At 43.5% G+C, this 144179-nt stretch overlaps 1 protein-coding gene across 4 annotated transcripts; it reads left to right on the top strand.

Annotated features, from left to right (window-relative positions):
• Nucleotides 1–32045: 32045 nt before the first annotated feature.
• KCTD1 (potassium channel tetramerization domain containing 1) lies at nt 32046–137406 on the top strand. Of its 4 annotated transcripts, none has more exons than XM_075084899.1 (5): nt 32046–32214; nt 99713–99891; nt 127691–127835; nt 130163–130468; nt 134194–137406. In XM_075084899.1, the coding sequence occupies exons 1-5, from the start codon at nt 32206–32208 to the stop codon at nt 134350–134352; spliced, it is 798 nt and encodes a 265-aa protein (XP_074941000.1). In that variant the 5' UTR covers nt 32046–32205; the 3' UTR covers nt 134353–137406. The 4 variants fall into 4 exon arrangements, with proteins under 4 accessions (XP_074941000.1, XP_074941001.1, XP_074940998.1 ...); XM_075084900.1 differs by lacking the exon at nt 32046–32214 and adding an exon at nt 64826–64964; XM_075084897.1 differs by lacking the exon at nt 32046–32214 and adding an exon at nt 65548–67521.
• The last annotated feature ends 6773 nt before the right edge of the window (nt 137407–144179 follow it).

Raw genomic sequence — 144179 nt, 5'->3', positions numbered from 1 at the left:
CTTCATGAATCAATGCTGCAGTTATAATAGGTCTAGAAATCTACTCAAAACAAATGTCTGACGATTATATTGCAATTAAAATTGCCATTTTTATGTACAGAATTCTGCCTTTTTTTATCCAAAACCAAATGTTTCTATTTAAACTGAAAAATTATGAAGATAGGAAACTGCAGTTGAGGGATGAGGGGGCTGTGGAGAGTCCTTCCACAAAATATATGCTATTTTCTGACTACTGCTTTTCTCTTATTTCTAAAATTTCCATCACCGCAGTAACTGAGCAGCCTGAAGTCCAAATCATTTAGTTTCATTTCGGAAGTGCTAAAGAGATTAAACAGCTTGCAGATTGGATGATATTGCATGATATGCCCTATACATAATCATGCAGAAACTGGAGTTCAGCTTCCCATTAATTGTGCATTGATTCACTTTAAACAAGCTCTGGATACAGGCTGAGATGTATTAATAATATTTTATTGTATTTTAACTCACTTCTGCTCTTATTAACTTGTTAATTTGTTTTAATGAATTATTTAGTTTTTCTCATAAGATTTATTACTGTGTCAGACCATACTTTCACCTGTAGTTTTATATTATATCTACAGCTGAGAGGAAATACCAATGAACAAAAAGAAGAAAGAATTTTTGTAGAGTATCTTTGTTCCAGTTGTACTATGTTTTGTAATTTATTATTACTGTTTTGTTGCCTTACTCTGCACAAGTAAATTAACCAATGAGTGCCTAAGGACATGTAGCACATGTTCAGGGTTTGTGGCATAGGAGTGGATAGACAAAGATGTTAATATCGGCTAATAGAACATCACATCCCACAAGGGGTTTTCATTTCTTTTCTTCTCCAGTTCCAGTAAGCAATGCTAACCCTTTAAATGAAGAAAGGCATTTGTCCCCATGAGGTTTAGGCTAGCAGTCCCCAGGCTGTCCACTTGCAACTATTTTCTTCCCAATCAGCTTGCAGTTAGGTGCAAAGTCATGCTGTTTTGGAGTTGTCCTACCTTCATCTGACCTTCAAGATCATCTGCAGTGTTATCTCTTCAGCAGCAAAAATCACAACAGACTTGGGCAGAATTGGTGCAAGAAACCTGTGCTAGAAACCACAGCAGCTCAAAAGAGGGTAAGGAAAGTGGTGAAGCAGTGACTATTTCCCTGCAGTTGAAATAGATCCTTTCCTCAAACAGAAAGCTTTCAGTGCCCCACATTTGGCAGAACCGAAGAGAAATCAGCAAACATGAAAAGTTTCAGCAGCAGTACCTTTATTATGAAGAATCTGCTGTTGCCATTACACCCAGACCAGAATATTTTAATCAGTGCTATTCTATGGCACTTCGGTTATGATAATCTTATATCCTATATCCTTTAACTGCCTTTTTCCTGATACAAAATCGAAATGTCTCTGTGTGTCTACCTGGAGCAACACAGAGCCCGAATCCTAGATACGCTGTCTTTCCAAGTAAGCACAAACCAGCACATTCCCTTTTGCTCACAAGTAGTGATGACTCATCAAATTTTAAACAAGAAAAGATATATTTGTTCAAATAATTATTCCACAATTTATCTTGATTTAAAGATACTAAGAAATAAAAACTCCACCAATTCCTTGCCTACCTTACTTCACATTTAATCACCCTCTGTACTGAGAATCTGCACTTAACTTCCTGTGTGAATTTGTGTGGTTTCAGCTTCCAGACACCAGTACTAACTCAGGAGCCCTTTAGTAGCCAGTATTTTTAAATTCTCAGGGTCCTCATACTTGTATATCACAGCCCAACTATTTCTGTGACTTTCTTCACGGCTGGTTTCCCTTGTTTCCACCTCCCCTCTACCGTCTGAACACCAGGACTGTGGGCAGCACACCACTATTGGTCTCGTCAAGGCTTTCACAAAGAGACTTCCTTCCCTGTTCCTACCTGTGTAGACTTACACAGACCCTCTGGGAGTTTCTTTTCAGCTCCTTTTCTGAGCAGTCTCTGCCTCCCTTGTCTTACCCTATGGACCACCTCCCATGCCCCTCAGGTACAGCTTGTATTCTTAGCAAAGAAATGCTTTTTGCTTAAATTGGCCTGTCCTTCCAAGGAATTTCAGTCACTGTGTAATTGTTCCCACTGCTGTTTATCACTTAGAGTTGTCTGCAAATTTTGCTGGCAGTGATGTTGCAATTCCAGACCACTGAAGAAAATGTTAAAGAACACCATCTTTAATGTCTCCTAGTTTTCTTTCCCCTGTTGTTCACAAACCACTGATTTGCTGTGTCTATACCCTCCTCTTCCATAATGCCTGCAGCACAGCTTTTTCAGGGTGATGTGACATGCAATTTGTATTTCTCGCCATGCACCTTCTCCATGAGCCTTCAGGCTGTGATCCAGGAACATTTTCTGTCCTTTGGCAAAAATAACACATCTACAGCAGGTCCAGAAGTTGTTCCTTCTGCTATGCACCAATTCCTTCCACCTAGTTGGAAAGAATCAGCCCTAAAATCTCCCTCAAAACTTCTGTTCACTCTCTCAGCGTGTAAGTGATGAGGTTTCCTTACACAACTGTAACACTGAGAGAGGACTGATCTGTTGGAGGTATCAAATCTTGGGTTTGATCAAGCCTTCACGCCCTGGGTTCTTCACAGGAAGCTGCATAGTTGGAGGCAGCCAAGACATGCAGCAGGATAACACTTGTGTGTGGCTTTTGGTTGATCTCAGAGAACGGGCAAAGCAAGCCCACATCTGCCTGCTGGAGGCCGTGTAGACATACCTCTGGGGCACAAACAGCAGAGCTGTTTCATGTGGCCTCCCCATCCCCTCAAGCACTCACTGAGACAGTCAAGTAGAAATCCAGAATTTATGCACTTAAGCAGATGGAAAAAAAGCAGAGAGATGTGCCTGGCAGCTCTTTAGCTGTAGCAGAGGTCTATATGGAAGCGATTTTCTGTAGGGAGTGAAGAGAGCAGGGACAGTGAGGAGCAATGTCCTGACTCCAGCTCCAGCGTGGGAGCTGCAGAACTGCAGGCAGCGCAGGCAATTCAAGAGGTGGGTCAGAGACAGTGCTGCAGCCGGGGAATTCTACCATGGTTTCGCCTACTGCGCCTGCACCTCCCAGCCCTGGGCACTGGCCAGCTGCTTGGCTGAGGTAGCTGGAAGGCTGCTTCCTCCTTCCTCTACCCCTTTCCCTCTACCCTTATTAAAGCCAATGAGGAATTCTTCTTGCTGTTTTTTAAGCAGACTGAAAGAAAAAACATAGCTGGATGACATCTGCCTACCCTCAGCCAAATTTCAGTCAGAAGTTTATGCATTCAGAGAAATACAGATAGCAATCTTGAGTTTTTTGTTTGTTGTTTGGATTGCAAAAGTATCAGGAAGCAAAGGTGCCCTGGAACTAATTTCTATTGTATTCTCCAGACAGCTTGCTCAGTAGCATAAATCCTATTAATAGATGACCTCAGATGTTGCCTTTTGAGCGGTGGTGAGTTTCTGGAGAGCATGAGCAATGTTTTTCTGTGGCTCTATAATTTCTCTACTGAATAAACAGTCCTCTTTCCTCCCCTTCCCCCAAGTGTGACTGCTTCATCAGCACTTCCCTGGCTGAGCGTGAAACATGGGCACGTTAAACAATAAGCCCTCTGTTTTCCACAGCTGTACTTATGCCAGTAAAACTCTTTGTACCACTTGTAGATTAAAAGCTCCCACCCATCTCCCCATTCTCCTCGTGTGCATGCCACAGATCCTCAGAGGAAAACTTGGCTTGTTCAGCTACGGTGAGGCTTACTTCAATAGCCCTTTAAGCGATGAGAAGAAAGTCTCTGGAACATGTGCAATAGCTGCCATCCTGAAGTGTGCTGCCGAGCCCAGCTTCTGAAAGGGAGGCAGGTACCTGAGGCTGGAAATAGTACATGATGCTACTAACGTCATCTGCTGAGCACTCAAAAGTAGGCTTGTCACTTGCTGAGGAAAAGTCCCTTGCAACCTCATTAACTGTGGCCAATGCAGTGGAAACTCCTGTGTATACCTCTTGGAAAGACTCTGATTAAGAGATTAAAAATTACCTCTGAGTTTATTTTCTCTCCCTGTCCCTCTCTCACTCCCTCTTGCTATCCTTTTCAGGCTCATGGATCTCAGACTTGCTGATGGTGAGGGATTTGCTCAGAATGAAGATCTATAAAGAAAGAAAGCTGAAAGATAGCTCTTCAACTCTTACAAGGGATTTTAACAAAATGATGTACAAAATTCAGTGCTAAAGCCATCTTTCATTTTGTTTTGTTTACCTACCTGAAGAGGGCTCTTACCAAAATCCCTTTTGCACAATATGCCCGAAGTATGAGAACCAGGACTCACCTTTGGGAAGAAGGGCCACAAAGGAAGGGAAAAATTACTGCTGAACTTCCCCAAGCAAACCTCCACTCAGACAAAAGGTGCTGTGACTTCAGGTTTTAAGACCAAACGTGAAAGACCCACACACTCTGTCAGCTTCCAGCTCTTCAGCCCATTCACCTGGAAAAGCCATGGGGCTAAGCCAGCCCTGTTGGGCTGTGAGCTGCACGTGGGTTTGACACCTACGTTACTGCTTTGCGTCTGTCACTATGTGTAATTGTACTTCCCTACTGCTGTTTGCACAGTGTGGTACCACCATGCAGAGCTATAGCTCTCTCCTTATTAAAGTACTTGGATTTAATCAAGGTTACAGTAGCTTGGGGATGACACAGGCTGCCCACAGAACAGACAGCATCCCAAACTAGATTAACTAACCAAACAAATAGATGAAGAGGAGAGAAAGGAAGCAGTGCTTTTGTTCCTTTCACTTTGCACTTCTGCATTCCAGCTGCCAGGGCTGAGGGCCAGCATTTGCTTTTGCAGGCAGCCAGAACTGCAGGCTCTGTGTGTGCCTTCTTTCATATCGGAGCTGCTGAGCTCTGCTGCTGGACAGACCACGCTGGATGCCAGCATGGGGAAGGACATCCCTTGGGTCAGCCCTCCAGCTGACGCTGCCTCTGGGGGAGGCTGGTAGGCAGAAGTGGGGAGAGGCTGGAGGAAGGAGGTGTGAGCCAGGAGTCCTGCAACCCTGTGGCTGCCACAGCGCCATGTGCCATAGCCCTCTAATGCCTAAAAGCCTGGCTAGATTTTCCCATTTGTAAATATTATGTTTGCCACTGTCTAGCTAATTTTCCAGCGACACTTGAAGTTTTCATACTAGGTCATGGATTCTGCAAACAGCTGTGCCTGTCAAAGACTATCATTCCTAACTGGGGGTTACCATGCCCCTACCAGAAAGCATTGTCACCTCTGTTCTGCCAAGAAAAGGGCACACAAGCCCTTCCTCATCTGCTTCAAGCCAGACAGTTAGCAAAACTGCCTTCCTCAGCTGTGTAACCTCACCCAGCTGCCTTGCCCAGGGGCTCTCACTGGATCATGTCTTCTGGCAGGAGCAGTAACTTCCAGTAACTACAACAGGAACATCTTCAACCTGTGCAGTTCATGGCAGAAAGAACATGCACCAGCATGCAGGTACAAGACCATCCTTGCACCTGCATTCTGTTTCCTGATCACATCTACCACCTGTGCTTTTGACACATACCTCTGTCCCTGCCTCCTGTGGACACCTCAGAAGCTCTGTAGCTACAAGAATGGAGATGTCTATATTTGGCATCCACTTCTGCAGTTTCTACTTTTATGGCAGTGGAAAAGGGATGCCAAGCACTCAAAGTGGACTGCCATAGAAGCCATGCAATCATTTTCCTCATAGTCATAATGTTTTTAATTTGGATTTTGCTATTTTTCCCAGCTAGGCAAAATCAAGCCTGATCACCTGGGATAGAATCACCCACTGAAGTGACAAAAAGCCATTGGCGGGCACAGGCATGGTTCTCTCCTGCAAGTCAGCTTGCCTGAAAGCTGTGTTTGCGTTACTGCAGCATCATACCCAGCTTTTTAGCTTTGCAATACCAGCATATCAGGTACCACACTTCTCTGTCAGTGCTGAACCAATTTCTTAACACACTTTTATGGGCTGCTTCAAGCTTGACATCTAGACACACAAAAGATGTCTTGAGTTTCTTCTGGCAGCCTGATGCTATTTTGCTAGTGGCTAATTTTTTATTGTCCAATCACTGGCAAAAGTTTATGTCAAAACACGCTACACTGCTTGACAAAAGCTAGGCACCTCATAACAGAAGCCAAACCAGTCAATACACTTTGCAAAGTAAATGCAGCCTCCTCAGGCTTACCACAACGTGGCAGGAAGCTCTGGGCAAGCGGGTGTACCTTTAACTTTACCTCTTCAGGGGCTGAGGTATTTAATATTTTGTAAGATACAGTTAAAATCTGTTTAGGATTCACTGCCTAGAACCCTGTCCCAAGTGGATTGTGGCATTTCTTTTGTTTTTTAACAGCTGGCCACAAAAGGAGCAGGTCATTTCCCCAGCTGGGGCTGCCCTTGGGTGGAGGACTCAGCAAGAGGGAGAGACGATTCAATGACCCTCATCCTTCAACGCTCCCTTCTACTAGCAGAGACGAGGTTGAATCCCTTTGGAAAGAGAAGGGCAAAGAACTGGAGGCTTCACAGCACATATCCCATGGCATAGCCACTTGGTCTCCTCTGTCCTGGACAGGGCAGGGTTTAGGTTTGTATGCCAGCTTCAGCAAAAGCCAGGCCTTGCTTTAGGGGTGGCTGTGTGTAATCACGTAGCGCTGAAGCAGTCACTGCAGACAACACTTATAAGTAAGGCTCCCTGAATGATCCCTGCATAATTGTAAGCTATATAAACACTTTTTAATTTTCTTTTTTTAATGTGAAGGTTCAAGGTATTTTTGCCTATCATCACTTACCCAGAGCTTACTGGGACACAAAGCTTGAGGAATTTTAAGCACTACTGCAAAGTCCTGTTCCTCATTAAATTCTGTCCTTCCACACCCATGTCACCTCACCTCACAGTATTAGGTGCCGCTGCTACCTTGCAGCACAAAGCCATCAGCCCCGAGAAGTGATGATAGCCTATTTCAGGACTGCAGCTCTGCTGTGAACAAGGTGCTCAAGTATGATACATTATCCCTCCAAGGCTGAAAATATCACCTCTGCAATGCTCCTAAACTCTGAGCTAGGTGAGGTTAACACCACAGTCCCAGTTTCTTATGTGATAGAACATTACGCTTCTAACCAAAAAATCAAGGCTGTTTATACATACAGGACACTGGAGCTTATTACCCTTTGTACCGCTCTGTCTGTGATTTATGTGATATACTGTGTGGGCAGAACAGTTTGGAGTTCAGAATACCCTTCCAATAAGCTTTTACACATATGACAGAATTCAGTTAATCAGCGCTAGCTAGTGGAAGCCTCACTATGAATTGCTGAATTTTGCAAATTAACAACTACAAGACTAAAGACTATCAAATAAGCCAGCAAAGGATCCTTCATCAGACATTATATTTATTTCCTTGACAGGTATAGTATAGTTTTAATGTATTTACTGCAGTGATTCTCAGTGTAAACTTATACTTAAAATAGTTTTTTATATTTATAAGGACAAAGCAAATTTTGTGATAAAAACCCCAATTTGTCCACTGACACAGAACTCCACTACTGCAGTCTCCTGTACAGCTAAATTACAAAATAAAGGGATGCCTGCCACTGGCTGGGCAATAAAGGACTATATAAAGGATTATATTTAAAATAATATTTTAAACCAGGTTTTTCTGCCAAGTCACATTAATGGCCTGTACCATAGCTCATGCCATTCAAATGTTTAAATAAAGGGGTAAGAAGGTACTTCCACAATGGCAACCACTTCTCTCTGACTCTGTGTTTATAAAACTGTAGGCACCTGAAATATGATTCTTCTAAGGCTTCATTTGAACTCAAAATTCACACACACACACAACCAAAATGAATCTTCCTCCAAGCAGAATGCACTTGCTAGTCCTATCATAGAGCAACACTGCACAAAACTGCTGAGAACAAACTGAAGAGTGCTTTATCCAATTGCAAGTGCCTGGGGTCAATGAAGGAGATATTAGTTTTATTTTTAGCTTGCTTTTATAGCCTGATTGCGTTTTCCATAAGATAATCCAGGAGAGGTTCTCCTCCCTGTTGCTTTAGGTTTCTTTTTAATCATCAGGTTGGCCTCATTATTAATTAACAAGTTCTTAATAAATCATTGACTGATTAATGTGAATCAGAAGAAGCAAACACTGGCATTCCTTGACTAACTTTTTTTATAGTTTGTTAATAGAAACTCTAGGATGTTCATCACTGAAGTATCCCAGCACCTATCAAACAATTAAGAATTTGGTCTCCTGATGAAGATGAGAAGTGGAAGAATGATGTGAAAGAAGCTAACAAATAGTGAACAGAGCAAAGACCAATTAAATAACTTGCTTGCAGTCTTAAAAGAAACTAGTAGCATCCATGTCAAGGCACAGTAGGCTGTTTATCAGTTGGTCTTACCTGATGACCATTTCACAGTCCCTCAGCAGCCCTGGGTTTAGTTTTTAGTTTAGATTGGAAGGCTATAGAAAGAAGAACAAGTTGCAGATGAAAAGAAGCAGCCCAACTTGCTTGAAGTTTGGCTTTTGATATCAGATACTGAACATGTATTTACTTTTGTATGAAGCTGGAATCTCTGCCTGGAAAAATCTATGCCATGATATTTTTAGTAATACTAGCAGTTAAGGGTTCAGAAATCATTAACCAGATTTTAAGCAGTCATGAGGTTAGTGTAAAAATTATAGGAATGTTTTTAAATAAATGCGCTTTTTTATTATTTTTTCCTTTATTCACACTTGCTCTAAAAAGTCTTGAAATTTGTATGCAATAATGCCTTCAGGAACTGTGTTTTTAAAACAAATGCACAATGTTGTAAACTCATGGAAAAAAATTGCTAAGGCTGGTACTGTATTTATTCAATAGCATTGACTATGGAGGGGGATTAATTCTAGCAACTTAAAGGGCTATGCCTTATAGAGCCTGGTGGCAGGCAAACATGAAGATTTTAGACAGAATATCAATAACATTGAGTTGGTGGCTTTTGAGCCAAGATAGAGGATTGGATTCCAAACCCACATTACTGGCCGTGCCAGGTCTTCTATAACTATGAACCCAATGCCCAGAATAAGAGAAGAAGATCAGGATTTACTGATGCGGTGGGCAAGCACCCAGTGCTAACTTCCCTGTGTTTTGCTCACCGTAGCTGGCACCGAAGTCGGCTGAGAATATGGAGTTGCTGGGGCAGTGGCATGACTATATTGCCTGCAGCGAATGGGCTGATGACCCCAAAATGCCAGTGGGTTCAATGAGGCTGGGGCAACCAGTGGGTAAGGCCAGCAGGATCCTGGAGCGGCAGCTGGGGGCCCATGTGATGCCCTCCACACCTCCCGTGGCACAACCCGCAACCAGACAAATGTGTTAAGCCCAGCATTATCTGCCTCTGCCATGACACACAGCCCTTCTTTGGTCCGACATACTTGGGAGACCTGAATGAGTACAGAACAGGACAATATCTAACCAAGCAGAATAATGTTCAGGGATTTTTTTTCCTAACAAAAATGTTTAAAATCCTTTGTTACAACAGATGATCTTTCCACCTTTCTCTACCAACACACACCTGCCACTGCCTGTGTCTCTGCTGAGACTCATTTGGAAAGTCACTCACCTAACGTGTATTTCGTTTCCCTGATATTAACAGCATTGAATTATTGGCTTTGCGTGACTGACGGTCAAAGCCTGTGCAAATAATAAGGAAGGAGAAAACTCCCACTGGGAAGTTCTGTATTTTTTTGTAAAAATATTTCATCCGTGCACTTACCTGCCTTTCCAGCATGTAAAACACACTTAAAATGGCAGTTTTGTTTCTGTTAGTTTCTTATATAGTCCTCTTATATAGGACTTTGTAGTTGGGAACCTTTAATTCCTGTTTTCAGACAATTTTTAATGCTTAAAACAAGTGTTTTGATCAGAAGCTAGAACACTGGAGCCGGCTAAGATTGTATGCAAATTCAGCCAAAACCTTTTGCCCAGTCGACTCAATCTTCTTGTTAATCCTCTCAATGATCCGCACTAATGGATAAAAGTTCTGAATAGGAGAAAGAAGGGGGAAAAAAACCCTCAGGAAGCAATTTCAATTGCTGTGAGGAAGGACTGGAGGCTCTTGGCCCTGGGGAACTCTCCCCAGTTCATTGGAGGCTTTCAGATACCATGGTGATGGGGGACTTTTTATTCATAACTAGGTAGATAAATGGTAAGTGCTTTTGATCTCTGCTAGCCTGTATTTCATTTTGTCAGCTGGGGAAGAGGTTATTCAAATCTGCCGGCTGTAGGAGGTCAGCCAGGAGAGAGAAAATGTCTTCATTACAGCCTTCTGTTCAGCCAGGCCTCCCAGCTGACCTTGGTGCCCAGGCTTGTCTGTCAGACAAGGCAAATTTTCCGACTGAGGGAAGACATCACTGCGCCAGATTTATCCCTGTTGTAAGAGCTCGGAGGCAGCAGCATGAGGCCAAGGAAGACTTCACTTGCATTGGGACATCTCCCCCAAAACAGCCATGGGATTCTCAGACACCTTTTCACAGAGCACATTTTCTCAGTGCTGTTTTCAGTGCCAGTGGGGTGGGAGACTCCAAAGGCAGGCTCAAGCTGAGCGACTGCAGAAGACAGCCTAAATATTAATTACATTTTCTGCACTGAGTTTTTTCAATCAGCTAGTCCCCTCTCACAGTTCTGATACATATTTCAGGTGATAGAGCTGGAGTTCACTTTAGTTTACATTTCAGGCTGAAAGTGAATTTCTTGTGTTTAAAGATCATGCTCTGGCTCTGCAGGGACAGCCCTGCTGAGGTTTGTGGCAATCCTCAGGAAGAAAACCAGGCTATCTCAAGGCAGAGCCCCATCTAATGGAAAAGGAAGATCTCAGCTATTCAGGAGGGAGAAGGAGGGCACATTTGCTACAAGAGGATGCATAAAAATTGAAATAGGAATTCCAATCCCATTATTTGGTAATGGGATTTGTAAACCTCATGGTCACAGGCTGAGATAAACAATATATGCTTCCCGAATTCCTCTTGGAAGAAGAGTTCCTTGCAGCATTGCTAAATTACACAGTAAGTTATCATTTACAAAGAACGAAAATAGGAAAAGGAGTTCGCGAAATTAATTTATGTCTAAAGGATTTCTCAGTTTTTGGATTGAAGGGCGGGGAAGCAGAGTCTCCTCCAAAACCACACTCTTAATGGAGATGGTTTTACTGTGTTAGATCATTTCCAGAAAGCATTATAAAAATGTTCCCTTTACTCAAGCCAGCCAGGTTTTAATAGTATCAAAGCAAAATATAGTCTGCTATTAGCATGAAATAACATTAGCATAAATGGAAAAGAGTAAGGACGCTTGGAAAAAAAGCCACATAAGTGGTCTGCTCATTTCACTAGACATCATTGTAGCTGAGAAACTGTGAAATTTCCATAATAATCGAGTGCAGAGAAAAACAAACAATTTTATTGATAGGGAAATTACATCCTGTTGCTGAATATAAAACTACAGCTCTGTTCAATGGCCCTTTAACAGCATTGAAAGTATATATTAATTTATAAGTGTAAATGAAATGTAAATAAAATATTCCGTTCATTCTGGCCACAGAAACCTCCTGATAGTATTTCAGTGCAAGAACTCAGAAGACATGTATTTGGATTCCATATCCTAGACCCTGATCTAACGGCATCTGATACTGTTGTGGGAAATACTTACTCAGCTGCTATGTGGTGATACACTTGTGACAAAAAGCATAGTACCAACCTGCCTATGAGATGGTACTGGCTTTGGGGGAGAAGGGCTCCTTGGGGTTTTTTGCTTGCTTTCTTTTGAAAAGAGGATCCTCCAATACTTCGTAGCAATAATCCCAGATATTGCAGTTTGAAGTTATACTGCTGCAGCGCTTCAGAGTGTTACAGCGGTGCTTTTCTTTGCAGTAGGATTGTATTTCCAAGGGGAACCAAGCTGCTTTCTTTACCAACTGGGGAGCAGTAAGAAAAGCAGCCATGGAAAATGAGTCCAGTTGGGAGGGACCATACCAGTCGTTACTACACTGACCCAGAGCTGGCAGCCAGGGGATGGGGCTCTGGCCACAGTGCTGTTGGCTGCCCTGTGGGCTGCCCCACCAGCCCCTGGCTCTTTCAGGGCTGGGATGTGTGTGGTGACAACAACAAAGCTGCTTGGATTTCTTAATGAGCGTCTTCCCACATGAAATTCAGCAGCAGTCACCATGAAGCTCGGAAAACCTACGGGGAATCTGGTGCTCATGCACACATAATCTTGCTAGACCCCCTAAGTTTCTGTGGTCCCAGCATGCCAAGTCCTAGCAGAGGGGATGCTTCCACCCATCACAACAGTCCTGGTAGCAGCAGGTTTCTTCCTCCTGCCTGTAAATGTGCCTAGGCACTGAAGGCCGTTCTCCCCATCACCTCCTGCAGCCATAAACACTCCTGCAAAGTAGGTCTGAAGCGCTACCCAGTCAGCACAGCGGTGCTTCACATCCCCTGTGTGCTCTGTGTGGCAGTAAATGATTTCCCTCGGGGCAGCACAATGGAGAAAAAGGCCCTGAAACTGTGCCTTTAGGTGTGCTCCTGCTGGGCAGCCCCCACAGAACCCTCCCTGGATGGCTTGTCCTCAAAATGGTGTTTGGGGGAGAAAGGTTTGGGGGGGGTGGGAGCAATTGTGTGGCTGCACAAAGCCGGTTGAACAGTTAATGCTTTAACCTTGCGTATAATTTATACAATAAACAAAGTCACATGTTTCTCTAATAATTTAGATGTAAGCAAATGTTGATTTATTCAGGAAGGCTACTGCCAGCAGCAAAGCCTGCAGCACTGAAATTTGAATTAAACTAGGACAGAAGCAGGCTAGTCTATAATAACATTTGTATAATTTTATTTTTGCCCTTGGCTCAGTTCATTTCCTTCTACAGTAGATGCATGAAATTGGTTCTTCAGCCACCTTTAGCTGATGTTCATTGATATCGGGGGTAGGCAGAGAAGCAAGAGAATGTAACCTTTTTAGACTTCGTGTTTGCAATCGTAAGGCCATGAATTCTTAGGTCATTTATGACAATAATTTTATTCTCTGCCTTTCCTTCCTGCAGTACTCTCTGAACAGTTCCATTTAACCTGGAGTGATGGGGCTTTTCCCCCCCATTTTTTTTCCTGCATGGAGACTTCTAGAACAGAGCCTGTTAAACAGATGCAAATGTTGTGTTGTTTTTATTCTTTTATTCAGGCCTGAGGGCATGAAATTGGAGTTCTCTTACTCTGCTTTCAACATGAAGGAAGGGGACTGTATGATACTTTAAAAATGATGGTGAAAAAAAATATGCACTATTACAGATATCTGGAATGGATCCTTTGGCTTCCTTTCCAAGTTTGCCTTCAAGGAGCAGAAAATATGCTGGATAACAGGGAAGCTGCAGAGCGGCGCAGGGCAGCGATTTGATCAGGGGTTTCTGGTACCAGTGAAAGCCCTACTCCCAAGCCTCAGAGGATTCACAGTGCCAGAACACAAACTGTTTCACCTTTGTCCAGGAAACCCACAAGAGGATTCCAAGTGAAGTCAGAGGATCCCACTCTGTGAGTGAGATCTGTTCCCAGGCTGGCAGGCACTGGGTGCAGAGGGGAGACATGGTGTTATTTGTCTGTGACCCCATGGGCCTTCTCCAGCTCTGGGGTGATATGCCCTGGAAAGCCTGCCTGAAATGTTCCCACAGGCATGGTGCTTGCTTTTGCTGAGCCAAGAGGGACACTCTTAGGCTGAGAGGGCTTTATGGGCAAAGAAGCAAAAGCAAAGCAGAGACTGGAGAGCAGGGGAGGTCAGGGGACCTATGAGCAGCACTGGCAGAAGAGGGATAATGTCTCTGTCTGGCAATGTGACAAGGATCATCTTTTAACTGCAGCCAGGGCGAGCAAGATTGTTGCATGGGAATGACTCAAGATGGTTTTTTCCAGACATAAACCTAGCCAGGTGCGAAAACATGAATGCCTATCACAAACTAAGGTAGGAGTTGTCTTACACATAACACCCATGTATGCAGTGATTTCATGGCTGTGGTATTTGCTAAGGAGTGACTTCATTTTTGCAGTCCTCTAGCTTGCAGAGAAAAAGCTTTTTAACATGAGTCAAAATTAAACCAAGTCCTGTGGGTCCAGGGCAGTTTCTGGGACTCAGGAGCTGTCCCTAGCCATGAACATGTGCCTGTCCTCAGCATGCACAGACCCTGAAACCACAGTGACACTTCCAAAGTCCAGGACGATAAAAGTTTGAGCAGAAACAGCCACCTGATGTATTTCAGTGGAAGGCCATGGCTGAATGCCAGGATGGGAAACACCAGCCTCAATCTTCCTGGAAAAAGTAATATACTCCCTCTCCTCACCACACAGTGACCACAAAAATAGTACCAGCCCATGCCCCCTCAAAGGCCGTCCTGCCTCAGGAGTGTGAAAACTGAAACAGGACAGTTTTCTAGTCCTAAATCCTAACAGTATGTAACCTATGGATGCCTTGAATCTTACGGTCCCACTTGACCTGCCTTGCACTGTCTCACCTGGAAGCTAAGGGCCATGACATATTCCCCTTCAAACAGCTTTCCCTGATCGCAGACCATGGTGGAGGGAGGAGAGCCACCTCTGCAGGACTGCTGTGTCCATTTACCTCTGCCCATGAAAATACTTGCAGACCTTTGTTCCAGCTCCTGCTCTTCCTCCTCTCCCCATGTGCTGGTTACTGCAAGCAAGGGGAGGGCAAGTTGGGGGTATCTCCTTTGCCAAAGCATGTGGGAAGCAGGAGCAGACTGCAACACCAGCAGCCACAGCCTCCCAGGCTGCTCCTTGGATAGCGCAGCCATGTGCTGCCCCTGACCTGGGGCAAAGTCATGGCTAAGGCCTTATTTCCCTTATTATTAATTAAAAAGTTGGAGGAGATCCTCAGCTGGAGTAAATATTCATTGCTCCTGGCCCTCGCCCACTGGTTTCCGAAAGCACACAGAAGTAGCCACATTTATGCTGTTAACACTGAACTTGGATCACACTTCTGAGGTCAAATAAATAAATGTCACTGCATCCCATTTAGCTCTGTTAATGCCACATTAAGAATGGCATGTGTTTTGACATAACCACCCTTTCCCCTTTTTTTTTAAACACCATAAATGAAGCATTAAAAGTCCCAATCCATCACAGTGACATCAGATCGCTGGACTGTGACTTTTATGACATCAGAGCAATTGATTATATGACTCTTTTATGTGTAGCTTGCTATGCAGTGATTGCTCTTCTCTCCATATATTACATCCTAACATCCTGGAATAATCTCAAGAGATAAAAAGGAATCACTGTGAAGCAGTGAAGTACAGTAGTTACAGAATTGCCATAAAACTGTCATAAAATTGTAGAAACAAAAATGCCTTTATAGGTGGCAATGTTCCGTTATGGGTCCCTAGCTAATGGTCTGTAGTTGCCCTATGCATACCTTACTATATTTACTGCTTCTGGATATTTCTGTACCTTTCTCCCAGAAGCTTATATGGTTACCAAGCCATGCAGGGCTGTTACCCTGCATACTGTAAGTCCCTTTATCCCGTTATATCACCTCTAACAAGTCAAGTGCTGTTTGTACAAGGCTAAATTCAAGCCTTCTTTTCAAATAGCCCAGGAAAAAAAAAAAAAAAAGAAAAGAAAAGCTGACAAAGAAAGTTATAAGCTGTTTTTTGCCATAAAATTGCTGAAAGAAAACAGATTCTCTGTAGTGCTTATAAAGAAAGGTGCTGTTAAAATTAGATTCAAGGCACAAAATAAGTAGCTCTCTCCTGCTGAGAAGTGACATGGAAAGCTCTGCCCAGAAGACAGAGCTGCAACTGGATTTTTTACTATAAAACCACATGTGCCTGAGCCCAGTTATCATGCGAGGTGCTGTGCCACGTAGCTGTGTGTTTTCTTGTGCTCTCCAGGTTATCCATACAAGGCTACTACTGCGAGCAATGAGCAAGTCAGTGTTTCTCTTTCTTAGATACAAATGTGGCCTTTGTTACTCTGCGGGAGGATAAGCCCCAACAGGCGGTGTTAAATGCTCTTTTTTTTTTCCCCCTTTTTTTAATCTCAAGGCAATTTAATGTAAGCAAAAAGGTGCTACAGTCATAAGGAAGGTGTAAGTCATCTGAGAAGTTTATGCCTTGGGGTCCTGAAAGATGAGCTCTGAAAAATCTCACCCCTGCTGCTGTGGATGTCCGTGCCCCCAGCTCTCCACCCATGCTCCCAGTCCCTGCCTCCAAGCAGGAGCACAGAAAGCATCGTATGCCAGCACCCTCCCTGCTCCATCTTCCTGTGCTTCCCTGGGGGACAACGATGGTTGTGCACCATTGCACTAGCCCCCGCAGGAGCCACAGAGGCATGGACAAGCATCTGCCCCACTGCCTCTGCTCCTGCATGTGATAACCTCTGGCAAAGGAGAGAGGCTGGTGACCAGAGCAAGGGCTGTTCTCCCTCAAGCAACTGCAGCTGTTGTTGTTATATATGTGAGTGGGCAACTATAGTTCCTTCCCCAGGTTGTCTGCTCCACTAGAGCAGTACAGCAGCAGCTTCGTGAAATACCTTAACATCTTTAAGATACTTTGGGATCCTTACACAGAAGGCACTAGAGAAAAGATATATTTGTAATAAAAATTCCAGGGGTAGCCGGGTGTGCCAAAATTCTCTAGTCACCCTCAGAATTGATGCAGTGGAAGAAAAGCAGCACCTCTCTGGTCAGCTTTCTCCAGCCCCTCTAGCATGCGCAAGCATGCAGATACCTATGCCTGGGAGCTCCAAACCACAGCTCGATAGGCCATTTGCTGGGAGGAGAAGACACAGTCTGATGGCCCTTCAGCCAAAATTGCCAAGCAGGGGAAGCTGCAGTGAGTGCAGCAGCCTAAAAACCAACCTCTATGCGTGGTGTCACCTCTGACAAAACCCTGGTGCTGGGAAGGGAGGTGAGATTCTCCAGATGCTTCCTGCCTGGCTTGATACTCCCATGGAGTGGGGATCTGGAGGTGAAATACTCCTTGCCCTCTTTCTTCTTCCTCTCTCCCTCCCAAACAGGTGTATTTGGCAGGCTGAAAGACAATCTAAGCTATCTAAGATAATGAATGATTAGTCCCTCTTTCAAGGACCTGTGCTCTGTTTTATTGGGGTGAGGGGGGAAGAGAAGTGTGGCTGGGACATTTACAAGTGCCCTTTGCCGACTCCAGGGCGCTTTCAAGGGCAGCTTATGGCATAGGATATTGACAACAACAGAGCCCAGCTTGAACACCCACCCCTAACTCACTCTAATTTATATGCAGACCAAGCAGCAACGTTATTGTTCAGCTGGGGGCATATTTAATTGCTGAATGTTCTGCAGATGTCTTGCAGGCTGTATAGATAAAGGCATTTAAGTTGCTGACTTATAACAGCACATCTTTCTTCTTTTAACATAAAAATTCCCACCTTCTTTGATGGATGCGGAATTTTTAGGACTGAAATCCTGTGCTAGTCCTTCAGAATATTTTAGTGAATGTTGAACTCACTGGCACTGCAAGGGAGCAGCTAAACACTGACGCCTTTTCATCTGGAAAAAAATGAGCTTCATTACTGTAAAAGCAGTGCTTTCCCACGGTATGAAATCAAGGAAGGTCCATTATTGTTTCCTTAAACCTAGCAGTATGGCATGACAGGCTCTAGCCAGACACCAAAGCGATTGCGGTTTATTTAAGTGCAAGCAGTCTGCTCGGTGCTGAATAAGATGTACAAGGAGTCAGGAGCCTTGCCCCAAGGAGACTACAACCTGAGGGCAGTCGTGCAAAGCATTGCTGGTGCCAAGGGTCCAGCACAGCTCCCCTTTACAGTAACACTGGGAGGCCGCAAGCAGTACCAGATCAGGCCCATGAACTTAAAGCTTTCTGGGGAGAGGAGAACTGCCTTGTCCCTCTCTAGTTCATATCTTATACTTAACAATTAAATACTGCATATTGTCTCTTTTTTTTCATTTTTTTAAAATCCTTCCCAACTTTCAAGAATAATCAGATTTAAAAATAGATGTCCCATCTATTTTTTTAACGACACCTACAATGTCCTTTCTGGCTTGTGCCATACCAGGACACCTCCATCCTAGTGACATAGGTGTCTGACAATTTGTCAGGGAGATAGCCATAAGTTAGGCAGAAAACCGGACTCCATTAAAAAAACATAAAAGCTGGGAGGAGGCAACTTGATGTGGCATGGCTCCTGGCAATGAGGAAGCATGAGTGCATACTGAAGCTTAGAAATAGAAAGTGATGTCCTCATAAAAATATGGCTTTAGGCTGGTGTGCCACTAGAAATTCTTCTGTCAGTTTAGAATATTTAGCTCTAAGGGATCTCTACTTTCAAATGGATCTTTTGATGCAAAATAGGCTGCACAGACGGAGATAGTGTTGAAGAAGGGAGAGTCGCATTCCCTCCCAGTTATGCTTGGTAAACTGAAGATTTTTAGATAGGCTTTTTGATCCCAAAGTACTGAGTGGGCAGGTGGGTTACCTCACCAGTGCGTTAGCTCTCCGGGCCCTTCTAACTGAAAACCGTTACTGATGCCTGGGCAGCTAAATAATACTGAAAGCTTCAACACTGCTGGTTATCAGGGGAACCTCTTTAGCCTAATTTGAAAGCTCAAAGCTCCAGGCAACTGAATTTTTTTGGTTACAGGCTCTTTTGTGTGATGTTCCAATGCAGTATATCCAATCAATGATGCGATATCACGCACGGTACCATCATGTGGATGTTTATTCCCCCTGTGTTTTGTATTTGACTTGTTAAACTGCAAGAAGAGTTCAGGGAACAGACGGGGGGAAAAAAATAAAAAGAAAACTCCTCAGGTCCCCTGCTGCAGAAATTTAAAACTAGCGAACACACAAGCCCCAGTGCTCCAACAGAAATGAAAAAGAGCGGAAAGTGAAAATATATACATATGTATACACATGAACAAAACATGAGCCACAGTCATGGCAATCTGGGCTCCAATGTGCCAAACAAAAGGGGTTATTCCTCCGAGCAATCTTTGTGCCGTAAAATTTAGGACACAACAAGGCCGATTTGTGATCACACTGTAGATTCCACTATGAAACTAAACAGTACAGTAAATTCCACTGGATGATTAGGGCAGGCTGGTTTGGGGGATTTTTAATATTGCATCTGTTAAAAGAAGTAATGCTAAGGATAGTCTGGATGGGGTTGGGGGGACAAGACAATTATCAAGATACTCATTCTTCCTTTCTTCTGTGATTCCTCTCATACACACCCTTCATAATTTAAGTTCATTTGGGGGAAATTTCAAGAACCGTGAGGATTCTTTCCACATTGATTTTTTGTAACACAAATGATAATGGGCCAGATCTTCAGATGAAATAAATCAGCCCAGACCATTTCATTTACAGTGTGCCTGTGTAAAGAATGTTAAATTGATTTTATTTATTAGGATGCCAAAAATAAAAGTAAGAGAAAGCTCCATGATGAATGATTAATTTACAGAGGGTGCCTGATGTCTCCTGAGGTTTTAGCCCAGAAGAGCATGAGCAGCTTATGGAAACTCCATCGTTTTTCACTTTAAATTTAATTTAATTTGTTGTAAGCTACTTCATCTGGTCCAGAGCTACAAACATAAAAGACAGTTCAGGACCAAGAATTCAGGCAGGACTAGATTATAAGATTATAAACCTTTGGAACAGAGATTTCAGCTCAACTCAAAGCAATGCTTACATTAATTGCATTTTTCTATGTTTACAAGATTTTCCTTTTAGTCTGTTTTCTCTTTCCGCTCTGCTCTGACATAAGCCATAAACCTGCATTTCTGATGCTGTACTCCCTGGTCACTGAGACTCTGAGAGTTTCTCCTTGTCATTTCACACTGTCAGTCTCAAACAAGAACTCATATTTGAACCTTAATATCTGCAATGATGAGGCAAACGGGCAATAAAAAGTGGCAGACATCTGATAGGGCAAGCTTCCACTATGCACACTGTTTTCTTACACCAGGAGAAGAATCCCTTCCTTGTTGGCGTGATTGTGCCGGTGCTGAGTGACAGCTGATGGTGCTGATAACCTTGTGCTGTCATTGACATGAGCCAGCCGTGAGGCTACTCCATCCTGCAGGAGTGCATCCTCTGCTCGCCATTACCCTGGAGCATTTACCAGGTAGCTAGATCTTACTTTTATTTTTGGCATCCTGAAAAATAAAGTCATCTTGCTGTTATTTACATATTTCCATGGAAGCAAAGTGTCTGTGGACATACACTGGCTTTGAGTTCAACTAATGCTGCTGTCCCTTTCACCGCATTAGCCCTCTGCCATGTGAATCTTCACAGTGAGTTCACAATGATTTTGCTGATTCCTGGACGATGTCCTCAGTGCAGCTGTAACAGCGAGGGAGAGAGGAATGAAACAACACTTACTCACTCAGACTGGGTGTATTAATATCATTTACAGGAGAAACATTATCCAAAATTAAAGGTATTGTTGCCTTAGTAAACAAAACACTACTGAAGTCAGCTGGACGAAATCAGATGAGACCTCTTGTCTCTCTTAAAAGCTTTGGTGTCAGAGTAACAAATCAAAAGGCACACCAGGAGGTATTGATCAAACTCATCCAAGACAAGGAAAATTTTCCTTCTTACTCTAACAGACAAAAGTCTCACTCTCTGTATCCACATGGTTCAGATCTGTTTGTCCACCTTTTAGTTGGTTTCAGCTCATGTCATCTGTAAGCAGGGGGAAAGGTAAACATAAGGAAGCAACGACTTGCCACTCAGGATACTCAGTTAAATAATGAAAAAACAGCACTCTCCAGATAGGAAGCACAGCAGAATAGCAAAGAATTAGCATGACTGGGAAACAAAGTGAGCCAGCTAACATCTCATCCCAGGGAGGCAGAAAGGATCAAAAGGTCTACCCAGGACTGCAGGGGATCTGAGGGCCCAGGAGTCCTGGAAATTGTGCCAACACCTGCCAAAATGTGCCTGGGGTGGCAGAATGTTGCCTACCTTTTGGATTCCTCTCAAATCTGAAATGAAGCTCAGCAGAATCAAAACTAAATAAAACTGGAGGGTTTAGGCATTCGCCCTGTGAATGCACAGGGTCCAACCACTAAGGCACTAAGAAACTGGAAAAAAAAAAAAAGGGTAGGGGGTGTGTTTGTTTAAACACTATAGCTGAGAGATTTATGAATCTAGGTGTGTTACAAACCCCGTGCTCAAATGGTGCAGCAAACGACATTAGGAGGAGTGCTTTCCATATAGTTGAAGGCGATCTGGCACATAATTACTACAAATTTCAATATGGCAGGGACAGCAACTATTTTACCTACCCCGAGCTTATTTTGCCCGTTCATACATGACTAGTTGGGAGAGACATTTTTCCAAAACCTCATGATCCAGACATTCTGGAAACACCAGCATGCCCACAAGCAAGAATTTTCCCTTTACTGCTGTTTATTTTCACTTTGTGCTGGGGGAACGTAACGTGCATTTCTGTCAAGTCATATGGTAGCAAGTATGCTCAAATGAATGCCCATCCTAACAACAATGTCAGCAATAACTCATTTTTCCAAATGGCAAATTTTAATTGCTGGCTTAATCTACTGTAATAAAGATATGGAGGCTTTAGGCCTCAGTTCATCAATGCATTAGTGCTTAAGTATCATTGCACTTAATGAGACTTAAGTCTCTGCCTAAGTACTTAGCTAGTTCAGTGACTTGATACAGGAATTGAGGAGTAAACGTTCACTGATTAAGTCAGACCACTGATAGTATGATTTCAGAAAACGGTATCTGAAAATAAGCTTCTGAGTGTAAAATTTAAAAGTGCAAAGGAATTAGCAGGCTGAAGGGCAAAATAAAACTCTTGTGAATTAACTTGTTATTATGAGCAGCCTCTTAAAGGTGGAGCTGATTGGCATACTCCCATACAAAACAGCAATGGAAAAAAGTAATCAAATACCATCATAGAGCATAATCCAGCAAGTCAAATTAAGAAAACGCCCTTTGAGAAGATGAGATCGTCTCCAAAGGGTAGGAAGGAAACAGGTCACCTCCTGTCACTGGAGATCCCATTGCATACAAGGATGGCTGACATCTGCAGTCACCCAGAAACACCTGACAGCTGAGCAGGGAGACGGGCACCTGGACCTCGAGAGAGCCTGTGATCAAACCCAGGTATTCTGTGGTCCAACCCAGCCATTTCAGAGTACGGCATTTACATATCTTCCTGCAATTTGCTCCACAGTCTGCCCAGCCGTCTTTCCTATTTTCCTATTTTTCTCTAAAAAAGAAATTAATTTGGGAAACTCAGTGGGAGAAAGCCATTCTGAATAGAGCACTGATTGTATAGCTCATCATTTATAAATCAGGAGATACAGAAGTAAGGGGTTTGTGCATAGCTGTGACTCTGTTGCTCACAGATAGATAGAGATGTGTACGTGTATATGCACACATACAGATATATCCAGAAGAGAATTCAGTATTATTACTCCTGTAAAGGAGTTCCCATAAAACCAGGTAATGTTTAAAACCTGGAAAAAAAATGTTACAAAACATACTTGTTACCAGTACTAAAAGTAATACGAAATTGCAATATGTTTCCACAAGCTTACACTTTGGATCTGTGATATGATCTCCACTGTAAAATAAATTTAGAGATCGAAATAGAAAAGAGAAGTACAAACCTGAGACATTTAAATCTATAGGAACTTTACTAATGACTTCATCTTGACAAGGAGTACAGTTGGCAGGAAAATGATTTTTTCTTGGGACATACAAATCACTGAAGTGCACCAAGTAATTCTGAAAAATCCAGAGGGGTGGTGTGTGGTATGAATCTATTTGCCAGTTCTTCATTCCCTGAAGTGCTATGATTAAAAAAGCCAAGCATACATTACAAGGAAGTTTGCAAGTTAAACCTTCCAGTTAGTAAAGTTTTGCAACTAAATTAGTTAAGAATAGAAGATTTAAAACACATATGTTAAAAAAACCCCATCCTACAGCTGTATAGCTAAGGCCATAAAGGGAAGTGGTTGTATTAACTTTACTTCAGGAAGATATTGTGCCTTTGTGATCCTACATCGTTTCTCACTGAAAGCTGGCAAGCATGCAAGTTCCTTTCACAAACGTAAGTCGTCTGCACCAATATAGGATAGTTAAGATGATTTATTTGGATTTCCTTCAAGCTTTTGACAAGATCCATTACTAAAAAAATCCTGTAAAAGCTGTACAGTAGAAAAGTAGTGCTGTTCTCTGTTGTAAAAAGCAGACTGGTAGACAGGAACTCCTGAGTTCTCTTTGTACTTCCTTTGATCTCTATGCCCTGTTCACAATAAGCCTGACACTTATTCCTTCTGTGGCTTTGGGCAAGTCATATAATCACTCTGCCTCATTTTCTTATCTTGGGGGGTATTGCATGGATTAGTTAGTCAATGTTTGTAAAGCAGCTGAAAGAGTATTGACCCGATTCTCCCAGGGAAGCAGGGACACTCGGCTTCTTGGGAAGTCATGACCAATAAATTCTAAGGTGTGCTACGGAAAATAAATACCAGAAGAAAAATGAACCCTGCCTTGACACAGACTACACCAAGTTTAGTTCAGCTTGTTCCTGAAAAAGGCTGCACACACCAACTCCCCTGCCAAGGAGCCCAGGACTTCCTGAGGGGTGTTTGGCATCCTTCAGATTTTGGGCTGTAGCTGCTGGTGAGAAAGGAAGGAGAACAGAGCGTTCCCAACGGGGACACTGAAACCACTCTCAACAAAGGTTTACACTAGTGACCTGGCAGGGGAAAATAAACAGTGAGTGAGTGAGTGACACTTGCTGATGGTACACATTGTCCATCAGTTGAAGAGGATTTTGAGAAGTGTGAGATGAATTAAAAAATATTGGTGTATCCTGAATTTGGGGATGACTGATGATCAAATGAAATTTATCTTGGGTGAGCATAAGGTAATAAACATTGGCAAGGTTCTCTCTGTGAGCTCACTGATTTTACTTGAAGTTTGGCTTGAATTCATTGTGGAGTCACAACCTGTATGTTTCCACATCTATCTGCATGTGGGCACAGGGAAATAACTATGAGAGGATCACTCCTGTCCCAGGTATTGGAGTGGGTGGTTTAGCTGGCCATTGAGTTAAAAAGGCAAATTGAGAACATCATTCTTTAAAACTAAGAAAGAAATAAAGATAGACAGTATGATGGCCAAGCCATTAATAAATGGCAGCAAAACTCCAGGCAAAGGGGAAGGAATATTTTCTCAGTATTGGTAACCTTTTGCAGTATTTTGGATACTGCTTTTCTCTGACGGCTGATGTCAGGAGAGCAAAGGTGGCTGCTGCTCCGTTAGCAAAACTCTGCATTTTCTGTTAGGGAACAGAAGCACAAGACACAGAGGGACAAGCCAGTTTTGCCAGTGTGAGTACATCCCCAGTAGTCATTTTTCACTTTGGAGTAGCTATTTGGGTACACAGGTAGTGTAGTTGCAGAGAGGAGAAAGCAGTCAGTTGCCTTGACACAGAGCCCTATTCCTTTTATTGCACCAGCAACTATGCCAGCTACATGAAGCCACTGACTCTTTGCCAGCACCATTTGCTATTATATCTGTCAGGGGAGTGTTCCTAGTATAGACATGGCCTTGGCAGCGACGCTTGCTTGCCGATGTTTACTTGTGAGATGCCTCTTTAATGCCACCTTCCTTGAACTGTCTTTGGATTTACATTTGGTGGTCATCATGTCCTTTCTTTTCTAGGGGCTCCCCTTTAGCATATACGCTCCCTGGTTCAGCTGCTTACAAAACACAAAGCAGGCTAGCAGGAGGTTGGCTGACAAGGTAGGACTTCTCTCAACATCTGTCTTATGCTGGTCGGGATGGAGAAAGGTGGCCTGGAGGTATATATGGGAGTATTGCCTTTGCATGAACTAGCACAGCAATTTTCAGTGACTGTGGCATGAGAGGGAGAGCTTTGCCAGATGGGCGTTTTTCCCTGGCAGACATTTTCAGCCTCTGCCTTAGGAGATGACTGTGTCTATTTTCACAGGCAGTCAACTAAAATCCTCTTTAAACTTGTAGGTCTCTTCATGTCCCCCTAGCAGCTGTGACAGGACCAGCAGGGCATGGATTAAAATATCGATAAGCTTCTGGCAAGCCACTACTTTTGACCAGGAAATGAACAAATAAGGACTGTGATGAGGCCGCAAGGTTCGTATCACTGCTATCACTACCCAAAAACCTACTGTTGTCTATCACTCCTCAGTGTCTACAAGTTTCTTGTATGAAACAAGGCACTGGGACATTACTAAAACATGAAAATTACCCTTATATCGGCAGCTGTGATATATATGCTACATACGGAACCAAGAATGAAGCACATAGTAGCTTAACATTTATGCACCTTTCCTCCTTTGCATAAACTCATCCATCAAGTATGGCCAGAGCAGCCCAGCTTCTATAATTCCTTGCAAACCTGGGAGATGACAGTGATGTAAAATAGGTATTAAGTGAAAAACTGCTGCTTTTCAGGAAGTGGCTAGAAGAAAAACATCATTGATTCAAAAGTGGATTTCTCCAAATGATTCCAAATATAAAAGTACAGCTGCTTTCTGCATATTCCTGTTTCTATAAAAAGAGAGCAGAGGTGCTAGCAACATCAGTTTTTCAAAGCTCATGCATAGCATCAAAAGCATAGGGTAATTTCTGCCACAAAGAAATATAACACAAACTGTAATACACTTCTCTTTTGGAAAGGGAATGCTCCAGACTGTTGCTGCTTCTTCAGCAGAAGGGTAGGGAGCATCTCTTTCAAATATCCTTTATAAAAGATACACTTGCTCTACAATGAGTCTAGAAAATTAGTCTGGTTCCAAAATCTGTGGATCACTCATTACAGTCAGTATTTGTAGATCCAAAACCTTGGAAAAGACTGTTTCTGAAAGGCCGATGTAGTAAAAACAGCCCTGTTCAAATTCTACGATCTGCCCCTTACTTTATCCAGGTCAGCTGCTCGACAATCCCAGACCAATATATGCTCTCCCAGGCCTTGGGCTATTCAAAACACAGGCAAAAATCCAGATTTCACAGCTTGAGTTTTTCTTGAAGCTGTATTTTGTATCCCTCTGAAATATTTCCTCAGTTGAATAGGACAGTTTATTGGGTAGAAATTCATACTTCGAGTAACTATCTCGATGTATTTCTATATTATGTTAATGTCTTACATTTTCTGGAAGAGTGTGTTTAGAAATAGAGCTATATTGAAAGAGAGTACTGTACTATCAATGTCAATTTGCTCTCTGAAAAATTTATCGTACAGTTGAGTAACACTTCTGAGAATGGTGGGTTTAATGTTAAAAATCTGGGAGGGAAGGTTGTTGGTGTGTTTTGTTATTTAAGAGCACCAAATACCTCTGCTTATTGTCTCTGTGCATATAGGTGTGCTCAGGGAATAATTTTCATAAGTAGGAAAGATGAGAGATTCTGATGCCCAAAGGATGCACAGAGAGATACACTAACATAAATTTCTGTGGTGCCCTGAAGGTACTTCCATTGTATTATAGGGCTTCTCGTGAGCAGTTTTGGCTCAGGCAATAGGACCGTGAAGAAAGCTGAGTGGTTCTGGACTAGACGAACTGAGAATGAGGCTTTATACTACCTCTAGAAACCATGTTTTTTGTTATAGGGTACTGGTATAAAATAGCAAAAACAAGTTAATCAAATGATTATTTTTTTTCTCCTTACCAATTGCCCCACCTGAACATACACACACACAACACGCACATCCACACTTTACCCTCTTTTCCCGAGTATAGTCTTTAATTAGAATGAGTTAAGCAGTTAAACTGGAACGATCTTAGAGCAATTTGTACAATCTCATGAGATACATTATCAGTTATGCCCTGAATGCTGCACGCTTTTATCTGAACGCTTGGACCAACTGAAGGTTCTTCCATGTTCAGCCCTGCTGGTATTTCACATGATCCAGCCCAGAAAAGCATACAGTGACCATAAGGGTGCATTAACCTTTCTGTAAGGCATACTGACTAATCCGAATAAAACATCTGGCTTGCAATGAGAGGAGAGGTTTCAAATACGCATAGGGGAAATCCAATCTAAGTAGGAGGTAGCAGGAGCAGAGGTGAACTCTGATTTGCTCTCTGCCCTCACAGGTTGTACAGAATTGGTCTTTTCCCACCTGTTTTGCAGCAGACAAGACAGACAGAATTTTCTGTGCAACAGATATCTGAAGACAGGGAAAAAAAGCCAGTGTGGTACTATCCCGGTGTACCCCTCAGAAAGCCTCTGCAATCATCAAGCAAGCAGAGAGGCTGCTTCTCAGGGGAAGGAATAACTGGGGAGGGAAGAGGGAAGCAGAGAACATCAAAGAAATGCAGAGAATTTCCCAAAGTTCATTATAAATGCATATACACATAGGAGGCAATGACACCAGGATTCACATTTTCAGTCCTGCATGCTCAAGGACAATCTTCTAAACCCTTCTTATTTTCACCTTTCTACAAGTGTCATGATTTGCTGGAGGCCTTAACATCTCTAGCTCCCATTGCTGGCAGGGGATTTAAGGGCACTGGAGGCTTCTGAAAGACACCCATGGAAAAGCCCCAAAAACCTGAAGAGAGACTTTCAATGAAACTGCCCTGTGGTCCCTCGACTGCCCATTCAGTCGTAGGCTTATCCATATCTTCACAAGGGACCCAGAAACTCCCAGAAGATTTTGGTACTGCAAAAGCTGATGTTTCTGGAGAATAACCTAGTTCAATCTGGGAGGTTTCATACCAATGATAAAATTACATAAATGACCTTCACCTCCCACTCCAGGGATGCTGCTTCTGCTTAAATCAGCCACCCACAGGCTCTAGTCTTATTCTCTGAAGCAGATAAATGTGCAAGCTTGGAGTTCAAGAGATTTTGGTGCTCTGATGCAGAGAGAGACATCACCTCGTCTTACAGTGACTGGCAGGCAGACCTGTCATATCTGGGCAGCTGAGGGCAGAGCTGAGAGATCTGGATGGAAATCCGTCACTACTTCTGTTTCTGTATGCATTTGCATTGCCTGACACAGAGCCAACCTCAAAACCAGGAACTGTGGTAGGATATGGAAATACTTTTATCCAGCTTCTGTTTTTCAACTAAGAGCAAAAGGGCATGAGCGGTGTAAACGCAAGTGGTACATAAGGGCTACGTAGAAACAGGGTAGAAGCACTTGTAGCTGAGTTAGTTCTGCCACCTTCCTATAGCAGACCGGTGGCTTGATTCCCTGTTATTCTCACAAATGCAGAAGGGATGAGATTGCTTAGGCCGCTTCACTGTTTGGTATGGTTTGCACCATTCAATCTATTTCACAGTTAAATAACAAAATCTATTTCTTCAAATACCGCATCAAAACATTACTGGTAATAAAGAAAAAGGCATTATTTTTAACACTTCTTGGGGAAAACAAATCTGGAGAAACTGTGTTCATAAGCCTCCCCCTTCAAATGCAATGTAAAATCTTTTCTATTTTTCTAAAAAAAAAAAAGCCACTGCCCACATATCTAATGCAGGCAACTGTTGCTAGCTTTTACTTCCACGCTTAGCTGCTCTTCTTAATATTTTTGAAACAAGATTGCAACACACCAAAGCCTATGGAACTGCAGGAGGGAACTTCCAAAAGAAAGTCAAGCTAACATGAGGGCCTTCGTGAAAAGAGCCTCTGTACTTGTTTCCAGACAGGATTACAGCTAAATCAGAAATAATGCCCTTTAGCAACGGACACATGTGATCCGCAGCCGTTGGAAAACCTGCCTCTTCAAAAGCTGCAATTTTCCAAACTGTTAACATTGACAATGATACAGCGAAACTACTATAGTTTTCCAGAGGCTAATTATGAACAGGTGATGATTTGAGGAAAAATTCAGAAATCAAATACAGAGCTCGGTCTGAGCTCATTAAGGTTGCTATTCAGCATCAGTAAAATATTCATAATGCACAAACACAATGCAGTTTTATGTAAACCTGTTTTAAAAAAGATAACTCCAAGTAAAACAGAACAGAATTTGGTTTAAGGTGTTCTCCTTTGTATGCAAATTGCCTCCAAGCAGTTAATAAAGGTAAACCTTGCTAACTTATTTATATATGTGGCGGCCCTTTGGGGTTATACTGATCTCTTGTGAACTCTCCCGATGACCAAAATTCATCCCTACGTTGGAGTACGGCCACACCAGTAGTAGATTCAGGCCTGAGTTAAGGTAATAAGGCTGCGGATACTGAAAGCTATGAGAAGGAAGAACAAGCAAAGCCAGGGTCTTTGCTCTCCTTTCCTGGGAAAGTACTATGGAAATGTTTAATTTGCATGTGAAAAAGAGATGCAGATAGTTCTTCAGTGTAGCCGTTAACATCGACTTCTTTGAGAATATCTCCATTTTATTCATGCGCCTTTATATTTTTAACCACCTTGTAGAGGGAAGGACCAGGCTGCGGTCCCATCATGATATGACAGTGGACAAATGGAGGCAGCAACATCTACCCAAACAGCTGTCCCAGTGGGCCTTTGCCCTATCCCACGGATGTGATGTGAGACTTCAGCCCACTATTATCTGACTCAGAGATGAAAGTTTTACCAAATGAGCCTTCTTGAGGCAATAAAAACATTTGCTTACTTCCTAAGGAAAGACACCTTTTCTCACCTAGTGCTGACATCGTTTGCTAAACTCTTCACTGCGAGTAAAATAACAGCACAAGGATAAATTTTCACATTTTCCAAGGATGATACATTGCTATTTTTCTTCACCTTTCTCCATAGTAGCCACTTGCAAGCTTAAAATTAAAATTTGTTCCTTTACTGATATTTTTTTTCTCTCTCCTTTATGCAGGTCGCTAATGAGTGCCAGGCTGCTGGCATTGCTTTATTTATTTATTTATTAGAAAGAGAAGAGCAGCGAAGCATTTAAAACAGTCACATACAGAGAGCCATAAAAATTTTTGCGGTGACACACTGTAAGACAGAAATAAAGTTAGGTCGAGACAGAGGTCCACTGAAATCTGTAACCTGTTCATTTCACCTGGATGGCAAACTTCAAAAATTTTCTTTGCTGTGTTTTAATTGACAAGCCATGGGAATCTTTAAGTTATTAAACCAGCTTGAAGTACTTAAAAATGACTCTGTTGCTAGAGCTGCATGACATTAGTAAGGGCTGTAATGACCCTGTTCCACACAAATCCACTTGGAGAAGGCATGAGTGGTTATGGGGAGGTTTTCCTCTCGTGCACTACTAGTTTTTGGAAGAATATTAAAAATAAAATTTGAAGATGAATCCGTGTTGAGGGTTTCTTGGGGCATGGAAGTGTGTGCTTAAAGTTTCTCCTTTTAATTTCTGCCAGCCATTCCTAGTTAATCAACCTGACTTATTTGTGCTCGTAGTATCGCAATAACAAAGCATTCGCAAATGGTGCGATTCCTAAGCGAGAAGTCCTACCACGTTATCATGCTTATCATTGAAAGAGAAGAGGAAGGACAAAAAGAAGGTATTGGGTTGGGTGTGTTTTTAAGCAAGAGAATTAGTCATTCCTTAGGCTGCAGCAACTGCCTTAGGAGAAAAAGGCGATTGTTGTATTTTGCACTACTTTCTTTAAAATACTAAAACCATATAACAAAAAGCAAATTGTAGGTATTCGCTGGACAGGTCTGCTTCTATTCAGGGGCTTTACTGGGCAGTTTTGGCCTCACAGCCTGGTCTTTTTCATACGAAATGTCAGCAAAGGCTCTGAATTAATGGACTGTGAAGAGCTTAGAAACATACCGTTTCACAAAAGTATACTGCGAGGATGTGACACTAATGGGAGGTGACCCGTGGGTTTGTGACAAAACAGCCCACTTTCACAACAACAACAACAAAAAATTAACACCGCTTCTGTATACGGCGGCTTTGAACAAAGCAATATGCAGTGGAGTGGGAGGTGAAGGACGGTGGAATAAGGGAAAGCTGATGAGGAATGAGATTTGTAAATTATTTGGTTACCCCCGGCTTTGTTTTCTTCAGGAGAAGGGAGCTGCAAACTCCCGGCTGAAGAGAAGGAAAAAGGCAAGGCTCCAGCGTAATTGGATAATTGGAGAAGGAAAGTTAGCGGCATCTGCGAGCGATGCCACATGAACCTAAGTAGTAAATTCCTGGATTTGCTTACACGGATTTGTTTTCTTTTAATTTTGCTGCTTAAAAAAAAAAATAATAAAAAAAAATGCAGTGCAACTCCTTCAATCTTTTTGCAATTCTGCATGGTTGAACATTTGAAATGAGTTTGTGTATCACCCCCAGGCATTGATTCAGACTTGATTGGGGCAAAGCAGACTCCATGTGCTTATTTTTATACACGTCATTTGGGAAGTTATATAGCCAAGGGAACAGAAAATGTGTTGCTCCGCTGCCAAATTATCACATATCCCTCGATCAAAACGGGAGGTGATCCTAATCAACAAGTTGTGCGACCTTAGTGCAATGGCAATGTCAGGTCAAGTCGGGAAAGTGAAGAGACAGATCTAAATACAAATAAAAAGAAAGAGAGAGACAGAAAGAAAGAAAGAAACAACCAACAATCCTTATAATTATCATCATCTGCTGCTTTTCCCTCTTCTGGCAAAGAAACACTCCATCCATTTGCAGAAATCGCCCGCGGAAACGTTACATCAAAACTAATCACAACGATTAAAATCAGCTTTTCTGTGCAAGAGGAGAGTAAAAAGCAAGTTGGAGGCTGGAATGAGACTGTTTTTTCCACCAAAAAAATCCGAAAAAAAAAAAATACACGCGATATATCTATCTATCTATATGCACGTTTCGAAGGAGATCAATTTTATGCCCGTGTGATCAGTTAATTTAATTTAACTTTTATTTCGGAGATTGATTCAGACTGGAGGTAGAGACATGAGCTAATTGTATCCTGATCCTTGCCTTGAGGGGTTTCAAAGCCCTGGAGCAACTATTCTCTGTATTTTGCTCTGTCTACCTTAGCCAAGCTATTGCATTTCTCTCTGGTGTAGCGAGGAGAGCAGACCGCTGCCGGGAGAGAGAAATATCGGAAGTGTGAGCTGGGGGGGGGGGAAAGGGGAGAAAGAGGGGAAAAAAATAAAAAGAAAAAAAAAAGGAGGGGAAAAAAAAAAAAAGGAGGGACACACTTTGGCGGCTCCGATGTTCCAGGTAAGGGCTGCTCGGGATTGTTGTTGTTTGCAGCGGAGGGTGCGGAGGGACTCGGGCGCCGCTCGCTTCCACGCATGTGCCGGGCGCTCGCACCCCGCGCGGGGACGCGGCGCGGCCGCCTCGCCCGCCGCGCTCCCCCGCGCAACCCGCGCCCCCGCGCAGCGCCGCGGGGAGGCGGCACGGAGGGAGGCAGGCAGGCAGGCAGGCAGGCAGGGAGGGGGAGAGGGCGGGGGGGGCTCCTCCTTTCCCCGCCGCCCCTCCGAGGGGGGACGTGGGGGGTGCTCCGTGTGTGCGCGCGGGGGGGGGGGATTTATTTAATGTCAATCTGTGTATTTTCGCGCGGGGGGTGCGCGGCTGGCATTGTTCTCCGCCGGGCTGCAGGAGCGGGGCCGCCATTGTGTGTGTGAGAAAGCGAGCGAGCGGGAGGCACCTTCTCCCCCCCGCGCACCCCTCCGGAGCCCCCCGCGGCGCCCTTTGTTGCCGGGGCGGCGAAGGGAAGGGCGGCCCGCCGGCCCTTCCCCCTCCCGCTCCGGGGCGGCGGGGCCGCGGCCGCCCTTCCTCCTCCGCCGGCCCCCCGCCACCGCCGCCGCCGCCGCCGCGGGGGCTGAGGCCGCTGAGGCGCCGCCGTTACCGCCAGCCGCGCGCGGCCGCGGGGGCTGAGGTGACTGAGGCGCCGCGACCGTTGGCGGCGGGACGGCGGTTGCTGCCTCTCGTCCCCCGGTGTCCGACGGCGTCCCGGAAGAGAGGGAGCCGCGGCCGCCGTCTCAAACACATATTAAAAAAAAAAAAAAGCCGTCCGCCGCCTGTTTCCAATCAGCGCGATACAAGTTTATTTGAGCGTTCCCCGCGGGCACCGAGCGCGGTCGGATTGTTGGGGCAAATTAAAAATGGGTGAAACGCTTCTTCCCCCCCGCCCCCCCTGCCCCGAGCGGCGGGGCTGCCGAGGGGCCGCCGGCTCTTCCCGGCGGTGGCGGTGGCGGTGGCGGGGGAGGGGGAGAACCTCCCGCCGCGCCTCACGCACGTCCCGGTGTGCGGGCGGGGGGACACACACGGGGGCACGCACGGCAGCGGGCGGGCGCTTTGGGGGGGGTGGTTTGGGTGATTATATTTGATCTCTGCCACAAGCGCGGGGGAAAAGGCTGAAACGCAACTTTCTATATGAATCTCTCGGCGGGGGCAGCCATAGCCGGGCGGTGCGGGGAAGCTGCGGGGCGACCCGGGGAAGTTGGTGCCTTTCGCACGCCGAGTCCGGGGTGGGGGGGAGAGGGGAGGGGGAAGGAAAAAAGTTTTTAAAAGAAAAAAAAAAAAGTAGCAGTTTACTTGGTGCCGGTTGGGTTCAGCAGCGCCCGTGCGGGGATGCTCGCCCCGCGGGTCGGAGGCGCCTGGCGGAACTTCCCCTCGCCCATTTGAAATGACTGCGGTGATTTTGCCGTATCAATTACGCCCGAAGCACAACACAAAATGTTCCAGCACACGCTAGAGGTCCCTCTCAGAGGTGTCTGACGTTAGGGTGTTTTCAGGTCGGGTTGTTCTTTATTTATTTATCCCCCCGCCCCCCCCTCCCCCCCCCCCCAAGTTTCACTGTTGGAACAACGTTGACTATTGCCGCAAATACCAGCGCAGCCTACGTTCATCAAATACGAGTGAAGTAGGATTTGCGGTGTTTCTGCTCGTGCCCTTGTTGTTTGGGCATCAGTGGGTCAGTTAATATGCGCATTCCTCTCTACTCTAAAAAGCCGAATCTGAACGGGATTAATTTCATGCTGTGATTTTTGATTTTTGTTTGAGATATCCTCGCAGTTTGTTGTTGGGGCCAAGTTCCAAATGCCGTACTCCCTTTTCTTGTGTGGATCCTGCCATGGAAGTAAAGGGTGTAAAACTTGAATAAGGATTCAAGGATATGCCTCATGGTTTTTAAAAGAGAAATAATGCGAGCAGGGAAAAAGCCGAGTATTAAGATTATAAAGAGTCAATAAAAGTGATGGAGGCAACTAGAAATTATTGATCCCCGACAATTTTCATACCCAGACCATGTTAGGGAACTAACTAGTCCCCCCAGTCTTCATGTATTATAACAAGCAGTATTATCACCATTTTACAGATGGAGAAACTGAGAAATAAAAAGAAGGTCACTGACTTGCCTAAAGCCATATAGAAAATAAAAGATAGATCTGGAATCAGCTAGGACAGATTTAGATCTCTTGCTGATTTGCACTGCTGTAACCACTGATTTCAGTGGAGCTCTTCTGGATTTAAGTCAGATTTGGACTTTAGGTGCTGCTCTGTCCCTTAGAAGCACTGCCTTCGTCTAAATTCTGTCGTGAACGTGGCTGAATTAGATGCAAGATTTTGGGATGAATATTTGATGTACATCTAATTTTTAAAAAACAAATTACTATGAAACTTTAGGACTATGTTGCCTCTTGATTCTTCTCCTTTTTTTCGTTTTTTCTCCTATAACAATTTCAATAGTTCCCTGGTTGGTTTTTGGTATTGTTTTCTTTAATGAACAATTTCCTAATGACTAGGGCAGCTTTTGTTACTGGTTTCCGAGAAGCGCTTCTTGCTAGATGCGTCTGAATGATGCCTTGAGTTTTAGGTCGGAACAACCTGAGAACAAACGATTTTGCATGAGGAAGACTTCCATTCATAGTGGATCTCATTCAGGCAGAAATGAAAAATTGTATGACTACTGTATACGAAAAAGCCAGCCTTTCTCCTGCGCAGAGGAAAGGCTGCGTGTAGAAGACTTGCGCACATGGGCTTTTTATTGGATTATGATAAGTTTGTGTATGGAGAAAATACGATGTGAGAGGAAATAGTCACTGATCATAACAAATGTGAGTACATTATTCAAAGTGGGGTCTCTCACAATTAACAAAATATCAAGTCTGCCAGTCACAGTCAGACAGCATTTCACATGAGCCCAGCTGGGAAGGAATGATAATTCCTGCTTTCTGTATTCCAACTACTTTAGAAACATTTTCAGGATACCATAAAACAGACACAGATGCACAGATTGTGATTATGGTGCTTTACTGTTCATTTATTAATGGGTGCTCGTATGTACAAACTGCTACCACTAAAGCATAATGTAAAGTTCTTGCTTTCGTGTAAGTAGTTATCAGCTGGGCTGAGTAAGGTGCCAATACCTTAGGGAGCTGATAGTCCCTCAGTGTTGCTAACAACCCTGCTGCGAGGGTCTGACCCCACGTCTTCTCATGTAAAGAAGCAGACATAGAACATGGGTGCAATTAAGAATATCCCCCCGCTACCCCAATTTGAGCTAATATGTCTCTGAAACAGAAAGCATTCCGGTGGGAATTAGCCCCGCAGAGTGCACGTGGTTTGTTTAAGACCATGTACTGACTCACTGGCTCAGCCAAGTTTTAAATACCAGATCTTTAGCCCCCTTTCTCATGTTCTGTGCAGTAAACTGCTGTGCCCCATGTGCAATATGTGTTGAACTCTTCTCCGGTACCAGAGGAAAGATAATGTCGATCAGAAGCAAATTTTAGCGGAGATGCCTGCTGTTACTTATTTTGGATCCTTTTACACTGCTGCAGCGGAGCCAAGTTGGATCTCCTTCCAGGAAACAAATTTAGTTAGTTGTTGTTTTTTTCTGACAGAAGCATAATTCTTACTTTAAATGGAATATCTTCTGTTGGTCTGCATTGCACTTATGTTTTCTTTTTACAGCCTGGGTAAAATTCATCTCTGGTATAGTGCCATTGACTTCTGTGTTGTTTCACAAAGAATTAATTTACCTTCTTGTGTTAAAATACAGATTTCTGTTCCCCTACTTTCCACAGAATACAATTTCTTTTTTTTTTTTTCAGTTTGAAGGAGAAAAGAGTAAAATGCACATCCTCATTTTTATTTTGTCCAACTTCCCTACTTGTGCAGGCAGAGGTACCTCTTCTTTCACTACTTCTCTGGTTAATGAAGTTGAATATGTACACACATTTAGAGAATGTCTATAGGTGGGAGGCAGGAGTAACTACTATCTTCCTAGCTGATAATTCCTTCCAAAAAAATGTTAATGTGTGTGAAAGCCATTAGCGCATTCCATACTGATGATGTATGTTGTAGCTTTAATAATCTTGGGTTCTCTAATGTGTGTTTTAATGATGCTTTAGATCCAGAAGTCAAATAAACAACATCCCATATCCAACTGAATCAAAGTTGATGCTGTTGCATGTTCAGTTGTTGTAAGCCCATGTTTATGAAATGAATGGCTCACCTGATAACCTTTTCCTGATAGCTCTTCATCTGGCTGGCTACCCCCACTGGCAATGGAAGTTACTGGTTTGATGTGGTTGGCAGGTTAGTGCAAATGCGGCTTTGCAGGTGGTTTGTATGTAGCCAAAGTCTTCGCGTGAGGGATACAAACCTTAGAAGTGCTTGTTGGGGCAAAGGACAACTCACCCCAACAAATTATTTCGTGGCTTTTACTCAAATGATTTTCCTTGCCCAACGCACTCATGAATAAGGAACAGCCTTTAAGAAAACAAAAAGTAACCCTGCACAGCAGGGTTGCCCCAAGAGGGTAGGGAAAGGAGTTCTCTTTTACCCAGGTTACCAGCTCTGTCTGCTTCTGATTCTCAGTGAGACCTTTGCAATTGCGGCCATTCCCCCTCAGCCAGAATCCAGTGTCTCAGTTCTGCCCCAAACCTCAGGTGCAGTATAGGCACCTGTGGGTTTTCCCTAATTTTCACTGGAAAAATAGCAGGAGAGCTAGCATGCAGGGCTGTAACTGGTGGTATGTTGGCTCAGGCGTGTGCATCCCACTCTTGACTCTCTGGGAATGCGATTGCCTCTATCAAACAGGCAGCTGGTGTGGGGACAAAACTGTCTTCTACCGTACCGCTGTAGCAGGTTTTGCCAGACTTCACCAGTCATAGTCTTTAGGCCTTACCCAAGAACGGTGGAGCCACGTTATTATTTGGTCAGGCAGAAATGGTGGGAAGTTCTCTCAGACGAGCTATTTTCAGCAGATGTGAGGAAACGTTAATAATTGCATGTAAGGCACAGGAGAAACTTATTCTAGAGCACAGTGTGCAGCACTGAGCATCCATCTTTGAGAAAGGTGAACTTAAGCTGGAACCGCAGCTAGAAGGATGATCAGCGAAATGGAGTATCTGTCTTGTGAAAGGAGATCCGAAGAGGCTTGAATGTCCATGTAAGCAAAGTGTAGTCTGGAAAGAGAGATGACTATTTTATATGAATACACACAGTGAGAAGAGAAGTAACCGTTCAAGCTAAAGGACAATAAACACTTATATAAACTGGCCCTGTTTAGGCAATAGCTTCCAAGAACGCTTTCTGATACAGTGTCTAGAAGATTCAGCATTGAAAGTGAGACCTTGAATTTGGTAATACTCTGCTTTGGGCACGTCTTTAAAATCTGGGCTACTTGGAGAATATTTACAAAAAAAGCACTGCTGACCATTTACCCCAGTGACCTTGCCTGCACAGTCCCAGTAGGCTATGGTTGACCGAGTTTTTTCGTGAACATTACTGTCAGTGGAGAAAAGGTTTGGTTTTTTTAAAGAGAAAATACAGTTTAATATATAATAAAAAATCTGCCAAAGAGCAATTTGAGATTCTTTTACAAAACTGAAGCCAGACCTTTCTCCTACCTGAAAACCACCATTTATTTGAGTTTTTATTAGATAGAAATTTGAAAAAGACCATCTGACAGAAAAAAAAAAGAAAAAAAAAACCCTGAATTTTTCCCAGAAAATCCTCAATGTCTGTTTTTATGATCAGAGAAAATTTTGCCTGTTTGTCAGTGGGAGGAATTTCTGATTTGCCCTTTAGATAGGATCCATCATTTCTTCTTGGTTCCAGCTGCAAAACTATTTGTCTTTCTAGAGTTCTTAATTTTTTCCAAGTTAGACATTTAATTCTTACCAGTTTCTTTTGATTTATTTAGTGGCATTCACTTTATTTTCATCATGTTCTGTAACAAGGAGAGGAGAGACTTAACAAAGATGAACGAAGAGCCCTTTTCTCCTCACCTTCTTACAACATTAACTTAAAAACATCCTCTTCATCATCTGATCACCTGGCAAACTTTCTGCGCACTAAGTTTACTTGTATACCCAGCTTATAAATCCTGGGAGGGAAGGACAGTCTCTCCTGCTGCAGCAGAGCACTGCACGTATACAACAAGTAATTAATAATAGCTCCTGCTATTAGTGTTGCCAGAGGAGCAGGGGGAAGAGGGGAGAGGAGTGGCAGACATTGAGAACATATAACTAACTGGTGGAAACCGAAGTATCCAGTGGCTGCTAAAGTAGCTGAAAGTTAAGGCAGAGTGCTCCTATGAAATAAAACCAGCTTTATTTCCCTATGTGAACTGAACTTGGCAGCTGCATTAGATGGAAGAGGTGCTGTGCATATCCTGTCTTACAGAAGGAGTGCAGGCCCATCAGCATGATCATACAGCCATCAAAGGAGGGAGGGAGGAGTGCTGTGGTTGCCCAGACCCAAAGGAAGGAATGAAGTGGGAGTCTCTGACTAAAATGCCAGTGTGGGTCTCCCCAAGGTGTACTGCTTTCTAAATAAGCCAAAACTCATCCTGAGGTTTAGTTAAGATATCCTAAGAGAGATTGATGGTCCATGCATTCACCACCGGGGACCAGTGCTGAATAATTCAGAGGATCATTATAATTTCTGTAGCCCATTATGTACCCATTATACCAAACACTCCTCTAAACACCCTGAAGAGAGATAATCCATGGACTAAGGACCGCTCACAGAAGGCAAACTGACTGTCCTAGCTTGCCAGTAACAGGCATATTTGATACCGTTTGTAGCAGCCTGTTTTGCTGTAAGTGGTACAGCAAAAGGGAAGGGGTTGGACAGGCTTACCATCTGTATAGGAGGGTGTCCTATGGGTGATGTCAAGGCAGCTGTACCAGCTGGTGACTGTAGGTGAAGGCATGAAGACCATTATAGGAGAAAAGAGCAGACTAGATCAAGAGAGGACAGTTAACGCCCTGATTATCAAGGGGAGCTCACAGATGCAAGGAAGTTAGGAAGAGCTTTGAAGACAGGTGAAAATCGGCAGATGCAGCACCAATGGAGGGATTCAGAGAGAGTCAAAAGGGAGAGCTGGACAGTTAGGGGCTCTGTTCTGTGTAGACAAACAAAATGCTGATGGATTTACCCTAGACATCCAAGAGGCGGTCATTGATGAGATCCAGGTGGATCTTACATGGATCTGCAGCTCTGGAGAAAGAGGGAAAGAAGCAGTGGACTTTGGAGGCCGCTGCAGATGTGAGCTGAGGGGAAAAGAGCGAGACAGTGCAAACTTCCTTACCCTCCAGCTTTTCCTTACAGTGGCCTTTGCGGTACAAAGACATCTTAGGATTTCTGGAGGCAAAATGAGGATGTGATTTTTGCTATTAGCAGAAAACTTAATTTCTAAGGCTCTTGATGCTGTTCTGAAGAAAAGGCTTCCTTAAAATGTGTAGCCAGGAGTGTTCAGGGTTTGGGGGCGTATGAGAAAGCAGCTGCAGCTTTTGCTGGGCTTTCTGCACTTGGACAGGTGAGACTCAGTCAGGAGTAAAAAGAGTTAGCTCTTTCTTAGGGAAAGAGGTGGTTCTTTTAGGGGAAAACTGTAGCTTTGAAGAAGTATTTTCTTTAGCTCAAAAATCTTGTGTGTTTATTCCTGGCTACATACACGCTTTCCTTTTTTCCCTAACCTCTTGAACAATTTATATTAATGTCCTGCAACTGAGAGTTCCACAGGTTGCTTAGGGATAAGCTGGAGAGTGATATCCCTTTATAAGCTAATGCCTTTTTAAATTCCATTAGGTGCCCTCTTGTTTTATGAAGGGCATCTGATTTCTTCTTCGCACCATTCATTATTTTATATACCTCAATTCTATCATCTTTTACTGTTTTCTTTTCTAAATGAAATAGTTCTGGTCTTAATCTTTTTGTTTAGAAATACCCCCACATGTCTCTAATCATTTTTGTTGCCTCCGGCTGTCTAGTGTAGCTATCTAGCACTCCCATCACTGCATCTCACTGGATCTTTTAAAGCTAGTTCCAAAGTCATCAGCGTGAAGGAGACTGAAGGATGGTCTTGTGGTTAAAGTACATCACTGCGTCCAAAGTTTTGCTTCCACGACTCCTGCCCTATGACCTTGGGCTAATCACTCGGCTGCGGAGATCCACAGTTCCCGTTTAGTCCCAGGAAATGGTATGGGGAGATTTCAAGCAAAATATGTTAAGTGTTTCTCCACGCCTGGATGGAAATTATTATAGAAGCACAGCCATATTAAATTTAGTAGTTTCGATTGTTTTTCCACAAGGCAGCTGCATTTGTGTTGAAATTTGTAACTTCTCCCTGTTTGACTCTATGGCGCTTGACTGTTTTCTATTTGTTACACTGCTCCGATATTGGGTTCCAAACAAATTCAATTAAGTCATTCCTCTTTGTTATTTTATGGTGAACTTCATATGGAAAGTATGAGTTACAAACTATTTGGGCCAAACAGACACAAGGCTTTCATGCGTCCTTGGGGACTTGGAAAGCCAGCGCCGTCCTGCTGAAAGTGAAAAACAGAATCAAATTCTGACCTTTTACATGCAGGACACGGCCCATTCCTGGGAGATGCTGGGTACCCCTTGCTCCCCACTCATACTTTGAACACGTGGGATCAAGGCTAAGGTTTGGCTGGCTTGCCTCCAGTCTAAATGAACTAATTATCCACAACCTGTTAAGACTCTCGCAAGGAGCGTAAGACTCGCCTGTCTGGTTCCCTCCTCCCATGTTTGCAGCTAGGCCTGGCTGTTACATATTTCTAGCACCTCTATCGCTCTCCAGGTCTGGGGCTCCTCACTGCCTTGGTGTGTCATTTGGTGCCTCATCATTTCTGGCACACAGGAGCCTGCAACACTGCAGCTGGGTGTGCACTGCTGTCACGGCCCGACGCTCCAAGGGATCTTACAGTGAATGTGTTCCCAGATGTCACTGCTTGCTGCAAAATGGTCACGTCTTAAGAACTGGGACAGGAGATCTTTGAGGTGTCTGAACTATAAAACCTACTTTTTAAAAAACCTCTTGTGCCACAAAAAGTGCTGAAAGAATACACTTTGACAGGCTGCTACTCCAGCAGAGTAGCAAAAGCAAGCTGCAGAGATATTTGTAGCATGAAACTAAGAATAAATAAATTCTGGTTTAAAGTGCATTTTTTTGTCTGCTTGTTATCCTCCTAGCCCTGTACCTCCTTTTTTTGCGTTGATGTCCCTCTTTGCTTTTGTAAGCAGCTAGTCAGCTACTGCTCCCGTCAATACCACAGATGGCACCGCCTGCTCCTTTTGCTGGCTGGCTCAAGCCCCTGCGCACATTCCCACCCAAGCCCTAGGAAGTTCACTGCTCTTCTAGTCTCTTTGAAAAGGGGCCAGTCCTGCAAGACTCTCCTGATAACCCCAATCATGTCAATAGGCCTGTTTGTGTGATTAAGGATAACACATAAGGATGCTCAGGGGTTTGGTGCATCAAGAATCTTTGCAGCTTTAAAAGAAGAAAAGGGTGGTTTGGCCTTTGGTGGGGCTTGGAGGGTTTTGTTTCCCTTATGCCTTATAGCTGGCATTTTGTCAGAGCCTTCTGCTCTCTAGCATTCCCATGACACATGAACATGCTTAAAGAAAAATTTCCTGTGAGAAATCAGCGGGCTTCATTAAATTCTCAAAGTTTAGAGCTGTGATTCTCTTTGCCCCTCTCCACGGGCAGCTGGCCCTGCCAGATTCTGATTGCTTGTGTGAACATTTGATAAATTTCACTGTGGACTACATTTGCTCTTTCACCCAAGCACTTACCACATGCATTTCCCTAACACTTTAAAATTATGCCTGCCAAACATTTTCTGATGTAAAGTTAAAAGTCATGTATTACTGAAGTGATTTTTCAGCCCTCGTGGGCATGTTTTTCTTTTTTTTTTTTCCTTCTGTAGTTCAGATAGTTTCAAGCTCTTTTAAACAGTCTGCCAAGGGTCAGTTTCAAAAAATATATATCTTTTTTAATTTTCCGTGCTCTAAAAATATGTTGGCGCTATTCTTCTTTTATACATCTCCTTTTAAAGTTGAAGTCAAGTGAACATAATGTTGCCTTACTGCCAAGGCCACAGAGAATTTAATATAAAACTGGAGGTTTCTTCTTCCTCTCCCATGCAGGTCTCAGTCCTGCACTTAGATCAGGGAGAATGCTTTTCCCATTGGCTTCAGCTAGTCACAGCCAAAGAGGCCCCATACCACTGTGCTGAAGTTGATGATGCTCTTTCTGAAGCGACCTCCGCTGTGTGCGGTGGCAGTCATGCCTGCTGTGCTCCCGACGTGTCCAAACCGGGAGCGTGGCGTGAAGGGTGCTCCAGCTCCTACCTGGCTGCCACGCCGGCTCACAGGGACGGGAAGCAGGTCCTTGCCCAGAGTAGAGCTGCGATGGGACTGGATCAGGCATCCAGATTTGAAACACTCCCAGGTCCCCCCGCTCTAATTTGGACCTCTGTGGGTTTGGCTGCAGCTTTGCAGTCCAGTGATTTGGTGTCGTTTATGGCCAGCCTCTATACGCAAACCATTTGTTCGTATTCACAGCCTTGCCTGACCCTTTCCACATTTTTCCGCCTTTTTGGTCTGTACAGATCACAATCCTGCTTTCAGTGTGTGATGTCACTTCTTTCCTCCCTGATCCTCTTGTTTTCCTCCTTCTCAGTGTTCCTGGCATTTTCCTTTAAATGCCTCTTTTCTTTCTCTAGGTTCCAGAGCTGTTCACGGTTTTTGAAACTGATTAAAGCAGCTTGTCCTACCATGGCAGGGAGATGCTAAAACAAAGCATGTGTGTCTCTTGGTTTTAAACCAGGATTTTTCTTACTCTTTTCCCAGTTTCTTGTTTGGCAAACATGGTTAAACAGGATCATGGTGTAAAAAAAAAAAAAAGCAAAGCAACTCCTCGCTTCCTGGAGAGTGCCAGCCTGATAGCACATCCAGCTTTTTTCCAAAACCCTGTTAGTGCCCTTGAACTTTCTGAAGCGTGCTCCAGCATCAAATGGTCTGACCAATCTAAATTTGTCATTTCCCTTCAAAGTGCCTTGGCAGGACCTTTATTTGAAATTGCGTTTCCTTTTTTGTTTGCTTGTTTGTGTCACAACTGCATTTCATGCAGTATCTGGAAGTGTAGAGGCTTGGGTCTGGGCCAGTCTTAAATAGAGAAGTTAATGCAAATACGTCTCACCCCAGTAAAACACAAGAAATGCAAAGCATCGTACAAAGACTTCTAGGGTGGAGATAGAAATCTAATAGCTAGCTAACACTTAAACTGCACTGCAATTAAAATATAATCCTTTACATTTCTTGGATTTGGAGGGAGGAGAGGGTTGGAAAGAGGTACAGAGAAGGAAATGAGTCAGAAGTGAAGACATTACAATCCTTAGCCTCAACATGGAACTACTTAAGCATACCATAATTGCATCACAGAAGGTATGCATACCCCGAAACCAAAAAGGAAGCAGGAAGGCAAGAAAAAACAAACAGTATGATGAACCAAACAGGTAACCTTCAGAAAAAGGAAATCTAGCCCTGACGAACCTGAAAGAAAGGAACGTAAACTGGCAAGGAAAAATGAAAGATGGGAAACAGGGGGACTGAGAGGAAATTTCAAGTGCAAACAGACAAATTTCTGCAAACAAATGAGAAATATAAATATCTGAAAGAGAATTAGTGGATTTGCTGGATCAAAGGGGCAGTTAAAAATGACAAGGGTATTGCAGAGACTACATTATATCCTCCCATCAGTCTTTACTGTTTGGAAATACATTCACTCTCTACGTATTTTATTTAATTACTGAAGTTGGGGGCCTGTCAAACATTGACGTATCAGAAGAGAAACTGCAGGATTGACATGCTAAAGTAACAAACCTCCCAGAGCAGATGGCATCAATCAAGGCTGATAGCTGTTAAAAAATCATGGAAGTTTCCCTTAAAAATAGACTATTCTTCCATACCAAATCAATGGAACATGGCATCTATTTTACTTTAAAATCAAGATCATCTCAGCCACATGAAAAAGAAAGGAAGGTTGAAATATAAGTTAGTGTGTTATAAAATCTGCGCACGAGCTTAATGCTAAGTGTGACGGATCCAGTAACAGAAAAGCACACCTTCTTTAACTTCCAAACAAAACCTTGAAGTATCTCAATGAAGCCATAGATTATGCAGAACAATTTAATATAAATTTTAGAGAAAATTTCAGAAGTCTTTTATAACTTTTCTCACAAGATACTGTTAAGAAAATCTAGCAGTCACGAGGTGAGATGCAAAACTCTGCCCTAATGTCTGTTTCACAAAAGAAAGCAAGTGTTGCAGGAACGAAGAGTGAAAGGTTAGCAAGGAAGGCAGTGGAATACCCACAGACAGATCCTAAGGGATGAACTTTGATGAATTATCAGAACAATAAGCTGGGACAGTTGGAGGTAACGTCATTGTCAAAATTGTCTGTCCCCTTGGTCACCCAGGGTGAGACAAGGCTCTGAAAAACTTGGGGACCCAAATAGAGTTATGTGAAGAGGAAGATGACATTCAATTTTTACTTTATTAACACAGACAGTGACAAATGTGAGAATAAATATTTTGAGTTCTCTGCATACACCATCAGGTTATGAAGAACCTCTGAAAGCCTTATTTTACGCGTCATGTGAGAGTAGAGCAGTGGTGGAAGGGGCAGCCTTTCGTGCCTTGTTGCTGAAGGCAGAGCTACAAAGACTCTGGGCAGCACCAGGACCCGGAGGGCGGTGAGTGGGGTCTCCCGTAACACAGCCAGACTCCCCACCCTGTGCTGGGGGGCTGCCCAGGACCGGTGGGGGTACAAAGCCTGGCCTGGAAGGAGAGAGCCTCTGACCTCAGTGAGCAGGTCTGGTTACCCTGCTGTACAAAAGCTAAACACAGAAGGGACCCAAAATGCACAAAAGCACAGAGGTGTGGAAAGTCACGTGGCTGCCTGTGAGCTGGTTTGTTTAGAGAGAAGACTGAGAATATGATAAAGGTAGATGATATAAAGAATACAGTCGAGAAAAGAAATTATGTTTCATTTTACTCTTTCATGATATTAGGAAAAGGTTTGTGTGGCATGTTAGTTTGTAACAAAGAAACTGGCGTTATTCCTGGAAGACTCAGCTTCTCTAAATTTCTGCCCAGAAGCGGTGGCAGCATCACTTCTGCCTATTTCCGTGTGTTTCCCTACCTTTGCAAACTGAAAGAGCCAGGTCAATGTTCTCACAAAGAACAGAAATACAATAATACATAAAGCCAGCAAGTGTAAAACTGGTAAGAGGAATTGACAGTTGGACTTGATGATCCTGGAGGTCTTTTCCAACCTTAATGATTCTATGATTTTATTCTGATACCAAATGGAAACTCCCTGATGCAGGACATAACTGACAGCAAACACCATTTTGCTCAGTGTGGGCTGGCACGGAGAGGTTCACCAGGGCTGGTCCTTGGGAGAAAAATAGGAGAGAAAGCTGTGCAAAGACTGGACTCAGTGCCCTACAACAAAGCTATGATCCATTGCTAAGGAGCACTGTACTAGTCACTTCACGTTTTTTGTCCATAAAAATTACTGAATTTTGTAAGTCAACGGTTTCTTTCACTGTTCTTGTGTATTTTCCTGCCCTTACTCCTGCAGTGGTCATGTTCTGCTGCAAAATTACTAGCAAAAAATGGCCAGTTTGGCATGGATTATTTTAAACTTTGTCCGTCCTGGGGTGGGCAAGAAAGAAATGGGGAGATACTTGAATGAGAAGAAATTCTAGTTTATGGAAATTAATAAGACATGATTAAAGCACAGAGTAAGCTCCTTTCATCTCACAGGATATGCAATATTTGTGGGATGTCAGGGTTAGGAGCTTCTTGTGAATGACTAGAGTTCAAAATACTCCTATTTGTAATTTTGTGGTTAGTGGCACTTCAGGGTCCAGGAGTCACCAGAGGAAATTACAGAGAGGGAAGTAATTTAGAGAAGAAACTAAAAGTTTATTATGACACAAATCACAGTGGAGAAACAGAAGATGAAATTTGTTTCCACGTACAGTACATGCCTTAGTCTGCAAGTTGAGAAATAGCAATACAAAACCTCTCTGCCTAACCTGATCTACATATAAAATCAATCTAATTCCTCCACGTTTCCTTGGCAGTAAAGAGTGACAGTATAGGTAAAATGTAGGTGACTTCAGAGTAATATTGACAACACTGAATATTTTTTTTTGTTATTTAGCTAAAAGAAAAGGTCCCATTTTGTCCTTTTGAGTCAGTGTCCCCAGTGAATGCTTCTGTTCTTATTCTTATTCTTACCGAGTATTTTATAAGAAACTTCATTTGAAAGCCCAGTATTTGACTTCTGGTTTTGTCTAACATGACTGACAATCTCAGGTGCAAAATCACTAACCTGTGAGAGTGTTGAGACGCCAGGCCTTACAGAGGCCACCAGAAATTAGGAGGCATTCAATATGTGATGAACTTCCCACAAACTCTTTTACAGCGACTCCTAGGGTTACACCTATTGCTGTGTGTATGTGCGAAGGGGGAGGGAGGAAAGATCACAGTTTTCTCTTCTGTTCTCAAGGGCAGATTGTGTAATCTCCATAGGTGGGTGCACACCTTTAAATATATTCTGAGTATTAATGAATTTGGCATTCATGTCTGCCAGCAACAAAACAGCAATCTGCAAGCTGCTCCAAGCATCCCTCACTGTGCCAGGGCTTCTGTGGAGGTGGTTGGAAACTCACAGAATCAGACACACTGGACAAAACCTTCTATATTTAGCTGTGCGTAGGGAGTTCCCCCATTTCCTTGGTTATCTATTACATTTGCAAATAAATGTTCTGGTGAAGATGTTAATAAGTGCTATCAATAACTTCTTCAAACCATAAACTTGTCACAGAGCAGGGTAAAACCGATCGCTAGGTAGAAAGTGCAACTATGTCCTGCTAGACTGGCAAACTGAGCAGCAGGAGTCACTGTCCCAAGGCGAGGAAATTAATACTGGATTCTGTCCAGAAGTTAAAACCAAGCAGGTGGAGCATTCCCTTGTCACACATGGAAGAGGAAAGGGTGGCTTAGTGCAGCCCATGCATTTATGAAAGGTTACAGGTAGGGAGTTAGAGAGAAGTGCTTTGTGCTCTGTTCTGAGAGAAATGAGAGAAACAAGTTCCCAAAAGACAGAGATTTACCTGAAGAAGCAGCCATGGAAATTGTGGACATGTTTCCACTGTGCTCAGGAGAACCTCTGTTTTGCTATGAGCAGATGACACCAAAGGTTAATTTAAAATTATGATTATTTGAATAACCACAAAGCAAGATAATGATAGTAATGACAATGGCCACCTCTTCTGTTGCATTTTTTATAAGCAGATTTCAAAGTTCATAACAAAAGAGGTGTTTAACTTTGGATGCATTTTACAGAGAGGGAGACTGCTGCACAGAAGATGGAGTGACCTATCCAAATTCAGCCAGGAGGCATTTGGCTGAGTCAGGAATAGAAACCAGAGTGCCAGCCCAATGGGGAAGGCTTCCTAAAACAATGTGGAACCAAGGAGAAATGGGAACAAAGTCTCCGCATTTCAGCAGCGAGAAGCACCAGCTGCCTTATTCACCATTTCTTTAGAATATTGGTACACACATTTTTTTAAAGATGAGAATTTAATTAATTACGGAGCTGGCTCTGCAGTTCCTCTACAGGATGAAAACAAACACTTAAACAAGCTTCTCCTGCCAACCCCACCCAACACCTACTCAGTTACAACAGATGGATGAGTGCCACAGACCAGATGTCAAAATGATACCAAATCTGACACTGCACAAGAAACTGTAACACGCTGCAGAAAAGAACCACTCCCACGGTAGCATTGCTTAAATGCCAGATTGCACTGATCCCTGTTAGAAGCACAGAACCCAGACAGCAAAGTCTGTGGTTGCTGCTACAACCTTCTGAAGTTGTTCAATCTCTTTTAATAGTCTTGCCTAAATTTTGTCATCTTCCAAGGGTAGGAAACTTTCCTGAAAAAGTATCTAGAAATACCTGGTTTGAGTCCAAGAGGGATGGAAGGACTGTCTCCCCTCCTTGGAACAGCTTTGATTACACCTGCTTTTGTAGTGCCTAGTAAATAAGACTATTCAAGGTACTCCTTGCCACCCTTGGGCACTGATCTTGAAGAACAGGTAATCTCTCTTCTGAAAGATTGTCTGTTCCTGAAAGATTAAGAGATTCAGATGTAGCATGGACAGGGACATATGTATGTGAAGAAGGTATAAACCTTTGACATTTACATAGATTGCAGCTTCATTCAAATAGTTTATATAATGTTGTACCGATTGACTACTTTAAATCTGAAGTAGGGTACCCTTCTGAGCACAGCTGAAAGCCTTGCAGGTTGGATAGATGGCCCAGGGTTACCGGGCTTTCCAAGGAGATTGGTCACCCTTGGTAATGTGGGACAATGGCCTGGGTCAGGTGAGCTCTCTTGGATCTCTGGAGCATCTGCAGTTGGTACCAAAAAGTTCAAATGAAAGAGGTGCCTTTGCAAGCCTAGTTTGCCTTCACCCAAAGCAGCAACTTTTGGAAAGAGAAACTTGTACAGTGGGACTGGTACGCTCTTCCCAGAGAGTCTCAGCAGTCCAGGCAGGAAATGTGTTCACAGCACTTGTCTGACAAGAAAAGTTCTGTCAAAACTGAAGCTTTTGGCTGGAATATGTCTGTTTTGAGGAAATCCTAACCAGGAAAGGTTTCTCAGTTAAACTGAGCGTACAAATGATCCAGAAATGCCAGAAGTCTGTCGATTCGAGCAACTACGTGGGACAATCTGAACACCTGGAAGCTGTACAAAAGGTCCCTTGCTCAGAAATGTGAGTGGTTTTCACAGAATCACAGAATCACAGAATGGCAGGGGTTGGAAGGGACCTCTGGAGACCATCTTGTCCAACCACGTGCTTGAGCAGGGACACCCAGAGCAGGGGGCACAGGAGACTCCACAACCTCCCTGGGCAGCCTGTTCCACTGCTCTGGCACCCTCACAGGAAAGAATTTTTTCCTCATATTGAGGTGGAACTTCCTGTGTTCCAACTTGTGCCCATTGCCCCTTGTCCTGTCATTGGGCACTATTGAAAAGAGTCTAGTCCCATCATCCTGACACCCACCCTTTAGATATTTACAGGTGTTTATGAGATCCCCCCCTCAGTCTTCTCTTCTCCAGGCTGAACAAACCCAAGTCTCTCAGCCTTTCCTCATAAGGGAGATGCTCCAGTCCCCTGATCATCTTTGTAGCTCTCTTCTGGACTTGCTCAAGCAGTTCCCTGTCCTTCTTAAACTGGGGGGCCCAGAACTGGAGACAGTACTCCAAATGTGGTCTCACTAGGGCAGAGAGAGGGAGAGGACAACCTCCCTTGACCTGCTGGCCACACTCCTTTTAATGCACCCCAGGATATTGTTGGCCTTCTTGGCCACAAGGGCACAGTGCTGGCTCAGGGTCACTTTGCTGTCCACCAGCACTCCAGGTCCTTCTCAACAGAGCCGCTTTCCAGTAGTTCAGCCCCCAGCCTGTACTGGTGCACGGGGTTGTTCCTCCCCAGGTGCAGGACCTTGCACTTGTTTTCTTTTTGTCCTAATTGGAATTGGAAACCTAAATGTCTTATGGCAAAGACAGTGTCTCCCAAAGACAGAATTGTAACTGTCACACTGTCCCCATGTGGCAAGAAGCATTTTGCATAAAGGGAAGGAAGTCCAGGGACATCATAACTAAAACTGTCTACTAATTTTAAGATTGAGCTGCTGAGTGTCTGTCTTTTTTCAGATTATTTAGCATTTTTGTAGTATTCTGCTCCAGTTGCAAGCAACAAGTGCTTAGCTCTTTCACAACTGAGATCTTGGGTGATTTGAGTCAGGCACCCACAGCATAAAAAAGAGGCTCTTGGTGCCCACTTTGGTTTGGGTTAAGTGACTAGTCCAGTACCTTAACATAGGAACTTTGCGGCAGAGCCAGGGATAGAATCAAAGGATGTGTCTTCAGCTGGAGGCAAATCTGCAGACACACTGTCAGACTACGGATGCCTGTTCAGTGAGTCCCATCCACCTTGGGCACTGAATGAGGTGAAGGACCTGTACAAAAAAAGAGGATGTGATTAGATCATAAAGTGCAAAAGAAAATGCAGCAGTAGGAGAAGCAGCATAGCCATGGTGGCTTTAATCTAACTGGCAGGTAAATGGTTTTATTTTAGATGTGGCTGTATGGAAGACTCCAGTGTTGGGTGACTTGCATTAATGTCACACCCTTAGTTTGCTGAGCAAGCTTACCATATCCCACAAACTCTCAGCAACATAACAGAGACAGGATCCATGCTCAGATCAAAGCTAAACCATGTTCCTGCTGCCTTATCTTTATTTGCAGCATGTACATGGATCACATATGGCAGGTATGACCTGAAATACCAAGGCATTATGTGTAAAATAATGTCTGGTCTTTGGCAGCAAAGTCAGGATTTGTACACATTTTTAATATTCTGTAAGATTTTTGCTTTTTACAGCTGTGCAGTCTTAAAGAATTTAATGTATTTCAAAATCATTATATAAAAATCTGTGTAGTCCTGAATTTTAGAGAAACCCTGATATTATGTCCATAAGGCACAGGAGTTAATCCATGTTAATCATTAACTGACGCCAGAACAATGGCATGTGAATACAAATTCTTTGAGGATATTGGACCTCATTACTGTGTTCCTGTCAGAGTGGTGACCTCACCATTTCAGCTTGTATAGTGTTAGTGCTAACATTGTAGAAATAGAGGTACCAGAGGTTTTTAAACATGGTTGTTGAATTCTGTGTGCTTTAGCAGAGGTTTTTTATGTCACACAATTTTATATGACAAAAGTTTGTAGCACATCACTCTAATTCCTAAGATGGAAGGAAGTCTCATGATATATCCAAGACCAAAGAAGTGATACCCATTTGTAGCTGCACAGCACTTGGGGGGTGGTATTCTCATCACAAAGGTGGCTTGTAGGCCACCTTCACAACAATGCAGCTGTAATAATGGCGATGAGACTCTATCAGTACAACTGTTGGTCAAAATAAAATGAAAACTCTTCCATTAATCAGTCACATTAATAAAACTGTCAAGGGTGGACAAGCCCTGCAATGGTAGAGGAGGTGTAGTAAGAGAGAATTGAAGGAACTTGGGAGGTCTTTTGGAGGTCTGTAGTTGGTCATTTTGCACTAGGTGATTAGCAGATTGCTGCAATTTCTTGTGGTAAGTATTTTCTTCATGACGATTATGTTTGATGAAGTGTTGGAGGGAACAAGGGAAAGTAAAGAAGTGCACCAGGCAATGCATATCAGTTCTCCAGGTTATGGTGATAAAAGTTGGAAGAGGGGGCAGAGAAGAAGGGATGGTCTGAAAATAAACAGGGGGAAGAAAAAACAGTGGAAGTGTGACACAGAAGAGAACAAATCAGGGAGTTACTTGACAGCTGAGGTAGGTGAGAAGTGCCAAATACGTGTCCCTAGACAGCCCTGAATTCCTGGTGGAGTCCCCAAGTAAGGGTGCAAATCAAAGTTTCAAATGTTTTCCATCAATGCACTTTCCATCCCAGCCTGTCCCCAGAGCCAGTTATCTGCCCCCAGCCACATAACAGCCCTTCAGGAGCCCTGGTAGGTGGCATGGGGAAGGAGCATCTGAGGCCACGGTTTCTGTGGCAGACAAGACTAATTTCCCTTCACTTAAGGATTTATCTTTTTCACAGTCCTAAGGATGACTGCTCAAATGTTCTTTGTGCTGTGCTTGCCTGATGGGAAACGTGCAAGAGCATTTGGGGAGTGTGGCTTTGGTACGTGGCAAATGCCAATTAACAGAACAAAATCTGCCTCTGGCAAATTAACCTTGCATAGAATTCTAGAGGTTTTTTTTCATTGGTTTTGTTTTGAAGTGACTTTATTTGCTGAAATGCAGGAAATTGAGGTTATAATTTCAAAACATTTGTGGGGATGGAGTCCGTCTTCCCTGCCATGTGCATTTATTTTTCAGTCCTTCTTTCCCACTTCTATTTGCTTAGGCATTGGCCTGCATCCTTTCGTGTGTATTGCCTCTGATGTCTGACTCATTATGGCAACAGAAGTGTTGATGCCAGGCCCAGAAGCAGTACTTAAAAACCTGCTATTCTCTCTCCTTCAAGCTCAAAGCTAACCCAGTTTGTGGCAAATGAAAGAAATGCAATCATTTGGCACCTTGTCCATGCATCAGTTTGGAAACATAGGACCTTTCTCCTCTGCTTTTCTGAGCCTTTTTCGATTTTATTAGGCTGTCATAAAGACCACTAACTCTAGGGTGTGGAGTTTAATGCTTTGGAAGGAAATGACTGGTTTATTGAGTTCTTTCTTGGGTTGCCAAGCCTATTCCCCACCTCACCTCCCAGTATATTTCCCAGTGCCTCATATTCAGGAATGAAGAGATTCTCAGATTTCAAAGGGAGAAACAATCATCCTTAGCCCTTATGTTTGGGACGGAGGGTGAATGGATAGGGAAGTGAGAGAAGAGGAAGGCAGAACAGGACTTTAAAACAAATGCAATCTGAAAACTCAAACCCAGAAGTTAAGTGAATACTCTCAAATGCACTGTTTAAAAAATAATCAAGGCTTCTTCTCTTTCTTCATGCTTTGTTTGAGAACATCTTGTGGTCATGAATACTTAATTGGCAAGGTTGGCAAGGGCTGGGCACTGTTGTACCCAAACACTTGCAAGGACACATGACTGAAAGCACGGAGATTCCCCTACACATGGTGAGGGAGACCAGTACTGGCAGACTGCTGCAGCGCTTGGTGCTGCCTTGAGTAGAGCATCCCAGTTGTCTTGTGCCATGTGCCAAGGTGAGGAGTTTGAACCTCTTGAGGGGGCCAGCAGGGCTGCACAAAAATGGAGGAACTTGGAGAAGGATGGGGAGGATCATCCCATCTTTCCCACAGATATTAGCGCTGTCTGTTCAGCTGTTTGTATGCCTCCATAGGAACAACGGAGCAGCCAGGGATTCTTCTGGAGAAGTGGGAAGTTGTCCACCCTGAAATACAAGCTGACCCGAGGCTCTAGCAGTACAGAAGCTGCTGGGGGCAGCAGATTACCTTGAGGAACAAATCAGCTCTAGCCCCAATTCTACCTCACCTGTTCCAGAGCCCTAGAAAATAAGACTGGCTCCTGCTGCTGCCTTCACCAAGGGAGAGTCACTGCTGGGAGAGAAAAGAGTCAGATCCCAGCTCTCATCAGCTGTGGGATGAAGGGAGCCTGGCTCTACAGCACCCTTCTTCTGACTCTGTCACATCTGTCCCTTCCCTTTTCTGTGTCAAATGTGCTCCGGCCCTGAACCCTGCCCACCACTGCACCTTCACAGGGACAGCAGAGTTCAAATTTAGTTGTGCTACTGACAAGTGTTCACCTGTTCTGGGTACAGAGCTCATGAATATGCCTGTATGTGCCAAAGGATCATAGATGGATCAGGGCTGTAGGAATGCTCCCACGGTGGCTCTTTCTGTTCACTGGGACTGCTGATGGGAAGAAGCTGCAGGCAGCCACACCACATCTTCTTCTATTAAATGTTCCTCTCAAAAAAGCATAGGATGAATTGCACAGAGTTTGACAACAGGATGGCTTTGGGGCTGTAAAGGTTCAGATAATTGCCAACAAACTTGGGGGGCACACAGGGATTGTTGGAGGAAAGCACAACCTGAGTGGGAGTAATTTCAGAACCATTTCATGTTCTTTTGTAGTCCAGCTCCAGGCCCCCACCTTTTCCTGTCGTTCACCGTTGTTCCAGCTTACTTTCCTTGGTTAACCCAGCCCAGCCCTGACATCCTGGTATCAGGTCTCTGATACACCTGTGGCAGTGGTTCAAAAGGAGAAAGACAGGATGGTAATGGAGAAAATAGCCATCTGTTTGGTCTTGATTTCTGGGTGTTTGGGGCTTTCTGGGGGGGAATGTCTTTATTCAAGAGATGGTGAAATTGTACTTCTGTTATGACTTTCCAAGACATCATAGGTTGACTGGTTGTCATGAGTCCAAGATAAGCTCCCCCTGATGTTGCTGGTTTTGCAAACATGCTGGGAGATTTTCTAGAGTTCCCGCTCTCTCCTAGAAAATCTCTATGACTCTGAGCCCTGTATTAACAGAAGAACATTAAGGTCTCACATGTATCATTAGGGCATAACAGCAGTCTTGGCATCCTTGCTGTTTACTGAAAATATCCTTCAAAAATATGATAGTAAGATGAATGATGGTTGACTACAGAGAGCAAGGGGACTACTTCCTATTTCTTCCACAGGGAAACTAAGCCAAATATATGATGCAGATTACTCTGCCAGAAAGTCTTTAGCTCTTGTGCCCAGATTACCGACATTTTCCACCAAGGTGTATACATTTTCCACTGAGGACAAACAGCATGGCATGGATCACCACAAGCTCTCAGATGACTGCATGAGCTGAGACTGAATTCTCCTTTCCCCAGTCTATTTGCTAAGGCATACTCTGTTGGCAGAGTCAACCTACACTGTGTCAGCCCAGAACACAAGTGTACTCTTCATGGTAGGATGCAAAAGAACAAGTGCAATATGTCATAGACTCAGGGCTTTCTCTTTTCTTGCTTTTGGGGTGCTTCTCGAAGTACTTTGCAGTATTATGTAATAGGTGCTTTGTAGCAATAGGTAATTTCCACATGACAAACGTGTCCTCTTCATTATCCAGCCAAGTGTCTTCAAACTGGTTATGCCAATACAAAACAATAAAATTACTGCCCATTTCTGTGTACTGTTCTGTTGACTCAGTGACATTTTAGGTACACTTGAGGGAAGAAAATCCTCTTTTAGCACTGTGTAAAACTCTTGTGTCATCCAAGCCAGAAGTTTTATTATTTTTGTTTGTTTCCTTATTTACATCAATCTATTTTTAGCTTAGGTGATTTTTTGTTTTGGTTTGGTTTTTTATTCCGGTTTAAAACATAACCAAAGTTTTAGAACATTCACAACACTTTTGGTTGTTTCATGCCCTTTCTGCAAAGCAGGAGAAATTGAGAAGAATGGTTCTTTATCTGAGGTTAAAATGAAGGGTAAACCTTTCATATAGGCAAGTGCTAGCTTGCCTACTGCCTATTAAAATAATTGTTTATGCATAGGACCTTGAGAAACTAGTCTAGGGCCAGTATTTACCACCTTTCATTAAAAAATGTACTATTACTGATGTGGAGGAGGCTTGCCTAATACAAATATCACAGTGCTTATGTTCAAATTATGATGAAAAATATTGTTTGACTTTTCTGAAGCTTTCAGAGGGTGAAAACTCTTCTTTCTTTTTTATTTCAAAATTCTGCTATTGACCAGCAGATAAAAACATAAAAATACTATAAGCTTGCAGGTATTACTCCACTAACCTGTCAAAAAATACAGAAGAAGTATTGGGTTTAGGTATGTTTGTTGTTTTAACAATGGTCACCCAGCTCTAGATAAAGCCTAAGAGATGGGACAGCCCTTCAGAGAGCGTGCACAAAACCAGAATGCAGCAGCCTGTCCCTCGAGCAGGTTTCTGAGTGGGACAGCGAAGGGGAGTAGCGGCATTTGTCCATGGCATTAGGGAAAACCTTCATGAAAGCTCAGAGCTTGTGGCCAGAAAGCGCAAAGAATGAAGCACTGACAAACTTCCGCAACATGGAGGTGGTTGTGTAGCTTCTGCATGTTACTGGCGCTACTGCTGAGAGCCAAAACCCTCAACATGACTTCCCAAAATAGTAGCGAGGTATCTCTGCAAGGGACAAACTTCTTGTTGAGCAGCCAAAAAGCCTCTGGGCTTGTACCCTCCATACAACAATATTTCAGCAACCCCAGTAGGTGAGAATGATTATAAAAATCCTAGGTGGACAGGTTAGCCCATGAGTGACCCACCATGTGCTTCTGCCATGATACAGTGTCAGAATCATTTTCCCATAAGATTTTGGATGTGGCCAAAACCAGGAAGCGCAGCAGGCAGACTCAAGCAGATTTCCTGTCTGTGGGTGTTAATTAGCGCTGCTGACCTCAGTGGGACATTAGGATTTTTCTAGTTTATTCAGCAGCTTGTGGGGTTCTCTCTACCTGGCCCTAACTAGCCCATGCACTAGTGGCCAAACTGGAATTCAGAAGACAAAATCCTGTCCCTCCCTGTTTGGGATCTGACAAGCTAATTTGAAGTGATGGGTTAACAAATTGAATCTAGAGCTTCCTTTCAAACACAGTGCCCATCCCAAAACATTACAAATTAATCCAGATACTTTGATCCCTTTAGCTTCACAGCAAAGCTCCTGTAATTCTGCCCCTCCACTTTATGTATGACTGAGATTCCTAAGTATTTAAACACCAGTACTTTCTGATGGAGTAAAACTAGCTCTTAGAGAATATTACCAAGCATTTTAGTGTAAGCAAAGCCCAATATATCTTGCTGAATAAAAGAAAAGCTTTAAAATTTGGGAACTCCAGTGAAAATAGAAGAACTAAGCTTATTAAATGCTGCATCTAGAGTTGGGTAGAACAATCCAACTGTAACTGCTGAAAATGCAGTGAAATAGCAGGAGCTTTTGGTAGAAGTATCCTGAAAGTCTAGATAGTTTTAGAGGAAAAAAATATACAGAATATGTAAAGCACAGAAAGGATGTATTTTCCTTCACTCTTCTGCTAGTGTGCCAGAAGGACCAAAGGTCAAGTTTTCAGAAGAACACTGTGCTCACTAACTCTAATTTAATTATCTACATAAGCAGCCATGTTTACAAATGGCTAAGCACGAAGCAGCTCCCATGGAAACCATATCAGGTGCAAGCCTGTTTAAAAGTACAGCTGGCTTAAATACCTATACAACAGGGTTTGAACGCAGAGACTTCTAATAATCAGAACAAAGTTGTTGGTTCTGAGAACTTGAAGAAAGCTGGATATGAATTTCTTGAAGTAGTTCCTTGTGATTCTTTGACTCTTCTGAACATACTGCCGAAAAGGTGGCAAAAATGGCTTGTGTAGGACTTGGATTGTGAGTTTTTGATAAAGAAATCTTGAGAGGAAAATAAGTCAGTGATTTAGAGATTTGTCCTGAAAACCAAGTCAAGTTACCAGCTCAGTTCTCATAGGCAAGTTTATTTGGGAAATCTCACGAGTGCCAACCACCAGTCTTCAGAATAAGAAGTGAACCTTAAAAATCACAGGGATTTCTTCTTCCTAAAATTACAGAACTGTGGTTCTCCACCCAACTTCCAAGTTTTTACAGAGCACTAATTCAAGGTTTCAAACTTGTCTTCCAAACGCTAATTTTCAACAGCTCCGTTCTGCCATATGGAGGAGGAAACTCCAAAACCACTAAGTGTCATAAGGCTGTGAGATTTGGCAACCCTGTTATCAAGATGTTACTGTCAAGGCCAAATCTGTAGGAACATCCTTGAAATAAAGGCCCTATTATCTCTCACCAGCTCTTCAAACTATCCATCCCCCAAGAAACTTCACAATTGGAATAGGATGCTGGGCTGTTTGGAAAGAGATTAAATTGTTCACAGCTGCCTGGGAATTAACAAACTTCCTTCTCTTTACAGTGGAATGCAGCATATTTCTGAGCCAGGTGGAGGATACCATGTGAGGTTCTTGTAGGACCTGGAGTTGGCACAAAGAACAACATTTTCAAGTCTGCACATATATCTGAGTTACCAGGGCTCAATAATAATTTTCTGGCAGATTAGCCCTGCCCTACAGCAGGTTTCTATGATCACTAAAGCCAGAATGAAAGCAATGGGTCTGGATTTCACACTTTATATCCTTCCACACTGAAGCTTTGATTTTAAAAACTGCTTTTTTTTTTTCCTTTGACACCAGTTGGCGAGAACAAATCTGACAATACACAGGTAAACAGCAGAGTAAACTACTGCAGGAACAGGTCTGTAACAGGCCGAGTGACACACTCATAACTTGGAGGAAATTATTCAGACTAACCTCATAAACCTTTGCCAAGGTTGCTAATGGAGAGATCGTGCGCTGCAAATTGCAAATGTGACCTTGTTTTGTCCAAGGCAAAAGAAGAGCTTACCATTTTATTTCTTGCTTATTTTGACGATGCTTATTGATCCTAAAAAGCAGGGTCTTTACTAGCAAATAACCACCTGCTTGTAATTAAATAATTCAGTCCATGAATGTGCAAAGTGCTGGCTCTAAGGGTTTTTAAAGTTATTTTTGTTTATTTGATGACACCTTTAGTTCTGTGAAAAGAAACTGAATTTCAGCCTTAATCTTCAAATAAGGGAACTTTGAATTGGGCACCGCTTAATCTTTCATGGATAGCAAAAGGCAAAGCTATTCAAAGCAAGGTACAACTCAGGGATGGAGAAAAAAGTTTTGAACTTAAGCATTCTCAACAGTTGCAGACGTAATTTTTTTACAATGCCAAACTTTAAGAAAATACTGATGCTTACCGGCTGTTAGAAGGTATTTTTCATCTGTTTTAATATTACCTGATACTGAAAAAACAAGAGAAGTACATCCAATGCATCCAGCCTTTCTCACTAAACTTTGTAAGCTTTCTTCATCTTATCTCTGAATCAATTCAGTTACTTTACTTTTCCAAGCTTTACCCTCTGTAACTTAAAATACAGCACTCTATTGCAGTCTGTACCTTCGGGTCTCTTTTACTTCATGGCCTCTGACTTTAAACCTCACATGAAAGTCCTGACAATATCCTGAAGATTTTCCCCCAGCTGTGAAAGTGCCTTTGCATAAAGGATCCATCAAATCAAACAAAGCATGCAAATTTTCTTCATCTATTAATATTCTGCCACATGTTCTACAACTTTTTTCTTGATGTGAATCAAATCATGGTCTGATAAGTGACGTGACGGGGGCTGGAGGTGAACATGCTCTACTTCTTTATCCCTGTATTCTTCTTCTATATGATCTATGAATTTGCTCCCTTCCACTCAAACACTGCTTTACCAGTTAGTGTAACCTGTGATGCAAACCATATTTAGGCAGTTCCTCTGTGTTTAGATCTCATAGGATAACTAGCGATACTTTAGCATCTCTCACACTGAGAAGAGAATGTGGCGTTCTATTGTTAGGGCCAGAAAACGTCGTGACCAGATCATGGTTTAAAAGAAAATAGATGCAAAATTTGCACAGGTCAGATTTGCCAACATCACATCAAAAAAAAAAAAAAAGGGGAAGAATGAAAGGGAGGTGCACAAAAATTAAAGTTGTGTTTAAATGTAAGTTACTGTTTCAGCAATGGAAAGGTGGGTCTGGGTGACAGGCTGAGTGGGGCTCTGACACTGTTTAACAGTATGGTTACACCCTCTGTGGGCTTCGTTTGAACTCACCCGGTTTTAAAGTTGCTTGAACTGGGTTTGTGTCGACCCAGCTGAGATAACTCAATTGAGAACAGAAAATCCAAGTAGACAGGCCATTGGTGCTAGGGTTTTTGCTACATAAATACCTGAAAAGGAATTTCCAAATTCACTGTGACACAGACATAATACTGGTGGAAAAGGGGAATAATCAGTTTATTTCAGTCACTAAGTCAAAACAAAAGTATATTGACAGTGAATTCATGGTGTAAAGAGGCGTTAAAGCCACTAGCCGAGGGTCAGAGGAAGATTCCCTTTTCCAGGCTGTGCTGAAGGCCAGCTGTTGCCCTGTCCCTCTAGCTCTGAGAAAAGCCTGGTGTGAATAAGTTTTGTGGGGTGTAAAGCCCTACCTCTGGCCCTGCGCGGGAATCAACGCTCAGCACGCCTCGGGGCAACACAGAAACTTTGGGTCATGCAATGGGAGTGGAAAAAGTAAACAATATAGAATCCATATGGTACAGAAACAAGGTGGCAAGTGCATTTCTTTAGAGTCTCATTACATTACATTTCTGTTTGTTCAATTCTAAGGACTTGGGTTTTTTCTTCTTTTTTTCTTAAAGGAATTGTTTAAGGAGCTTTCTCAGCCAGACCCTGTTGTCATATAAGCGGTCATCCCTCCCTGCATTTCTAGACTTCATCCAGCCCAGTGTGACTTCCAGCCTGAACTTTTAGTTCAAAATAAATTTTTATTGGAAGATTATGAATGGAAAATAGGACTTCAAGAACTCCATATTCAATACATCATTAATTTATGCTCTATTAACGTAGTACTGAAAATACTGTATAAAGTGAAAACTTGTACTTACACAGACCTACAACACCTATAAACGAGGCTTTGTGGTTTCTCAGGGATCTCTCTTTGGAGGTTCCTTTCTTCAGTTACTGGCTTGGTCCTTCTAAATTTCCCTCACCCCCAGGTGAGACTAAAACTGGACTTAAATTATCAGCCTGGATGGAAAGAGCTCCTTCTCTCCATGGAGGATAAACGCTATGCCACTACCATGCCGGGTTGCTCAGTGTCAGTAGTTCACAGAAACGACTGGGCAACTGCTAGAGCAACTATAACCACCTACTGCTGTGCCTCACAGCCCAGCCAATTTGTTTCAAGTGCCCTCATCACCACAGCAGCAAAGACAAACACAAACTGAAACACAGCTAAATAAAACATTAATATATCTCCTGGCAACTTACCTCCAGCGCATTTTAAAAGACCCTTAAAACCTTTATGCAGTGCAGTGCAATTTATTACCTGCCTCTCTCCAAGCTGTCTGACAGCATAGCTCTTCTATATTTTTGGAAGCAAAAATGTCACTGAAAATAACGATGATTCACAAAGTCTTGACTTTTAATTTGCCAAGCACTAAACGCATGCTTTCTTACAAAGATGATGAGTCAGATTTTCTCTGGTTTGTTTTGAAAGAGGAGCAATCGGGAAACAAATCGTGGCCTCAGCAACAAAAATACTGCTTTTGTAAAAGAAAAATAAAAAAGTAGCCAAGTGAATAACGGCAAATACCTGTGGGAAAAAAAAATATGAGCATACTTCGGAAATACGCTTTCGATTGTCACCATGGAGCTTCATGAGGGGGCTGGTTTGATGCTGCCTTCACGTTTCACAACGTGTCGGTAGTAGCTAGTGCTTTGATATGCACAACTACCACTAACATTTCATAATATGACAATCTAAGAGGTGAAATAGCTTTTGTATTTTAAAATTCATTAAGAACAGCTGCAACTTAGTGCTGATGGATACATCATTACTTTCCTAACTCAATGTCTCCTTTGTTGAGTTATATAAAGCCGTTTCATTGCCACGCAGACAGGAGACACTAATCTAAAAAAGAAAAATTTAAAATAAAAGAGATTTAAAATCTATTACAGCACATTATATGTCAGCATCAGCTGTCCATAGTATCAAGAATCTAATGAAACAACTAGAAATATCATATACACAAGTAAAAGAGTAACATAAAAATGGAATTAGCATTTTGAAGTGACATTTCTGAAATGCTGAAAAAGCTTATCTCAAAACTGCATGTTTCTGGGTGGGAGAAAGATTTCTAGGACATACTTTTTCCCTAAGTGAATTTTCCAAGAGTCCCAAGTGTTATTTGCCTTCTAGTTCTGTAGTGTCAATATGGATTTCTCATACCAATTTCCACACAGCCTTCCTCTACAGCGAATATATCTTGTGTTTAGAAAACATATTAACACATTTTAAGAACACGTTTATTGCGTTTAAACTAACAGTAAAAGTGTACATGGGAGAAAAGCTATTTTCTGAAAAAGATGCATGTGGTCAGCCTTAGGGCTAACCAACAAGCTTGTTTTAAGGACTGTTTTTAAAATCTTTTCTAGATGCCTAGACTGGATCCCGAGGAGCAAATAAGCCCAATGGATTTTCTTTGCTTATTGGCTTTTGGGGGATATTCCGGTTTAGTTCCTAGTGAAGCCTTATGATGAAACACCTACCAAGAAACACCAAACCAGGAAGGCTTAGGTGGCTCTGAGTGAAATAACCACTCTGCTGAGGCTCCAGGAGAAGTAGCCTGTGTTAGTCTGAAGGAGAATAAGTACATGGAGAGCTTTAGCACAACAGTCAGAGTGTCAAAGAACGTGGCTCTAGCAAGCTCTCCTCTTGCCAGGAGCAAGACCGGGGCCAGGGGAAGCATAGCTTAAAAAAGAAGTGAGGAAAGGCCTGAAACTATCTGGTAATGTGGTTACAAGCATTACCTTTATTGTAAACCAACTGACTCACGGAGAAGGTTTTTTGGGTTTGGTTTTTAACCTGGCATGCTAATCCTGTGGCACATGGACTGATCTCCAAGTATACACAAGGAAGGATAATCCGGTCTAGGGTTGCAGCCTTAGTGGGGCAGGTGCATTATTAGTGTTCTGCGGGTATTCTATCTTCTTTACTGACAGCGGTAATAAAACGTAGTCTCCAAGTGTGGACAGGACCTATATTAGAATCAGCCTCAAACCTAGAGTCCTAGGGGAGAACGCTGTCTATGCCTGCACGGAGATCTTGTCAGGATAAAACCCTGATTAGTGATGTGGAGGGTGGAGTGGATGTAAGTTTAATGTTACTATGCCAACTTCCATTAGACAACCTTGTGCAACTCGGGCAGTTTCGGAATGCAGTTCGATTATCTTGTCTAACTTGAGAGCTCGAACAATAGGATTTAAACTTCTGGAATACAACTGACTAGGCTAAATCTTATCTTTAGGAACATTGACAGATAAGATATATATGTGATTACCTTACCTATGTATATATACACATGCACACGTATATACATAGAGGTTATACAGGTATATATGTTATACGGGTATCTTCCCAACTCTGGATGCCTGCAGCACTCTGAACACCCCACTTGCAACTCTCTGAACTCCCCCGGGTTGCTGAGGTGCTTCCAATTGATGTGTGTAATATGGATGCTCCATATATATTTTTCCCCTACAACCTCACTGCAAGTTCTTTATGTCCTTTATACTTACTATTAGTATACTGGGCTCCATATTCACCTCCAAGTCTGTCAACACAGTTCACCTCCTGTAATCAGGAAATGGTGATTAAATGAACATCCAAGTGCAGAAGCTGTCAACCTGGTGCTCATCTTTTTTACAGTTAAAAAACCCAAATGTTCAATTACCTTTTTGCACTCATGTGGCTCTGAAAAGCTCTTCTTAAAAAAAAGAAAGTGGCTTCATCTCTTCTATGATCTTATGTTCAAAGGTTAGTGTCAACCATGTAATTTTTAGCATTTATGGGAACAATAAAAGAAAAAAAAAAAGACACCCTGTAGAAAAGGTGTGTGCTACAAACCCTGCAGTTCTCTGTCTTCTAAGGTGGGTTGTTAGAGGTCCTGAAAGGAGCTTGTCTGGGGCATTTAGGTATTAACCACAACCTGGTCTTGCTGCTTTTAGCAATCCATTTCAGCATCTGACCCATCGTTAGAAGGTCTTTGAGACTTTGGTTCAGGACTGCATTGCAGATAGCGTATGACGGGAGGGAAATTATTTATATTCTTTTTATGTGCATAGGAAAAAATTCTCTAGAATATATATATGCTATCGACCTAAGAGGGAATATAATCCGCTCTAAAACTATAGAGCTAGTACAACTTCTTTAGTGCATGCAACAAGTTTGACCTCTGTGTAATTACTCCAGGCTTACATCAATATAACAGCACTGAGTTTCTTTTCAATTATTTTCTGGGAGTGTCAGGCTCCCTTCCCGGAGCGCTTATTTGTTTCGAATTGGCCTCATTTGCTCGCCAACTTTGCATATCCCTTCTTTGGGATTCCACGTTTGCCCGGGCGATGCGAGGGGCTGGGGCTGCCCCGGACACCCCGTCGGTGGCCGCCGGCCTCTGCCCCGGGGCTGGGCTGGGCTGGGCGCGGCGCTGCCCGGTACCGGCACCGAGCCTCCCCCACGGGTAACCACCGCGGCGGAGGCTCGGCGCTGAGCAATTGCCTACGCATGAGTAAGCACCAAATGTGGGAACTCAGGCCAGCAGCTCTGCAATTAAAGCTATAATTTCAGGTGTAGCCAGTAGTCGTAATGAATATTTATTTCAACGTACCAAATAAAAGAAATCGCCCGGTTTGTGTGCTATCAGTAGGGAGCCGGTGAGGCACGGCCGCTTCGTCCCCTCCCATTCCCCGGGCGGGACGGTCTATCCCTGGCCGCAGGGCTTGTGCCCCCCTGCCCTTCCCAGCCCGGCCAAGGGCCCTTCCCGGGGAAGGAAGGGTAAGGCGGTGTGCGGCGAGGCGGCCGGCCGGCTGGGTGCGGTGCCACTGGGTAGGGCTTCCCCGGGGAAGAGCCGGGCGCCGGGCGGGAGCTCCCCACCAGGCGGGCGGGGGGCGCGGAGCCGGCGGAGGGCAGGGCTGAGCCCCCGCTCCCCTCTGCGAAAGCCCTCGTAGAGCGGCCTCGATGAGTCCGATGGCTCTGAACCCCCACCCCCACTCCCCCCGTGCTTTCTGGCGTAGGTTTGCGGGAGTCCCCTCGGGTTTTGCCCCGTGGCTGAGGAGGGAGCCGGGCTCCCTGAGAGGCAGCGGTGGCGCAGGGGGCTGAGGGCCCTCCGGCTGCCCTGAAGTCCGCAGCCCCGGCGAGGGCGGGCGCCCGTCAGCCCCCGGGTCCTTATTCCGCTTTCTCAGCCACCAGCCTCGCCGGGATTCCCGCAATCCAAGCGAGCGCCGCGGCTACCGACCGGCTTTTCCCGGGAGGACTCCGACCCGCACGGATGCACAGCCCCGAGCAGTCCATCTCCTTCCCGAGTCCCTCGACCGAAATCCAGGCTCCCGCCTAAAGGTGCGAGGCCGGCGGCTGCCCCGCAGGGCGGGGGTGGGGGGTGGGGGGAACCGCGTCCATCCTTCCAGCATCCCGTCGAGGGGAGAGCCGTTCTGCCGAGCAAGCACAGCCCGTTTCGGGTTAGGGTTTTTTGCGGTATTTTTTTTTTTTTTCCGTTTCGGGATTTTTTTTTTTTTTTGGTGTTTGCTTTTAAGTTACTGTGAAATGAGGAGGTGCGAGCCGCACCGACCTCCGTCCCGGCTGCTCGGTGGCGGTCCGTCGCTACCGAAAGAGCTGCTCTACACACAGCGTGGGGTTGGTTTTTTAAAGGGATGGGGAGGCGGGACGGGCGCCGGGGGTGGGGGAGAACCGCCGGACCGGGGCGGACGCCCCGGTCCGGCGGTTCTCCCCCACCCCCGGCGCCCATCTCCTTTGCTCGACGGGACGAGCCCGAGGTGAGCGGCGGGCGCGGTAAGTACCGCTCCCTTCCCCGCGGTACCCCCTTAGCGCGTCTCAGCCTCCTCCCCATCCATCCCAAACCCCTCCCGCCCCTTCCCCGTCGCCACCACTGGGAGCGCGGCCCCTTTAAGAGCCCGGCTTTGCCTCCCGGTAGCTGAAGGTCATTAAAACACAAAAGCGCTCCAGCGCTGCGGTCCAATATAGCGCATGCGCCCTGCCCGAGGACTGGCAGGGAGACGGCAATATGGCGAGAATGCCTGGCAGCGGCGGCGGCGGCGGAGAGTGGAGCGGCGGAGGGGGAGGCGGAGGAGGCGGCGGCGGCGGCGACAGCAGCAGCGGCGGAAACAATGCGGGGGACCGGCCGCCCGCCCGCGGCGTCGCCCCTCGCCCGCACCGCTACTGCAGCGCCGGCGAGGAGGAGGAGGGCGAGGAGGAGGATGAGATCCAGGAGGTGCAGATAACGGGGGACGAGGAGGAGGAGGACGGAGCCGATGGGGGGCTGCTGCTGGACGAGGAGGAGGAAGAGGAGATGGGTCTGGAGTGGGACGGCGAGGAGGAGACGGAGCCGCTGCCGCCCGCCCCGGGCCCTACGCCGGGCGACGGCGGTAGCGGCGGCAGCGGCGGCGTCGGGGCGGCCCCGGGGGGCGCCGCGGCGGCTGCCCCGGGGGGCGGCGGCGGCGGTGGCCCCGGGGGGGCGGCGGAGGACGCGGAGCTGGAGGCGGCCCTGCTGCTGCAGCGGCCGGAGCGGGCGCGGCTGAGCGAGAACACGCGGCTGGCGACCCGCTACGCCGTGCGCATCTTCCGCGAGTACCTGAGCGAGAAGGCGCAGAGCCCCGACTTCGAGACCATGGACAAGGGGGCGCTCTGCCGGGTCCTGCGCTCCTTCTACGCCGAGGCGCGCTCCAAGAGCGGGCAGCTCTACTCCAAGTCCTCCCTCATCAGCATCCGCAGCTCCCTCAACCGCTACCTCAACGAGCCGCCCTACTGCCGCACCCTCGACCTCACCAAGGACCCCGAGCTCCGTGCCGCCAACCTCACCTTGGCCGCCGTCATCCGCAAGCTGGAGGAGCAGGGCGCCGGGCCGGTGGTGCAGAAGCAGGCCATCACTCGCGCCGACCTTCGGAAGCTCTACACCTGCAGCGTCTTCAGCACCCAGAGCCCCTTTGGGCTCCTCAACAAGGTCTGGTTCGAGACCTGCATGTACTTCTGCACCCGGGGCCGGGAGAACCAGCGGGAACTGGAGGAGGACTCCTTTGGGCTAGCTGTGGATGAGGACGGACGCAAGTTTGTCTACTTCAAGGCACTGGGGCCCTACCACAAGTCGCGCTCGTCCTCCTGGAGCAAGAAGCGGGCGGAAAGCAGTGATGAGGAGAATCTGCCCCGCATGTATGAGACTGGCACTGAGTTCTGCCCCTACGCCAGCTTCGTCAAGTACCTCTCTAAGCGCAACCCCCTCTGCAAGGCCTTCTTCCAGCGCCCGCGGGACCACTGCAGCGAGGGTGACATCACCTGGTACGAGAACAAGGCCATCGGCAAGAACCTCCTGGGCACCCGCATGCAGATGCTCTCCAAGGCGGCCAAGCTCTCCAAGACCTACACCAACCACTGCATCGGTGCAGTCTCCATCGCCACCCTCAACAGCATTGCTGGCATCGGCACCAAGCTGGGGGGACTGCAGCCGCTACACCACCACCCCCCTCCCCACCACCACCACCACCTCCTCCTCCACCACCCCGCTGGCGGGGGCTGCTACACCCCTGCCGCACTCAATGGTGGACCACGGCCCCTGCCGCCCACCGCCAACCCCTACATGCTCCCCAAAGACGGTGATGCCGCACCGGTGAAGGCAGAAGCGGCTGCGGTGGCTCCGGCCAAGCGGGCACTCTACGAGGCAGTGTTCCCGGCGGGGGCTGCGGCCGGTGGCGATGTGTGTGGGCCCTCGGCCTCCCCCAAAAGACTCTGCCGCCGCCCCGCCGAGCCCGTGGACGCCGCCGCCCCTGCCGTGGTGGTGGTCTCAGTGAAACACGACCCCCTGCCTCACCTCCTTCCCGAAGCCAATGGGCACAGAAGCACCACCTCACCCACAGTAGTTTCACCTGCTATTGTTTCCCCCACACAGGTAACCGGAAAAAGAAAAAAGAAAGGAGGAAAAAAAAAAAAGCAAGTTGGCGACCCAATACCCCATCCCACATAGCCCTCACTGCACCCCTCCTTTCTTCCCCATCTCCCCTGAGGCTGGGCGCTGATGCACACTGCCAGCCCCGGGGTGGCTCCCAGGACAACTCTCACTGTTCAGGCAACCAACGAGCCCGGGCGCGAGTTATCCAACTTCTTCAGCCCCCCAAATTCCTCACCCTCCGCCACCGATCCAGTGGCTGCTCACTGCATGCCTGTGGGTCAGATGCGAGAGTTGCCCAGGTGCTGCTGAGCTCCCCTTCAGCAGCTCCGATGGCTCAGCCCTGTGGGCTCCCCTTTTTCCATCCTTTTTCTTCCTTGCCCCCCCCTTTTTTTCTTTCTCTTTTTTGTGGGAGATGTGAGTTATGAAAGTCGGGCCAAAATAGTAGATAAGGGCGCTAGGTATCGTTAGCGTGTATGGTGTTCTTGATGTGCTAATGAACTATTTGAATAACCTCAAACGCAGGAAACAGCCAGGAGAATACTCAATTACACACTAGTAATGAGGGTGTAATTTTAAACTTCAGAAGTTAACAAGAGGGTTAATACGGCAATTGCATTCATCTTGTATTTGTTTATTTAAAATAGCTCTGTTTCCTGGCAGTGATCCTCCTCTTTTTTTCATTTTTCTTTTTTTCTTTATAAGGCAAATTGGCTTTAGTTGTGTTAGTTGCCGTACTGGTGAAATATACAGTAAGAGCACAATTAAACGGGTTTAGGTGCAGCTTAACTGTGGAACAAGCCCAAGTTCATTAGATGTGTTTCATTGAGGTAAAGCGGTCTTGTCAAAAACGCCGTTGAGCTGTGCCGTAACGCGTGCCTTGCGACCCCCCTCTGCTGCGCGCCGGCACGTGCTCCTGCCTGCTCCCCGTCCCCTCCAAAAGTACTTTCCTTTCGGGTGTTTGAGCGCTGGAGCTAAATTACTTCAATTAAACACTCGCTGCACCTCTGCAATTGGCCTGAAGTTTGGAAATCATTCCGACTAAATCTATAAAGTATATGCAGTTACGTTGTGCCCCATAAAATACCGTGTTTCAGGCAAGAACTTTACTGCTGGCTGCCCTACGCGATTACAAAACCCCTCTGACATTCTTGTGTCAAGTAATAACAGGGATCGCAGCCGTCGGCCGGAGATCGCGGCGCTGGGTGAGCGCAGGTATATGACATGCCTGAGCTGTTTCCCAAGTGGAAATACCAGTTCTGGACAGACTGACCCTTTCAGAGAGATTGCCAGCTAATCAACCAGCCTGAAGGCTAACTGGGGGGGAGGCAGGGAAGGAGAAGAGGGGCTTCCAGTGAATGCCTGCATAAGCATCTATGTTTTTAAAATACCTGTGACTTCTCCATTCTAGCAGGCTTGGGTTTTTGGGTTTGTTGGGGGGTTTTTTTGACCACTTCAGTGGAGTACTGTAGTTTGATCTCCTGCTGTGTGTATCTGGTGTCTCTCCATGGCTTAGAGGCTTGATTATGTGCAGATAATGTTTTTGTTCTAGCTCATTATTTCAGGTATAAGCTAATGCTCTGTGCTGTATTTAACCCTAGACTCCTCTTTCCCTCACTTTTAATGACCTTGAAAGTAATTTTGAAACTTCAAGCCTAGCTTAGCTTTTTTAGAGCAGCAGTGCACATTGAGTATGGGAGGGGGTAGAGGGAGCCAGGCAGAGCAGTTCTGATCCAGTTAGCGGTAACAGAGTATGCGTGTCTTTAACCTGTTAATGAGGTGTCTTGGTACCTTCAGTCATCAGGCTGGAGAGCTGGGTCTCTACCCCTGGCCCACAAATCTCTTCACACTTGCGGAAGGCTTAGGTGAGCAGAAATCCAGCTGCTGTACTGTTGTCGCAGAACTGTGCTTCCTACGTGAAGCATTCGGAGCTGTAATTCTCATTAGTGGCGGGCTCTGGGGAGAAAGGGAGAAATATCTAAAGTAGATGATAGAGTACACAGGCATGTGCTGTTTTCTTTAAGTATATCAAGAAAGAAAATGAGCCATCAGCAAGGATACTAGACTGTGTGGGTTTTTTTCAGTAATTATATGGAAATGTTCATCTCCATTCACAAATTAATGAGCTAAACAAGATGCCCAGCCACTTTTGTAGCTGAATCTTGCCTTTGCTACGAAACTCGTTAATTTAAGTCTTTAGGAGAAGGAAAAGTGTCTTTTTTTTTTTTTTCCTCTCTCTCCTTTTTAATAACTGATTCTTGTTGTGTCAGTTTTAACTGATGCACTTCTGGGATGTGACAAAATGAAAAAATATTGGCTGTGGAATAGATTTCCTTGGGAGAATGTAAACGGTAAACTTTTTCTCCCTAGCTACCTTTTGTAATAGTTACGCTAATCGAGGTCCAGGGCATTTCCTGGGGAAATTAATGACTGGCCGGGGTTAACGGCCCAAGGCATTGCCTCAAGGCATTGACTCGCCCAGCCAGTCATTAATCCCCAGGAAATGCCCTGGCCCTCAATCGTTACTGCTTAATTATAAACAAAGACTTTCCAGGCCTTTTTACTGAACTCATCCCATCAAGTAATGTGACACTAAACTCTGCTGTTGACAAATATTACTGATTCCTTGAAAACATGAAGGTCGTAAGTTTGTGGCTTATTGGTCATCTTTGTAATTACTCTTCCAGGGGACAGATTCTGCTGCCCTTGGAGACTTGTGCAACACTCTGGTGAAGAAATGGTGGCGTGATGAGTGTGTTTCTTAGCGTGCACGCGTGTTCTCTTTTATAGCATTGATAGTTTGAAGCAAGGTATGGAAAAGGTTAAACAAAGGCATTAAATGGGTTGTCTTCAGTCTGCGCTGACTACAAACTTTAGTTGTAAGAATCTGCGTGAGGATGTTAATTTTACGCTTTTCTATCGTGGTTGCTCCCATCTTTTGTTTTAGTCCCAGGATGTCTTTTCAACACCGGGTTTGTAGGAGCCTCCTCCAGGGCTAGGGAAAGGTACATCAAATGTTCATCTTGATCCAACTACTGCTTTAGGTGGCAGCCTTGAGAGCAGCATTTATAGAGGTGTATTTTAAGCATACAGCACCGTGCCATCATGGCACAACTTTCTTTTCAGTCCTTATTTGCTCCAAAGCGTAGCAATTTTCCTGCCACTGACAGCAGTACTTCAAGTTGATGACAGAGGGATGTAATTTGGCTGTTGTTCATCTTGTGGGTTACTGAAAGATGAACAATAGCTAAAGTTTAAGCTTTTGATGCTACAATGCGGTGGTAGCTGTTGAGATTTATGGATCTGGTACATGCTGAACTTACTATAGTAGTAATACCCAAAAATAGGTCTAAGAAAATAGATTGGTTTCTGCTATGGGTGAGAAGAGTTGTGTGTCACTTTAAAATGCTTCTGTTATGTTGGTTCTCTAACTCTGGGCTGCCTGTGAAGAGTTTCATCAGCTATTAAGATATCTACCACACAGTCATTAAAACATGACCCACATGCATTTGTACTGGCTGTTCGGGGAATCCTTAACCATTTTTCCTCCTGGTTTAAATCCGGAGATGGGTTTTTTGTTTTCTTTCAATCTGGCACATGTCTTCTTATTGCCTTGTGCTCTCTTTGAAGGGCTTACTTTGACCAGAACCAGCAATCTGGTTCTGACTGCCGGTTTCATAGAAGAAGGCAAAACAGTAGCACATGATGAACAGAAGTAGGCAGCAGGCACAACTGGGGACAAATCAAAGTAACTAATAAACTAGTCTGGCTTTTTTAGTCTTTGGGGTCTTTTTGGAGGTGGATAAGAATCCTTCTGCTTCATCTTTGGAGTGGGAACATCCTACATTTCCATAAAATGGCCACAGAAAAAGGCTTCCGTTCTGTACAAATGTTTGTAAAATTCTGACTAGAATCCTCGCTAGGTGCTTTCTAAGTATACAGGGTAGGAGAACTCTTAACAGCTTCAGGGAAGGACGCTTAGGATGCTGGTGTTAGGATGCTAGGCTTGCTTTCTATACAGATAATAGATGGGGCAACATCCCTATCTTAAAGGCTTAAAGTACAGCATCTATTAAGACGGATGACTGCTAACTGCCTTGTTAGTTCTTGTGGCAGTACTTCTGTGATCTGGTTTCAGAGGTTAGTAGTGCCTGCTCTACTGCCTAGTTAGTGCCATCCTCTTTGATTCGTGGATTATACCAGGTTGCAAGAAAATCTAGGATTTGCTTGGTGTCTTTTTAAAGAGAAACACTGAGGTTAAAATCTTAAAAGTTTGAGGATTAAAGGAGCTGTAAAAACTGTGCCTACTTCAGAGGCTACTGTTTTTTCGTTGTTGTTTGTGTTTTTTTTAATGGAGAAGATTTTAATCTTTTAATGACCTGATAGTCATCAAAATTGCTCTGAAATCCTCGGGAGGTGGGGGATAGGGTAGCAGAGGTGTCAAATATGGTCCCCAAAGCAACTTTCTTACCAGTTTCTGTAGTGAAACACAGGAATCCTGGCTGTTGCCCTCTTCAGTGGAAGTCAGTGTTGTTTGTAACTGAATGCTTCTGAAGACTGTTGAACAGACAGGATATTTTTGAAGACAGTAGGATGTCCCAGGCTATGTTCCATATAACTAACATGAGGTTTGGTAGGCATATGAATGTTTCCCAAGATAAGTTCAAGAAAAGGAGAATAGAGTGGTCTCGTATATGGCTTTGGGGGGGCTGTATATGCACTGAAAGGAGCGAAGGGAACTGGTTTTTCTTTCCTAGCCTGAAGTTGGTCCATTTTGGATCAGGCATTGGGGAGGGAGTTGATTTAAGGTGACTCAGGAGATTATTTCCCAGAAGATCTGAGAGTGGTGTTTCAATACATGCATTTAGAATTGTGGTGTGAAGTTTGAAGTCCAATACTGTCTTTGTAAGTCCCGTTAGTTGCATAGGCACGATATATATTAAATTTTGCAGCTATTTCAGATGGTGATTTCTTCCACTATCACTTCAATTTTCAAAATATTTTTACTTTTTAGAAATTAGACTCCTTAGTTCCATCATGTGAGCTAGTCACAGAGCTTGCTTGGTCCAGCCTTCAGTGACGGTAAGAGCGCAAGAGGTGATCCATTTTGTATAACTGAAATAAAGATGACCTTTTCAGTACAATTAGGAGGAAAACCCAGCATCACTGAAGCGCTGCTGTATTTTTGACTCTTTTTTTAATTCTATAGAATCTGAAATGACTGTGTTGGTACTCTTCCTCTGTGCACATCAAAGGTAAAATGCACAAACTTAAAGGCTGCAGAGGGCTTTTTTTTTTTTTAACGAAAGTCTTCTGTGATTATCCTGTAAAAGATTTCCCATTGCCCACTGCTCTCCTAGAGAGCAAGAGATCAGAAACTGTTCAGTCTAATTGGTGAGTCTGTATGACAGTGAGCTGCCTTATTTCACGTATGGTGTAGAAATAAATGAGTGCTTAAACCCTTTGAAACACACCACTACTGCAAAAGCCATGGGCTGTAATTAAATTGAATGTGGGGTTGTATTGTCTTGTGCCCTTGGCTATAAACTTGATAACAGACCATGGTACACCCACTATTGTGTTAGAAGCTGGAACCTAATTAGCGATGTTGTAGATTTTTTCAGTCACTTTCGAAGGCCTTCTGTTCATCTTTTCCCCCATGTTCTTTCTTTCTTATTATTTTGCTTTTCTGTTTCTGAAGCAATAAATGCACCCTTCTTTTTCAGAAGGAAATCGTTAAGGGCATGGAGCCAAATATGTACGTGCAAGATAATTTTTTTTTATCTTATTTTGGATTCAAGGGACAAGTGTTGGTAACTGCATTTTATCTGATGTAGAAGAGATTTATTAGTGTTGTGATAGTAAAAATATATAATCATGTTTCCAGGGAATGCTCTTCCAGGCATTTGAGGGGGGAGCGAGGAAAGGATTGGAACTTCTCATAATACCTTGATCTAAAAGTAACATTGGAAGACGTACAACTGAATTCTGTTCTGGTTGTTTTTTGGGGATTATCCACAAGGCAAAATGGCTCTTCCGGGCTTTCAGAAATTCACGTGCTTTTGCACTCAGCCAGTTTTAGTTAGTTGATCTGAAAACCTTCAAACTTGCTAAGGACTTAATCCCTAATGAGGACATAATGCCTTTGATGTGTTCTTAATGCCATTTTTACTTCGGGAAATAATAAAAGTTGTAGTGCACAGATTTAGTATATATATTTCCACTAAGTTCTTAAATTGATATGCTTACCCATGGTATGCATCTGTGCACTTCTGTAGCTAGGACAGGTCATTTTAATTACATTGAAACTGAGTGGAAATTTTTCACCGTATGCTTGTGGCACATCTGCTCCATGTAACACGGTCTTGTGCATAAATACCTGAGGTAGCCACTCCTTGGGACTTCTCGTTCACTTCTTGTACTGGTCTGAGTGGTGCACTGTGCTGATGTGGTTTGCAGTGTTTTTGGTACTTAAAGTGGGTGGCGTAGCCTGGATAATGTGTTACAATGTATCTTTTGGCGAGGGGTAATCAATTCTCTTTGAAGAGTGGCACTGTCAACATGAAACCTGGTGTTTCTGTAATACTGCCGTGGTTTTCCAGTGGGAACAACAAGGAGCCGAGGCAGACAAAGCTGATGTGATCTGCAGGAAAGCATGGACTGGAGATCCCTTGGTGAAGCTTCCCCAAGGTTGGGGTAGGAGAGGGGTTTTGAGTGTTGCTTTTTCAGTAGTGCGCAGCTCATGGGGGTAGGCAGTTTGTTCAGTAGGTGCTGTTCAGGTAACATAGGCTGGAATGCTTCTCCTTGCAAAAGGAGGAGGGCAGAAATCTCTTATGGGGGTGAGGTGCAAGGATTAATTTTGGCTTTTCTTCTGTTTCCTTTTTCCAAAGACCTTGTGGAAGTGCTGGGCTAATTTCTGGGCTGGGGCTTATCTCTAGCGCAGGGCTTCATTTCACTCTCTCCTCCTTGAAGTGCCCAGGACTGGGTTTGATGATGCTGTCATATGTTTTAGTTTGTTTTTTGATACGGGGAGTGGGAGGAAGAGGAGGCTGTGTAGTTGGGACTCTTGTGCTCGGTAGCTCTTATGAAGGAGCCACAGCTCTTGGGCTTCCCTGCAAATTGGCGCCTATGTACGCTGTTACTACTTTTGCATCCGCGTGTCAGAAATGTAGTGTGTAAATGAATGACTTCCCTAAAACACCACTGTATTTTAAATTCCTCTTTTTTTCTGTGTGTCCATTCATGTATGCTTAAAATTAAGGATTGCTGGAGAAATTTCAAGAGCGATTTCTCAACACCCTTCAGCTCAATCTTGAGCTTTTACCGCAGTGATATATATAGTTGGTTCTTTCGCTGCTGTTGATTTCTCTCCATATATTTCTAGTAGGCTTCAAAAGTAGCAGGGAGAGGTTGGTCTGGAATAAGGAGAGCATACTGTGTCTGATGTTTTGACTCTTGGGTTATTAAGCTCCAGTGTAGTTTTCCTGAGCTCTTACTCTGATCTGGGGATGCTGGCTGTGAAGCCTGTGCTTGCCTTGCCCATGTGAGCTCTTGTTTCACGGGTAAGGTGTGTGCAGTGCACCTGAAGGAACGCACCAAATCTCTCGGGTGCAATAGGAAATCATCAGTGGTTAATTACTGAGAGTCGTCTGGCTTAAAGCTCCCCTGGAGAAGAAGCAGCGGAAGCATGTGGTGTGTCTGGCCGACATGGGGGTGGGAACACAGGGTATGTGGGTTTAGCATGAAAGACAAGGGGAAATCCGCTTGGGTTGCCCTCCTCACCCCAGTTCTGCTTGGAGTGGGTTGAGGCCGTTCTTCCCTTGTGCCTGAAATGTGGGGAAGAGTAGTGAGGAAAGTGCAGTGGGCTTAAAGAGCTTCCTTCCTTCCTCCCTTCTTACAAGGGCTGGTTGTTACCTGTGACACGCCTGATAAATTCCTTCCCTTTCACTGCAAGTGCTCTGTTCAGAAGTATGCAAGTTGTCTGAAGTGCTATAATTAACCCATATAGTTTTGATGCCAAATTAGGAGGACCTAATTGTGAGAGTTAGGTTGACAAGTTGGAAAGTAGAAATGGGAGCACAGATGCCGTGACAGACAAACCTACAGCTGTAGTACAAACAGTGTGTGAATGTGAGATAAACAGGGAACCTGCTTGAATCAGTTGCCTTTTTGAGGGTTTTCCAGTGTTTCTAATAACTTTATGACTAGCAGTGCTCACAGAGAGGATGCTTGTGTGCTTTTCCTCCTCATCTCAGATACAACAGCGATACCAGCTGCAGTTGCTTTTCACAGGAGTTAGCTAGAAAATTATTACAGACCATGTTTGTGGTGATCGGGAGAAGATGCTTTGTGTAGGCTTTTATCAAGTTTATCAGTAATAGTTTCCATCTTGGGTTTAATCTTTTTCCTGTTGTCATAACACAAGTTTCTGGATGCTCTACCTAGACTGTTGCAAGACCAGGTTCACATTTCTGCTCAATTCTTTAAAATGCTTCTTAGAGGGGGTAAAATAATAAAATGTTGTAAGCATGTGAGTTTTGGCAAATAACCAGTTCAGAAAGAACTGTGTAGCCTTTTAGTATATTTTACACTTTATATTGTCTTTTAATTCGGTAATGCTGAAGTTTGTATCTTGCTGATTATCTCTCTGAAAATACAGTTTCTCTGACCACCCACCCCATCATCCCCTGAAAATGCACTCTAATCAGTGACTGGCAGACTTGGGAGTGGAAAAGTAACTGTTCTAGGAGGCAAAAGGGATAATGCAAAGCTCTGTGGTCCGTGAAACCACGTGAGGATAACTAAGTTTTGTAGAGCTGGCTGATGTTGGTAGAAATATGTTTGTGCTGGAAAGAAATCACTTGAAAAATTTATATTCTTTAGCAGGGATGGCAGTACAAATCCCCCAGCCTTTGACTCTGGTTCTTTTGCCCAAGTACTGTTTGAAAATTAAACGGAGTGGGACTAATATGGTTTTAGTCTCAGACTTAAACTGCTTCAAAATCAGCTTTCTGAAGCTGCTGCCAGTCCAAAGCACTATGTGTAACACAGTTACGGTTTGATTTTTAAAAAGCAGAAACAACTTCAATGTTCTGTCAGAACATTGTAGTTTTGCCTTCCTTTTGGGGTATTTGACACACTCCCAGAGCAGCCTTATTTCTGGTTTTATCTCTTCAGAAGTCTTTGCAAGTTACCTTTTTGGGGGGATTTAAAAATGCATTATTTTTGAAATGCACCTGCATTTGCTAGGTGGTTTCAAATAAAACATTGTGAAGCTTTTTGATATCCCTTAAGTAGGGCCTGGATACAAATGTTTCCATGAAAGAACTTTTAGATATAAGCTGTTCTCTTCACCTTTAGGCATTGAAATGTATCAGAAGTAAGGCATGCAAAAAAAAAAAAAAAAGCTAAGGAAAAGCAAAGTTCATTGTAACTAGCAAGTATGAATGTGTCAAAATGCGTATGGATTTTAAAATGTACAGTGACAAAAATAATACCAAACATAGTATTAATTGAAATGCTAATGCATTGGTGTATGGAAGTAGCACTATGCTACTATGTAAATGACAAAAGTATCCCCGTGGTGGAGAGGAGGAAAATTCAACATTTTTTTAACATTTACTGTGGTAATTCATTAGGAAAGGATTCCTTGTGACTGTGCTAAATTGTAATTTTAACCAGTCAGTTTTCTTTGGTATGGCATATTCACTGCCAAACTGCTAATAGATATATTCAGGATCATGAATATAATAGTAGGCTAGATTTGCAGTACAGGATAATGATATGGTAATAATTGTTGTTGCAGTCATGTAAAACGTATGGTAGATGCTTTCAGAAGCTTATGCGTATTGTTTTAATTGTTGAGAGATAACCAAGCATCAGGTCAAATTCATATCTTTCCAGGAGAAGATATAATAGCTGATAAATAAATTTTTTTAATGTTCACAAAGCCCATGTCCAAAAGGAAAACAACTCCCCCTACTTTTGTGCTTGTTAACTCAGCTGAAGAATATTGTGTAACTTGTTAAGGCATTTCTGTTTCTGTAAAATGCTGGTCTGATTCTACTGGATTTTTTTTTTTGCTACAGGGTTGTGATCTTATTGATATTAGTTGCTGTAAAATGCTCAGGTTTGGTGATTTTCTGGCATTCTTCTGTGAATTTTTCCAGACTTCCCAGCTACCCTCATGGGAGCTACCCCAGCCTTCACAGAAGCAGCCCCTTGCTTGGTGTGTGGGGTGGCAGAGTTGTCCGTCCTTCCTGTGGTGAGTCGGTTTGGGCTCCAGCACAAACAAATGCTGCTGCTTGAGCAGCGACCGTGCAGCCCTGCTGCAGGGATGCCGGGCACCGCTGCTGGCAGCCTGGGGCTCTGGGGCTGCTTGGGTCTTCTCAAGCTTTCCTCCAAGAAAAGGAAACTAATACTGTAAGGAAAAACTAAAATGTTGTGTACCCCCAATTCTTTATAAAATGGAAAAGCTCCAGAACAAACCCCAGTCTAGAAACCTGTTCTTCTCTTTAACATTAATGACGGTGGTTTGAAATAGCTTTTACCTCCTTTACTTGAAGGAACTAGATTTTTTCGGAGGGGAGGAGAGAAGAGATGAGCTTACTGATCTATCTGGAGGTCAGGAAACGGGGGTTAAATAACTGTGCTAGCAGGATTTTGAAGGCAGAAAATAAGAATTTTGTGAGAAGACAAAGTTCTGGAAAGAAGTTGAAATGGAAAATAAGGAGGAGAGGGAAAGCAGGGTAAGAAAACGTTACCAACTCTCTTGTTGCAGTACATCCGTTTGGAAACTAGATTAATTTCTGTATACCAGTGCGCTTCTGCTGAATTAGTTTAATGAATTCAAGGGGTGGGAAATAACGCTTCTGCTTGGAGAGGGGCTGAAATTGGGGGGGAAAAATTAGGATTAGAAAAAAGCCTTCTTTCCTAGTGCTAAATGACAAATGTAGTAGGTGCACTGAAGCAAGATTTGATCGAGGAAAAGATAGACCCAGGGGTCTGTCTGGGTCAAAGAAAAATTTTGCATTTTTTTCTTTAAAGTAGAAATGCTAAAGTAGAAATGTAAAAGAACAGTGAAGGCAGGGGGGAAGACTTGTTTTTCTTCAACTTTAAAGTTAATTAAAAGAAAATAAGTATGATTTAAGTGCATTGTATTACTGCCTCTTATGGAAGCTAAAATATAAGGATTTTTTTTTTCCTTAACCTTAAAAAATGTGACATTTAAACCAGTGGTTTCCTATAGAGCTTTGTGTCAGAGTAAGTCTTGGCTCTTGAGGGCATATCCCAAAAGAAATTTGCTGGCAGCACAATGGTAAAATGGCCTATAAGCATTGTGTTTGTTTTTATGCCTAATGGACAATAAACTAGTTTCCTCAAGCTACTTGAAATACTCCTTGTAAGTCTCCAGATCAATTTCTCTTTCTCATCCTATTAAAACTCACTTGAGAAAGTTGGGAAAACATGTTTTTGATCAAAGCACTGTGTAAACTAGTCATCTACTCCATTAATCTTTAAGCTACTTCATAAAATTCCTGAGAAGAACCCCAGTGGGCTCCTGCTTTCAAAGACAGCTTCATCCCACCTGGATGCCAAACAGAGAGAGCAGCTCCACTGCGTGATGGAAGGGCTCACAGGAGGTTTACAGGTTCTAGAGGAGAGGAGGCAGTTGGAGAATCTTGTTTTTCCCATGTTTATCTGACTTGCAGTTTCCTAGTAAAATACTAGGATTGTTGAATTATTTCCATGAGTAGCTGTCTGCATCTAAAATGACTTGTGTATGCTTGTCTATTCTGTATGCTACTGCCTGGTTTGTTTGTTGTGTAGTCAGTTCACGTTATATATGGCAACCTTAAATGCTTCAGTCCTGTGTTTGATCAAAACACTTTTTTTTTTAACCCTAAGGAAACAAATACAGGGTCATAGTTCTGAGAACTCAGGAATTTCTCTTTGGTTCTGGTGGTAGATGGCTGGATGCTAGCTTTGAGCAACCCGTTCTTGAGAAGAAGTTAAGCTACAGTCATACTGTACTCCCCTTTTTCAGAAATCTCTCTTAAACTTCTATACAGGCTCTTTTCAGATCTCTCTTCTATCAAGTTTCTGCTTACACATCTTGATGAGCGGGAGACCTCAGATCAGTATTTACAGCATCTGCTTCCATGCTTTATATAGGCACCTATATCAAGATTCATGGTTATGCACTTTAGAAGAAACTTATTCAAGAAGTGTTCATCCGATCAGCAATATCTACTGGTTGGCAATGGTAGGGAGATGCTTTGAGTGCTGTTATAAAAGCAGTAGTATTGTTTCTTTGGAGACACTGTCAAATATGCTGGTTTTGTTGTGACTTGAAAATTAAAGTTTTGTGTTTTACTGTGGAATAAGTATTATGAGAAGTGGCCACCACAACATAAAGCCTTCCTGGAGCGCCTGTGTGCCAGTGGGATGATACCATGACAGTAAGAATTTGTACTTCAAGAGATAGGAGATGGCAGTGTTGGAGATGGTGTACCAGCCGATTAAGGGCTATAAGGAGGAGGCAGGCTACTTGGCTGAGAAAGCTGGTAGGAGATGTTGGTCTGGTTGTACCAGCAATCTATCCCAAAAGAGGGTAGGGGAAGAAAGTCCTCATATGTAGTAATGAAAAGTTGTTAGCGGCTCATAAAGGAGGTTTGTTTTTTTTGACTTCTGTGGAAATTAGTGGTCTCAGTTGGATCTTAGTGGACAAGTATCCTTGTGGTGGCGGAGGCCACCAGAACTAATGCTAATTGTCACTCCTGTTGGCAGCCTGGGAGGTGGTGGCGCTGAGGGGGAAGAGTTGCCCTTGCCCCAGAGGTGAGCTCCTGACCGGCAGGGCTGATGGCCGCATGAGAAAGCTTGCTCTGCTGGTGCTGCACCTGCTGTCTGGATGCTGTGCTGGGCTGTGAATGCGATATTATCTAAAAGCAGATGACTCCTGTACCAATTTAAGTGGAAAAACAAGACTAATGGCCAAATTCGTACTCTGTGTTTTTCACTAATCATAAAAAATAGCAGTTTGCTTCTCCATCCTTCTGGCTTTACCACCTTCTTTATATAACTGCACTGACTTTTACTGATGGCTTCTTGTGTCTAATCATTTCTTAATGAAGCAGGCAAGTATATTTTATTTTATCCTGCATGAGCTTCTTTATGTCACTCGTTGTTTCCCTCCACTCCATTTCCACTCCAGGCAAAAATTATTTCCAGCTGAGAGGGGCTGGATACATGTCATTCCAGAGCAATTGTAAATGACCCTACAGATTTTCTTGCAAAAAGCAGAACATATTTCCCCTCTGTGCACACCCCCTTTTCTCACCTAGAATGCATGCAAGAAGGGTCATATGGGGCCAGACCCAAGGGGTGTTTGACCCCATGCCCCATCCCCAGAGCAGTGGCCAAGAGCAGATGTGTCTGTAGAAGAGAACAGGAATGGGTGAGTAGGTGATGCTTCTCATGCGGGTCTTATAAAGATGTTTGCCAGGTCCCCCTCTGACATGTAAGTGACGTGGCAGAAGGGCATTGATCATTAAAAAGCAGATATTAACACAATCATGTTGGGTCTGTGGGATGAACAGACCCCTTTGCATTTTCCTCTCAAACTGTTTTGATGGGAATTTTGATTACAGACAAGGTAAACTTGTTTGTACTTTATTCATTAATAACAAACTATAAACTGCCCTGCTCCCCTCCCCACAGGCAAGGCACTTGAGAAGATGCCAGGCAATTAAAGTACTTAAGTCAGTAATTACAGTCAAATATACAACAAAAATAAAATCACTGCACATGATTTTTTTTATGCTTGGTTTTGTTCTCTGCGTTTATTAAACCACAATTCTTGCCTCACGATTGAACAGGAGTCTCTCGGTGATACCAAAGTGTCTGACAAGTTTGCTTTAGTTCAGCTGGGTATTCAGTAACCTCTTTGAAGGTCTTACTATTGAATTCTTCACTGCTACTTTTTAGATGCATCTTAGTACATAGAGCTGGCACACCTCTGAGACTTAACACTGATCAGCAGGGAGGTGATGCCAATGGTCTCTTGAAAGTTTTCCTTTCTTGCTTTTCGTGCTAGTTTTATTGGGCAGGGAGTAGCATCTCTCTGGTTAATGTGATTATTAGGAGGGGAAGACCAGAATAGGTGTTCATTCAGTTCATAAGCCATACTTGGCTTCAAATATTTAAGTTAAGCTGATGCACTTTACCCTTTAGAAATATGTGTCTGTCAACTTGACCTGTTGTGAACCTATTCAATGAGTTAGTATCCTGCAGTATAAACTTATGTGTATACCAGCTCAATGTATTTAAGTTAAATTCTTAGTGACTTCCATATTCCAGATAAAGTATACTTTAAAAAGACAGAAACTTAGCCGTAACGAGATCCAGCTGGTGTGCATAAACCTTTCACATTACATTACATAATTAAGTTGGTAAGTAATGTACGGGGAAAAGCTTTTGTTGCTTATTCTTTTGTACTGGAGTTTTACAAGGCTATATAAATACTGTAAGTATTTAATGGGGAAAATGCAGGATTAAAAGCAAACAGCAGATGATATATGGTACAAAAATGCTATAAAACAAATGTGTAATATTACCCTTCCAGTATTTAATATTAAATGACTGAAACTTGACAGTGTTGTGCATGTCACCTGCATTAAAATAGCTCTCATAAGAACAATATCCAATTGATTGGTTTGATTAACGTGACTAGTTTAAAGGTAGATTGTTTTATGCTGGACGATATCAGAGCATGGATTCCTTCTGAGTAATGTTTTGACCGGTCTTTTTATTCTGTAAAATCTACATTGCTGTGGTATTCAAAGCAGGGTACAGGCTCACAGACTCCTTACCATAACTTAACAACCAGTTTTCCTTTTAACAAACTGTAATTACAGAAACATAAACTACATCTTCATTTATTTTGATGGTAGAGCATGGGAGAGGAATGTGGGAAGGCATTCTTCGTGCCACCATCAAGTTAGTTGCCTACCTTGCAGTTGTTTCGTAAACATCCTAGAAAGCTCCTGAAAATACCCAATGTGGAAGGTGCCAAAAATGGTGAAAATGCAAGACTTCGTCCTCTGAGGGACAAGCCCTGGCAAATCTGAGCTTGATGTTACTGCCCTTGGCCACCCACCTCCTTTGCGGAAGGCTTTTGCTCCCTTCTAGAGTCAGCAGAAGCTACCGTGTGCCTGCGCTTCAGCGGCGACAGCAAACCTTGGTCAAGGGGTTACTATTTTTTGGGTGCTGTCGTTGTCACCAGCAATTTGAGTTGCCATGTTTAGTCTGTGAACTGGAACATGGGAGGAACGGGCATATCGTCTGTTTTGCCAGCTTTGCTATGGGGGTGGTAGCCCTGGGGAAAGGAGTGGTTAAAAAAGAGCAGTCCTAAATTGCACAGCTGTTTGCTGCATGATGGTGAGTCTGAGCCCTCAGCTATCCTCATTTAAAAAGAATGCTCAGGCAGGTATCATAAAGTATTTAAAGTTTAGGCTGCTCTTCTTGTGAAGAGTGTAATTTACAATAACTGCCGCTTTTAATAATGAACCAATCTATTTGGGATGTCTCAATGCCCGCTAAACAGTTAAAATGACAACTTAATTTCAGGACGGTGTTACCTATGTATGTATATTGACCTCAAGCTGTTCAGGGAGGGGGGGATATTTCAGGGTGACTTCCATAGCAAAAGTATATTATGCTTAGGCTCCCTTCCACAGAAAGGAAATTGAAATTTGAACTAGAAATAAACTTTCACTTGCCTGAGAATTATTCAACAAGAGGTTAAAGGAGCATGCAGAATGTAAGTGAATAACAAATATCTTTTGGTTTTGTGGGTTTGTAAGTTCTCATAAATCAGTCGGCAAGTTCCCAGTCGTGACAACCACGTCCCATGCTCTGACATTGCAGCCACCACAAAACTCTAGTGAAGGGTGCAATCAACCTGTAATAAGAGTGGCAAGTCAAATGAGTAGCATTAAAAAAACCAGGGTGCTGTCTTGCAGACTTCTTACTTAATTTTTTGCAACCTGTCAATGCACTGACAGAATATTTAAATCATCCTCCCTTTCCTCTGTGGGCCCTCACCTTGCCCCTTGCCACTTGGTAAAGCAGCAGGCAAAAATCCATTATGGGACTGGGGCGGGGTGGGGGGGAAATGGGCTGAAGACCTTTAATGGCTCATTCATAAGGATTTGACATGGGTCAGTATTTTGTGATCCTTGTTTTTAAGGAAATGCTTGTGTTAATGAGCACTTATTGTAAAATATGGAAAAGAAATAGGTTAAAAGTCAAAGTAGTGATGACGGGTGATTCTGTCTTTCTCTGGGAGGCTGAGGTCCCCACTGATCCTGTTGAAGCCAGCATGAGGAGCGAGCCCACGCTGCTGGGCGACTGGCCTGTCTCGGGGTTTCCAGCAAGGGTGAGCTCTGGACACACAGCCTGGTGCTACCCAAATGTCCTGGATTAAAAAATGAGGATCGGAAGCAGTGTTGCTCAGCAGCCTCAGATCGCTTAGCAGGGCTGCACTTCTCAGCAGCTTCTTGCTGCATAGAGGACTTGCGAATAGCCGGCGGACCTGCCAAAGGGGTAGGAGGCATGGTTTTAGGTGCTGATAGGGATATCTGCAAGTCCCCAACACCTCGTGTGCTCCTGCTGTGTGAAGCGGCCTCGCTGGGATCGAGGTGCGAGCTTGCTTTGGCCTTGGAGCGGCCAATTCCAGCACTCTGCCAGTCTCTCTCCAAATGCTGGCCTGAACCAACCCTGCTTGGCCTGCAGTCCCGTGGGATCACGGTGCAGCGGGAATAACAGGCACTTTGTTCTCCATCGCAGATACTCTGCGATTAAACTGGTTAGTTGTGAGGCTTGATTTACTGCTGTGCTCTTGCTGTTTCGGATTGCACAACAGCACAAACACCCAGAGAGCAAGTGAATTTGATCCATGTTTCCTAAGGATTGTGAAATTCTCCTTCTGTATAAATTTGCTGGCTGAATTTTAGGCATGATTTATAAAAGGGACCTTTCCTCTTATAGTAAACATGATTTCCCTTTCTGTAGGACTGTAAGACAAATGTTCTTAGCCTGCAAGGTAACTTTTTCCGTGTGCTATCCTTAACGCGGTTTTGGCTCATCTTTCCTGTTGGACAGTTTCTTACTGAAGCTATTTAACTGGTAACTTAAATACTTTAGCATTTGGACGTGATGTTGGCTTACAAGAAACACAGAGCAAGAAAGGCATTTATTTTGCACTGTTCAGAAGCTTTCTAAAATCCTCTGAAGTGTGCTGTGGTTCTTAGTTTTAGACTGTTTCCTTGGTCTGCTGTTGCAAGTAGACTTTCTCTTGCTAATCTGTTGCCTGAAATACTCTTTGTTCAGAAAAGCAAGTCTCTTTCTGTTGTAATCAGGGCTAGGAATTCAGCTGCAGGGTCACTCTTGGTGCTGTAGAGTTCACTGACCACGTTTGGCTTCTGGCGGTCCTAGCTTTGGCCCCTTTACACAGATCAATGCCAGGCTAACCCCATTTATTGCTACTACTGAATCAAAACTCTGCTTCTCCTATTTAATTTAGCTCAAAATAGATGTAATGCAAACAAGCGTCAGCATGGCAAAAGAGCCAGAAGAAGGAGAGGAAGGAAAAAGGCACTCAGGGTTTTTCCTGAATTAAAGATACCAAATGATGCCAGGCTTCAGATGGGAGGAATTAGTTTGCACTGTATCATTAGACCCTTTATAAAAATCATTTGTGATCATCGATTCTAATTTGCACGAGAGTATTAGAGTTTATCTGGTTGTCTTCAGTTCCCTTTTTGTGTTAAAAACCATTTCTAAGGTAAATGCTACTGTTTAAGCTCAGCCATGTGTTCAGATTATTTCTGGGTCTTGTCCTGGGGATGAATCTCCTAGTTTGCTCGTTTTGCCCCCACAAGGTGAACCTCCAATAGGTGAACCTATTGCTAGATGCTTTCCACTGGTTTCCATGGCTTCAGCCTCCTAGAAGCTTCCAGACTTGCTTGTGGTCAAGGGAAGCTGCTGTTGGCAGGAGTGTGTTATTCTCAGTGAAGCTACTTGGTGCTGAGCACTTCATAAGGCTCATCACTGAGCTGGGTTAAGAGGTTTTGTTAAGGCAAGTGTGTGGCAGGTAAGACTCCTGTGGCTATCAAACCCCGTGACTGCAATATAATTTTTTTCTGTATCTGTGACACACCTCAGTACGAGAAAATGTTCAGGATCCTTAGGACCTTAGTTGACATTTAGATGACGGGACCTTCATCGTGTGGTTGGCATCCAGCCACTGTTCCTGGCCAGGGCTGGAGTTAGGAATTCCACTTGCCGCACCTCATTCCACACTGCTTGTCAAATATGTGGAAGAAGGCGCACACATACTGTCACCCGTTGTCTTCTGGATTGAAGCTCTGTTTGCTGTGCAAGGCAGTGTGGGTAGAAATCATGAGGTTTTGTGTTTCTGCTGAAAAACAAAACAGCCTCACCACGCATCCTTCCACTCCACCCCCTCTCCCCCCAGAAAAACCTCTCCCCAAACTAACACCCTTCAGCAGAAATCAAGCGCTCACTTGAGTGTGTCTGTAATGGGACAGAAGGCAGCTCCCATGAGACAAATCCATACTTTAGGAGTTGTTGATGAAGTTAATTTCTGCTACCCGCTACTAGATGATCACCCCAAGACCCCTGAAACCTCTCCTGTTTGTTTCAAATGCTCTTTTATTTCTGACATTACAATTCATCTGTTCCTCAAGGCAAGCATTTTGAGTATTTGTTCCAGAGAGGAGACCAAAGCCTGTGAAATGTTTTAGTTTTTCTTTCACCACCGTTTTCCACACTCCTACTGATCAAATGCCACCTCCTTCTGCCCTTTTCTTTTTCATGCAGGGCTTTGTTGTTCCAGTGGGGGATGCTTCAGTTTCCCACTCCCAACACAGGCTTTGTGTGTCTGTTGCCCCCTTTCCTTGCCTCTTGCAAGAACAGAGGTGCTTCAGCTTCTCTGCTTGCCTCCCCTTCCACGCCAGGGAGGGAGCTGATGGTTTCCTGCAGTGCTCTTCTAGGCAGGAGACAAGCATCTGTAAGGCCTTCTTGATGTTTCCCTCAAACTTACCTGGTTCCAGATAAAGTCCTTTGCAGACGTTATCTCCTAGACTTTATCCGGAATTGGTCTTTTAAAGATTCCGGATGTGTCACTGTGTGCAACTGTCCCTTTATCTGCTCCTTTACCTGTCAAGTCCTCTGCTTGTGATGGTTTCTTCCACTTTTCAGGGCTCTATTGGAATGTAGTGGGTTTTTTGCACATGGTTTTAAAAATCATTTCATTGTAGTTAGTGGTCGTCTCAACCTGATACCTTCTCCTACTTTTGATACTCAAACTGCGCTTTTAAAGATGCTTGATATTTTTTTTAGATACTTTGAGGTCTTATAGTCTTGATTCTTCTTTAAAGTTTTTTTTTCTCTGTTTCAGAAGCCAGGCGTAGTTCAGACTTGTAAATTTGGACCTAAAGAGGATGTTTCCCCTTATTGGCGTGGTTATTACCACTCAAGATATTCAGTGGGTTTGTTTTCTCTAGCTTTAGCTAGATGAAGTCTTTCCCCCATCCCAACAAAAGATTTCTTCAGCTATTATTTTGAATTAGGATAGTTTCACATAAAGCTTACTTGCTTCATCAGTAGCTAAATTAGCTGAGCTGGGCTTTTCAGCAAGGGGCAGCTTCTCCAAGAACCCTGTTACAGAGCAGCCCACCAAAAGAGAAATTTTGTACCTAAATGCTTATACCATGGCGGTTGGTCCAGCTGTGGCAAGTGGCACTGTGTGTCCTGGGTTGCTCACTTCACTTCGATATGTTTTAAAAATAAAATAACTGTGTATTTTGTTTAGCTTTCATTTTCTTGGTGAAGCTGCCAGTTGCCTTTTTAATTTCGGGCTGTCCCTCAGAGTCATCTAATCATGTGATTCTTTGGTGCTGGCTTCTGTGTCATAAGACAACTGTACGTACTATCAGTTTATGTTGATGTGTCTTTATTTCTTGCTTTTCTGTTTTCTTGAAATGTGTTGTATAGTGGAGGCAATAAAAGCCAATAGCTAGAGAAAGTGAGCTAGGCAATTCTTGTTGATTGACAGGCATAGTCTTTTCCGCTTCTTTAAATATTTTCAGGTCCTTTGTTGTCCAAGCACTGGTGCCTTGTGTGTTAGCAATGACCAGAGAACCACAAATGCAGACTTAGAAGCAGGCCATGCCATCCAAAGAAATGTGTATTGTGTAAGATTTCACCCACTGTTCTAAGGTTATGCGTGCAGTCTGTTGTGGTGTCAGGTCAAGTAAAAGCTTTTTAATATAAAACTAAGAGTTTGTTGAGCTAGTTAGCAGAGGTCATTCTGTCACACCTAGATAGTGGATTTCTGCGTCATGAGGTTGGCAGTGGCAATGATGGCTTCTGTTAGCATATAGCACAAAATTATATGGATTTGAGGTTAATCTACCCTTGTGGGCTAAAATTAGCTGCCAAATGGAGGTTTTTCTCATGAACTACAGTGACTACTTGGAGAAATCTCTACAGGTTTGAAAACAATAATAATCAAAACTGTATTGCTGAGCCTTGGATCCTAAAGTATTTTTACACATAATGGAATCACATGAACCAAATATAAAATATGCTTTGTTCATGTGCCATATGGTCATCATCTTGCCAAGCACTCTTCTTGCCTTCCAGAGCAGACTCTTGTGTTCTCCTTTCTTCAAATCCTGCCCTTCACACTAACAAAAAAAATTGCCTTTTGACCCCATAGTGATATGTCTACTGTTCTTTTTCTCCCTTTGTCCCTAAATGTTTTCCCAGCATCTAAGACAACCTCAAACACCAGAAAAGAAGTAAACCAAACTAAAAAGCTTCATGTGCTACTGCATCGCAGAAGCCTTTTGAATTTAACCACAGATGTATTTAGCTTAATTCAGGACTTCAGCCCCTTCATACCAGCCACCAAAAAAACCTACCTATTCCTCTGAGGGATTTAAAATACAAAGGCGGTATGATTTTAGTATGGGGTGGGGGTAGGGAAGTATCTGGGTCGCTGATGGTTTTCAGTTTGGGTCCCATGTGCTGCCTGCGTAGCCCATTTTGGGAGGTCTGGGGAGGCCCCGGTTGTTGCACGCTGCCTATTACGCGTATTTTTAGCAGGAGCCTGTCCCAGCACTGGGAGCACCTGTGTGGTGTCATGCTGCCTGTCCTGAGGTGTTAAGTAACCCATGTGCATTTGGAAATAGCTAATGATAATATGATTTCTCTCGTGATAGTGTTTGGACTTTTTTCATTCTCCTACTTGTTATGAAATCTGTAGGCTGATAATTTTAATGGGAGTTACAAGAAGAGAGGAAAAAGTCCTAGCCAGCCCTGGAAATGCACGGGATCGTGGTAGAGCCGAGTAAATGTTTCCTCTTGCAGTCGGTCTTAACCAGGACTTCCAAAAAAAGCCTGTTGTTTCAGTAAGTTCAACTTTTTTCCTTTCCTTGCACTGTCTTCCCACTCGGCAGTCTCTGCCCCTCTGGTGGGGTTTCAGTAGAATATAATTTTTGAGAGACAGGGTCGTTGCTTTGCTAAGTTCAGCTCAGAGACCTGCTGGGAGAGGAGGTGGACGGGAGGGAGGAGGAGAACCCAGCAATGACCCAGGACTCCTAAAAGTCGGTCTTTTTTGCCCATAATGTTGCATTGCATCGATACTAGAGCAAGAGATGTATAATTTAGGATTACAATTTCACACCTTATTTCTAATTCTCTACCAGTCTGAACTGTAACTGTCAAAATTGCAGTTCTGTTTACATCTTCGTCATAAATTAGATAATTATGAGTGTATGATTTTAAAGCCCTTTTGTTCCTTTTTTCTGCAATTAGGTTATAGATGAAGCTATCTGTTTTATTGTCTAGTCTTGTAATTATAAGTGGACGCAACATCTTCAAAATTACAATCCAGTCTGAGAATATTTTATTATTGGTTGCTGCAAGAAACATCTGGAGAGTGCTTAGAGCTCTTGTGTGTTACAGCATTTCAAAAACACGGTTTTATTGGATCCTTATAATTTGCCTCTTTCCTTTTTCTTCCTTGTATAGCAGGAAGAGCTGATAGATGTTTTCTTGTGTTTTTAAGTCCAGTGAGGTGACTCCAGATATAAAATACTTCAGATAGTCCAAAGGTGGATTTTTTGTTGTTTGCATGTTTAATCTGAAGTAATGTTCTGTTGATATGTCAAAAAACGCATCTTCTCTAGATGGGTCAGTATTATCTCTTTCTGCTCCTAGGCAAATTAATAAACCAAATTTTAAAAGTGCAAAGGAAAGCAGGCGGCTGGCTGATTCAAAGGGAGAGGCTATGTTTTTCATCACCACCCTTTCAAAGCCTCTCTGAATCAAAAGAACCATTGGATTGCGAAGGCAAGACCTATGCCACACCAGAAGCTCCCAGTTCAGCAATTTTCCCAGGGTAAAATTATAACTCATGTTTCCTCAGCACAGGCTGCAACTGGCAGCGTTCCTTCTACTTCTAAGGGTGAAATTGCTGGGGGGGGAACAGACATCTAATGTGCCTCTGGAAATTTTACAATGGGTGTTAGCCTCCCTTTGTGGAAAGGTAGATGTTCTTCTGGAACATACCCAAGGGCAGGTGCTATTCAAACTGGAGTGTAAATTAACTTCAAATAAGGCAGAATGGGCTTATTTTTGTTCAGTTTAAGAGTCAAATTTAAAGAAAAAAAACCCATTTCTCAAACTCTGACAGTTCATGACGATCTTCCAGTTATCCCACTGCAGTCTGCATTTTTATGGGTCTTTAAAACCTTCAGATATGGTTGCAATTTGAGATTTTAATCTTTATTCATGTTCTACTGATAGGATCTTAACTCACAAACAAACCAGATTTTAGCAATGCTTGTCTTCTGGTGTTGCTTCTCACCAGAATATTATTGGACAAATTGCAAACTCGGTCTGAGAAGAATGTAACCAGTTGGTGTCAAAATCTGAGTGGGAAAAAAACCATCTTTAAGGATTTGTTTAACTTTGAATTCAAATGTACCAGTGTGGTTCTAGCAAACAGAAGTCTTTCCCTTTTAAACCCAGGAGGGAGTGTTTTGGTCTTTTTCTTGTCCTTTTCTTATGTAAAGACTCTTACAAAATATGCGCAGAGCGCCTGCTAGAAGTGGATAAAAGAGAACACTTGAGTGAGAAGCTTGACCAAAAATTACATTATTAATATATCTCAACCTATGAGGCGTCCACCTGGAAACAGCTGGAAGACGGATTAGTGTTCAGAGCTCCTGTTCCTTCCATGTCTGTTCCTGCTCCGAACCCCACGTACGTGCATGGTGTGGGGGTGGCTCTTGCATGCCAGTCCTCACTGGTGTAAGAGATAAGCTGGGAGATCCTTCACCCCTCACCAAGGCAGCAGGAGCTGTTGGCTGCTCTGTGCTGGGCTATTCCCAGTGTCTGGGGAGAGCTGTCTGAGCAGCTGCCTCTTTCAGGGAGGAGGTATGGACTTGATGGAGCCCCAGAGTACGTAGGTATGTTGTCTGCAAAGGCACTGGCAGGCTACACCTCCTGCAGAAGGGATGAAGCGGTCCAAAGTGTTTGGATCGATGCTGCTGCTCGCCAGAATGAATGAAGCTTTGTACAGAGGAGAACTGGTCTGTTGTCTCTGTCCTTTGCCAGAAGGTGAAACTACCTTTGTGTGCTTGCTTTCCTGTGAGGTACGGGTAAGTTCACTTTGTCTCTGTTACCTGAGGTTTGATAGAGGTAAGAGAAGAAAAGCGACCTATTTTCCAGGTTTAAAGGAAAGTAAATGAAACTGTCCTCGGGGCAGCAGAAGCAAAGACTTTTGTCTTTGCTGTAGTGTTGTGGGCAGGGCTGCCAGGCTGCTAAAGGCTCTTCAGACCTGGCAGCCTCTTTCCCAGGGACTGCTCATCTTTTTAATAGCATTTCCTTTTTTTGAAAAAAGTGTCCACAATGACTGCAGCCTTTCTCTGCTGAGACTGAGGGATCTGTTGGCACTTACCGGCTTGTAATAGTTTCTGCCGTGTCTGGCAGGATCCCCCTTTTTGCCTGTGAGAATACAGAAGGCTGAGCGACGGTCACTGAGGTGCCTCGCCATGCACCTCATGAAATATTTTGAGCTGGGCATGTCTAGTTAGAGAAAGCTCAGGCTGGGGATTTACACTTCCTTTGGGTCACTCCTAAATCAATTTTATTGCTAGTTTGAGTAGAAGCCGATGCAGAACAGGCAAGCTCCTAGTGGAGCAAGTGGCCTGAAATGCCAGGTATCCAGTCTGCCCCCATCATAGGACACCATTAGAAGCAGCACAGCAGGTCCGTTGACCTTTGGTTCCATGTCCTCCTGCGTCTAAACACTGCATCTTCCAGCATGGTTAGGGGATGTTTTTGCCTGCTGCATCCTGGGGTAAACACCCTGTGATTATACAGTGTCGGGTGGGCAGTGGTGTGCTGTGCAGTAATTGAGAGCGGCTTTCAAATCCGGTTTTGCTTGTAAATTAAATGGCCGCTTTTACTGAACGAGAATCGAACCAGCAGCACATCTGAAGACTGTAGAAGTCATCTACTTCCATTATGAAAGCCAGAGTGGCTAGTGGAAGTGTGTCTGTTTGGGGGGTAGTGAATCTGGGCTGGACCCCCAGCTTATACGTGGATGGTTTTGTTTTTTTTTAATTAGTTCTTTGGATGTATGCCAAAGATCCTGCTGCATTATGGGCTTAAGTCAAGTCCTCTGTCACCCACATCTACTACTTGCTTGACCGAAGCATAGAGGGTGTGCACAGCAAGACACGGGTAGGCAGTGCAGAAAAACAGAGCCTGATTTTCAGGGCTGGAATGTAATAGATGAAAACATTTGGGCTGGCCTCAGCACTGGTTACCCAAATAAGCAAGGGGCTGAGTTAATCTTCCTTAAAGAGTACAAATTTGTAGAATATCTTGGGGGAGGCATTAAACTTTTGTCTGCAGTTTCAAGGCTTTGGGGAATTTTCAGAGAAGTTTATAAGCACTTGAGAAGATACATCCTGTCTCTGTAAACTTGACCTTTTCCAGATTTTGGCCTCGACTTTACTGCCGTACTGATACAAGTACAGGTCCTCATTTGACTCCTGCCCTTATCCCTAAATCCTTTTTCTCCCATTAGAGATTTTTCTTAAACTCCGTGGCCAGTTTCTGATGAAGGTGTGGTTAGAGCTGTTCTACTGAAATTAGTTGTGTGCTGCAGACTCAGCCACTGGGTGCTGGGAATTCTCAAAGTGTATTCAAGCTCTTGTCTGAGGGCATTTTTAAATGTCTTGCCTCTTCAGGTAGACAGCATTCTCCATCCAGCATAAATACCTTGCTTCCCTCATCCCCTTGCCTTGCATTTGGTTCTCTGCACCTGTGGCATTTATTCTAGGTTCTCATCAGCTCTGAAATCCCGGCAAGGCTTGATTTACCAAGGAAATGCAAGCACAATCTCTCCAGCGCTCACAGCACTGAGCAGGTGTATGTGCTCAGCAGCGCCAGCATCTCGAGGAGGAGGAGGCTGTGAGCAGTCAGCATGCGGGATACGGAGCAAGGGACCACCCCCACCTTGAGGGGCCGGATCCGTGCTCCACCCCAGGGCCAGTGCCTCTGGAACAAGGAGGATGTAGCAGTTAAAACTGTCCTGTCAGGTAAGTGCTCCAGTCACCACTGCTATAGCCACTCTGATGTGACAAGAGGTCCATCATTGCCTTTGTAGGCCTGATCTGTATTGGGGCTATTGCAGGATACAGAAGACAGCCTAACACAGTTCCTGACACCTCCAGGAAAGGGTTTTAGCCAAGGCTTTGTTTCATGATGCCTTACACCTTACACCCTTGCTCTGATGGACTCCTCTGGGTTTCTCCGTCCTCTTTCTCAGGCAGCCTTGTAGCATCCTTCACCTTCCTAAAATGCATTGCTGCATGTACTTCTGCAAATAGTACCAAGTGCTGCAAACATGGCACTGGTGGTGGGAGAAGTGAGCAACTGCTTGGTATCATAGCAGGCCTTCTGCTGTGCTTGAGTGCTTCAGCATCTCAAGAAAACCTTCATAACTTCTCAAGCACTCCATTGTATTTGACTGTCTTATATAGGATAATTTGACCCTCTGTCACATATTGAAGACATTCAGGGTATAAAATGCGGCTTTTCCTCCAGAGGTCTAAAAATAATAATTCTGGTACTACTGCCGAGTCTCAGGGGACCTGGTATCTCTGCTTACTGTGGCACTAAATTGCAGCTGATAATGTTTTGGATCTGTTTCTCATGCAGCACTCAAACACAATTGTTTTGGAGTTTTGCTTTATAAACATAATCCGTAATGTTCAGAGTCGGCAATCCTAAAGCTCACAGCTGCGAGGGGAAGAGCAGTCGGATTATACTGATGAAAGGCAAAATATGACAGTGCAATTGGCATACTTTTGCTGGGGGAAATGATGCGCTCTTTCTTTGTTTTGCAGACCCAGTGGCACCAGTACAGCCCAGCCATGTCCTCAGAGAGCTACCGGTCGTCAGTGTAAGGCGAAGAAGCAGAAAGGGCATGGATGTGCTCACATGTAAAGACCTTTTGCCAAAGATCTGGGCCACTTCTTTGTGCTTGCACACTCTCCAGAGAGAAGATGAAGAGAAGGCACCGCGATGGCACACACGCCTTATGACACAGAAATGCAGCTTGTGCTCTGCACTGTGCATGTGGTCGTCTTTGACCACTTTACAGGGCTCTGAGGGAGCAGCACAACATGGTGTCATCTGTGGATGCAGCGTGCCATGGCCATAGCCAGAGAATTCATCGCCAGCCCACAGAGGTGCCCAGGGTGGGGCTTTCCTCTTCCAGCAGGACGAGCACCTGGGCTTCCTGGACACGTAGCTCTGTATCTCTGCCTGCTTGCTACACCTTCCAGAAGTGCTGTTAGTACTGTACTGATACTGTTTACATTGAATAAATGCTTTCTCCAGCCTCTTTGTTGTGGTGACTGTTTTTGCTGAATTGAAAACAAGTGAGGGGTACTTGTTTAAGCCTTGTGGTGAGACATGATCATGGTTTTTTTTTAATCTTTAATGAAATGTTTGTTTTGAAAAAGTGCATCCTTAAAATGGGGACACTTGTGTGGGAGCCAAATCTGAGAGCAGTCTTAATCTTCCTGGTTTGGATGAGGGACTCAAACTGGGCTTTCCCGCATCCCACAAGCACCCCTAAGCATCAGCCTGATGTTTGTTTTGGAGTCGGGCACCTAGCTGTCCATGGCACTTGAGTGATTTCTGCCTTGTACTGAAGGAAAAGGGGTTTGTCTCAAACTTCTGAAGTTTGTTCACTGTTTGGATTCATTCCCCATACAGTGGGATGTATGTGTTCAGAGGAGACTCTTCTGCTGGAGGTGGCTAATGTGGGTGTGCTGACTGCTGTTGCCAGCTGTTCCTGGGCACCATGCTTTTGTGAGGACAAACATCTGTCTTACGCCTTTCTGTTGTGAAAAAAAAGATGAGTACAGACAGATTTGATCCTTCAAGAATAAACTACTGTGTGATTATCATTTCTAATGTCCAGATTAAATGAGACAAACTTGTCCTTACCTCCCCCCAAAAAACCCCAAGAGCTTGAAATATGTAACTATGTTTTGCAGCAGTGATAATTGCTTGGGCTGTGACAGGGAGCATCCAATAATTTTAGAATTTGATACAAAGGCTAAAGCTACAGTATACTGAGTAGCATATATACGCTCCTGCTTGAGCTGGGCTGGATCACGGTGAAGATGTTGGCTATAAACCTAGCCAGCAATGCCTCGAGATGCAAGCTAAAATGATCCCCAGAGTCAGGTGAGTCAAGTAGATGTTTTGTACTTGAATATCAGTCCTTCTGTGAGTGAGCTTGGGTTGTCTTGTAGTGGCTTCTGGCTTAAGAAGGGGACTGGAATAACTTTACTCAAAGCCACAGAGTGTAAATATCACTTCTGAAACCATTGCTAATCATAGCAGTCTAATGTGAGCAAATATGTTGAGCGGAGGAGGAAGCCTCCTGTCTCTTTGATTTTTGTACACTTAGCAGCATTTTGTAATAATGCACATTCTCCAGATATCTCTTTATTTCTTGCACTTGCTGGCAGAAGACTGACATGGTTCCTGTGTTGTTCTTTGGTACACCAGCTGCATGGGCGCACATCGCAGCCCTACAGCCACTGTGTTTTTTCAGCCCAGACGTAAAGGCTTATTCTTTAACTATATTATTGAATGGAGTTGGGGAGAAGGTGGTATAGAAGAAAAAGGCAGGGAGGAGAAGAGATCTGAAAGCTCTCCTCTGTGATCCTCAATTCCCTTTGGTAGAAAGACTTCTAAATCCTAAGGATTTTTGTAAATCCCAGGGAGGAGGAGTTCAGGCAGGGCTGCTTTTGCTTTTGTTGAGCCTACGGGAGGCTTGCCTCAGGGAGAAAACAAGAAGCAGGTTCAGATTTACTCAAAAGACCTGAGCCTACCAACTGTTTGTTGTTGAAAGACTCCTTCACATATCAGGAAGAAAGTGGAGGAGCCCCAAACTGCTCTAATAGAGCAGTGTTTTTCTATGCTGAACTAAAACCGAAAAGTTTTGTACGACCTAAATGCTTTTAACCTGCCTAGCACATAGATTTTTAGCACTTTTGAGTATGTAGTTTCAGTAATAAATTCATTCTGATTGGAAATCAGAACTCGTTATTTTGAAAAGTTGTTGGAAAAAATCTTTGAGTACTAATAATAAATGTTTCACAGGGTATTTCAAGTATTTTGGTCTACAGGAAGCATTGTAAAACCTGGAATTTCCTGCTCTTATTTAAGTTTTTGTAGGGTAAATACAAAAACGTTTGAGAAGAAAAGGTACCAAGTGAGAAATGGACTGTTGGCAGATCAGAAAGGTTGCTGCCAATCTAGCCTGTGCAGGCTGTAGCTCTGTTTTATGTCCCACTTGTGAATAAAGTTGGTGCGGTTCCTGAGGCAGACAACCTCTGATCTCTCGTGTGGGAACAGCCATGGCTGAGCTATAAACCCTTCCTGGGTGCAGGTCTCACCTGCCTTACACCCAGCATACCGCGAAAGGCTTCTGAAGAGCTTTTTGATCCCTTTTGTCATCAGCTGCTCTAGATAGCTTGCTGGATCCCATTGAATTTAGTTTCTACAACTCCCTTCTCTCCTCCTGGAATTGTTTCTTAGGGATTATATTTGTAATTACTTCAGTTAGTAGAAGCTTAACTTACCAGCAGTGCCTTGTTCTAACCACTTTTTACCTAAGCTTGTTTGCTTCCATGTGTGCAGTAATCCAGCACAAGCACTGTATTTCTTCAGAGGCACGCTTTACCCTGTGTTATCCTTTCCATAGCTAAACCAATACAGTGATTTAACTAATGCAGTGATTTAACTCTGGCCTGTTAAACAAATGTCAGTGGTCTTAACGTTGTACCTGTTGGATGGTGATCTTGTGTGCTGTGGCTGCGCGAGTAGGTTGTGCCACATAAAAGAAACTGTTCTTTAAGCACATGGTTCTCTGAATCCCATTTCTGCTTTAATTTCTCTGGGGCAACTGCAGAAGAAATACCATTGCGTAATTTCAAAGTGGTCTCCAAAACAGTAGTGAACTGGTTTTATCCAGGGAAACACGCTTCATGAGCTTCATGAGCTAAGGCTGGAGCAAGGCTAGCATTATTGTATTTAATATCTAAACATTGAGCAGATGGGTGTTGTTTCTTGAGGCACAATAAATGCAGGTAACTTGAAGGGGGATTTTGAAAAGGAGGAGGGTGAAATAAGACAGCAAAAGGTTTTATTATAAAGTGCTTTTTATATCTAGGGAGTTTTAGTTTGAATGTGTAAATGGCAGCTTGGTTACATTTGGTTTTTGGAAACCGGCCCCCTTTTCTTAAAGCTTCTCCGCCCCCCCCCCCCCGTTTCTGGCCTTGTAAAATGCCCACAATCCTTTGACCTGTCTCCCAACCTGGCAGTGATGTTTATACTATACATTCTTCTACCGTTTCATGCAGCCGGTGCTATCACAGCTATGCTGAATGAGGTCCCAGCTTAACTACAATATTAACCCTGCAAATCTGTTCATTTTCTCCTGAGCAGCCCCAGGCAGGGTATACAGGAGAATGTGTCCAATTGAAAAACTATTACAGACTCGGAGGTGCTGCAGTGTGCTAAATTGCAACAGGGCTGTGTTTTTCTGCCAGAGAGGATCCTGCTAAGGGAGGCGGTGGTGTCTGTCTCATACAAGTTACAGAATTTATTTTTTGTTTTAGTCTCAGCCTTTGTTGATGATTTTAATTTTTGTTTTAAACTGTCTGATTTTCAGCACTGAAATATGTTCCCTTCCTCACACCCGCTGCTTTCTTCCTGCTGATCATCCAATGCGTGCTTCCCCCTCTGGTTTGTATCACTCCTTGCCTTCTTACTTTCACCTTTCCACTTGTTGTTTTAAATTTTTTCTTCATTATTTTACTGAATACCATACTGCAGATCAGTAGCATCTTGGGTGGTGGTTGTACCACATGGCATTTATAGCAGACATCAGTTTTGCATAGCGTGTGTACCTTATTTTGTCTGGACTTGTCTTCATTGCGCTGCAGGCACCTCCTCAAGCAATTGTAGTGATTAAGCGTGGTATTTCTGCAGATTTATATTAACTTCTGCTTATAAAGAAACAGAAAAAAGCCCAACCCTCCCCCCCCCCCCCCAACATCTAAACTGGATGTTTTTCTTCATCCCCTTCGTTTTTATCAGTATTTGACCTAATCTTGCTTTTGCGTATGAAAGAAAATTAGTTAAGTACCTTGTGGTTTAGAGGTGCCTTTTGTTACATATTACTTGGATTTATTGTGCAACACTGGCCTGTAAATCATTTCAGTTAGACATTTACCTGGCTCGTGTTGCCTTTATGGTTTGAATCTTTTAACAGCCGTGAAAAACAGCAAAATGATGTTTTCAGCGGCCAAAGGGCTTTGCTAGTCCAAACGCCCCATAACAGTCTCTCACGGCCGTGCTCCGCTTCTGTGAGGTTTGCTGCCCAGCTCTGTGGAGATGTTTACAAGGAATCCATTAGCTTTCATGGCTGAAAGACGTGTCGAAAGAACAAAGAGAGTTTTGTGATGAAGTGTATCTAACTTCTAGCTGCTTTGCTTACCTTTTAAATGTAAAACTTAGTAATTTGCAAGGGCTTTTAGTTCTCAAGGCATCGCTATAAGAATCCACCCCATATGGAGCTTTCCTTAGTTGCAAGCGGGGTTGTCTCAAAACCGCTCTCGAATGCATTTCTATTTTAATCCCCAACTTTGAATGCAGCCTGCCTTACTGGCTCCGGCAAATCACCCTGCCCTGCCCCACCCGCCGCGTGCGCAGGCTGTGTCTGCTGTTTGCTGGCGTTACATCTCTTCCTTTGTGACTAAAAGTTGGTTTCATCAGCAAAGCATCAGCTCCCGCTCCGCTCTTGGAGCTCGCCTGCCTTGGGAAGTCGCTCAGACCTGCAGCCTATGCGGGGCACGCGGGGTCATCTGTCGCTATACGTATAACTTTTAAATGGAAAATGTCTTTCTCAAAGGCTGTCGATGTCCAGTGGTCTGCAGTCCATGAGCAGTTGACTAGTCCAGGTGTTTCTGCTTCTGTTTCCGTGCTATGTGAATTGGGAATTCGAGAGAAGAGTGTGCAGGATGGAGGAGTTGAGGGTTTGTATTTCTGTTCTGGCTGTATGGCAGTGACGGAGGGCTTGGGAAGGAACAGAAAGGCTACCTGGGGTCATCTTAATTAAGGAAAATAGTAATTGTTCTTGGTCTTTCTGACTGCAGCTCTTTATTTCAGAGCCTTTATCAGCTCTGAAATATGAGAATGAGCTTGGGGTTTTTTGGTCTGGGTTGTCTGTAATGAGCAGTGTTCAGGAAGAACTTGTTTTATTGAATGTGATTTCTACTTTGTGGGTTTTATCACTGCATTTTGCCCCACTTATTTAAAACGTAGCCAGTTAAGACCCTTTTAGAGCTGGACTGATTTTTAAAAACTGCCAAATATTTGTCTGTGCTTTAAGATGAAAATCATGAGCTGAGACTATGAGACAGTGCTGTTGACTCGAGACTGTGGGTTTCTGTGAGGTTTTTAAGGAGATCATTAACCCAGGTCTATCTTTTCACAGGACAGTCGGCCCAATATGTCAAGACCTCTGATCACTAGATCCCCTGCATCTCCATTGAACAATCAAGGCATCCCCACTCCAGCACAGCTCACAAAATCCAACGCACCAGTTCACATTGATGTGGGTGGGCACATGTATACCAGCAGCTTGGCCACGCTTACAAAATATCCCGATTCCAGGTAACTTTAAAAAGCTTGTTCTCCATGTCTTTGGCAACTCCTTTTCTTCCATTTCATGCTTGGACGTCCTGGGGCTGTCTTAAAAGAAACTAAATTTATCATTCTGTTTCAAAATTAAATTAGGTTTCTTTGTTCATAGGAGGTTAGAGACTGACTTTTCTTTCCCTGCTCCACTATGTTTCAGACAAATGGCACTGCTGCAAATCCCTATGTGTATGTACTAAAACAAAGTCGACTGTAAAGAGTATTTACTTTCTACCTCCTAGAATTCTGGTTTTATGCCAGGACACCCGTTCTGTGGTTTATAACATTCAAGAACTGTAGCGATACTGTGTTTAAGTTCAAAGGTGGGGGTGTTGGGATATTTGCTTTTTTTCTTTTGGAGCAGTAACTGCTCTCGTTTAGTATCAACGTGTAATCTCAGATGCGTCACTTCAGGTTAAGGCAAGGTTGTATGTAACAAACTATAAGACAGCATTAACTGAATACTTTTTATAGAATCTTAGGACTTTTCAAATAATTAGACTGCTAGCTCTCATGTGCCTTCTAAATGAAACATTTGTGACTGTGGTAGCTTACTGGTATTAAGCAGTTAGAAAACTTCTGCGTGCATGAAAAAGTGGTGTACGTAGGGTAGATGAAATAGGAGTGCAGCTTTAAGAAAGCAACAGTGCACTGAACACCGTGTGTGTGGATATTACATGGTGGTGACAGCAGATAAACACTGTAGTGATATTGTAATTCTAAGAGCTGGTTATCAGGTAGCAGGTGTTGATTGTGTCTGCAGTGTTAGTCTATACCTTGCCCTTCACTGCCCAATCCTGCTCTAGAGGGAAGGCGGTGTTACCTTTGTGGTCTTTCCAGCGTTTGAGGGGGGAGTTTTTGAGTTTCTCGATCCCGCAACTCTGACTTGCCTTTCCAGAGGGTACAAGGTACACTTCATGGGATGTGGTTTTGTTCTAAGCATGGGTTTCACTGATACTATTGCCTCTGCAACGTTGCCTACCTAGTTTTAGGTGAGACTGGAGTAGTGCTTCTGACACTAGGTGCTAACAGTGCTAGAGGAGAACAGTAAGTAAAGGCATATGAAAGAGAAGCAGCTGGGCACATGACCTTTCTTATGACAACCTCCTCAAGGAAAGCCAGGCAGAGGGAAGTAGGAGAAGCCATAACAAAGCGCAGGCCTGCCAGGAAAGATTTGAAGCAATGTCAGGCAAACTTTAACTGTTCTTTGAAAACCAAATCTATCGTTTTGGGGAACTTTTTTTAGGACCTGCTTGTGTTCAGCTACTAGAAGTTGTAATTGCATAGCATTTTTTTTCAGTAGTTGGAGTAGTGATGGTGTCTGAAACCATGTGTGCAGTATGAGAGGCTTTTGCTATTAATACAAGCAGCTTCTGGTTCTGTGACAAATTCACCGGGACAGCACATTACTTTTTAAAGTGAAGAAACACTAAAATGTCTTTCATAAGTGTGTATGGTGGCAGTGGAATTTAAGCTTAATGTATTCTGCATTCAGTTGAGCCATTGTAGCACTTGAAAGTGGAAGCTATGCCTGTAGTATCAAAGTCGGTTTAATAAATTAAACATTTTAAAGCTCTTCAAACATAATTTAAGAAAACCCCAAATTGTGAGTTATAGTCATTCTGTTTCAAGCCGTTCTGACATGCGTTTGTGTTTCACTTCTGACAGTGTCTTTTGAACCCCTTGATGAGTGAATATTTCCAGCTTAGCTATTAGAACCTGGAATTCCCAGCCACTACAGAACTTGAGATTATTTTTTTTTTTAACATTAGCAGCTTCAAAGGAACAATTACTAAACTTGTTTGGATGTCAAGACAATGGCATGAATTAGTAAGCTGGCAATCATGATATAGTAGTTTGGTTTTTGTCTGCAAGATTTTACCTTCATGATTTTTTTTGCAATGGGGGTGGGGGGGTGTGTGTGTGTGTGCATGGTGAGCACTAGGTACAAATTATCCAGTAATATTTGGACCTTAATACAAATTTTTCCTTGCAGCCTGACCCGGTCAGTCTAAATCTTCAGGGTAACTTTGTTAGTGTTAGTTAATCCAAGGTTTTGGTCAACACTGCATGTATGTTTTCCTTTTCTACCAATATCACGTGTGTGAATAACGACAAAGCTGAGGCAGGGTCCCGTAGGTATCTTTGGAAGAGTTGAAGCATCCTGAGGCTTACTGTCATATGAAGTATTGTCTGTGAAAAATAAGGTCTTGATTATCTTGCCTGAAAGAGCACTGCTCCAGGGATGAGTCAAGGCATAGGTTGCAGGCTCCAGCATCTAACAGGTTGAGACATGAAAGTCATTAGGCTTCTGACTCGTATTACATATAGTCTAATGGCCAGAAGCCTAAAATGAATCTTTCATCTGTGGGCCAGGTACCAGAGTCGTCTTTCTTTGTGAGATTGAAAGGGTGATATCCAAACCAGCAGCTTTGGAGTCACTGTGACCTGCTGGTGTGAAGGAGACCTATCCTGATAGAGCAGTCTGCTTTGGAGCAAGTGTAGTCTTCCTTCTCCTTTTGGGTTCAGTTGCATGTCATCTTGTGTCCCTCTATTTTCTCCTTCTCGGACAGTAGAGTAGGAGTTGGAAAGAGTACTTTAAAAAAGGGTTCCTTAAATAAAATCAGGTAAAGACTTGTAGCTCGCAGGGGTCATTTTCCATAATTCTTTTATTAGATCCCCCCAAACTGGTTTGTGATGCTGAGTCTCTGCTCTTTCATATGGGAAGACCATTGAGGGGTTCCCTCAAATGGTCTTGTGATTAAAGAACGCAAGGAATCGGAGGCTATCTGTGTTTTGGCCAAAGGCTGACACAGAGAAGCAATCCAGCAGACAAGCAGCTTATCTGATAGATGGTTTGAATTGAGTATTCCTAGAATTTTAAATTCTGAAGCTGAAATAATGCTAAAAAAACCAACCCCAAATTAATGTAAAAAACCAGCAGCATAGAATTCAAAGGAGCCCAGTTATATTCCAGACCAGGAAGAACCTGCTGTTTTCACAAGGAATAATACAATTTGCCAGACTCAGGCTTCAAGAAAAGGCGATTTGAGTCAGTATATCTGCCAAGGACACCTAATGTAAGGTCAGTCTGCTGAAAGAAATGGTAATTTTCTTTAAATGCCTGAGGATGGGGCAGGTGTCCTTTTGTGCAGCACTCTCCACCAAGACTGTAAACCTTGATGCATTCACCCATATACAGATTGTTACTCCTGTTTCTCAGTGGTTGACCAATAAGTATTCATATGTCCATGTGAATCAACCAAACAAATTGTTTCCGTTCTGCGAGGAGTGTTGTAGTTTTAGAATTTGTTCTGTTCTGAACAAGACCATGCCCTTCTCTTCTCAACAATCTTTGGTTTACTTGAAGTTACCAGATCTGCAGGATCATAGAATCATAGAATCGTTAAGGCTGGAAAAGACCCCTAAGATCACCGAGTCTAACCGCTAACCTGTCACTGCCAAGACCACCACTAACCCATATCCTCAAGCACCACATCTACCCTTCTTTTAAATACCTCCAGGGATGGAGACTCAACCACTTCCCTGGGCAGCCTGTTCCAATGCCTGACAACCCTTTCGGTGAAGAATTTTTTCCTAATATCCAACCTAAACTTCCCCTGGCGCAGCTTGAGGCCATTTCCTCTCGTCTTATCGCATGTTACTAGGGAGAAGAGACCGACCCCCGCCTCACTACAACCTCCTTTCAGGTAGTTGTAGAGAGCGATAAGGTCTCCCCTCAGCCTCCTCTTCTCCAGACTGAAAAACCCCAATTGCAAGGATGATACCTAGCAACACAAAGTTATCTATTAAACACTTGGGTGCACTGTTTTTATTATTATTTTGGTTTTTTTGCAAATGAAGATTTTAAAAAAAGTAGTCTGCTTTTCACCACCCAGAAAAAGCTTCAGATATTTTTTATTCCGGGGAAGATGGATACAAGATGAGGGTCTGGTAAAGGAGTGTCTGTCCTCTGAGGACTGAGGCACATGCATGCTGTCCCATTGCTCCCTGTGGTCACCAGAGTCTGTGGAAAATGAGCTGAGGTTTTAATTTTTATGATTATAAATAGAGGAAGCACAGGCCTGCTAGTCCTGATATTTGAACCAGAACAGCCTACTCTCCTTCCAGTGCATTATCATCTAGCAGTAGGATCGAACCGTTTGCTTGGAGTCAGCGTTCCTGAATCTCTCAGCCATAATGCTGTCTGTATGGTATCTACCAAAAGTTACTGTGCACCAGGTTAAGACAACCTCAACTGACTGTAAGAACTAAATGGGAAGGTGTTTAACTTTGATCATATGAGCATCAGTTGTCTGATATCTTTGATATCAGCAATATCAGCAGTATTGTCTATCTCATAGGTTCAAAGCACCTGGACTTTTAATTTGTTCTGTCCCAGTCATCTGGTGCAAATATTTGCATAACACCATGGTGTTGGATTGCCACGTCCTGTATTCCCACCATAGAATGGGAAGATTTCATTAAAAACCTTTTACATATTTCTTTGTAGAACCTTTCAGGTTATCTGTTTGTGTTGCTACATCTCCCATCTTGAGTTACTCCCTGCATATGAAGATGGATTCTTCTTATACAGTATTTCACAATACTTCCAAATTTCTGCCCAAGGCTGTTTCAGGTTTTCATATGAACCAATCCATTCGTGTCCCAGTTTTCTTACCCAATCTTCACTCTCAGCCCTCAGGGAAATTAAATTTCACACACTTGGATCCAGTTAGGACACTGGCATTTTTTGGTTGCTAAGGGTTTCTTTTGCATCAAGAGCACAGAATTACTTAGGAGAATTCCCAGACTGTCCTTGGCCTTGTTTTTTTGACAGTTTGAGCAAGCCTTGGTGGACCTCCAAGGAAATGCTATGAATTAGGCAGGTTAGCGCCGTTTACCTGTTTCAGAGCTTTGGCAGTTTCTGTTGCCTGTAGACTGTGCCCGGTCCCAAAACAAGACACCAGCGTGGCCCTTAGTTCAAACTTCTGCAGGTTGCAACACTCTGCTGGAGACTTCTGGTTCGGTAGGAGGTCTGTTCTGGTGGGGTTGTTCTGCACTTTGCGTAGGACTCCCTCTGTAATGTCTCCACAAGAGCAGCCCCGTCGCACGTTTCCTACTCACCTTGGATAATACCTCTCAAACTGCTTCTGTGTGGTACTAATTGTTTAAAGAATTCCAAAGTTTCTAACTAATAAGCATTTGGGATTGTTTTTTAAGCAAATACTAACAGAATGGGTGTTATGACATCTTTATTTCCACTCTCCTTATTTGAATTAATCTTCCTGAAAGGCACATCTCTATCTGTGGAGGTAGTCGGTGATCTTTCTAGAGTAGCAACATCAAAGCTGACAGCAGCAGGCTTGCACTTTTTGAGAACAAACATTGCGTTGCAAGTTGTAAAGAGCAAGCTTCCCTAGGAGTTTCCAATATTGCTATACACTAACTCAGCCAGCTGTATTAGCGTGAGTGGTCCAGGACAGTTTTTTAAAATATTTTGTAACATTCCTGGCAGGGGGGAATAGGCAGAAGTTGGCAGAGGCTCAGTTTAATCTTTGTTACCTATCCTGGCTTGCTCATCTAATTATTCACCTTTTATATTTCATCATTTGATTGCCGCATGGTCTCGTGTCAAGGGGAAGGGAGGGCTTGGGATAGGGAAATACATTGACTCTCTCTCTGACCCGTTCTGTGACCCAAGGTAGCTGATTTAACTTTGAGCTTTGGTTGCTTCCTACCAACGTTAACAAAAAAGCAATTTGTAAAATGCTTTGGGATGATGATTGAAAGTGTAAAAGATTACTATCTCTGAGTGTAAATATTTATGGATGCCAGTAACTGCGAGAGAAATAGTTGATGATGTTGCTACCATCGTAGCATGTATTTGTAAAAAACGAAACGTTGATTCACGAGAACCAGACTTGCAGTACAGTTAGGCAGTACAGTTGTTCTAGCTGGTGTAACCACATATGCAAACTTGTGGGGAAAATAGAAGCAGAACTGTGAATGATAGTGTACTTCATGCCTGTTTCAATAATTCAGAGAATTTACACAAACCGATATTGTAAAAAGAAATCTTTTGTAACACACATCTGTCAATAAAGAGCTCAGAGGGGTATTTTCTGGTCGTGGCTGAACCAAGATTAATTGAATCTCTAGGTGTGTATATTGAACTCAGGGTATATATTGACCTCATTTTGCCTTAATTAATGATCACCACAGGTCGGTCATTCGTTGTCACCACAGCAGAAGTGAATATTTTCTGAATCTTGGTCCTGCAGTATGTCTAAATTACAAGGTCAGCAAGTCATTGCTGTTGCTTGTGGCTGGGGACTAGGTGAAAGAAATAGCACAATCAGATTAGCAGGCTCTCACATCATGTGGTCAGTAGTAACTGGTGGTGAGTCATCACCGAAGGGGGCCATGGAGTTGATGCTTTCTGTTCTAAGGGTCAGTAAAACTGGGTTTGTTGGTTGGTGGTTTTTTTTTTTTTGGAGGATGAAAAGCAGTGTTTTCTACTTGTTCAATGCTTTTGTACTCAAATATGTAAAATGACAGGAAAATCAAGATAGTGAATTGTTAGAGTACTCTTTGCACATACACAGACACCGAGAAAGTAGATGTGCAGAGTTGATATCGCAGGGGTTCATGCCATTCTTAACTATGGCTGCATGGCTGTGACAGTGTGGATGGAAATATTCAGGGAAATAAACTTCTACATTCGGGAGTGTTACAAAGCTAAAGGCTTCAGCTCCTTATTTCTGAGGCTAGTAGTCCGCTGAAGTAGCAAACATTTTTTCTTGAGGGGAAGAAGAAAATCCATATCTGTATTGTCAGTATGCTTCATAGATCCCTTTCCCAGTAGGCTTGTGTGAGGTTGTATGGGTTGGATCAACCTGTAAGTCAGGGAGGGGGGAGGTTGTCAATAACTAGTTGAAGGGTCTGTGCTGTGAGAAATCCTTTCATTGCAAAGGCTGCTTGATATCAGCTCCATGGATGGAAATTTGTCAGTGAGGAAGTTTGTTGTGGTACCATTTGTACTTTTCTACCCGGTAGCATGGCTTCACAAAGCAGGCTGAGGGCACACAAGCAGTATTTCTCATTCTAGCTGACCAAGAAAATACTCGGGAAGTCAAAAACAGGTGCTGAGTCTGTGGGTCCTGCTGGTATTAAAAGGAAAAGTCTATTAGAAACTGAGGTGGCACTGAAGTATTCTGCTCATTGGTCATTTCTGATAGGGTCCAGATTTGAACTATAGTCTTGAGGTTCAGTTGTTTGTTTTGCTTTTTGCTGTACTCAGTCCTTGCACTTGGGAACCTCTGTATGTTAGCACTAGGTTCTGATCCTGCTCCCACATGAACTGTTTGTACTTCATTGGTCTTTCTTAAATTGCAATGTAGTTGCTAAGCAAATTGGCATCTAGTACGTACGTAATTGCAGAAGTAAACATTTGGCTTCCAGTTTTACCGTCAACACCCGGCTACCTCTTGGGTGTGTTCGGAGCTTTAGGATATAGATTCCAATGGCTGCCTTGCTTCTTTCTGGTGATGATCAGCCTTCTGGCTGGGTTTCACGTATACAAGTCTGTTTGCCATTTGGGGATGTATTTGCAAAGATTGCACAGGGAACAGTGGAAATTGTTTAGGACCCAGTGGTTATCTGCACTCATTTCAAAGCAAATAACGCATAAATGCTGTGCTGGCCAGGGGAGTGTCACCAGTTCCTGTTACGTGGAGGTGTCCTCTAACTTAACTGGTTTGCCGTTTATTCAAATGTGGTCATGACATAACCAGACAACTGTCATCTTGCAAGCTTTATTTCTCCTTTGTCATTTTTTCTCAGCTTTTTTTTCCCCGTAGTCAACAGCTCTCAGGATATTGCCATCTCTGACTCCTGCCCTTCAATGTCTTTTTTTTCTGTCCCCACTGTGCTCTAAGCATCAACCCTACTTCTTTCATCTGAATTCCCCTATTGCTTTGCTTAATCTCTTTTTCATCTACACTTTTCTATCTCTGTTGGAAGGAGCTGGAGCTCACAAAGGTCACAAGTGATTTTTGCTTGACCAGATCAAGGCACATTGCGTGCTTGCTTGTCCCTTTCTCCCCACACATCCTTGGTGTTCTGGCTCCTGTTAATGGTGAGCTTTCTTTGAGTAGTTAAGCAGCCATCATATTTTATAGATATGGCAGATGATGGTGCTTTCACACTTGGTGACATCAGCTAGAAGGATGCTCTGAGATTCATTGATATTGATCTCCTTCACTGAGTCTCTGAATCGGTAATAAAAACAAACTATTTCCAACTGTGATGTGTAGGTTAGTTTGGATCTGTAGGCCTCTTCCAGCACAGTTGTCTCTACACCCCATTTGGACAATTTTCTAGGCACTTTCAAGGCACTTTCTGCCTGTTTCAGAGATCCAAGAGGCTCCTGCAACGGTTTGAAAGCATTTAAGCTGAGCTTGTAGCTACTTCTTCTGGCATGCTTTGTAGGGGCGCACCTTTAGGAAAGCAGAGGTTTCACGGTCACCTTCCCACCCAGTCCTTCCACGGTGCCGTGCCGTGTGCGTAGACACTTGGGCTAGCTCAGATGCTCAAAGCAATATAGCGCAATGCTCCACCTGGACTCGTTTATCCTGCTTCCAGCTAACTCAGCTGTGCCGTGTCTGGTACCCAAGCTAATTACTGAAGACCTATCTTTTATATTTCTACACACCACTGCATTTTGCCGAATAGGCACTTGGTGAAGGAGAGCAATACTGGCAATTCAGTTTCCATGAACTAACTTTCTGTTTGTGAAGGATTAAAAAGGTGAAAGTAATAGAAAGATTGCAGAGGTTTTGATCATAAGATGAGCTGGTTGAGCATAGCAGTATTAAATGCAATGGGGTATACGTCAGTAGTTCATCAATTTATAAAGATTAATTCTACCTCTTAAACCCCAGTGGGGTTTTCATGTTAAAGTGTGACATGCTTGTCAGTCAAATGGTAGACATAATTGTTCTTTAAGTGACCTATTAAAATACCATTCCTTTTAATTAAAAATTGTATTTGTGTTCTCGCACAGGCCACATTTGAACGGTAAAAACTCTTTTCATATAAGACACGTTGCAGGTAGAGAGCTGTCACAAGCTGTGTGACACACGTGTGAAACAGGAGGAGTGATTGAAGTCCCAGTGCTGCAACATGCGGCTTGCCTTTGGCTCCCTCTGAGATGGAGGGATAAGCAGCATCTCCCAGGACCACACCCAAACCCTTTGCATTCCTTGCCTAAGAAATTGCTTGTAGTTACTTATTGTGGCATAGAAAGTTATAATACAGGGCATTTGCCCTAAGTGTGTCACTTAAGAGCAAATGATGGATTACGTCCTTCCACACCCCAAAAGTCGTCTTTGTGCTGTAATTAAAAAATAAATGTTGCAACATTGAATTAGAAATATTTTCTGCCGTACAATGAATTTGTTTTGTTAGGTTGCCTGGATGTAATTGCAACAATGTCAGTGCATTAAGCCCTTGTCACGGGGTAATGGTTTCCTGCTGCTACACCAGTGCCAAGGACTGCTTTGCTTAGCAGCTCTATTGCTGTTTATCAGCGCTAGTGATTATTTTGCTTCTGCGAAACTTTTCTTTCTTATTTTGTTCCCTGTATGCGTACTATAAATTATAGTTCTGTGCGAATGCTAACCACAAATCCTAAACAGTAGGAAGTGCTGCCCTGCCAGAGAGCAGCTCTGCTGGAAGCTGGTTTTAGGTTCGCCCAAACTTGTCGGCGATCCAAGGGGAAAGAGGCGTTCCAAACCGTGAAGGTCTGCCGGGCCCCTTCTACCCATCTGAAAATTGATCCCTCTTAAACAGTTTTAGAGGGCCCTCAGGGTCTTACAGCTTACATAAAAAATGAAAGTCCTTCCTGTCTTAGAGCAGCGCAAGCAGTCAATACAAAGGAGAAAAATGATCTTTTAAGTGTATCCCATTGAATCCATTATCTTGAGGGCCCGTGCGCGACGCTTCATCAAAACATCATTGTCTGTGATACATGGGGGAGAGGTGAGGTGGCAGTCGGCGGAATTCAGAGAAAATGCTGCAGTACTTTCAGTGCCACAGGACAGGCTAGATATGATACAAGCCAGAAAATGAGAGCTGCAGAAAACTGATGTGTTACTCCTTATAACAAATTGAATTCATATTTTACATGTTTGAAACAAGCAAATCGTTCAGAAAAAATTTTGAATGTATTTTTTGTAGGTATGAAAGCCCTGTTGGGCATCGTGTACAAAATTGCTTTGCTTTCAATCAGAATACAAACTTCCAAATTTTTTTTTTGTTTGCATTACAATGATGAAGAAAATAAAGGAGGAAAGAAAAATCGGTGTATGTACCATCAATGCATTCTAGCCTTGTTTTGGGAGGTAGTTAAAGGGTTGGACTGTTCTATCATGAGCTGAATTGGTGTTGAATTTCTGGTTCTTGTGAGCAAGTGTCAGAACTGTTGGTTTTTAAACACTGACATTTTTTAAAACATTTTGCATGCCTTTACTAACAATTCGTATGTTTTTCTTAGACTAGCATGAAAGGAAGATCTTTGTTTTCTCTCATTCTGAGTTTGCAGTATCTCCTTCATGGCATAGTGGGTTTTTTTACCAGATTATGTGGTTAGGAGCTGATCTTTTGGTGTCGGTGTTTCCTTACTGCAAATAATAAGGATATTGCTCTTTGGTAGATACACGCAATAAAACATAGAAGAAATCAGATTGGTTTCCAATAACCACTAGTATCAATAATTCAGAAGTGCTGTTGAAAAAAGTGTTTTGGAGGGCAAAGGGAAGAATGAAGAAGCCGTATTTTTTTTAGTGCAACAAAGTTGTCAAACACACATCCTTTGGGGTACCCTCCATTTCCTCTGATGAGAGGTTTGCTTAAATAAACTGAGCAGTAGGCAGTGGGTGTGTGCCTTTGCACAACAACATACACCCAGGTGCTTTGTTGGCCAGGGTGATCCTAAAGGCAGAGCGCTGTCAACATTCCTAATTGGTTATTACCCAATAACGCACACCCTCCAGTGTCTAGGGACTACAAAACACTTTTTACCTAGCCTTCCTACATGAATAATGAAGCACTTCAAATATTCATCGGCCAATTATAGTCAGCATCTCTCTTGACTAAGGGTTGCCAAATACAATTGGACATACTTCTGACATAGAATTTCAGGCTATATCTGGGTTGGAAGGGTTTAGTCATAATTCTTGACTTCTGGGGAGAGATTAGATAACACCATGATCGTAACTTCTCCAGCCTCAAAAGCTATTGTTTACTCACTTTTTCTATTAAATTCTAGTTTACTAGCAGTATAACTTCAGAGTTTTGGAAAAAATTTAATTTTATACTTGGAGGTTATACATCAAACCGCTCATGTTCTGTTTGGTGATTTACTTGTTCTCCATGTGCTGTGGATACAGCTGCATATGACTGAAGTCACCATCAAGCAGATGAAGAGCAGATGGTTAGCACGTATACTTTTCAAACATGTAGACTGTATTTATTTTCCTCTTCTAGTTTTTCCAAACATTTTGCTGCCCATCATGACTGGCTCCTGATTTGCCGGTGTCTGACTTTTAAATGGGTTTTTGTCATGTCTTGTTAACATTCTCAAAAACAATGTACTCATCCTTTACCACAATATTAAGGTTTAATTTTACTTTACAGGCTGCTTCTGTGAATAAGCTCCCCTGAATGTTACTCTTCCCTCTGGCCTTCTAAAACCTGACAAAGGTCATGTGCCATACCCCTGCTCATGGCAGTTTCCAGTCCCGCTGCAGTAATGCCGTAGGGAATCACGTTGGCTCCAGTATGCTGCTGCAGAGGAAAACCCCGTGACAGTGTCTGTCTTTTTGGTGCAAAGGAGATATACAAGCAGGGAAGTGGTGGTAAATGTTTATTCTGGGAAATGTAAGCTGGGGGAATGGTGGCAGGATGCCTCCCTGCTTGTATTTCTCCATGGGAGACCTAGATCATGGGAAAGGGAGAGGAGAAAAACTGCTGCTTTTCTGTAGCTAAAGCGTATTTGGAGGCTCTGCTTTTTATCAGGCATTCTCGTTTTCCCAGCTTCTAATATTGTTGTCTCATAAAGCTGGGCCTTGGGCCATGCTTTTCATACCGGCCTTCTCTTGCTTAGTAGCTAACCCCGATAAACTCATCAGCAGAGCTACAATTGCACTTTCCCGCTTCCACTTTGGATTAATGGTGTAGCTTTCTGAAACTGAATGGCTGCTGCTCTCTGGACTGCAGAGGTCTGGTTCCAGGTGAGCGTTTAATTCCCTGCTTGGGAAGTAGAAATAAAGCCCTAATCAGGTATGTTTCATGCTCCTCTCTTCAGCAGGCTCAACAAAAGAAAGGGTGAAAAGGATGCTACTGAAAGTCGCTGCTTGTCTGGTATCATTACAAGGCACAAAGCATTGCTTTGAAAATTAGAAACAGCTCGTATGGCTGCAACTTTCAATTGTGTTTAGCTTCCACGTGAGTCACTTTATTTCCTATTAAAATGCTAAGTAGTGAAATCAGAGGTGTGAGTTCTTCCTTCTCTTTATAGATGAAGTCCTGAAAGCATGACAGACATGAAGGGCCCTGGGAGTGATGAAGAATATAGAACAGGTTTCTGTACCATGCAAAAACCGTAAATCTGGTAGTGCAGTTCTCATTCAAAGAATTAAAATTAGTCGTGTTGTTCTCCCAACCTGTCCCTGAGCCTGCAGAAGCTCTGCTGGGGCATGCTGGGATGTTCCCAATTGGGGCAGCTTGGCCACGGCTCCTCCCTGAGCGTTTCTTCCAAGGGCACTTTCTGTTGCTGTGAAAGACCACACGAAGGACTCTGTCCCATGGCCTTGCGTGTCTAAATACTCTTTTTTTTGCAGTGTGCTTCCTCTGGGAAAGGTGACTGGTGATGAAAGCTTTGTCAGCTGGAAATTGCAGAGGCTGCAGACAGAACAAAATGAATGGGGTGAGGTCCTGAAAAAAACAGGGTCAATGAAATCTAGTCCTGAAAGGTCAAGTTTGTTGTAGCATGTTGCTGACTAAATGTACATCTGAAATGAGGGCACATCCATCATAGCAGAGAGTGTTTATTTTCCTTATTGCTGTCCTAAAACTATTCTGCCGTAGTAACAAAACACTTGGGGCGGCATGGCAGGATGGTGAGGGAGCAGGCTGGGAGGGCGGGTAGTGCAAGGGAGAGCTGGTCCCCATGGCAAGAAGTGACTCTGCACAGTTCAGCCAGCAGAAATGCATTCCTGTCAGCTTTCCGTGCTTCAGAGACTGAGGTGAAAACCCTTGTTTGTCTTGTCTAAGTGTCCAGTGGTAATAAATAATAAGCCAGCAATATGCTCCCAAAATTAGATGTGGAATTTAATTTTGCCCGTGTTCACAGACTCTAAGGAGCAAACATGTCTTGTCTAGCTTTGACCCTGCGGAGAAGTCTGAGCTGCTGTCTGTAATCATACAGTGGCTGTTTCTGTTCCCCTCAGTCTTATTTAGCAGAGGATTTTCCATGAAGATCAACCAGCCCTTGAAGCGTAGTGGAGAAATACCCCTTCCTCTTGACAGTCTGTTATGAGGCTCAAGTCTTAGTCAACACTTCTCACTGATCCCTGCAAAGCTGTCGCTAACTGCCTTTGCACTACGGGCGTAGATGTGGCAGGCTCCTTCCTTCCTTACAGCAGTGTAATTCCCCAGGGCACATCCCTGCCAGAGGTCTTTTAACATCAAAGCAGGTAGGTATTGGCTGGTGGCAATTAGAGGTGGTAAAGACCACTTGTGTGCTTGTGCTGCTGCTGCCTACTGTAGCTGGAGCTCTGGGTGGGCTGCTGGATGCGGGGATGGGGAGGGGCTTATGGGAGCAGTAGGGCTTGGGGTAAGGATCTGACAGGGGCAGCTGCAAGCAAATCTCAGTCCTCTTGCTGCTTTTCTATTGACTGTATCGCTGCAATGTCAGTGGTAATATCGCAGAGCCCAATCTGACCTCAGGTGCCTTCTCTCTCTTGTTAAAACCCGTCACAAAGCTGGTGCTCAGCAGCAGGTTCTGCCTTCTGCTTCACAACTGGGCACCTGGGGCCATTTTGTGTCTTGTGATTTTTTTTTTTTTTATTATTATTTTTTTTGGTAGGCATCTTGCAATCTTCCCTTCTGAGGGAAGAAAAGCTGTGCAAAAGTGAGTGGCCAAGGTCAGCACCGCAGGTGACTGGTTAATGCAAACAAATACGGACTTTTGTGCATGCAATGGTTAGCAAGAGAATATAGTTCGATATTCTGGCTTCATAGTCAGAGTTGGTTGTTTTAAGACATTATCTTTCTCCAGACCCCTTCCTTTCATTGTGCTAACTGGCTCCTGCCTGCCTCTGAACACTAAAAAAGTAGATTTTTGGGAAGGCAATGGAAAATAGTCAGAATGATCCCATAGCTCCAGACTGCTTATTGTAGCACCGGCAGCTTCTGGAGGAGTGGGGTGGAGAGCTTTGATGAAACAGTGCAGCTCTTCATTACCCTAAACTATTTCAGGCTTTTGCACCTTTTGATAATGTGGTTCTGTAGATCTCCTGTAAAGATAGTAGAATACGATTATATCTGTGCCTTGTGGTGGTGCAAGAGAAAAAAATCAGAGATCTACCAAACCCCCTGGATTTCTGCTAAATTAAAATTTCATTAATTCAGATATAGCGCAAAAAGTATTGGTATTAAGTAGCTACACAAGTGGAGGGGGTAATGCAAGGTTGTTGTAACATCTTATTTTCAGCAAGCACAGAGAGGAAGAGAACTTTTTGAAGGAGTTTTCTGTCCCTGAAGATGTCTGCACTGGAACTTGCATTATTCTAAAAAAATGCAGGTTTGGAATTCAGGATTTTTCTCACTGAATTGTTAGCTTTTATTCTTCTTGTTGGTAAGGGAGTCATAGCTTTTTGGCATGCACACCTGTGTTCATTGTTGATTAGTTCTTTTGCAGTACCAGTCATTAGTAAGTGCAAGGTGCAACTTCATCTATTGATATGAGAGTTGTGCAGCAATACCACTATCTGGGGACAAGGGCAGATGCAATATAGAAAGACCCTTAGGCAATGGCTTTTTTTTTCCTTTTTTAGTGCAAATGTAGTTCTATTTGGCTCTGTATTTTTAGAGAAAGGCTTCAAACTTAAGTGAATGCAATAATGGAAACATATGCATTCAAGCAGTAGGCTGCTCCATGATCAACATCTTTTTGCTAGCTTAAAAGCAGTGCTCAGCTTGGAGGGCAACTTCTTGTTTATTGGCAGCCTGGAATTGCCACAGGGAAATTTTGGCTTGTTGGGTTGTGCTGGTTTCTACCAGGAAGATCACGAGAGATGTAAGATCTAGATCCTCACGGCTGTAAATCCTCCAGACTGATGGAGTTACGCCTATTCGGCTGTTCCTCCACAGATTGTTTCCCATGTTGTCTGTATTCAGAATTTATTAGTAGCTACATCAGAGCTGTGCTAATTTTTCTGCTGTGTGATCACCACCAGTGCAGCAGCACACGAGGTGTGTGTGGAATGAGATCTGGTCCTGTGTAGGTGGGCTGGGCTGCCCTCCATAGGTGGCTGTGCCTGTCCAGTGGCTGTAGCTCAATCCTAGAGTCAGATCGCTGCAACACCCTGCTAAAATACCTGAGGCCGACTGTCTGCATTCAGGAAATAGGGATCTTAACACACTTGCGGTATGATACGGCTTTGGATGGCACTCTTCTGTATTTTCTCTGGTAAAGCTGCCTCTCAAGAAGCAGCTAAGAAGAGTCAGCTCCTCTGTGTGAGGGTACCCTGAATTGCAGGGTAAAATAGCCTTAGATTAAAATGTTACAAATTCCTACACATTTTAGAAGCACTGAAAACTGTTGCTCACAACTTCATATCATATAAATTTGTTATTTTTATTTAATAAAGCCTGGTTTTCTATTGAAATGAGTATCTAGAAAGAAGTGTTAAGCTGCATTTAATATACAGATTTAGATAGAGCTAGCTTCTGGTCATTTTGTGAGTGGGATATGCTTCCCCTAACATGGGCAGCTAGTGCCCGTGCATGATTCCTGTCTGGACTCCTGTGGCTGCTCCAGGAGGCCATGAGTCTGCAGTAGCATCCCTGTGCCATCCCCCAGCCCTTCAGGAGTCCTGGAGATGACTTAGAACATCTGAAGTGGCACCAGACACTCGTGTTTAGGCAGCTGAATGACATCTTGGCTGTCGTGTATTAAAGGCATCATGGTGTAACATTTAGTTTTGTCATGTGGTATTTTTGAGGATTTCACTGGTTGCAATTATAGTGTCTGTTTTCACATCCATGGATTAATTATTCCTTATGCCACTATTTATGGGGCTATATTGCTTTTGCACCGTATCTCAGTTCTCTTCCTTTCTTCTTTCTTTACCTCCTCCACAGAAATACATCTGACATACTGTTAGGTTTGGTATGGCTGCAGGGATGATTACACCATGACAGCATCTAATTTAATAAACAATAAAGCCGCTGTTCTGTATATGTAAAGTTTGTCAATGGAAATAATGTTATCTGTGTGCATTTTATCACCCCTACCACCAGCAGAATGTGCAGGCATGGCTTTGGCATTTCTAACCTATGCATTAAGCATTAGTTATTGCTCAGAGACACTGTCTAAGCTGCTTTAGGTGGACTTTCCTGTCCTCTTAACTGATTAGTGCACAGGTTTTGTATTAACTGATTTGGTTAATGGTGTGATTTTCCTAGTCACTGAAATGCTTAAATCATTTCAGCCTCTAGCATGGAAGCAGTTAAACATGTAAATGTATGGGAATGAGTTATACAGGTATAAACATGTCTCTCTATAGGCACATGTGTGTGTCCACACTAGGAATCACAGCAATGTAATTGTAATGTATATGAGTTAGAGTTAATCAAAACAAGAGCAATGTATGGTCCTATGTTTCTCATACTAAATTCTGTGTTCATAACACCCACATCTTCGTTGCCTCTGTTGTGTATGCTCTCATGCTATGTGGATTGCCTTTCTCAAAGAATTTATAATCCTAGGATGTTAGCCTGGAAGTACCATTTTCAGTCTACGTAGAGGAATCTGTGAGCAGGTGAGCTTAGTAGTAAAGAGAAACCCAAATGTTTGAGAGAAGTATAATAAAGGTGCTATTGTGCAGCTGGTCTTATAGCTTTTCTCGCTGCAATTAAAGTCAGCTTTATAGGAAAACATTATTAGGGCAGCCAGGGCGACCTTAGTTTGTAGTCTTAATGGTGAATGTGTAGTAATACCATCTCCAATACATGATTACCTGCTGCTGTGCACAGAGAAATGTGGTGCTTAATTAATAAACAGGTCATCAGCAGCTCCTGTTCCTCCTCACAGTTCAGCATGTGTCCTTGGGCTGTATTTTCTGCATATCATTCGAGTCCTGTTCTGAAGAGTCATTCTTGCATGCTTTCTTTGCAGCATTCTTTGTCTAGTACCTTCTTGCTTCACTCAAAGGAGCTCAAAAAAATAAGGCAGGCATAGCTTAGTGGTAGCATGGTGCAGGAAATCTGACGCAGGCTTGGACAGAGTTCATTTCTCCAGGGCAGCCCCTGTCTGCCTTACCTACATTCCCTTCCTGAAACACCTTCCTTATCCATTAGACCTTTTCCTATTCCTCCAACAGACGAAGCAGGGGTCCCATGGGCAACGGTCTGCTACGCTCTACAACCCTGGCTTCTCCGCAGGTTGCATGCTGCCTGGATTGAGGGTGCTGTGGGAAGACAGTAGGTTGTTAAAGATCAAGTCTAAAGTGCAGAAGGAAGTTTGCAAATAAGTTGCAGGGGCACCTCTAATATCTGACATATCTTGTGAGGCTTGTTTTGACTACCTTAATAATGTTCTTTCTATGTGTGTTTTTTCCCTTTGTTTATTCTTGTAGGGCTTTAAAAAAGCAGGCTGAACATCCTTTCCACCTTCCCTGGCATATTTGTCTTGTGACAGTCCGAGCCCAAGTTCAGCAGCAGGGCTGAAACCTGTTAATCTGTTTTACAGGCTTCTGCTGCACAAGCTAGCAGTAGCAAATCGTTGTCCTCTGCATGAACTGCACTTGAGAAAGATGCTGTGAACTTTGCAAGTGACTTTCACAGGTATTTATTGAGAGCAGAGGAGCGAGGATGTTTGGGAGTACTTTATTCCGTTCTGGGCTCTGGAGGAGGGTGTTTTCTGGGGATACAGGCTTGCCATAGTTAACAGCTAAAGGTTTTAGAAGCATTTTCTCTCTGAATTTTATTCTTTAATGAGAAGCTTTTACTTAGATTATAATGTAGAAGTGGCCCTCTTTCTCTCTTGAGAAGCAGTCCCCGTAGGAACCCCCATACAGCATGCAGAGCTTAGCTGTAAAATCTCTTGCCTTTGTGGGCTGCAATGCAGGAGGAGCTTGTGCAACTCTTGCGAAGGGAAGGGCAAGTGCGTTCTTGTCCTGTCTATGGAAATGTGTTGTCCTTTCTCTTAGAGGAGGCAGCAGTTAACAAAACAACATAGACAGGATTTCTGGCTAAGTAGTGAGAGTGTGAAGATGTTTGAAAGCTTGATTCATTAAGGTTTCATTGCAATGATTGTCTTTTACAGGGGCACAAACCCCAGCCATATGTAGTGTGATGCCTAGTTCTCAAAGTAACATTCTGGAAAGGGGCAGAGTTAGTGATATCATAGCTTTCTTACATAGCATATACGTGCTTAACTGGGGTATCTGTTGGGTTTGGATCCAGAACTCATTTCACTGCTACTTTTCTAAGGGATGTCATGGAGAATCTCAGAGCATTTCCTAGTTTTCAGTGATTTGTATGTGGAATTTTGATGCTGAGTCTTCCTGAGGGTATAGAAGAAACACTGAGAGCTAACAGTGGTTTGAATGAAATTCGTGAAAGCTGAGGGGCAAACTTGATGTACGAAGGAATACAACAAAGACTTTTCCCCATTCTGAGAAGGTTTTTTTTGTTGTTGGTGGTTGGGTTTTTCTCAACATCCAGATTTTTGAAAGGGAAATGGCTCTGGTAGCTTTTTCTGAGTTGTTCTCTCTTTGTGGAATCTGTATTTACAGGTTTATCGCTGGGATTTGAAGGTGGATATTTTTAACGTCTTCTTTAAGGAAAACTGACAGGCTCAAAGGAGAGTGGGTTGAAGCTAATATATTTTTATTTTTTTACTTAAACGTGATCCCAAGACCAAGTTCTACTTTTTTTACATTACTTCCTGCAAAGGGGTTCAGTGTTCTGAATATATAGATTATCATGGCCTTTGGGATGTTGTGCATCCACCAGTTTAGCTACTTTCTGGCTTTTGGTATTGAATGATAAACACTCCGGTTCTGCTCCTATCCTCCATTATCTGTACTCACAGCAAACCTGACCATCTTAAACATGATTAAAATATAATTCAAAAGTTATTAGCTAATTATGACGCAAAGTACTTAATTTGCCATTGCACCCTAATAACTTAAAGGTACTCCTGATAACTTGGTAATAACCGTGTCATAAGCAAAAGGACACGGTTGCTACTAACTTAATAGGCAGCTTCCCTCAAGATAAAACATAAATAATGTACCTCAATGAAATTGGATTCAAGCTTAGTAAAATTATCTTGGCAAGCAAAGAGAATATTTGTTAATTTTTCTGTGAAATGTTATCATTGCCAAGAAAACTTGGTTACAAGAAACAGAGATGGAAAAAGTATTTGCATGAATAATTGACTTAACATCTCATTGGTTTAAATGATTTTAGGAAAAGTGGTTTTGATATGCTCTGGAAAACGAAAAAGTTTTTAAGGACTTATTTGCAAGATACCAAACACTGCAGGAGATGTGGGGCTTAAAGGCATGCAGTCTGCTCTTCAGTATATCCAGTGCGTGAGCGAGCCTGAAAAAAAAAAAAAGAGCAAGGAGAGATGGCGTTGCAAAGCATAAAATACCGGTGGTCAGGCTGTGGCTATGGAGCAGTGGGTGTGCAGGTGAGCTGTAGTGTGTAGCTGCTCATTGCCCAGTGTCCTCACAAACAGCTGAAGCAAAATGCCTCTCGTGATGAGAGGGATGATGGCAGGTATCTTCAGCCTCCTCCCCTGCTCTGAGTCTCCTAGGCTTGGCACATGGGATGGGTCGGTCAGAGAGCCAGCTGGTTGGAGAGGTGTCTCAGGGTCCTAGAGGAAGAGAGGGACTGTGGTACCGCTCTGTAGATAGTGGTTTAGCTGAAGGAACAGCCTGTCTGGGAATTGCAAGACAAGTTTTCTGGAGACAGGTCTGTATGGCAGAAAAAGGGCTTGAGGTAGTGCTTGGTGTCTAGAGCTAAACAAAACTCTGAGGGTCAGGGATAAGATGGGATGTCTTGGGAAGCATCAGCAACTTCAGTATGTCAGATGGAGGAACCTCACTTTGTCAAAAGTGATGGGAATTGTGGGGAATGAGGATCCTGGTTTGGGGTAGGGAACAGCTGGAGAGCAGAGGCCAGACCCCTCTCAGCCACATCTGAAGCCTGTAACGCAACCTAGAAGTTCAGGAGATTTGGCTGCCACAGTATTGAAATTGATTTTAAAACACTTACCTGTACAGCCTTGTGTGAAAAGATGCAGATTTGGGTTGCACCCTGTTCCCCTCATCTGTCTGTATCTCTCTGGTGTACCAGAGCAGGGGGAGAAGGTATACGGTAAACAGAAACGCCCTGGCCCATTATCCGCAGTCTGGGGGTAGTGCTCTCCTGGCCTCACCCTTGCTGCTGTCGTGCGATTTGGGAGATGGTTTCCACCTGCCCACATGTATAGTTTTTCTGGCCATGAGTCACCAGCTCTTGACATCCCATCCCAGTTATTTATCCCTTTCTTTTCTGAAATGTTAGTGTTTCTACAAAGTGCCATTTGGGTCTGGGTGGATGATGATCCTTAGCTTGGGGAATGGGGGCTTGAACAGCCCGGGAGAAGGCTATGACAGAGCCGACATTTTTTAGCCTACTCATGTTGGACATTTGGGCACCCTGCACCCACCATAAGGCCGTCAGCTGGTATGTTATGTACATCAGGGGAGTTCCTGTGATAGCTGTATTTCATAGAGTAATTATCACTTCTGGTGTGAATCTCCTAGGTAGCTAGATCACCTGTTTAGCAGGGAAAATACAGATTTTAATTTTTCTTGGAAAAACTTCCTTTTCAGGCAAACGGAGATTAGGGTGTTGCCTTTGACTTCCGGAGCCTTAGCCATCCATTTTTTAGTTCGCCCAATGTTTCCTGTGACCCACACATCCTCTTCTGTTCAGCTGTCATTAAGTTACACATGTCATCATCTCTACGCTCATCTACAGCATAGAAAGCTGTAGTTCGCTCTCGTGTAAGTAGCATTCCTGCAACATGACTGCACGGTGTTGTGCAATTTATTCTTTTTCAGTTAATGTGTCAGTTTGTCCATGTGGGTTAGATCCAATGACTGTTAGTTCATTTTGTAATGTCTGATTTGCTTTCATCTCTGCTCCTGGTGCTGCCTCTGATCAGGCAGGTTATAGCAAATCCCATGTTTCAGTTTTTTTGGTCTCTGCATTCCCTGATGGTACCACCTCACTCATCATTTCAGATCCTTCCCATCTGCTCCTCACATGCTTTACTCTGCGTTTAAGACTCTTCACCACTTCTTGTCTATCTCAATTTCTTCTAAATGTTTTATTAGCCCTCTGAGCTTGCCCTTACCTTTTCTTTTTCTTCCATGCTCAAATAACAGTCTTAAGATGTTTGAAATTATCTCCATGTAAATGATTCAGTTCTTTAATCTTTAGCAAATATTTCCACAAAGGTTTGACATCCTTCTACTCAGTATCTGGGATTTATCTGTTCTTTAAAATGCCATGTAACATTTTTCTTTTAAATCTCATAAGAACTGGTGTTTTAATGCCTCCTCCCATACATCCCTCTTGCTCTGTCATTTTGGCTCCTATATAAATACCTTTTCTATCAAAGGTTTAATGAGATTTTAGGTTTTAATACATTTTTCCCCTGTAACCTTTGCTTTATAATCATTGTATTCATGCCTCTTCTGATAATGTAGGAACTCTCTGTGCCAAGGAATTCCTGAGACTCATGGACATGAAACCTTAAATTAAATGTAAGGAGGAAGAGATAAGAACAAATTATAATAACACAGAGCAAGAGATTACGACAGAGTATTTGGTTAAAATGTGGTTTTCATAATCTATGTTCCTGAAAATTGCAAATGTATTCTGTTATATCATGTTTATGAGCGAACTTTTGTTATGTAGAATTATAAAGATTGCTAGGTATTCAGTTACTGTGGATCCAACCAAATGACACAGAGTATTCAGAAAAGAAGAGCGGGATGTTACTGTCATAGTGGTCCTCTGAAAAAAGAATAGAAACCTCGTCGTTCTCTGTTTAGGTAGGATAGCATTTGTCCCTAGCGTGGATACCTCTTCAAATGTACTAGCTTCTAGGGGACAGTGCAAAATTATATAATTTAGATGTACGAGGAAGTAAAATTAAATAGCCATGAGATGAGCGTACCATTAAACAGATCTAATTTATAATGGGCTCTTATGCAAATTGCCTTTGAGCACTCAGTAAAAGAAAATGAAAAGAAGTTAATAAGGACAACGTGGACTAAAAAGTCTCAGAGAAAAAAAAAGTAAAAGCCTATTCCAGCTCCTCTCCACACACCCCAGAGTGTTAAATAAGCATTCCCATTAGCCACATAAATATAATGATGTGGTAATAAAACTTGCATTTACTTATCCTTTTAAGGGCCAAACCCCTACTCACTTTGCCACAGTGGCTCCAACTAGGTGAGTAAGATTTCAACTAAAATACTTTTTCTTTGCCATGTCATTCGTTACTGGAGGGGGAGAGATGTGTTTTCATGAATACTTTGCACCTTGCCAGCCACTGAATGTCTGACCTCAGTGGAGTCCCAGGTAGTTACTTGCCCTACCATTAGCACAGGATTGCAGGTGCCAGGGCATCGCCGATGCTCCTGCTACTGCACGGTTCCCTCTGTCAGGTTATTAAAAGTGCTTCACACCAGGAGTTTTCCTCTCTTTGTTGCTGCTCTGTGAAAGACAGAGATCAGGGAAAGCTAGGAGCTTAGAACTCTTGAAAATAGTTTATTGCAAAAGATTTTCAGTTAGATTTGAGTTTGTAGTATCCTCTAATAATGACAATGGTATGGAAAGTAATATGCTGAATGTATTCAATGTGTTTTCTCAGAGGGGAAAAAAATGGTTATTTCTACCTTAGGCTGAAAGTAATGTTCTGCATGCTTGCAGACACCAACGCTTGCATCTTTTCCCTGTTCCTTGCATACCTTTGACTATTTTTAGCTCTGTCCGCTGGTGCCACTAAAACAGTCTGCAGAACTGTGTCATTTTTCTGTGTTAAGCTGTTCAGTAGTTGACTTGTTTAATTAATATTTGCCATCTTGTTCCCAATTATTGCTGCTTTCCCAAATTCTCAACTGAGGCAGACTATGCTAAAGGGAAGTCTTCCTCTCTATGTGTATAATGATATATATAAATATACACTGAGAGAGCAGGGTTATAAACACTTACACTCCATGTACAGCTTTGTGGCAGACTGAGTATATTTTTGTACTTGACAAACTGGACTTCTTTCTGAAGAATTTGAGAAATCCTCTAAGCAATGTCATCTACCTGTGCTAGCTCTTTGGTCTAGAAACGCTGCTAGGGAAGTGCTGGTCTCTGGGGAGAAGGGTCCGTCCCTGTAGTATTTTATGGAATTAAAACACTGATCTCTTCCATGTCCTGTTGCTTTCTCCCCACTTAAACCAGGCCTGCGGCTGTACCTGTTTTGTGTCCTTAAAGTAAAACCAAATTCTCTGACAGAAACAGAGTTTTCCACTGGTTATATTTTCAACCCTTGAAGCATTCAATTTCTGACAGTGGAATATGATACTTCAAGCCACAGACATTAATTACTACCCATTGGAGGTCGCACTTTCAACCCATGGGACATTAATTTTCCTGATATACAGAAAATTTCAGCCTGTTAGTTTTAATTAAATATTTCAGAAGTACATTTTCTTGAAAATGGACTTCAGTTTTTTATCCTTTACCCTTGATATTCGGCTAATTCGTCATATAATTATCAGCTTATTTTGCAAGCCTCCTTCAAAGCACTTTCCTGTTTGGAAATCCATTCAGCTGTTCCTTATTTGTCATTTAAAAAATGTTGTCTGTGCCAACATCAGCCAACATTGTCAAGAAGGAGGTGGGGAAAAACATCTTTCAGGTTTTCTTGTAAAGTGAAATTGTAATAAACATGCCTTAACAGTCCCTTCTTGTGCCTATGCATGGATGTCTCTTAAGCATTTATAACTGCAGTGTGAGACCAAGCAGGAGTAAAAGTGGAGCTATGGGTGACAGAGAGGATGGTTATTCAAATATTGTATTGAAGAGGCACAAGTGAGGCACAGCAGAGAGCTTGCTGCTGTGCTTTCAGAACCCAAGAGTACAGGGAGAGGCTGGAGGGTGAAGGCGTGATCCTGGCATAACCCAGTCTCGTCTCCTGATGGGTGTAGCAAATGCATCTTAGGAGAAGGAGGGTGCCACAAGATTTGGGTCTTTTTCTGGAGGCCAGGTGAAGGAAACTGGAATCTACATTTTTCCATCTGAAACGGAAAAAGGCTTTAATTTTGTTTACAGCAGTCTCTCTGCTGGGGATCTACCCTTCCAAAGGTAACTCTTCTAGCTCAGAGTCAATGGCTTTCAGGTCCCAGGGACCGCTCCTGATGGTTACATGCTCTTGTCAGCAATATAGTTTTGTTAGAAGGTTCCATCCTCTGATACTATCTTGTTTTTCTCCTAAACAATTAATAAAATGAAGACAAAAAGCCTGGGGGTTTAAAATCATAGGATCACAGAATCATGGAATGGTTTGGGTTGGAAGGGGCCTTAAAGATCATCTAGTTCCAAACCCCCTGCCATGGGCCAGAACACCTTCACTAGACCAGGTTTCTCAAAGACCTGTCCAGCCTGGCCTTGAACACTTCCAGGGATGGGGCATCCACAACTTCTCTGGGCAACCTGTTCCAGTGTCTCGCCACCCAAATAGTGAAGAACAACTTCTGTGTGTCTAATCTAAACCTACCCTCTTTCAGTTTAAAGCCATTACCCCTTGTCCTATCGCTGCATGTCTCTATAAAAAGTCCTTCTCCAGCTTCCTTGTAGGCCCCTTTCAGGTACTGGAAGGCTGTTATTAGGCATCCCTGGAGCCTTCTCTTCTCCAGGCTGAACAACCCCAACTCTTTCAGCCTGTCTGCATAGGAGAGGTGCTCCGGCCCTCTGATAATCTTTGTGGCCCTCATCTGGACTTGCTCCAACAGGCCCATCTCCTTCTTATGTTGAGGACTCCAGAGCTGAACACAGTAAATATGTAGTTATAGTAGTAATTTAGAACTAGGGAAATGCTGCAGAAACCAATTACCATTATACATTTCAGTAATGACTGACTTGGCCAAATATAAATGTTTTGTGTGTGAATTCTGTGATAGATTCCAAGATGACACGCTTGAGTATAGGGGAAAATTAATTCTAAATGCCCAGTGCATCCATATTGGACATAAATGTTGCTCATCCACCTAGTGAACAGGAACCTGTGTTACGTGGCCTGTCGCAGCTTAAATTTTGAGCAGCAGTGCAGGCAGTAACAAGTACCCAAGGAAGACAGCTTGAATTCTTCTAAGGGATGGCTTTGAAAAAAATGCCTTGTACCTGATCATTTTGCAAAATATATTCAACTCTTTATATGTTACAGATTTCATGCAACATGAATTGATTCAGCCATTTCCTACAGAACTGTAAATGGCCAGTTGAGGTTAATGGGATTTTATTTATTTCCTGGTCTTCATCTCTCCCAGCTGTGAGATGAGACTTGTATTCTGTTCACAACTTATTACTGGGTGTACTACCAAAGTCCCTGCTGCAGGCACAGACATCATTTCCAACTCTGTTTGGGTTGGCTGTGCCATTTTCAAAGGGAGAGTGCCTGGCTGTGGATGTGAAGTGGCATGTGGTCACCTGGAGTCCTGTGCCTCTGCAGCTCCCTGAGACCCTGCTGCAAGCCCTGCTGTTTCTTCTTTGGGAACCACTTCTGTCTTTTGAACCTTTCCTGGAGATTGCCTTCTGCTGGCTGATGGATGGGGGTGTCTCTCAGCCTGGGATGCTTCATGCAACCAGGAGGGCTGATCACCTCTGAGTCTTTTGGTAATTTTTTTTTTTCTACTGGTGGTTGGAATTGGTTGTTTCTTCACTTCTTTTATAACAAAAATAGTGTGCCATGACTGTTTTGCTTGCTGTAGCCTTTCTGTGAGAAGACAGATTCATACCTTACCTATGCCACAAACTAAAGGTGATCAGGGAACAGAAGTGCCTGTTGCTCCCCTAGCTCCATGCTGATGTACAGTGATGTTATTGTATGCTCTTTAGTAACCTGAATAGGTTTTACCGTGCTGGTTCCTGAAACAGATTGGTTATACTGGGACAAAAATTATATACGAGTGAGCCTTTTCATTAAAAAAATGAAAATGCAGAATCTGCAGAATATTGCAGAATGTAACAGGTGGTGATAAGGCTCTGAAATAGTGTCCCAGATTGTCGGTGGTATTTCACACGGAGTGTCCGTGTGACATGTTGCGAGCAAGCTCTTTCAAGACCATTTTGTGTACAGTTCTGGTGTTGGAAAGAATCAAAAAGTACTTCCACATTGCACATGCAGACATATAAACAGGCGCACAAAATCAAACCTAGCAGTTGCTCCTGCTGATTTCATTGGGAAACTGTGAATGACTCAGGAGCATTTTGCAAACGTCCTGGTGCAGAAACACAACGCGTATTTCGTGTTACTCTGGCAGAGCTTTTCTTCGGAGTTCTCAGCCCTTTCTGCTGCTCTAACAAAAGCAGGTTTGTGGGGCACACATCTAGAAAACCTGTGTGCGCCCAGCGGTTGATGTTGTAAGAACCATTAGCAGACGGAGGCTTGCTAGGTGGCTGTGTGGTTCTGGTTGTTGGTGGATGATCTCTAAAAACTGGGGCATTTTTCCTGATTATTTTAGAGTGTGCTAGTTGATACCTGCCACAAAGAGTTAGTTTTTCCTGTGAAATCATTATCTCGGACTGAAATGCTATAACCTTTGTATCCTCAGCTTCTTATTTCCACAGTGTGCTGCCCCCTCAGCTGTGCCTGTCCAAGTGTTGGTTGCAGTAAATGGCATCCAAAAAATGAACTGGGTTTGAAAACAAACAAAACCCAAGCAAACAATGAAAGAAAAAAACCCCACAACCCAAAACATTTCCCAAGTGCAATTTCCAAACTAAATCGGGTTCAGTATGCAGTCCTCAGGAAAACAGAATGGAGACAATCAAGGGGGTTGATGCATCTGTGGCGATGGGGTCTGCTGATGGGGGTTATCAAGAGAGGTGTCCAGAATAAATCAAGGGGGTGTCATCTCACAAGACACGATTTGGGCAGTGCAGCTGGTGCCAGGGGCTCCTGCCCCAGCGGCTTCCCCTCCATCTCCTGAGCTGTGCAGCTTAGAAGTTTCTGAGGCCATCCTGGAAAACATGTAGCCAAAATCATGGTTTGAAACCAGCCCTTTTCTTACAAAGCGGAGCCACAGAGCTGCTTTGGGGTAGTTGGCGTGAGGGGGGGTTTGCGGTGTCACGGCTGTTTGAGGGGCTGCTGAGCCAAGCTTGGTCTGACCCTGCCACTCGCCTCTTGTTTCCTCTCCAGAATCGGACGGCTTTTCGATGGCACGGAGCCCATTGTCCTTGACAGTCTCAAGCAGCATTATTTCATCGACAGAGATGGGCAGATGTTCAGATATATCTTGAATTTTTTAAGGACATCAAAACTCCTCATTCCTGATGATTTCAAGGTGAGATTTCAAGCGACATGGGTGTTTTACATGTACCTTGGTAAAGCAAGTATCTGGTGTGTAGTCAAAACAGAGCCTTAGACGAGGTGGGGCAACTTGTAGGGTATGGTATTTGATTTCAGGTACGTGGCAAAAATAAGTGTGGGGTTGCTAAAGTGGCATCTGTCAGCCTTTCCTAGAGGGGCATCAATATTAAATTTTCCCCTCCTGGCTATAGCATAATGGAGCAACCTTGCCACACTTGACCTAGGGAAATTAAATACTGTAGGATGCCGATGGAGACAGAAAGGATGCTACAATCTGGAACTGACTGCTGGTGAGCTTTGCTGATTACTTGTCCTCTCATCTGCTTTTATGCTTCCCCTCTGATTGCAGCAGCTCCAGCTTCCACTCCCATGCTGAAATTCAGAGAATTGTGTGGGAATCACAGTATTGACAAAATAAACTGCACACATGGTAATATTTGAGCATTAAGTCATAGAATGGTGTCTCCCTCAGACTCTTGAATGCATACTAAAAGTTTAATTTTGGAGTTTTAGAGAAGTCATGGATGAATAGTTCCACATTTATTATTTAAACTCTATTAAATAGCCTGCTTTTTTTTTTCTTTTTAATAACAAATTAAATCTGTGGTAGTTCACCACATTAGACATTAGCCTACAGAGGCAGAGCTTCAGACTCCATGTGGTGTTCTATGTTTATCCACTTGCAGCTATGTGGGTGTATGTGTGGTGTCAGCGAAGAGAGCACTGGAGACCGAGGTTGCAATCAGAACAGATCTGTATCATTACTTAATGAATGCATATCAGCATAGCTGGCTGTGCCATTAGTTCACTGTAGGAAATACAGCAATTCAGATTGAACAGGGGAGGTGACAGGGAAGGGTTAGAGCAGTTCACACTGGTGTGCATTTTTTTATCCTTCACATCTGAGACACATTTTCAGGTGTTTGGGGAGTAATAGGTGTGAGGTTGAGTTCAAGAGCCGTATCGCAGCAACCTTTGAATCATCTGCTTAGATGCATACTGACTTCTCCCATGCGTGAAAAGGGTAGACCTACCTGAATAACATGCGAGTTTGGAATTAGCCGATAAGCACCGTATCATTCTTGTGAAACCTTTGCGTGGCTTTGTGCTGCTCTTGGCGCTTATCCCGAAGGTAATCAGAAACACAGAAAAAGGAAAAGCCACCTTCCATGCAACATTAAGAAGTTATATATGCAGAGCCTTTTAAACACATAAATATACTGTAGCTGTGCTGAAATTAAAACTGTAACTCCTGGCAAGTTCAACCAACGTGATGTTCAAAGGGGTGTCCTTCCCAGTTATGCTTTAAGGTGTCCAAAAGATTGGTGCTTAAAATGAACAGCAGTCTTTGTTTCTTAGATACATGGATTAAGTGACTTTTTTTGTTACATATTAAATGTGAGCAGTATTTTGAGCATGATTTAAGCACCCCATTCTCATCAAGTGTTTGGTTTCTAGCTCAAATTCAGGGCCATATTGATGGTTAGCAGTCTTCTCTTGATGTCATTCTATTTCACTGTTTTCCCTAATTCTCATGTGTTGCTTTTCTCTGTAGAAATATTTTCCAAATGATCTTATGCTCTTAAACCTAGAAAAACAAGGTTGTTTGGTTGTTGTTGGGTTTTTTGTTTGGTGTTTTGTTTTTTTAATTTAAAAAATGGCAGTAGACAGACTCCATATCATCAGTTCTAAATTACTTCTGTACTGGCTTTGCTTAGAAATGCGTTCTCTCTGCTCTGGCGTTTGAGACAATGGCGTAAACAATACTGTTGGCAAAATGGGGAGGTATTAAAAAATACTTAATTTTTAAAATGCAGTAATATGTGCAATCCATTATGCAAATATCTGAATCATTTTACACTAGGAACCATTGCAGGCTCCCTCATTTACATTCTTATACCTGTTACAATGCCTGCTAGTATTGCTGTAAGACGCGATGGATCCTAGTGATGAATTTGCTGAATCCTGATTGAATTCTGTTCCATCTGTTCAATGAGGTCATTATTCTATGACATCACTATGGGGATGAAATATGGGGAAAAGTGGGATTTTTGCCTGGATGAGCAAGCACAGCCTCCCCCTCCCCTCACAAGTGCTGCCATACCCAGTCTGTTTCAAGTGGCTGATGGTTATTTTTCGCTTGCACTGTTATTTTATTACACCTTCCTACACAGTAATTACGAACTATGTCTGAAGGGTTCCAGATCTAGAGCAGCATTAGCCTGAATAACCATCTACATTAAGCGGTACATTAGCAATGCCTCTTTCTTAATTGTGCACAGTAATATATGTGTCTTTCAGGACTACAGTTTGTTATATGAAGAAGCAAAGTATTTCCAGCTTCAGCCCATGCTAGGAGAGATGGAAAGGTGGAAACAGGACCGGGAGAGTGGCCGCTTCTCAAAGTCTTGTGAGTGCCTGGTGGTGCGAGTTGCCCCAGATCTTGGAGAGAGGATTACACTCAGTGGCGATAAGTCATTGATAGAAGAAGTGTTTCCAGAAATCGGTGACGTGATGTGTAATTCTGTCAACGCTGGCTGGAATCACGACTCAACGCATGTCATCCGGTTTCCACTGAACGGATACTGTCACCTCAACTCAGTTCAGGTAGGAAGTCACATAGGCATTTTTTGGAAGGGAGCTCGCTGGCTAGGTACCAGGGGGCTGACCCTCTTCCCTGTCGCTGGAGCATTTGGTGAACAAAATCAGCTGGAGGCTTTGAGCTAGTTATTTACTTCTATGGGTCAGGACCAATTTCTCAGATTAATTCATGCATACCGTCACCAAATCTCTTTGCGAGCAAACTACAGTAGTGTTAAAAACCTGGTTTAGGAGATAAGTGTTTGCCTCTATATAAAGACAGTGCATATTTGAAGAAATTATTTTTGGCATTTGAATATAGGGTGACAATTCAAGCCTGCTTCCAGTCCCTTGCCCTGCTTGTTATAAGTTGTTTTCTGGCTTGATGAGAGGGCACAGGGACATCTCAAGCCAGAGAGGGAACGTCCTCACAGAGCCTGTTGTGAGGGCATCGGGAGCTGTCCATTCACCTGAGAAAAGTAGTGGAGATGCTCTGATTTGCCAGAGTCCACAAGAGCACTGAAACTAAATAAGAGGAATGGAGGAGCAGAAAGGTGAAGCCCCAGTCTCTTATTCTGGGTGTAACAAGTTACCAAGTGAGAAGTGAGAGGAAAGGAGGGAATTAATGTAAAAAAGAGACAACAGGACAGTAGCATTGACCAGCTACTGAAAGGAGGGCCACACTTCCACAGAGAGAACACAGTCAGCATCCTCCTCCTTCCTCCTCCTTCCTCCTGAAACAGGACCCAGTATTTCTGGAGAAGGGAGCAGCCTGCAGCCACAGAAGAAGACATCTGTTGTTACCCTTGTAGAGGGGGCTTTGCCTCAGCCCCTTCTGCTATATTTCAAACTGGGACATCCTAGGAGGACTTTGAGCCTTCAACGAAACTATCAGGCAAGGTGTGTAATGTGAAGGGTACAGAGGGGGGAAGTTATCATAGGTGTGGTTAAAAACTAGGGTGTCCATTTTCTAGTGTTACCCAGGTCTTTTGCATTTGGTAAGTCCTCTCTAATAATTGAATGAATCACCATGTTCTTTTTACTTTGGATGAAGAAAACACGTTTGGTCTTCCTCCTTGCTGTGGTAAAAAAACTAAAGGCATGTCTGTTATTGCAAATAGCAACCCACTCATGGTCTCAGGGAAGACCCTCTTTCATTTTCAGCAGTTTTTCCTATTTTATTATGGCGTAGTAGAGTCCTGTAGCGATGGGACAAGGGGTAATGGTTTTAAACTGAAAGAGGGTAGCTTTAGACTAGATAAAAGGAAGAAATATTTTACAATGGTGGTGGTGGTGAAGCCCTGGCACAGGTTGCCCAGAGAAGTGGTAAATGCCCCATCCCTGGAAACATTCAAGGTCAGGCTGGACGGGGCTCTGAGCAACCTGATCTAGTTGGGGATGTCCCTGCTCACTGCAGGGGGTTGGACTAGATGGCCTCTAAAGGTCCCTTCCAACCCAAACCATTCTATGATTCTGTGTAACAATATCTAAAATCAGTAGCCGTTATGAAATGGATAAGAAAAAATCTGGGACACAAATGCAGGTAATTTCCGGAATAATCATAATAAATTTATAAGTTCTAGTGTCATCTGTTTTATCCTTTTTTGGTTAAAAACAATCAACCTCACACACCTGTCTCCACCTAGTCAGCACATCCCGCACAGCCAGCACTTGGAGTGAGAACACTTCTTCACATCTGGAATTGTCACTAGCACTGTTGATGCTGTTTGGTTTAGATACACCTCCTAAATGCTTCTGACTCACGAGCGAGTTCTTACACGGAAGAGACTTGCAAGCCGAGGTTGGTGTCTTTCCATCTGCCTGGTCCTGCTGTCCAGGTGTAGAAGCTCTGCTTTGCTCCCTCCCCAGAGGAAGCGGGCTGAGCACTGCAGTGTGCACTGAAACTCGCCAGGGACTGCATATGGGCTAGTACTTCGCACAGGATTCTGGATAGACCTATCTAGACTTACCAAGATATGGTTAACTCATGTTATGCTTCGATAGTTGTCTCTTACTGCCCTTTACTGTCATGCTGAAACATCGAAGTTGTTTTGTCGTAGTGATTAATGCAAATTTAGAACAGCCTTAGATATAAGATTACAACTGAAAAGGGGTAAGTCTTTCAAGGAGGGTTATTTAGCCACATGCCATATGGTAGTTCTCAAAGCAGTTGTATCCTTTAGTTGTTTGCCAGGTATTCTGATGCTTACGTTTTCGTCGCACAAGTAAGAATTGCCAAGCATGTTTACCCATGTGAAAAACCCGAGTCAGGGTGGCAAAATACGCACAGGCTTCAAGAGAGATGGCGATCGCACATAGATAATGCTGCATCTTCCATTTCTGGGGGACGTAAGCATCTCCCAGTCCTAATAACAATATGGGCCAGGACAGGGACTACCAGTAGCCCTGGTGGGTGAGGTACAGACCAAATGGCTTGTCCAGGGCTGGGCTAGTTTCCTGACCAGTTCTTCCACTGCGTTTTTTCTCAGGACCTAAGTTCTCCTACTCTACTTTTCAGTGGCTTGAACTAAGACATTTTTGGGGGATTTTGGCTTATATTGTTAAAAACTAAAAATCAGGGTAAACAAAAATTGTACAGATGTTTTGATTTTATTTTTTTTTTCAGAGTCCTTTTTTCCACCCCCTCCTTTTTGAGATTTGTCTGCTGTGCGATTAACCATGCTCAGGTATTTTGGAAAGACATGTGCCGACCTGAAGCAATACATGTAAGGACATGGCATGTCTTGTTTTAAGCATTTTTAAAGCACAGCTTGCTTCTCCCCACCCCCCACCCCCGCCAAATCCTCTGCAGCTTTCTGCCACTCTGCTTGCCCTTGCTGTCCCAGCGCACACGCAAGCCAATTTGCTAATTGGTGAAATGGCTGGGAAGGACTCAGGCACTTGCTCCCAGCACAACCCCAGTGAGGTCCAGTCATGCTGGACAGAGGGTCCCACATCCTTTGGAGTGCAGGAACATCAGCCCCACCTTTGGGGCTGGTGGCCATCACAGCTGACCCCGAGGAGCTGAGGTCTTTGCAGCATCGTTTGTTGGGTGAGCTGAGTTGGGCACATGCCCCTGCTGCTCTGGGAGTCCTGCCTGAATCTTCTTTTTCCCTTGTGGTTTGGGGTTTTTTTTATTATTATTTTTTCCATTGTATTTCCCACTGGAAGCAACACTCAGGTTGTGAAAAGGGAGGAAAGAAGGTGAATAGGCAGAACTCGTTAGTCCCATATATAATGTTAAGAGGTCACAGGTTTTACCACAGGTAACTGTAGCCACAAACCTTTGTAGTCGCAGTTGGTTTGTTTTTTTAAGTCTCTAGAAAATATGATGGTAACTTTTCTGAAATTATGACTGGCAATATCTACATTGTCACCATTTAGTTGAGGTGTTTGCTCAGCATCCTCTGGTGTCTGCTGTGCAATACTGTATTTGCACTTTTGTATTGTAAATTTTGTGAAGCAGAGAATGCGTTTTTCCGGGCTTGTTTCTGTGGCTAGAAGAATACTGGATTTGTTGACAGTACTAAAAAAAAATAAATATGTATTTTTCTTCATTTTTCTTTTTGCTCAGTGGACAAAGTCAGCAGAAATCAGTCCAATACAATGAATCTGAAGGAGCCAGTTAGCAGAACTGTGTAACCACTTTTGTCTCCTAGCTGGATCCATTTGAAAACAGCAGTTATTGTCCTTGGACAGCTAGTAGTCTGTTATTTACTTACACATCAGTGTTTGTTTCCTCTTTTTTGCAGGTACTTGAGAGGTTACAGCAAAGAGGGTTTGAGATTGTTGGCTCATGTGGAGGTGGGGTGGACTCTTCCCAATTCAGTGAATACGTACTGAGACGAGAACTCAGAAGGACATCTCGTGCACCCTCCGTCATTCGAATAAAGCAAGAGCCTCTGGACTAAAATGGACATATTTCTTTATGCAAAAAAAAAAAAAAGAGAGAGAGAGAAAAAAAGGGGGACGTTTCATGTGCAGTTTGGACTCCAAACAAGTCCTGGAACTAAAATTGAATAAAAGACACATTTATATCAAATATAGAGACCACACCTGAATTCATATGGGAACATTTGGAGTAGTAGTAATAATCCTAATAACCTCAAGGTGTAAAAGAAAACACACACACACACACACACACACACACACACACACACACAAAATATGTATGTATATGTATGTATGTACATATATATATGTATGTATATGTCAAAGGGTAGGAAATACAACAACAAAAAAGTGGTAGATGAGGTTGGTGCTGTGATGGCCATTAAGTGTCCTAGGCCTGACTCGGGCCCACTTAACGGTGTACAAGCCATTTCCATTGGGGGATACATAGACTACTCTTCACCCATTTTCCATTGCCAAACAGCAATCCACTTTTTAACGTGTACACACCTTGACTCAACTTTACTTGCATATGGAGGTTTATGTCTGTCTTTTTTAGAGGTGGATGGGTAGGTGTTCAGGAGATGGCCATCCATTGCATTGGAAAGCTAGTCGACCGAAATTTTAAATGTAGTTTGTACAGAAGTCGCACACTTTTTGTCTGCCCTCACAGATGTGAAAGGTTAATTTTTCTTTTGAATGAGTTTTTTTTGTTGTTTTTGTTTTGTGTTTTTTCAAAGGGGGCCAGAATAATTAATATTTGGTAGAGATGCTCTGGTTTGAATCTGCTGCTTTCCTACAATTTTTTCAAATTTTATAATGTATTAAATACAATAAACTCTGTTTAAAATAACAAGGGTCTGATTTAAGCCAACAGAAGCAGAGAGGTGGGATTTAGCTGACTGCACTCTAGCACGTGGTGTGGTGGCCGCTCAGGCAGGCAGAGCTGCCTGCGCACGGTGGAGTGAGTTAAAGGCAGCAGAGGCTGTTGTGGGATCTGCCTGGTGTGCTGCACGTGGCTGGCCTTCCTTCAGCACTGTCCTGTTTAAGCTTTGTCCCAGTTTGAAGAGAGGCTGTTGGTCAGACTCAAAAATAACACCGGCTCAGCCCAGGGAAACCTGTCAAAAAATGACACCTGTTTCTGTAACCTTCAGTGTAATGGTGAATAGTTGCATCCTTCCCTCCTGACTAAGGAGTTGGCAGCTTCAGCTCTCCAAGCCCTTGCTCTGTTGAGTGTTAGTCAGCCTGTTTGTTTTTAATGTTGTTCATTTCCCCCGTTTAAAGCTAGTGGTGTTCTGCCTAGAGAGTGAGACGGTCAGCCCCTCGTGCTACACCATCAGCTGTTACTCTTGATAGCAGGCGGTAAGTCGATGTCCTGTGAGTTGTTCTCGTGCAGAGTCTCACCGAGGCCACCTTTGCAGCCGCCTGGTTCAGGCCGGTGAGATTTTGCAAAGGTGCCACATCACGATACTGCTGCACGGACCATTCACGGGATGATGCTTTTACCACCTAAAATGCACCAGCAACCACCACCTTTCCTCCAAAGTATCTTTTTGTGCAATATTCCAGAATATGACTGTGTATTCATCCTAGTATGGAAGTTTCTGTCGATGCAATGGTGCTGGCATTCCGTTCATTTTGGTGACACTTTGCTATTTATTTAAGAGAAAAGTTGTTAAATACATGTAACAAGGTTTTTAATATAGTCTGATAACTCAAAAAAAAGCTACCATTTTTGGGGGTGTTTATTAAAAGATGTCAGAGGGCGTACTTATCTCTCTGGCAGCACATATCAATAGTTTTGAAATTATTGAAATGTGGAAATGGGTGAAGGAGGGAGCGCCAAAAATTAAGGTTCATTAGCGGGTTATTAGATCTTCAATGTGATGCTGATCTGTCTATTCACAGTACTGAAACAGCTGCCTCATTGAAAATGCTTGTTTTCAATTAGCAGCAAGTAGTCTTCTTACAAAATAAACAAATGCTTGATCTTACTGCCCACAATTTGGTTGTTAGTTTGCATAGAAGTCAGAAAGCTAAAGTCCTGGGAAATAAATATTGACCAAACTTTAAGCTGTTGAAAGTGGTATGAAATTTGTGATGTTGAAAAAGACGCTGGTCCCCGTGGGCTGAGAGTACAGGGTTTGCCAGAGCAAGGCGATGTGATGTTTCAGAAGCAGTTTGCTGCAGAAAACCCTGCCTGCCTTTCCAGGTGGAGCCTCACTTTCTGGGGCCTCCGCAGTGTACCCAGGGATATAGTTACACTGTCTGTTAAGCCTAAAGGTACTCTCAAATCCAGACCTGCCCTGTTTGCTGCTATGGTTTACATACAGCCATGTGCTCCGGTGCAGGCTGGAGCCGGGGGGCTGCAGCTCCTTTCCCTGCTCACTGCTGCTTAGCCAGCAGGTACCCCAAGCCTGCCTGGCCAGGAGCATCAGCAGCCCCAAAACTGGCCCCATGGCACCTGCCCCAGTGCTAGCAGCGCCCACGCCACCCCTGGCCTTTGCACAGGCTCGGTGTGGAGGATGGGAAGCTTTGCCACTTTTGTTGCGTAGCTTCCAAAGCCAGCAGGTAGTGCTCAGACAGCGGTTCTCCTTGCTCAGGGCGTACCTGTCCAACTCGATGACACCAAGGACACCTTTGTGCTCCTCCCAAATCCCCAGCTGGCTGGTCACCCTCCCACAGACCCCACATTTGTTGTTGATGGAGTCAAAAATCACTCTGAGACCCTGAATGCAAATGTCTCTGGAATTACGGTGTGGTCATGGAGTAAGAGGTCACGATTAACGAAAGCGATGACTGATGCAAATTGGATACAGGAATATAAGCTAGATGTAGATTTTAGAGAGCAAATGAGATTAGTCCTGTTTGCAGTTGAGGCTTGTAACCATGTGTTTTTAAAATGTTCTTTAGAAAAACTGATCAACAGACAAATGAGCCATATATCCAGGAAGGGGGGAGTGGGGGTAACCAAGGACAACCAGATTACGGGCAGCTCTCTTCTGGAGGTTAGTAATTTTCACGTGTATAATAGTTTAAATTTATCTAATTTTTTATTAAAAAGTATGACTCCATTTTATGCTATCAGTAGTGCTGTATTTAATAACAAGAGGAAGAGCTGCTGTGAACAGTAGCTGCCAACATTGTACTTCAACTTGGTTAAGCAGCTGCCAGGAGTGAACTGCTGTGGACATGCAGAGATTGCAGATGCTACCTAACACCCCTTCCCACAGTGAGACACAGGCAGAGGAACTGGGTCTTCACCCTCTGTTTTGGTAACGTGAACGCTGGATTTCTGCAATAACCATCGACCCAGGGTTTAATTCTTCCCCTATTACCTCCCTAATGTACCGAACAGCTACGTAGCGTAAGTATGGATCCTGGCACACTTGGATGAACCTTTAAACTGTGAGTGTCCCATTGAAGACTGAGTAAATTTACCCTGCTCTGGAGACAGTGAAGTCCCACTTAGTTACTAGGTTAATCTATCTTTCCAAAAGTGCTGCTTGTAAATAGGTGCTGCTAAGTTATTCTATCTCCAGGTACTTATTGGCCAGGTAGTCTGGCCCACCGAAGGTTTTTCCTCTCCATTGCCATGAGTCTAGAGCAAGGTGATCATTTTAGTGCTTGATTGGCACAAGCAGATATAGTTGAGGCATTGGCTTTTGATGCCCAATAGAATCCATATCGAAATCCAGTGGGACCAATCTACTAGCCTCTGAAAACATGAAAGTTGAGCCACCCATTCAATTATTTTTCTTTATGCTAAACAGGCACTGATTTCAATTTGAAGAGATTTGCTCATGAGCATAATTTTTTTCAGCAACCTTTAAAAATTGATTGCTGTGCTAATTACAGGGTTTTTACTGTCACCGAAATGACTTGTCAAGTGCATTTTTCTTTAATGTTCCCATTTTTGGGGAAGGATTGGATTTATGGAAGGGTTTAATTTCAAGGGGTGAGAAAAGAATTTTTATTGACCAATGGTCAGTTTTTTAGAGAAATAAAAATATTTATTTCCATCTGTCATTTCTTGACTGTGGAATTCTATATTATGAATTATTTCTAGGGACAACTGGTATTTGTATGTAGGCATTCTTGCTGCCTGAGGTTTATTTACAGTGGAAATGAAACCAAGGCATCCTCAGGGCCTGTAGACCAGTTGCTTTTTCTCAGACTACAGTTTGAGTGGTTTATTATTCCTCAAGGGTCTGGAGGGATCGCCACCACCAAAAGTCAATACGTTGCATCAGGTGCCTGTGTTGGCTTTGGCTGCTACTTCATTGACCTGGTTATTGAAGCCCCCAAAACTGACTTAGTATTTGAGATCCTCTATTCGAGATCGAAACTGCTAAAATTGTATCCTTACCCCACTTCTGAAAAAAAGGCGCAGGCACATAGCACAAAATTTCATCCCCTTGTAAGCTGAGCCAGCGCTGCTAGCTGGTAAGCAGGATGCTAACATCCGTGCTGGGTGGAAACCTTAGTGCCAATGTGCTGAAGCATCCCCTTGTTTGTACAAGGGTGTGAGCTCCAGAAATGGAACTGTCCTCTGACAGATGGGGAAAAGTGCACTTTTCCTTGAGTCTGTGATTATTTTTCACACGTCTATTGACTAGGGACTTAATCCATTATTGAGTATGATGCACCTAAAATAAGGAACACTATGTAGTTTTTCAACAGATATCAGATATTAGGGGCCAGATCCCATCATCTGCCTTCTGTGTTCATGGTGAACTTGCCTCATACCCAAGTTATGAGCTGAATTACAGATCAGTGTAATTTAGGGATTATGAGGTGTGGCGTGCTGATCAGCTGGTGGTACTGTTGTGTTGATGGCAATTGTAAGTCACCTCTGTTCTGCATTGCTTCTGAAAAACACTGTATTTTCCACTGCAGGTCAGAGGAAGCATGGTTCAGTCAGACTTTTCTCTCTCAGCCCCATTGAAACTGTATGTCCATAAGCTGTTGTCTCCAGAGAGGCCGTCACTGGTGTGAACAGGCTGGCTTTGTGCCCTTCGGGGAACATGGGGTGTTGGTGCCCTTGCCCAGCCCAGCGAGCCCCATCCCCCGGTCCTTGTAGCACAGCTCTGGCTTGCTGGTCCAGGGAGAGACAGAGGGAGGGAGATTTGTCTCCGTACTCCAGAGTTTGGACTGATAAATGATCTCATCTACAACCCCAAATGGTCTTCTAGCTTCTGTTCTATTATGTAGCTTGTCAGTGTTATTAATTTTCCTGAGGAAAGTGGTGGGGTGCCTGGCCTTGCTTGCTCACTGTTAGGATGCAGTCTAAAGGGCAGGGCAGCGACCTGTCTAGTGCGCACCTCACTTTGGGCGTTGGCTTAAAACAAAAACTACGCATGCTGAAGTCCCCAGAACTCATGTACTATACTCATACTGGCTGTAGTTCAAACCAGGGGGCTTAATAGGGATCACCAACAGATGGTTGATACTTCATTTTGATCAAACTCCAACCAATTACACTCAATGCAAAAACAAAAGACAGAACAACCAGAGTGTGAAACACTAGCTCTGAAGATCTGTAGCTGTGATTTCACTAATCGCTGCTGCTTCGGAATAAATACTTCAGCCCTGGGTGGCTCACATTAAAAACACTTATTACCAGATAAATAACATTTCTTTCCCTAGCTTTCTCCAGTTCAGGAGCCTTATTTTTCTTCTGCTTGGGGCTGTGCCTGGGCAGCTCGAGAGTAATAGTTTTGGCCCTAATGCAATGCTTGGTCTCTTCAAAGCATTGTACAAACCTTCAATTAAGCATCTCCCTACCTGTGGGGGAAGAAGGTAGCAATAAGCTCATCTTGCAGCTGGGGAGGCTGAAGAGGCTCGACTTCCAACCCCCAGGGTGGCAAGCTGCACTTCAAGAGTCACGCTCAGCTGCCACCCTCTTTCACAACCCCTCTTGCAGTATAGAAAGAGGCTGGAATCGGTGAGGTGCTATGACACATGGCTTTTAAAACTGAGAGTTGCAGGCTGTTCAGGCAAATACTTCAGACCCTGAGATGTCTGAATAAGCTTAAAAAGTAACACTACAACCATGTTAGGCCTGATATACCTTTGGGATTTTTTTTCTAATTCTCTTCCAAGTGAGAGAAAAATGAATTAAATAACATACCCTTTACCTTTCACGTTTTAAGTAGGGTCTACTGATGTCTTCGTCTCCTTCCTCTGGCTCAGCTCTTCAGTAGGGACTGTAATTTTGTCTTTATGATGTTTTGGTACCTTACCGCAGAACCTGGGCGTTACAGGGCGGGGGGGAACAGCAACAAAAAGTTCCAGTGCCATTTGTGAAAGAGCTTTGGTCATTCATGTAGTGGTTCCAACAAAAAATCCTGACACACGCCAGGATGGTCGATGGCAGGAACGTTTTTCAGGTGTGGTTGCTGAGATGGGGCAAGGCACGGCTGGCTGCCGGCTTCAGACGCTTCAAAATAAAAATGACAACAGCAGGGAAATGAAACTAGGGCTGACACCCTCATGGGTTATCTTGTTCCTTAAGCATCTGCTTGTCTTTCTCACAGTTGTAACCTGTAGATGAGTAGTTTGAAAGCTGTGCTATCGTCTCAGCTATAACCAGTGCAGATATTCCAGGAGAAAGCTGCTTGGCTCAGGGACAGCTGTTCCACAGAAAAATTCTCTTCTGATGCATTATTGATAGATGTAAGTTAAAGCCATAAAGCTCGCAGCTTTATCAGGCAATATCTACTAAATCCTGGAAGCATGTAAGATAACCTAAATGTAATCTACTGCATACCAGCTCCTTCAGTGATGGATAGCACAACAAAAGCAGGACTAATGAAAAATTAATGAAAACAGTTACTTCCATAAGAAAAATGATCTGTTTTCTCTCACCTTTGTATTGATTTTAACTGGCCCTGTAATTGGAAGTGTATATTTTTTTCCTAAGGTAAAGAGGATTGAGGGCGAGGGAGAGCGAGCGTATAATTCTATTCATGTTTGTGACATACTTTCAGGCTACAAAAACAAAGCGTTTTCCTTAGGATGTTGAAGCCGCCTGTGAATGCAGACTTCAAGCATATTTTCTCAGCTCAGGCAAACTGCCACGCTGTTTGCCTGAAACCAGATATTGCATGAGCAGAGAGTACTCGGAGTACTTTGAAGGCTAGTGAGGAAGTACAAAGAAACAATGTTTAAGAAAAATCAAATACCGTGCATGTAACATGGTGGTTTAACATGTTTCACGCATTCAAGTTCATTCTTGACTGATCTGTCACTTTCTGGAAGGGAAAAATCCTCCAGTTGCTCTTTGGAGAGTGAATGAGTGTCAGGCTCAGAGGAGGACCTTCTCTGTGATACCAAACCAATGGCACCACGTTGTTCATGCACTGGCTTGGTAGTGAATTCGCTGCCCTGTGCAGTCTCACCACATTCTCACTGACACCTTTAACCACAACTGCCTTTTCCCTAAATTTAATAGAGCATTTCTGGTTTTTTTTTACCCTACAACAGCAGAAATCGGTCTGATCTGCAAATCTGCTGTAAGCTCTATTTTAAATTATTCTTAAGTCTTTACCTGCTTAATGTTATATCCACTGAGCCCAAAGGGTGCTGCGGAGATAATAAATCAATCAGAGTAGGAGATGGTTTGTTCTGGAAAAAAACTGCATTTCTCAGTGTGTTTAGGAAATGCTTCTTTCCTGTTTCCTCTTGTGATTGATATGGGTCTTTTTCTAACCTCTTCCATGAGAGCTATCAAAGACATGATATGGGGCCATATTGTGATGAGGAGCTGAGAAGTAAGATGTTTCTGCACATATTGGTAGTAAATGTTACTCTTCATTTTAGTCTTTCTCTAGCATCTTTTAGCTAGTATGCCTTCATTTAAAACATCACCTATTTTTTAACTTGAGGCATTTAGCCACATCCTTGGTTGTTGCTTTTTTTGTTGTCTTTCTCACTGGCCTGATAACAGCCGCAATACAAGACGAACCGCCTCTTTTAATGCATGTCATTAAAAATTGGGGCAGTTGCTTGTCCTCGATATTTGGCTTGGCTTTATTTTTGTTGTAGCAGTCTCAGCTGGCCCAGTCTCATCTGGTGCTCCACGCAGCAGATGTGGTAGCTAATTGGCGTGGGTGACCAAGGGGCCCCTTGTAATGGTGCCCTCCCCAGCTCGCTGGGCCTTGCTGCATGAGCAAGCGCTGCAAGAGCAGCACCAGTGAGGAGAAACCATGCAAAAGTTGTCGTGGCTGTAACCATTCAGCAGCGAGGGAGGGCTGCAGGCTGGGGCAGCTCCCGTACCCGCCGTCAGGGACTGCCCAGGCTGCAGCGGTGGGAGGGGTGCTGCTGGCAGCGGGGTGTCCTGGGTGCCCCAGCTCCCTGGTTCACCCTCAAGCAAATGCTCTGGATCCCCTGGAGGTACTCAAAAGCCATCTGTACACAGTCCTGGGCAAATGGCTCGAGGTGGCCCTGCTTGAGCAGGGGGGATGGACAAGATGATCGCCAGAAATCCCTTCTAACCCCAACCACTTCTGTCGTTCCCGGGAGGATTGGACTGATTGAGATGTGAAAGGTTTGTCAGGGAGAGAAATGTGGCCCTACCCCCCTACTTGTTGCTGTCAAGATCCTCCTCTTTCTGCAGAGCGACACACCAGTAGTGCAAAAAATTGCCAGAGAGGCAATGGTGCTGGCTACAGAAGTGTGCGGCGAGGCCAGTGAAAGCGCTATCTGCATGAAACAGCGTTACTGTAAGCCTGGTGCTCCCGGCACCCTGAATAAACCAGCAAGACTTGTTTAAAAAAAAATTACACTGGGGAAAGCAGGCTGGAGAAGGGCAATTAAAGTCTGCCGTGGAAAGAAGCTGGGGCCTCCCGGGGGCTGAGGGTGCTGGCGAAGCACACAGGGGTGTGAGCAGGGCACAGCTGTGTCCCCGAGTAGACAAATTAGTGCATGCTTGAGCAGGTAGCTGGACGGAGGGCTCGGCCCCCCGGGTCCCAGTCCTGCCGCTCTGCAGCGCAAGCTCAGCTCTGCACGGGTGGAAGTGGCATACGGAAGGAAGACCACTGTGTAAACAAGAAAGGGCCTTAATATGGGAAAACGAAGATATAAGTCATCAAAACCGTTAATGGCAACATCACAGGTGAAGCATTTAGGATCACTGGCAACTCTGGTATTAGGTCTGTATTTTGTGTGCCGCTTGTTAGTTCAGGATAGTGATGGCAAAATATGGGAATGATAAATGATGAGGGCAAGTAAAACGTCCATGTGAGGAATTGATTAGCGCATACTTTTTCCTTAGCATGCCAGAGTGAGAGAAGAACAGTAATTTGACTGAAAATGCATGGAGGAGAAAATTATCTTGATTGTTTTCATTCTTTAAAAAAGAATAACTTAACTGTTGCACCTGTTACTGCAACAAGAAATACAGGCCGGCCACTTTACGCTGGGCAAAAAAGAAAAGACATCCTGAGAAAGCCTGTTTTGTTACTGACAATATTCCTACTTTCTCCTGCCACCACCTATAGATTAATTACAAAGTCAGTCTTCTGCCTGGCCATCACTTAATTCTGTCTTGCTCAGCATGCGCTATGGACTGTAAGAAAGTTCATCAAAAGAAATAGAAACAATACACAGATTTTTTTTTCAGAAACAGTCATTATTTACACTAACACATGACTGTTTTTCTTAAAAACAAATATGCACTCTGTGTCCGTTCCCCTCACCTTGGCAACCTTGGGCAGGGCAGAGCCTGAGTAAAGGTTTGCTTTGGGAAGCGTAGGAAAGGAGAACTTCTCCACTCCGGGCAGTGGGATGAAGTTGATACGTGCATGTAGGATGAGCTCTTCTCCCAAGTGACAACCAGGAGCTC

This window comes from Phalacrocorax aristotelis, chromosome 2, assembly GCF_949628215.1.
Source record: "Phalacrocorax aristotelis chromosome 2, bGulAri2.1, whole genome shotgun sequence".
Taxonomy (NCBI): domain Eukaryota; kingdom Metazoa; phylum Chordata; class Aves; order Suliformes; family Phalacrocoracidae; genus Phalacrocorax; species Phalacrocorax aristotelis.
Note: the sequence above shows the minus strand (reverse complement) of the source record. Positions and strands in the feature narration are given on the sequence as shown.

Excerpts from the sequence above, each read along its gene's own strand:
- KCTD1 (XM_075084897.1), top strand. The coding sequence starts at position 65,647 with ATGGCGAGAATGCCTGGCAGCGGCGGCGGCGGCGGAGAGTGGAGCGGC. Across the intron at positions 67,522-99,712 it reads CTATTGTTTCCCCCACACAG|GACAGTCGGCCCAATATGTC; the intron begins GTAACCGGAAAA and ends ATCTTTTCACAG. Across the intron at positions 127,836-130,162 it reads TCATTCCTGATGATTTCAAG|GACTACAGTTTGTTATATGA; the intron begins GTGAGATTTCAA and ends TGTGTCTTTCAG.